Source organism: Gymnoscopelus microlampas (assembly GCF_963454915.1).
Source record: "Gymnoscopelus microlampas genome assembly, chromosome: 10".
In the NCBI taxonomy this organism is placed as follows: domain Eukaryota; kingdom Metazoa; phylum Chordata; class Actinopteri; order Myctophiformes; family Myctophidae; genus Gymnoscopelus; species Gymnoscopelus microlampas.
The window spans coordinates 19,530,519-19,674,697 of record NC_139947.1 but is presented as its reverse complement, the minus strand read 5'-3'; the positions used below and the strand labels follow the sequence as shown (position 1 = coordinate 19,674,697).

The 144,179-nt window shown below is 42.3% G+C and overlaps 5 protein-coding genes across 6 annotated transcripts; 3 read left to right on the top strand and 2 right to left on the bottom strand.

Annotated features, from left to right (window-relative positions):
• Window positions 1-9,976: 9,976 nt before the first annotated feature.
• LOC311054122 (keratin, type II cytoskeletal 8-like) lies at window positions 9,977-16,152 on the bottom strand (the record flags this gene model as incomplete). Its single annotated transcript, XM_084070002.1, has 9 exons — window positions 9,977-10,140; window positions 10,629-10,681; window positions 10,793-11,013; window positions 11,180-11,305; window positions 12,137-12,301; window positions 12,605-12,700; window positions 12,783-12,843; window positions 12,954-13,162; window positions 15,742-16,152. The coding sequence occupies 9 exons, from the start codon at window positions 16,150-16,152 to the stop codon at window positions 9,977-9,979; spliced, it is 1,506 nt and encodes a 501-aa protein (XP_083926128.1).
• Window positions 16,153-28,877: 12,725 nt separating this feature from the next.
• Window positions 28,878-37,407, top strand: LOC311054397 (eosinophil peroxidase-like). 2 transcript variants are annotated; one of them, XM_084070330.1, is made up of 15 exons: window positions 28,878-28,936; window positions 29,227-29,289; window positions 29,507-29,594; window positions 29,926-30,110; window positions 30,215-30,347; window positions 30,467-30,596; window positions 30,864-31,070; window positions 31,403-31,760; window positions 32,175-32,335; window positions 32,674-32,932; window positions 34,220-34,390; window positions 34,933-35,170; window positions 35,934-36,133; window positions 36,259-36,315; window positions 36,427-37,407. In XM_084070330.1, exons 2-14 carry the CDS (start codon window positions 29,229-29,231, stop codon window positions 36,285-36,287), a joined length of 2,220 nt encoding a protein of 739 aa, XP_083926456.1. In that variant the 5' UTR covers window positions 28,878-28,936; window positions 29,227-29,228; the 3' UTR covers window positions 36,288-36,315; window positions 36,427-37,407. The 2 variants fall into 2 exon arrangements, with proteins under 2 accessions (XP_083926456.1, XP_083926457.1); XM_084070331.1 differs by lacking the exons at window positions 28,878-28,936; window positions 29,227-29,289; window positions 29,507-29,594 and adding an exon at window positions 29,651-29,795.
• Window positions 37,408-40,228: 2,821 nt separating this feature from the next.
• On the top strand, window positions 40,229-51,761 carry LOC311054375 (mitogen-activated protein kinase 14B). The gene is made up of 12 exons (XM_084070283.1): window positions 40,229-40,478; window positions 41,731-41,860; window positions 44,760-44,818; window positions 45,466-45,577; window positions 46,281-46,310; window positions 46,443-46,490; window positions 47,585-47,699; window positions 48,280-48,351; window positions 49,580-49,659; window positions 50,182-50,260; window positions 50,588-50,764; window positions 51,126-51,761. Exons 1-12 carry the CDS (start codon window positions 40,336-40,338, stop codon window positions 51,185-51,187), a joined length of 1,107 nt encoding a protein of 368 aa, XP_083926409.1. The 5' UTR covers window positions 40,229-40,335; the 3' UTR covers window positions 51,188-51,761.
• Window positions 51,762-54,116: 2,355 nt separating this feature from the next.
• plxnb1a (plexin b1a) lies at window positions 54,117-137,548 on the top strand. Its single transcript, XM_084070282.1, has 38 exons — window positions 54,117-54,200; window positions 93,941-94,017; window positions 94,829-95,714; window positions 96,656-96,901; window positions 99,789-99,971; window positions 105,912-106,040; window positions 109,282-109,382; window positions 109,711-109,843; window positions 110,047-110,203; window positions 111,027-111,135; window positions 111,819-111,927; window positions 114,143-114,241; window positions 114,763-114,885; window positions 115,803-115,896; window positions 116,552-116,721; window positions 116,942-117,093; window positions 117,265-117,370; window positions 117,517-117,653; window positions 118,099-118,272; window positions 118,530-118,758; window positions 118,990-119,232; window positions 120,157-120,333; window positions 120,929-121,077; window positions 122,120-122,220; window positions 122,870-123,087; window positions 124,138-124,316; window positions 124,764-124,830; window positions 125,165-125,311; window positions 125,586-125,760; window positions 126,225-126,328; window positions 126,809-126,893; window positions 127,549-127,721; window positions 129,459-129,619; window positions 129,802-129,949; window positions 130,526-130,590; window positions 131,753-131,828; window positions 132,518-132,592; window positions 134,104-137,548. Exons 3-38 carry the CDS (start codon window positions 94,839-94,841, stop codon window positions 134,206-134,208), a joined length of 5,775 nt encoding a protein of 1,924 aa, XP_083926408.1. The 5' UTR covers window positions 54,117-54,200; window positions 93,941-94,017; window positions 94,829-94,838; the 3' UTR covers window positions 134,209-137,548.
• An 823-nt stretch (window positions 137,549-138,371) lies between these two features.
• On the bottom strand, window positions 138,372-139,205 carry LOC311053204 (hydroxyacylglutathione hydrolase, mitochondrial-like; the record flags this gene model as incomplete). Its single annotated transcript, XM_084068661.1, has 1 exon — window positions 138,372-139,205. The coding sequence occupies exon 1, from the start codon at window positions 139,152-139,154 to the stop codon at window positions 138,372-138,374; it is 783 nt and encodes a 260-aa protein (XP_083924787.1). The 5' UTR covers window positions 139,155-139,205.
• Window positions 139,206-144,179: the final 4,974 nt, after the last annotated feature.

Here is a 144,179-nt window from a genome sequence, read left to right as displayed (position 1 = left end):
TGTGACCTGGCCTTTGTTCTATCTATTACTAATGGTACATGCCACTTAATTAGGGCCAATTGACATGATTATTTTCACCAGCTCAGTGGAGCAGAACACATTCAGTGCAGTTTTGTTTGTACATTGAGTAACTTGTCACTTCTTGGTGTAACTGTGCGTGCATCTAAAGTAAGTTGCTCAGTAATGTTCAGTTTTGACTTGAATGACTATCCATCAGAAATACTTTGCACTGAGCTATTATAGTAGAATGTAATACTTTAGATTATTAATCTGTATGTATATTTCGATGTGTATTTGATGTAACCTTATTTCAACCATTTGATTCATATACTGTATGTACACTGTATGTTTTTCTTTTATGTTGATTCATAGGAACCACAACTATAGAAATGATTTACCCTTAAATGGGAAACTTTGCACTGATTATTACCGATCAACCGTAGAGGGTAACAATTCAAGAACCGGCTAATAGTTTAGTCAGTCAGTCTACACTTTTAAGTTATATAAAACAAAATACATTAATTCATATGACTTGGAAATCAATAATAATTTTGTATAAAAAAAGGTTAAAATAGTGGAAATAGTTGATTGTAATGTATTATAAGCTTGTAGATCTGCTATTTTTTTTATGTAATAATTGTGATTATGTAGTAATTGTGACAGGCCTATATCTACACACTGACTTTAACTTTTAATGTAATTACAGGTTCTTCCCGTGTGTTCCTTGGGGAGATGAGATTTGGAGATTTTTTTATTTGAGTTTTTTTTAACCTTTCCTCCTACCTCTGGCTCACAAACAAATGGGAGGTGGCTAAGGTGAGTAGACTTTGAGTAAAGATGTTGTGAACTTGTATATCTGCGATGTTCGACAAATGTTTGACCCAGAATAGGGAAGCTAGGGTTCAAGTGGTTAAGATGATTGCTGACATAGTTTTAAATATTTGCAGCCAGAGGGGGAGGGTTAAGTGACAGGGGTTGTATGTGGTCAGTGATCTATAGACCAATTATTTGTTTACTAACATTGAGACTTGATGCACAGGTGATTGTTTCACGCAATCAATTCTCAACCTGTTTCGGGGTGCGCTGGTTTCAGCACACCCCAACCCCCTCTTGTGTGTTGGCTAGTGAGGCGCGTCCTAGCGAGACCTGATAGAATGGGTTTCATTAAGAGCATACTGGTTGCACGCATACTGGTTCTTATCAGTGTGACGTCGTCTGTTAAGGGGTCTATAAGTGGTGGCAGTACAGTGAGGGCTGGCAGCTTAGGAGTGCAGTGTTTTATTTATTTTTGAAGATTTAGTGATTTTCAGGAGCTAGTTTCTACTGGTGAGGGTGAGCATGGTGAAATAACAGGTGGTGCAGTACAGGAGGATGGGTTTAATAATGCTACAGAAAGAGGAGGAGGTGGTTTGACTGATAGAGCCCTAGGTTTTGCAGAAGGCAAAGTCTTTATTGCCAGCATTTATGGATATCTATGGTGGTGTGGTGATCAAAGTACTGAATGTCAATAGGAAATTCTTTAGTCCAGGACTAAAGAATTTCCTATTGACATTCAGTACTTTGATCGCCACACCACCATAGATATCCAGGCTTCTTCCATCTGGCTAACAGCCATTCAGGTTAACAGCCATTAGCTTATAGTATAAGCTGGCTGTTAACCTGACTCCGCCAGATGGAAGAAGCCTGCTTCATACATTTGTTTCACAACCTACAGCAGGCAAAGAGCTGACAGTTAAACTTTTAACCTAATTTGCAGCAGGAGTTAAACATTTTTGAGTACAACTGTATATTTCATATCTGACTGATACAAAAATGTACAGTAAATGTACTGGATACTGCAGAACACTCACATATTATGGATTATTTTTAATTTGCTAAGTAGAGGTAGAAAACCGTATATATAAAAAAAGTATCGCAGTTGGTAACTATTTTTTTTAAATGTTTGCAGTGAACCGAACCAACAACATGGGGAAACTGACCAAGGAATAGCTGGGCCTCCTGGCAGGTGCCTGGGTGAAACCAGGAATCCTAAACGTTTGACCATATGGGAGTTGGACAACACATGTGATCCATTGGCTTGGACAGCAAGCAAGGTAACCGTACGTGTCCCAGGATTTGAAACATGCTGTTTTTGACTTTTTTGATGGTTCAGATGACAGCTGTCACCGCATTTCAAATTACAGGGGGTACAACCTTGAAAAAAGGCTGATGCGCCCCCAAAAAGTTGGCAACATAGTGCGTAGGACAAATGCACGGAGAAAGATCTGGCACACTGTCTTGAACTGTCCTTAGACCATCATCAGGATATACATGCAACCATTGTGATTGCAAACATTCGTTAATTTAGTTTTTGTTCTGTAAAGTCCGACTTTGTATCTTGATAAGCGTAATATAAACGTCATGTAGTAGTTTGTGCATAGCTTGTAAATGGTGTGTACATACTGTGTTCAAATAATTATTGTCTATTCTTTTGGTATATGGTGTGGAAATTGTTATTTGGTGCATTTAGTTTTTATGTGGGTGTGTTTTGTGTTATTGGTTGAATATGGGAATAGTTATGGGACTTTGTTAAGTGTAAGTCATGGTGTTATTTGCTCCTTTATGCATGTTTTTGTGTACAGTAATATGTAATTTATCATTTTGAACAGGGCTGTTCTGTGTAACAAGTACTTGCATTTTGGTACTGTTAAAGGACGACTTCACCGATTTTCAACCTATCTTCATATAATTGGTCCTCACTAATACTCATGGTAAAATGGTACCATTTTTTTCTACTTGGTCTGTCTCATTCTGATTCTGATTCATAGGAGGGCTGTGGACAGTCCAGAAACCCGTCTACCAGTGACATCATCATTAGGCATGATTTTTTTTTTCCAACAAGATTTCACATTTTCTATTTAGATTTTTATTAACACAAGAACAATGGCTTCTTTTATTGCATTGCAATTTTCCAGGAATAGAAAGCCTGCAGTTTCTATTAGCTTGGATTCCCCATTGATGATGTCACTGGTAGACGGGACTCTGAACTGTCCACAGCCCTCCTCTGAGACACAGACCGAGTAGAAAAAAATGTAACCATTTTATCATGAGTATTGGTGAGGACCAATTATATGAAGATAGGTTGAAAAGTCGTCCTTTAAGTATATTTTGATGACAATACTATTGTACTTTGATTCAAATAAAATGTAATGTTTAATTTAATGTGGGGGCCTTTACTTTTAAAAGAGTATTTCTACACTGTGGTATTGCTACCTTCACAAATCAGAGTAAACCTCCCACATGGTGGTTACACTTAACACATTACCTACCAATCACGAGTATAACCGTGATTGGATAAATACCCCGTTATCTGCCAGTCACGAGTATAACCGTGAATGAAAAATTAAAAAAAAAATCAATTTATCCACAAAAAAAAGACCTCTGGCAGGGTTAAAGGGGAAGACTATTCATTTTCAACATTGAACTATGTCTTTAATACACCTTAGCTGTTGTGTGGAAATAAGAACCCCCTCTATGTTGCCTAGAACTGGATAATTGATTGAGGTCATGTGATCAGTGACATACGCAGGGTGTACTTTTGGCTGACGGGGCGGAGCCAAAAGTACACCCTGCGTATGTCACTGATCACATGACCTCAATCAATTATCCTTTTCTAGGCAACACAGAAGGGGGGGGGGGCTTTTTTCTTATTTCCACACAACAGCTCTAAGGTGTATTAAAGACATAGTTCATTGTTGAAAATGAGTGGTCTTCCCCTTCACGCTGCATCAAAAGCCATGAGACAAGTGTCCTTAAATGGCTTCAAGGCAAACGGGCACAAGCCCAAATATGTTGGCTCATGCCAACCAATCTAGGAACCCATTTGAGAAAATAAACAAATTAATCTTTATACATGATCTCTTTAAGGACATGGTTTTAATGCCACATTTCAATACTCACGCTTATGTTTGCCTTTTACTGTACATTTATCTTGCAGATGTCTGAGTATTAGGTTTTGATCACAAAAAAACTGCAACAGATACCATTAAAACGTCCTCTGGTAAAAAGTGAAGACGTCCCAAGGAAAAGTGCATTCTCCATGTTAACACCTCCATAAGCAAACAGCGGCCAACGTTTATTGTACTTACTTCAGAACGACAGCCTTTGAGTCAATCATTCAATGGATTTCTTTTGCATAAACATTTTTAGTACTTTTGACTGCTGTTTGATTTATGGTCACATTGGTTGCATGCCTTCTGGCTTTTGAGAACCCATCAACCCATGGCAATTAGTCCAATGGTTATGTTAACCACCGCAGGCTGTGATACCCCAGCCTCGTCACCCTTAATGTATCTGTCTGTTACACACACAAACCGCATTATACGTTTGCTCACTACAGTTGGAAGCCTAGGGGCTTGGTGTCTTCATGTAGCCTGGTAAACCCTCCCTCCGGAAATCTCATCAAATGCCAATGAGATTTCCGGATGGAGGGGGGTTTACCAGGCTAGTCTTCATGCTGTTTTATATATACATTTATTTAAGAAAAACACTTGTTTCTAACTAATATAATTAATGAGAATATTTAAACAACGCACAACCTACCTATAAAGAGAGCTTTATCAAAACCACTCTAGAATAATTAGTTGTCATTTACCGCACAAATAATTTACACATTGGGTTTTATGCCCTGACAACGTGACAAGTGACAACTCTTGACATTCTATGAAGCAATGGCTGTGACCTGTCACCATGTCCCCCTCACTTGCCACACTTGTTCCTTGTACAGTACTCATGCTCACACTCATGGCTTTGAACTGTATTTACATTTTTCATTGTGGTCAGTGTAGACCTTTTTAACTCTGTAGATCTCAATACTAACTAAATGAGAAAGGGCTATACTGCCATCGTGTGGCCATCTGAGGTGGCAGCAGTTGTGCTATCGATTCGATTAAGTTATTGTGGTGTGCTATATCTTTCATTAAATATTAAAATATAATTAAATGACAATTATTTAAAGGAAGGGTAAGTGATATTTTTTGTGTAAAACTTTGTTTTAAAGGTAAAAACACTATTCTTATAGTAATCATTGCTATAGTGTTTGTTCAGTAGCAGGAGTCTTCCCATCTCTCCAGCTCTTTAACAGAAAATACAATTTCAGGTGGGTTGCAAAATTTTAGCCAATCAGGATTATTTTATCAGCTTCATTTGTATAGTGTTCCAATTCCAATGTCTGCTAATTTCTTAATGTCATCACTACTACTTTAACTTGTTTAATCTGTATCCTGTCTGAGTTCTCTATCCAGATTAGATAAAATTGGTATCCCGTTTATTGAAGAAAGGCATGGAGAATCCTGTTACAAACATATAACAATGAGTAATCAATGAGTCAGTCAGAAAACTCTGGGCAATGAAGTCATCACCTTTAATAAAGAAGAAAACGCATGCAACAAAAGCATTACAGCACAACACAAGGTAATTTGTACAAACAGAAAACATAATTACTGATCAACAATTCTGTAAATGAGCCACCCAGTGAGTCATAGTCGGCTATTAGACCTCCGTCTAAAACCGGGTTATAACTGGTCTAACAGTGAAAGTTTTTTCAACGTCTGTTCTTAGCCTAGACGTTGATTAGCAGTTTTTTAAGTCTATATTATAGACGTAATTTCAAAGGCTATAATATAGACAGTCTATAGACGCTTAAAAACAGCTAATCAACGTCTAGGCTAAGAATAGCTGTTGAAAAAACTTTCACTGTTAGACCAGTTATAACCCGGTTTTAGCCCTGCTGTTATTTTATTTATTTATTTTTATTTTACGTCTAATAGCCCGAAAAATGCTCAGGGGGGCTATTTCTTGGCTTTCTTCTCTAGTTTGTTGCTTAATTGGCTGTCATCACTGTGTCCTGGTGTGCGTACTGCATTGGTGATACATGTCATTCTTTCATACAACAGCAAGCCTAATCACTGCTTCTCCCCTTAGTTGACTGGACTGCCAATGTAACATATGTCCATCTCTAGATTGCACTGCAGCCCTCGGCACAGTGCAGATAGCTTTGGACTCCAGAGCTGGAGATTTAACAACACACACCAGCCTTCCGTCTCTGATCGACACTTATTTTGTCCAATGTTACAGTCTAGTGTGTCATGACAAAGATGATAGATTGACACGCTCTGCTAGCAAAATAATAGGAATTTATTATAAATTAAAAGAAGGGAAGCAAAATGACACTTTGATGTGGTGGGAAGTATCTTGGAAGAGTTGATCAGAACAGAATTCTGAATTGTGATTTAGGGTTAGGGATATCTTCTTACTACAATCAAAGTGATAAACTCAATACGAAACAATTGCAAAATCCAGTATGATGACGTCTGATTTACTAAGGCACAAACAGTGAATGTTTGTTCGCTGAAGAGGAAATAAGCTGTACAATATGTGAGTACAATCTTCAGCTCCGATAGCGTTGGGGAAATAGGCTTTGGGCGGGGGGTTAGGGGGACCTTGTTTCCGAAGATTGGTGTCACTTTGAGGCATGTCTCTCTTTGCTGCTATTACTGCTGCCGGCATTGATTTGCTCCTGGTTTTTAGAGGCAGATCATTTTCCATGCAAAACTGATACTCGCAAATTGCGTGAATGTTAGTAAATCCAGAGGCATGCAAAATCTACCACACTTATATGTACTTAGTTATTTAGTTATATCTATCTACAGAAGCTAGATATTTGATACATAACAGAATGTGTTGGAAATGAGCAAAATGTTAACTGAGTCTGGTCCAGAGAATAAAGGAAAACACTAGCATAGAGTACATATTTATTTAGGATATTTCATTGGAACCCATTAAATATCATTCAGTGTTGATATATGGTCACATTGGTGTTATGTATGGCTGCTGTGCACCTTAAAGACGCACTGAAGTGACATTTTCGGACATTTTATTTTGAAGGTTCAGCCCGAAACGTCGGCTCAACGACTCTAATCCAATCAGAAGGTCCCATCCCTTCAGGCTATGGGACGTTGGATCTCAATCACTTCAGCCGTGGGCAACACGGCTAGTGTTTGTTTACAAGTGAGAGAGAGACTGCCAGTGAAGCGCGTTTGCTACTACCTGGCTTATTTCTAACCTATAATGTTTTCAGATACATATTTTAGTGTGCAGATGAAGTTTAAAATGAGTAATACACTCATCTTCAATGAGATTCAAAACGGAGTATCTCTGTAATTAAAATCAGCTGTGTTTGAAGAACGTGCAGCTATGGGAATCAAACAGGTGCATGTAATCAAGATTCATTTATATTCACGAAGGTCGAGTTATGTCATCACGCAGCACGTTTTCGTTTACAGGAAGTAATTAAGATTGGCTTTTTAGGGACTTTAGATGTAAAAATACACAAAAATGTTTTTTTTTCATTTTTTTTGGCATCTATTGTTAGGTATGCCCATATGATGACCACGGATATGCTCTAAAAGTGTGAAAAACATATTTTTCATTTCACTACACCTTTAAAGACGCACTGAAGTGACATTTTCGGTCATTTTATTTTGAAGGTTCAGCCTGAAACGCCGGCTCAACGACTCTAAACCAATCAGAAGGTCCCATCCCTTCAGGCTATGGGACGTTGGATCTCAATCACTTCAGCCGTGGGCAACACGGCTAGTGTTTGTTTACAAGTGAGAGAGAGACGGCCAGTGAAGCGCGTTTGCTACTACCTGGCTTAGTTCTAACCTATAATGTTTTCAGATACATATTTTAGTGTGCAGATGAAGTTTAAAATGAGTAATACACTCATCTTCAATGAGATTCAAAACGGAGTATCTCTGTAATTAAAACCAGCTGTGTTTGAAGAACGTGCAGCTATGGGAATCAAACAGGTGCACGTAATCAAGATTCTTTTATATTCATGAAGGCTGTCTGATGTCATCACGCAGCACGTTTTCGTTTACAGGAAGTAATTAAGATTGGCTTTTTAGGGGCTTTAGATATAAAAATACACAAAAATGGGTTTTTTTCATTTTTTTGGGCATCTATTGTTAGGTGTGCCCATATGATGACCACGGATATGCTCTAAAAGTGTGAAAAACATATTTTTCATTTCACTACACCTTTAATGGAGGATGGTGAGCACATGGCCTTTCCTCTAGCACCACACTTAGGCCAGAATTCCCACTTGCACACAAGATATCACAAAATGGGTGGACAGAAAAAAAGATACATTTGCCCCTAACAACAATTTAAATTTGTATTGAGAGCACAGGGGTCTAAGGGAGAGATCACACGTAAACACATTGGCCCTCATTTATCAACGCAGCGTATAAACCGCCATATATTTTTCCATATATTCGGCCGTACACCAACTTCGAAGTCACATTTATCAAAGGATCCTACACAGCTGATCCGAGCGTACATTTGGTCCCAGCGTTGATAAATGTCACGGCTGAAACCGAGCGTCATTTAAATAACACGCCCTTAAATATTCTCAAAACGCCCCGATTTTACGACATGAAGACGAACCAGAATACGACCAAAGACATGAAAAGCCAATAAGAAATACTTTCCCCCGATCGCTTCGCTTCATCTCGCCGCACACGCACACGCGCCCCTCTCTCTCTCTCTCTCTCACACACACACACACACACACACACACACACACACACACACACACACACACACACACACTCCGTACCGTAGCGGTACAATCTAATTGTCACGTAGGCTTGTAGCCTACATGAATGACATATTATGAAACCAATTACATCGCCATGAATGGAATACGTTTGTATATTTATTTATTTACCCCATACCGAGCAGTGCGCGTTCCAAGTTACACTAAAGCAGTCATGTAGTAGGCTATATTCCCCATGAGACTCGGGCGGTCTGCAGACTGCAGTGATCCCGCGCCGCCCACGTTATAAGAGATTGGAGCGTCAGGTTTATATCCTTAACCCAGCCAGGTTGTAGCCTATAACTCCCTATGACATAACTCCATACCATAGGACAAGCTACTGTAAGTTAGTAGACCTCACTGTCCCGACCGCGCGACTCCCGACGCAAAAGCGCTTGTTGTTTTGAAAATAGCAGATCTAAAGCTCACAACGCGTCACGATGCGATGCTGGCTTGTGAGCTTGTAGATTTGCTATTTTCAATGCAGCCAGATCTACAATCTTATCTGAATGACTGCTAAAGCAGTTTGTTTAAATTAATTTATAATGTTATATTTTCACAGGGATTATTTATTAGTGTAGATATACATTTTGGAGTGGATATATGTGTCCAGATGCCTGTCAGACCGTCAGACAATGCTGCTCCGCAGGTCTAGGATGAAATAAACGGGTGCAGCCAACGTCAACAACTGGTCTCGACCAGACGTGAGATCTCAGCGTACCGTAGGATAAAGCCCACGTCAGGATATATTGATAAATGCCGAAAATTGCGGTGAAAACGCCGTACGCCCATTATTTGGGCTGCACCGCGTTGATAAATGAGGGCCATTGTTCCTTCGTTCCACCGTAGGAATGGTGGAACAATGGCAGATGCTGATGAAAGTTTCATATCTATAAAGACTCAACATCTGCTTAAAAAGAATTGTCACCATGATTAATTATTTGATCATTAATTATTTGATCATCCAGGTATATATGCAGATCTGCTCGACAGGCACTTTGGACTGGCTGAGTGCAAGGATCAGCACTGCCTCTAGGGACCACTACCAGGACCTTTTAGACTCTAGTTTTATTACCTACACATCAGCCCATCCAGCAACAACTACAAGATGTCAGGCGGATTGATTGACAGAGGAATTAAGAGAGTCATCTCTGCTGCTGGTCACTTTTTGGTGAAGCAACATGCTTAGTGTAGCCTACTGTACATCAGATGATTCTGCAGTGGACAGGTGGTGTAGGATGTGTACTGTACGTTTGTTTGGGTGGTTGCCAGGAGGATTGATCTAGCAGGAAGAGATGGAGGAAGGAGGAGGGAGAGTAAAGAGTGCTTTTGTGCTTAATACAGGCGTCTTGACGTAGGGGTACTGCGGGTCGATCTGATGGAGCTGCCACCGCCACCGGTGCTGTAGCCAGAACTGCCTGACATGGTCATCCCGCTACCGACACCGTAGCCGAAACCGCCCGACATGGACATTCCACTACCACCACCCATTCCACCACCTGGTGATAAAAGAATTTGATGAGATGAGACAGTAGTTATTGCTGTTACTATCCTCAGTAGGACTAAACAACCGACTATTACCCTGCCCACAGCAATATGTGACAGGGTTTTGTAATCACACCTGTCTGTGTTTGTGAACAAAATAACTTGAGAACAGATGGCATACTTTCATTTAACTTGGTGTTAATTAACAACAGACTGCCCTGAAGGGATTAATAACTTTTGGGTTGAAAAGGTCAAAGGTCAAGGTCATAATCCAGGTCAGGTTAATACCGAGAACAGATGTGCAGATTTTTGTGTGACTTGGTTCAGTAGGATGCCCCAAAGTGACTATTAACTTTTGGGTCGAATAGCTCAAGGTCAAAATAGATTTGTATGTCTCATTTTGTCTGGAGAGCTGTAGAACAAGGGATGTTGGTGAGGGTAGAGTTTGCACCCCAGGGTGCTGTAACGTCCACAGGCTGTTGCTGTAGAGTTGCGTACTTACCACCCCCGCCACTCTGGATGTGGATGGTTGCATTTCCACCCCCAGAAGAAATTCTGTTGAGCGATGTGAACATTAGTCATAATGTATGTATCGATAACCTCTTTTACCTTTGGCATTGACTGCCTGAGTTTGTTCCCTCTCAACAAATTGGTTGAATATTTTACCTGTCCTCCTCTCCCTCCAGCAGTTTCTTGTAGGTGGCGATCTCAATGTCCAGGGCCAGCTTGACGTTCATCAGCTCCTGGTACTCGCGCACCTGGCGGGCCATGTCCTGTTTGGCTCTCTGCAAAGCCTCGTCCAGGTCCTTGATGCGGCCCTTAGCATCCGCCACAGTCATCTCACCACGCTCCTCAGACTCTGCGTTCTGGCCCTCTAGGTTGGCACGCTGGTACGTTGAAAAGAAAGTGGTATCATGCATCATGAAAATTATGATAAGATGGACTAATCCTATCTTATCATGCTGCAAAGTATGGGCTTTAACTCTAAGTTCCATAAATTGCTGTGGTGGGTCTGAAGGTAGTTTGTGAAAACGTGTGGAGCTGTTAGTCTACCTGTCCCTTGACACTCTCGATCTCATTCTGGAGACGAGAGATCATGCGGTTGAGTTCAGCGATCTCAGACTTAGTGTTGCGAAGTTCCTCTCCATGCTGGTTGGCTGAGCTCTTCATCAGCTGGAACTGGAAGAAGAAAACACATTTTTACTGAGCCTCTCAGTGAGTTACTCTTACTGTGACTCTCATCCACTCTGCGTCACTTTCATCATCAGTGTATTCTTTAGTTTTTTCCAAAAACAACAAACCTAGCATCTAGGTCATAATTTTTATTTGGCCCAAATATTTATTTCTGTTTTAATTCCCAGTAACAAGGAAGTACCACCCCAAATGTTTCAAGTCAGTCTCATGGTGGTGTTATAACAGGTCACAACACTGCCCTGGGTAGGCAACCCGGCTTGGCGGGGATCTGCGCTCCAAGGAGAACACTTTTCTAGATGATGGTGTGTGCACCATTATAATTAGCTCCCCATCAGCTGTATCGATCCCATAGCCTGTAGGGATGATTCTGTCAGCTGTTTCAATCCCTTATCTCAGACAGACCTTTTTGTTGTAAGTAACTACAGTATGTTATAATACAGGATATTGGTAAAAAACAAAAAGGGTTTTCATACCAAAACACCTTATCTTATGTAGTTTATTACCATAATGATTATTTAAAAATATTTTAAAATACATATTTTTCTTTCTGTGAAGTTATGGCAAGCTGCCCTCCTTGATGTGGTTACCGCATTGACATACGGCCCAGTCTATACCTATTTATGTTTATGAACTGCCGTACAACCCTTGAGGGAAGTAATAACTTTAACTTGTTTTGAATGGTCAGCTGTAACAACTCTAGGGGTTATACGGCAGCTGACAAATCAACACAAGCTTGTACCACTCTTTTTGTCACTCATTTTACAGAAGTCAAATAAAAGGCTGGGTATCTGATGAAGAGGACATAGCCCTGCATACCTTTTGCTGATACCACGTCTCGGCTTCAGCACGGCTGCTGTTGGCGATGGTCTCGTACTGAGCGCGCACTTCAGCTACAATAGCGTCCATGTCCAAGCTGCGGCTGTTGTCCATCGACACAACGACTGAGGTCTCCTTGATCTGTCCCTGTAGCTCAATCAGTTCCTGAAAAAAGATTACTATGGTAATTGACTGACTGATGTTTTTATTGACAAAAATGCATACACATGAACATAAATGGAAAGGATAAAACACAAAAAAGCTAGAGATCTTATTTCCATTATGGTCCTGACAATAGCATGAGATAGAGGAAAAGATAGCTGAACTGGTTTTGTAACTAACTCGTTTTTGTACTCTCCAGTGCCATTAAATATGACTTTTAATTTCCTTTTTTACAGCTTATTATTAGGTCTGTTGTTGAATCAAATAACCATGTTCAGAAATCAAGATTACAGAGTGAAGCCTCACCGCCTCATACGCACTCCTGAGGAAGTTGATCTCATCCTGAAGACCGTCGACCTTGGTCTCCAGCTCAATCTTGTTCATATAAACACAGTCCACATCCTGGAACAAGAGCACAGATTGTTTAACTGATGGTACCATTGTATAGCTTTGGTATTCTCTGTTTGGTATGAACATTACTCACCTTCTTTAGTAGTACAAATTCGTTTTCCGTAGCAGCACGTTTGTTGATTTCATCTTCATATCTGAGAAAAGGGGTGGAAAAACACTGTCAAGCTTTTCAAGTGGGCCCTGATAGAGACAAGATTGGGAACCACTGTTCTGGATAACTCTGGTTTCCTTTATCTTAACTCACTTGTTCTTGAAGTCCTCCACCAGGCCCTGCATGTTCTTCAGCTCTCCCTCCAGCTTGACCTTCTCGTTGCCCAGCCCGTCCAGCTGCCTGCGCAGGTTGGTGATGTAAGCCTCGAACATGCCGTCAATGTTGGAGCGTGTTGTGGTCTGGTCCTGCAGGAAGCTCCATTTGGTCTCCAGCATCTTGTTCTGCTGCTCGAGGAAGCGCACCTGTATGCAGGAAGTGACATCATAAATATAGGTTTTACTCATAGGGTGTATTTCGGAATTATGGTATGAGAATTTGCACCGATTTCAGAGCGCCCTGGTTTTGATGTCATAGAGCGCTCTGATATCAGTTTTAATTGGATAGCGACGTGGCCGTGGTCTGCTGGCCCGCCAGCCGCCCGCCAGCGGCCATCTCCCAGTAGCAAATTTGAATATAGGATACGATGTTTACTGAGGTAATTGGTTTGTGTTTTGGGTTTAGCATTCCATATTTTCCATTCCACAGATGGCTATGAATGCCACTTGATGTAAGGCAGACCACATCAGAAACATAGACCTCTACAGAGGCCTCCCACGGATCACGGGCAAGGTCAGAGAGAGAAGGGCAGGGCACTGTGTAAGGCACCCGAAACTGGTAGCGAGTAAGCTGACTCTGTGTGAGCCAACCCACGGTGCAGCTAGGAGGGGACCATGTACGTTGACACACTGTGTGACAGTGAAGCCAGCAACTCCGCAGAGCTCAAGACCTTGATGCTAGACAGGAGGGAGTGGAAGGTTGCGATACAGGAGTCCCGAGTTGGTGTTGGACTAGTCTAGAGGTATTAAATTAAGTGAGAATTAGGGTCATTTTCCCAGAGACCTCTATGTATACAATCACACTTCTTTTATATAGTGACTGCACAGAAAGCAGGGGAGGATATCCTTGGGTCACCAGGCTTTCCACACGCCGGAAAGCCTGTTTTTCGTTCAAAATTAAGCGAAATGTCTTCTTCTTTGAAGGTGTTTTACAGGCGGCTGCCTGCATCTGCTATTCTGCATTTCCGCCATTTGCAACCACAGTGCAAATGGCAAATTCACTGGGGTGAAACTAAAACCAAGATGTCTTTAGTTAGTTTTGCATTGTTCTTTTTATATACATATTCTTTTTTTATATACTTAAAGCGGCATTATGTACTTTTTTTAATGGATTAAATGTAATTTTGTCCAATCTGTATTGTAGAGTATGTTAATACAATATAACTTATTGGCGTGCTTGTATTTTGTCTCCCTGCTCTTCTATTGAGACATTTAGATCGCGTCAAAGGTCATGTCTCACCTAGACACAGGATCTGACACCAATTTTGACCTAATGGTCAAGATTCAATTTATCCCCTGAGCAAGCAGGCAAGGCTCTATTAGCTCAATGGTAAAAATGTCAGCACTTGCCACTCGCAGGAAACCGGGTTCAAATCCGGGGTAGAAGAGGAAAGTTACATAGTGCAACCTTAAGTTTTAGTTTCAGTCAACAAAATTATGTATTACCTTTTAATCTTATTTTTAGTTTTATTAAAAGTTCAAGCACTGAATCAAGTAAGAACATTTAATTTACAAGCTTGTTTTAAATAAACCCTTTCAAAATGCAACAATGTAGCACTATCCTGAATAGGGTGTCCTCACGATTAGTGAGGACATTCGGTCAGCGGAACGTCTCATATCATATCATATCATATGATCACATAGCAATGAAGTCAACCTCACCTTTTCTCTTCAGATTTCTCAACAATCCAAAGTTGCTCTCGACTGCTTTATGGATTTGGTGGTGACTCTTAGTAACTTTTAGTTACTTAGTGTCATTTGGTAGAGCTAATTTGGTAAGATTTATACTTATACGGTGATATGGTCCCTGAAGCTTATTGTCTCTGATGTGGCAAGTATATATTTTAGAATATATTGATGGGCAGTGATGGAGGAAGTACTCATTTTTTTTACTGTAACAATTAGCATGAACTAAAGTATTGAAAATTGGAAATACTCCAGTAAAGTAAAAGTAAATGTACTTGTTTGATACCATATGTTGAAGGCAGAAATTCAGCAACGCTAATAATAAACCCAACATGCCTTGGATGGTGACAAACAATGTTTGCTGACCTCTCTCCCAACACCTTGGGCTGTAAAGTTGCTGCAGTTCTTTTTTTCTTCTTGATTCTCATGTTAAAATGAATACAATGTGTCATTCTTTGCTGGTGGGACCCACTTTCATGGCTGCACCATCAAAGAATCAGCCTGTGAGTCCCTGCTGCCATGGCAACAGATGCAAACCCGATCTCCTCCTTCCTTCTCCTCCGAAAGAGCGAGCCGGCCGTCACTGGATACGGCAGGGCTAGAGTTACCTACTCTCTCACTCTGCACAAAGCTAGCTTCCAAGGGGCCTATTACACTCACGGCGAACTGCTGAAGCACTTATCTGCTTTCAGCTGGTAACATAGTGACCAGCTGACACAATGAGTTCAAGTAAGGTGATGTACTGTACTGTATGTATTTAGGCACATTCCAATAACATTTAAATTATCAATATGAATTCATGTATTTGTTTCTTTCTGCTCTAGTGCTTGGCTGTGCAGGATATCAGGTTTAAGATCAGATGCTTATTATTTAATGAGCCCAGGGGGCGTATTTTGCAACTATTCATGCATGATCTTTGAAATAGATGGTAATTCAGTTATCGTCTATACGTCTCTTCAAGAGGCAACATAAAACAGCTTTTATATTAGTTGTTTGCACAACGGTGGCACCTCAGAAAGGGAGCAGACAGGTGCACTGACCTTGTCAATGAAGGAGGCGAATCTGTTGTTGAGGGACTTGATCTGGTCCTTCTCGTGGGTTCGGACAGACTGGATGGCGGGGTCAATCTTGACGTGCATGGGGGAAAGCAGGCTGTGGTTCACCGTGATGGGTTGGATGGGGGCGACGACGGAACCACCAAAGCTTCCCATCATTCCCATCATACCTCCTCCACCCATGCCGCTTCCGGTGCCGTAGCTGTAAGTCGAGCCTCCGCTGAAGCCGCCGCCGCCAAAGCCGCCACTCGTGCTCCGCCGGACGCTCATAGAGGACATTCGGCTGCGACCACCAAAGCCAGGTGCAGCGGAGAAGCTGGAGAAGCTCTTCTTCTGGCCACCGCCACTAAATCCTCCACTGCTGCTGACAGGGTTATATGAGGTTCTGACACTCATGGCCGGTTCTGTTTCCTCTGAGGTTCCGTGGAGAAGAGAATGGAGGGAGGAGAGAGATAGACAGGTGTGCTCACTAAGAAAAAGTCAAGTCCCTCTGAGTACCGTCTCCCTGTCCACTGAGGGCTTTTATCTGGCTCCTGAAGAGGAGGTATCCTCCTCCCAGCCGCCTCCCCCTTCTCCTCCCTCCATCTACCTGGCCCCGCCCCCACCCCGGCAGGCTGGCTTGCAGGTATACAGGCAGGTCATTTTCAAACTTGTGTCGTATGTTGTGTCGCGTGTGTGTATACACCAGTGTTTCTGAAAGTGGGGTCCAGGGGGTTCCTTGAGGGGGTTCCTAATGGACCATTACAGGTCTGTAACTCTTAAGAGTATACAAATGGAACATAATGGATTTGTACACCATACGGTATGAGCGTGAGCTTGAACACGTGCAATTATGCATGCGGCCGGGTAGAGACATTGTTGGTCTTGCATAACACCAACCTTTTTGGAGAGCCGACACACTGCCTCTAATAAGAACAGATAAAGCATTTGTTGCGCGAGGTGAAGATGTAATATCTGGTGTTGCTTCACACGGCCTCAAATATAACAGAATGCGGCTTCTCCATGCTTAGTTCTGACTCTAGGTTCAGAAAGCAGACCTATCCCAGACGACCTGAGAGGTCAGGATGGTTCATAACAACGTAGCAAAAGACCAGAAATGTATTTTGGCCCAAAACTATCAATGCTTCGTAAAAAAAAACAGTTGTATTTTGGTAGAAATCTACCATGGACTGTCTATTCCTAATCACCTGAGTACAGATGGCCCGTGTGAGTGACTGGGAAACTTGGAGTGTGTTCTCCACAGTGAAAAGAATTCTTCTGCTGTTCGTAATCTGTCATCAGAGAATCTGTCATTGAATTAATTCAGGGTCGACAGTGGGGGAAGAGACCGGTACAAGACAGGGAGAAAGACACACACACGCACATGCACATGCACGCACATTGCACGCACGCACACACACACATGTGAGCGTGCGCTCTCTCACACACACACACACACACACACACACACACACACACACACACACACACACACACACACACACACACACACACACACACACACACACACACACACACACACAGGCAAAGGGTGAAATACAGAGTAGAGGAGACACTAGCTCTGTTGATAGAACAAACACCTCTCTGTTCTTTCTGTTCAATAGTCCACTCTTTGAGTCCTGACAACTTGGCTAATAGCTGCATCAGCACTCACACTGTCTCATTTGCAATTGCAAGGAAGTAGTTTGGTAATTTGTAGTAAATAAGAATGATTGTCTCGTTATTATAGTAGAAAACATATGTCCTTGATTTGTGGAAATATCTAGAAAGGAGGCCATGCAAACCTGCATATGTGTGTAACAAGATTTGATTGTCCTCCACCAAAACTGTTGTTTTGTATCCACAATAAAAACTAGAAAAAGTGCTCCTCGGAGCACAGGTCTCTGCCAGGTCAGGTAAGTTAGTGTGGGCCAGCAATGTTCGGAATTCGCCAATCAGTATGGAATATGAAAAATCAGACAGAACCGTCTTGATCATTTGACTATAGAGATAATGCGTACTGATTTGCATGATGTTTGGAGACAATTTGTAGGAGTAATTTAAAAAAAAGTTTTGCAAAATTCGGCCCTCTGGTGGCGCTATAATAGGAACATATTAAAAGGGTGGCATTTGTTCCTCAACGTAGCGTGAATGTACATGCAAAGTTTCACCGCAATCGGACACTGCGTTCATGACTTGCATCATTTTGTTCAAAACGGGCCACTCCTGCAGACTTTAGATCTCAATCTCAGCCAATCAGGATGTAATATGAAAAATCTAACAGATCCGTCTTGATCACATGACTATAGAGATCATGTGTACCGATTTGCGTGAAATTTGGATAAAATCTGAAGGCTTAATATTATAGAAAACAATGTTTTACATAAGTCGGCCTCCTGGTGGCAGATATGAAAGATGCAGGGCAAAGCTTTTTCCTTGGTCTCTAGGGAGTGCACAGACAAAGTTTTACTCAGATCGGTGCAGTTATAGGTAAAAACACAAATCTGACTGTTATAGTGCCACCAACAGGCTGATTTGAAATTTTTCAAGTGGCATTTCTTCCTCGGCCTAGTGAGACTGTGAATACAATTTCCGTGAAATTGTAGGCTGTATTCATGATTTGAGGCATTTTGTTCAAAACCGTGCACTCCTACAAACTTTGGAAGCCAATTTTAGCCAATCAGGATGGAATCTGAAAAATCTGAAACACCTGTTTTGTTTCATACTGTGTACCGATTTGGGGGCAGAAGTTCTGAATTGGCATCCAGGGAGTGTGTGTGCACAGTTTCGCTGCGATCAAGCCAACGGTACGGGAGATTAGCTGTTCAAAGACGGACACACACGCGGACGGACAGGCGGACAGGGTGAAAAACATACTCTCTCGCCATGGCTTTCGACCTGGCGGAGATGATGTATGCATATGACCATCTCCTTGTCCCCATGACCAAGCTCCACACCATGGACGACTGGGCATTCTGCTCCACTGCCCCAAGCCTGTGGAATGCCCTCCCCGACCGTTTGAGATCCCCACAATCTACCGCTGCTTTTAAAAGGGGACTCAAAACCTGCCTTTTTAACAAAGCCTTCGCTTAGCCTTTTTTCTTAGGTCTTTTACTCTATGCCTTAATTCGTTTTTAATCTACTTTCTACCCCAAGAAGGTTCCTCTTGTTGCTGAATGTTTTTTTTTGTTTATGTCTTGCCTTTGTTATTTTTATGCCATGTGTTTTTAAAACCCTGTCGCACTTTGTGATTTGCAAAAATGTATAGTCCGTTATAAATATTGTATTATTATTATTATTATGACAGCGGCACAAAGGACATGAGCTCTCGAGCTTTATTGTATTTTATCCTTTTGACAGATGTTCATGTATATCTATTTTTGTCAGTTAAACGTCAAATATGACACCTGGATATGAACTTATTTACTTATCCCAAGAGCAATAAAACTAAGTCCACATTGTAAGAGTGATTTGATAGATGGCATCACATGAACATTTAATGAAGGAAACAAAGCTGTGCATTATCCTATGGAGAGGTCTTTGCGCTTAGAGCACAATGCATGTTTTATTTACTGTACACTTTTTTGTAGCCTATACCTTGAGCTTGCACTTAATGCTGTGTAGTGTACATTGTTAAACACATGCATTTGGACTAGGTCAGGTGGAAACTAGGTCACAGGGACTGACATCACACCAGGTTGCTGAATTTGAAACAAGCTCCTGTTTTTATGGCGTGGCTCTGTAGGAGGCGAGCCATACATATACACACACGCGCGTGAGCGTGTGTGTGTGTGTGTGTGTGTGTGTGTGTGTGTGTGTGTGTGTGTGTGTGTGTGTGTGTGTGTGTGTGTGTGTGTGTGTGTGTGTGTGTGTGTGTGTGTGTGTGCGTGCGTGCGTGCTGCGTGCGTGCGTGCGTGCGTGCGTGCGTGTGTGTGAAACTGCTGGACCGATCAGACCAAATGTATTGTGCACACTGACAGTAGGCCACAGGTTTGTGTGTGTGTGTGTGTGTGTGTGTGTGTGTGTGTGTGTGTGTGTGTGTGTGTGTGTGTGTGTGTGTGTGTGTCTCCCCCCTGCATATCTCAAGAACGAGAAGAACCGTCTGACCGATTGAATCAGCACTTGTCTAGAATTGAAAATCGACAAATCTCTGTGTATATGTCTGTCTGTGTCTTTCTGTCTGTCATGTATGGAACAGATGTCAGCAATATGACGGCATAGTGATAGACTGGCCTCCACGTACTCAGACAACGGGTACAACGGCTGTTGTAGTTTCTATTAGCTTGGAATCCCCATCGATGATTGACAGGAAAGAGGCAGAGGAGGAAATTGTGAAATCAGCTGGGGCAGTGCACAAATCGGCCTGTTTCTAGTAGCAGTATAAGGCCATAGCCTGATTATCAGCCTGAAGCTGCGTGGCCGTGGAGCTTCAGTCTGACATTGGCTGCAGTGTCCGCGATTACCAGGGGGAGGGGATTCAAATTTCCCTAAACCAATCACAAGAGATCCACGGATCCGCCTACATCTGACGTCATCGCACAGCTTGTTTTAGCAGATATTCGCTGATTGGCTTGTCGTTAGACCACCCCCACCTCCAACTCTGATTTGACAGGTTTTTCTTCGACCGTGAAAAGCCATAGGCTCACATTATGACACCAGACCAAGAGGAGCAGTCCACTCAGAGAGTGGGCGGGGTCTATGGTCTGGAACCAGGCTAGTAAGGCCACTCAGTCAGGACGCATACTTTTTTGAAAGGCATAAGACCAAAGTGAGGGGGCATGGCGGAAATGGTCCTCATGAAATTCCTGCCCTGACACCAACATCAAAGTGCAGCAAACAGAGACACTAATGGGAGACTTTGTGTGCTTTGTAGACAGCATACTCCAACCTGGCAAGCAATGCATCATCTCCGGCCCGCTGCCCCTCCTCGTTTGGGGAACATTCAAGTTCAGCCGCCTACGACAACTACACATCTGGCTTCATAAGACACTGTAGGAACAGAGACATGCCCTTTGTGGACAATTTTACTACTTTCCTGAACCGAACTGAACTTTTGAAGCATGATGGTCTCCTCCCATTCAAACACTACGTTCTAGGCTAAAGAATGTGACGTTCAGTGTGTCCCTTTTGACACACTCTTTTACAGCCATGTGTCTCTAATATTCAGGGACACTTTGACACAGACTGGGTTAAATGCAATTTTTTGGTGCTTGTGTTCAGGGTTAAGTGCAAATTTTGTGTGGTTATACAATATACTGCTTTCTGCATTTTCTGAATATCTGTCCTCTATGGTACTTACCTCTTCTAATCGTCAAATTCAGTGATTTTTATATTCATATGATATCGCTAATTCATTAGCTATTGGCTCTCTATCTTTCTTTTTTTGGCCTGGAACAACATGTTCTTGGTCTGACACATACTGTAACTGTGCCTGGGCATATTATAGATGGTGTGAGTATCCGCTCCCATAACCAGGTTGATCTCTGTGTTTTTGATCACTCATGCATTTTATAGGATTCTGTTTGCCAGCAATGATACAATGGAGCAGACACGCCCAGTGTGCTCTCGTGTTGTGTATGAAAACACTGTCCCAAAATCACTCAGTTAATGGTTTTAATCTACTCTGCACCTCCACTTTAGATACTGTAGTGAGTCTAGCGACTGTTACTTCTAGAGCTAAGAACCGGGTCATCTCCTTGGATCAGTGGGAATACCTGCATTATTTTAAAAGAGAATGTAGGATGGTTGAACGCAGGTGGAGTAGTTTCCTGTGAGGACGTGTGCTGTTATTTTGTACTGAAGTTGTTCACTGTGTGTCACAGACGGTCAACAGTCATAAGTATTTAAATCACTGTGGTTCATGTTCGGTGGAGGAACCAGACTCATTGTCAAAAGTAAATACTAGTTGATGACTGATCTGTGTTAGCATTTGTTCTATAATGTGATTTTTTTTAAAGTACCATATTCTGATTGATTGATTGATTGATTGATTGATTGATTGATTGATTGATTGATTGATTGATTGATTGATTGATTTACTGAATACTTTATTAACAAAGCAAAAAAGGCATAGTGGTATACAGATTTCTACAAAAGGATGCTAAAAGGATAACCCAAAAAAGCCTATGGCTTATTTCCATTGAGGTCCTTTGTATTGAATAGTAATCATTGCTATAGACCAGAGTGTTTGTTCAGCAACATGAGTCTCCCTGTCTCTCCAGCTCTTTAATAAACAGAAAATACATTTTCAGGAGGGTTGCAAAATTTCAGCCAATCAGGAGAGAGTACCCATTTATCAGCTTAACTTTTATAGTGATCCAGTTCCGCTTTTATCTGCTCATTCCTTTGTGTCATCACTTCCAATTTCACTTGTTTATCTTGTATCCTGTGTGAGTTCTCTCTCCTGATTGGATACAATTGTTATCCTGAGCTGAAAATGTATTTTCTGTTTAGAGCTGGACGGGGAGACCCCTGTTACTGAACAAACACTCTATATCTATATTCTGAGTACTATCAGAATATAGAGCTATTTAACACTTATTTTAATGAAAGAATATCACGTACCCTACCTTTAACTATGACCAGTTAGTGTTTCAATGAAGCCATGATTTAAGATCAGTTTTGAATCTTGCAAGGGAATTCTGGGATTTCAGATCTGCTGATAGAGCATTCCTGTGTAGCCTACAAGTGGCTGCATAATAAAACTCATGTTTACCCTTAAGTGTTCTGAACCTGGGGGGAACCAGATCAAATGAACTCCCCCTGGTTGAGTACATGTGTGTGCATCCCAAGTAATTAAGCCAGTATTTGGGAACCAGACCATTTAGGATCTTGAAAACCAAACACAATGAAAGAATGGGATACTCTCTCCTCTACTCGGAGCCATCCTAGACTACTGAAGAGAGCAGAAGGTTAAATGAGGCAAATAGGGTTACATTTATTTTTAGTTGTACAACAACAAAAACGTGTTAATGCAATACTCCAGACTGAACAGTAGATGGCGGCAAACATGCTGCCTCGCAGATGTGAGCTTCACCGTCAATGAAACAAATCAGACGACTACCACTTTTCAACTTTCACCAAAATGTAGGCCATAAGATCTAGATAACCTTGTAGATCTGCAATCTTTTGGCTAATGCTTGTTTTTATTCTCTTGTTTATTTTTATTATGTAAAGCACTTTGTAACTTTGTTTTGATGAGTACATTATAAATACATTGTATTGTGTGTTATATATTATTTGGGATTGGCATTCGAAGCCGGTGTGGCATTAGTATCATTGGACACTTGGAGGTGGGCTTTAGATTGACAGCACTGGGTGTGTACAGGGGTCACAGGTGCACTGATGAGCTAGGATAGACTACACAGGTAGTGAGGAGCCACATCTTTCTTACCAGCAGCTGCAAGCAGAAGCAGACAGAAACAGAACGGACACTGCAATATGTATCACTGGCATGTTCATTACAACTGCAATACAATAAATACTCCTAAAAACTGGAATTTCGACTGGACATCCATCTTGTTTGTTTCTGACTGTGTCTACTGTGTAGGATCACTACACCATACCTGTGAAGTAATGTGCAATATTGGAACCCTGGAAGGTGGAAATTGCCTCTACAGTCTCATGGTGCATCCATCAATCCGCATTCTAACGCAGACCCCCAAATGTGTATGTACCCTTGTGCCAGGGACCCTCATACAAGATTTGCATGGTTAAAATATTTCAAACACTATTGCTGATGTATTTAAACTGATTTTCATGCTATATTAACACATTTAGTTGGGTACCCCCTGGTTGGAAGCCCCTCAAGAACCCCTGTAAACCGATCTGCAAAGCATCAACATAACTTCCACTTCTCAGACACTCTTGAGTAGCTGTCTCGCCCAGCGTGGGTGGAATCAGGGAGCGTGACAATGACACAAAATTTCACACACTGCCCAAACACGTTCCAGCCATATGCTAGGTCTCACCTAACCACATTTAAATACACATGCTAGTTAATTACGCAAATTACTTTGCCGCAATTGTCTTTCCACAATGTCAATGTCATGTTGCACAATATGCATTGCAAACAGTAATGCTGAAAACATTTAAAGCAAATGTCACTTGGTCTTTGAAATTGTTAAACACAGAAGCATTCTGAGCATAGTCACTAAGCACTGGAAGGGTATTATTTTGGATGCCGTCTGTAAGAAAGACCAACAAAGATCGTTTGCTGAGGCTGATGTTTTAGCGTTAACAAGAAGTTGACTGCACTTTTTAATAGATCTATGATAGTCACCACCTCATTAGTCTTTTGGTGCTGCAATTTTAATGTTCAGAACAAGAATAGACTTATTATCAACATTTTTAAGGTGGTCAGCAATATTAATGGCAAAGTAGCAGTCCTGAGTCGTCAGGGAAAGCAAGATCAATTCAAGGCCACACAGACCACCCTCTCACTGACAATTCGTCCTACTCCCCTCAGGGAGAAAGTACAGGCTGCCAATGATACAAATTGTCATTCGTAAATATACATATCCTCTCAGACGTTTGCACACCCCAGTCATTTGCTCTGTATTGGGTACAGTAGCCTACAAGTTAGTTCTTTCAGTTCATTTCACTTGTCTCACAAAGGAAAACTTTTCTTACAGCAGAGCAGCACACACATACAACATGCACGGAAACATTCAAGATTAATACAGTCTATCACAGATATATTAACATTGTAGGATTGCAGTGTGTTCAGGGTTTTCTATATTGCGCAACGATGGAACCTTGTTTATCACCAGATAACATTATAGACTGGAGCTGTCATGCTGACAGACTATTTATTTAGCTGGCTTGTATTATTTTTGACGTTGTGTGCATGTTTTCTTGACTTTCATATGTTATTTTGAGTTGCAGTGATTTGAAAGCCAGTCTAATGCTGTAATAGCTCAGCATGCAGGACTCCTCCCCAATTGGAAAGGTGCAGGGCAGGAGCTAATCACTGTTGCAGGCTGCAATTGGTGCCAGGCTGGTAGGCTCTGCTATAAAAAGGCCACTGCTGCAGAGGAAGCCAGATTTTGTTGAGACCACGGACGTGCACAGACCCACAGCAAGGACAGAGGAGGGAGGACGGGCCTCAGGCAGGAACCAACTGAACCCCAATGGAAAGGGAAGTACAAACCTAGCTGTAGTTTACAACCCTCGTAGACGTATTTACGATTCTGACGTCTTCAATCTACGAGAGTTGTAGGGTGCACGTCCCATGGAGTGGAGCACTTTCTGCACTTTACCCCGCGACACTCCAAACATGTTCAAATTGAAAATAAAAGGTGCTTACCGCAAAGCCCCAAATGTTAACGACCTTCGCGGGGTAGTAGTGATCCCCGTCGAGGTATATCTTTCAATAAAGAAGTCTTTTAATCCAGCTTGTGTCGGAATCTTCACTGTTCTTCTTTTGTTTTAAATGAGTTTGAACTGCGCATTAGCGATTTGGCGGTCGGGAGGTGTATTGATACATTGTGTTTTCAATGCGCAATACACCTCCCGACCGCCAAATCGCTAATGCGCAGTTCAAACTCATTTAAAACAAAAGAAGAACAGTGAAGATTCCGACACAAGCTGGATTAAAAGACTTCTTTATTGAAAGATATACCTCGACGGGGATCACTACTACCCCGCGAAGGTCGTTAACATTTGGGGCTTTGCGGTAAGCACCTTTTATTTTCAATTTGAACATGTTTGGAGTGTCGCGGGGTAAAGTGCAGAAAGTGCTCCACTCCATGGGACGTGCACCCTACAACTCTCGTAGATTGAAGACGTCAGAATCGTAAATACGTCTACGAGGGTTGTAAACTACAGCTAGTACAAACCCATGTATTGCCACTTGCACTACTGTAGTTGGATATTCCTGGCACAAGACACTTTACTGCTACCATTGGATGTTACTGGCAACGGACATTTGAATGTTTGAATGGGATGTTATCCTGGAACCTGTGGCACTAATTGACTCTGTATCTTACAGTGCTTTATGGAACTAAGTGGACGACTCTGAAGACACTCCCCCCCCCTTTTGAAAAGTTGGCCATTGAACTATTTGCATTCCCCTCAAAAGTCACTGCCCTGTCTTTTTATTAGATTTTACGTTGAATAACCGAACATTGACTTTTTGTACTCCTGCCTACTGTGTGGTTTTGTGTGGTATTTCCCTATTTCTGGTCACTGTTTAGAACCAAAGCCTTTGGCTATTTTATTGTTCACACTACCGTGTAACAGAGCGTTTACTCCCACTTATGGTCCTATAACAGATACTGTATAGTAAATACAATAGGGCATCGCAGTTCCCGCCCACTTCCTGGTGCCGGAAGTAAATACTCAATGCATTTTTCCCATTGACTTTTCCAAAAATATTTATATCAATTAATTTAAGCCTAGAACCAAGCTATCCAGGATCCTGGTGAATCATGACCATAAAACGTTTGATTCTGTGAAAAAACTTTTTGGAAAACGGCAAAACAAAGGGTATTTATTAAATATATACAGTATATCATATCATTAAATATAAAATAAAAAAAATCACAGAAAAAAAGGTTTTATGGTCATGATTCACCAGGATCCTGGATGGCTTGATTCTAGGCTTAAATTAATTGATATAAATATTTTTGGAAAAGTCAATGGGAAAAATGCATTGAGTATTTACTTACGGCACCAGGAAGTGGGCGGAACTGCGATGCCCTATTGGAGTTACATATTTGCCCTAAATTTTGATATTGAGGAACACCGGTACCATATATTTAAGCATGATTTTTATGTGTCATGTTAGACAATAATATTGAATGTTTTTATTTTATTAGCCAATCATACCCCAATTGTTTCCTCCCAATGCCAATTAACTCAAACCCACACATTTCTGTGTTGCCACTGCTGTTGTACCTACAATAATGGCTCACCTGCTCCCACTGGGAGGACGTAGCACCTCCATCCTACTCCTCCCGTTCACCATTGATGCTAGCCAGCCCATAGTGCAGCGGCAGACTGCCTAGACTTCTCACTCCTGGTGATTTTTTTTATTGTACTGCTCTAAGGAACTTGTTTTGTTGTTTTTTCCCACTGGTTACGCAAAACATAAGTATTTCCCAGCCATGAAGCTTTGCATGGACAGTATGGTGCCTCACATTTTCTACATGCTGTGTCCATAAATATTTGTTTGTTTTAAATTAATTGAGTTAATTGTATCATTACTGTAACCACATGTCTATTTTGGAAATAGGCCGAACATTCTGAAAAAAAAAAGACACAATTACAAAGCATTGTGAACTTGTAGATTGGCTATTTTCGGCTAAGAAAAAAAAAGGAAAAAGACTATTATTTTAAAGCAGGCCCAAACGTTTCTTTTCTAAATGAATTTAAAAAAAGGAACATCAGCACAACAGCAAAATCCTCAATATTAAAGTATGAATGTGTACACCAGAGTTGAATTGGTAATTGTAAGCTTATGGCCCTAATGGAAATCCAAAAGCACCCTAAAGGCTTAAAAGCTTTCAAGGTAGACATCACTGAAACAGTGACTCTGAGTTGTCTTCTCTGTGCATGTCAAGGAACTTATTTAAGAAGGAAGGGACTTCTACAGTACGTCATTTTCTCTATCCAGCAATTCCATCTGGCAAATTTGTCGCACTGGGTGGCAAAGTGCAGCCGGAAGTTCAATGGAATGAATTGTCTCACTCATTGTTTTCTGCTGTGTTGCTTTTCAATGTGTACAATGTATAATTTTTATTGAGGTATCTAAAGAGCACAGAGTATGTTTCTGACTATGCCAAAGTAGGCCATCATCGCCAGCCTGACAACCAAATATCGCTATACTACGGAGCCAGAAGTACTGTTTAGATGCCTCAATATAATGATGTGTGCAAATAAAAAAAACAGCGATCATAAAGCAACCTGTGATATGTCTTCTTTTATATTCCTGAACCGATTATATGACAAAGGTCGCAATCGTTCAGAAATAGTTTTTGTTCATAAGCTGAGGGCGGGTCTATGGGTGGGTCTTACAACCGTGGCGGGACGCATAATCTAGCATCAATGGTGCATGCCCGGCTTTGAGCTCTTCTATTCCTTCTTATTTAAATTCCTTGGTGCATGTCTCGCCTCTCATTGTTGTGTGACTGAGTAGTGACGAGTTTGACTAAGAGCTGACGTGAGTGATTATGGAGTACGGAGTAGTGTCTGAATGTGATTGGTTGACCGCTACTAGGTGGACCTACCCAGTGAGCCATAGTCGGCTATTAGACCCTGTCTAAAACCGGGTTATAACTGGTCTAAAAGTGAAAGTTTTTTCAACGTCTTGGCTTAGATGTTGTTTTTAAGAGTCTATATAGACGTCTATATATAATCTATATATACTGTAGTGTAGACCATTTCAACGGCTATGATATAGACAGCCTAACGGGCCTATATATAGACTCTTAAAAAACAGCTAATCAACGTCTAGGCTAAGAATAGACGTTGAAAAAACTTTCACTTTTAGACCAGTTATAACCTTGTTTTAGCCTAGCCCGGCTTAGTCGTATTTTAGACGTCTAATAGCCCGAAAAATGCTCAGTGGATAGGAGCCATTCACTTATCAATTTTTGTCAATCCTGCAATAAATCACTGTCTTTTGGATTTTAAACTGGTGTGGCTGTGTTTGGGGACTGGGAAAGAGGGAGTCCAAACGTTTGTTGACCTCTAGGCCGGGTCAAAAAGCAGGGAGAGGGACTGATATGGCACTGAGGATTATAATTATCTGCATACTGATGTTATGCATTATCTGTGATTTAAAGCCTCAATCACTGCATCATTTTGGACAAATTGTTGGTGGAATGTGACATTATGATAAAAGATGTTGGTAAGCTACTGTATATTCAAGATGAGAGATGATGTAATATTATACCTTTCTTAGCAGATAAAACGGCTCAACTATTATAAAAACATAAAAAATTAAAGGCAGTCAAAAAATAGGGCTTAATTTTGTTAAAATTGTATACTGTATAGATAGATTCCAATAAAATACAAATATTAGCATGACAGGGTGGAGACAGGTGTGGGTGGAGGAATGAGGGAGGAGGAACTGCATTATGTTTTTCCTCAGCCGTCACATTTGGGAGAGTCCCTCATATATAAATGATGGTGAGTATCTGAAATAAGGTACACTTTGTTTTAGTCTATTAAAGGAACAGCTGGCAGGGCATTGCAGGTACAGGAGACATGGGTTCAATTTGACTCAACATTTTCTTTGACTACTTTATATCTAACTTTAACTTTAACTCTATTTTAACTCTGGAATTATAAAAAGGGACCATAAGGTTGAGGATTTTGCTGTGTTTATTTTTACATCAACTTATTCTTGGACAACTACAATTGTGTTAATGGTTAATGGTAAAATGCATCTTTTGAAAGGTACTAAGAAGCAATGGAACAAGTTAATTGTATGTGTCCAATCTGTATTTTGATATTACAGTCTAATCTAGTCCTTGCATTTTGCAGTGATGAATGAATTTCTGTTCCTGCTGGCTGCTGGTCTGGTTCTCCAGAGCCAAATCAATGCTGGTGAGTGCTATCTTTAACACTGTATTGTTTAATTAGAATAGTTGTAGGAATGTATCTCATTGTTTTATTCAAATTTGACTATAGGTTTATGTGTAATTAATAATGAAGTAACTAATATGGTATGCAACACAATTCAATTATAATTATAAATTATATTAAAAACATACTGTAGAAGTGACAACATAAAAAATGAATCTGATGCTTTTTTTCCCCTCAGAACCAATCTCGCCCAGTGGTTTCATTGAAAATGTTGTGAATGAAGCTAAAATCAAAGTGGATAATGATTATGAATACTCCAGGAGAGAGTGAGTATACCAACTTGTCGAGAATGTGAAAAGAATCAGAGTAAAACTTGTCACATCACAAGTTCACAGGGAAAAAGAAGTGGGTGAAATTATTTTTTGTGCAATCATTTAGTAGATTTTTTTCAGGAAAAGGGGGGTGGGGCAGAGAGAGAAGAACATAGGAAAGAAACAGGTCAAGAGATATATCATAAAAAGGAGCAGGTAAGTACGTACTGTATATGTACATAAGGTGCAAAAAGTAGACAATGCCCCAAAGCATCACATGATGAACAAGGCCTGAATTCTTCTTAAGTGTTCTTACGTCTCTACTCTCATGTCCAATCCAACACAGAAGCATAGCCCGTGTCCGGAGGAGTGCAGCTAACCATGCAGATGTTCTACGACTGCTGAAGCAGCCCGCTGGAGCGACCCGCACAGCTGTGCGTTCTGCTGACTATATGGACGCTACCATCAAACTGATCCAGAAGAGGTCTCTTACAGCTTACCACATTCAAAAGAGATCCATCAACGCCACAGGTTCGTTTCCTGCTGTAGTTTGCATTTCTCATAAATATAGATATTCTCGATTATTCGATAATTATTATTATTTGACCCTTTGCATCTCTGTTCTCTGCCTTTAGATCTGATCTCTGAAGAGGACCTGAGACTCATTGCTGAACTGACTGGCTGCTCTGCCAGGGCTCGTCCCCCTTCCTGCAGAACCACTCCCAATGTGAACAAGTTTCGAACACCCACCAATGTCTGCAACAACAGGTGAGGCGGAGTGACAAGTAGCTATAAAGTCTGTAATCCTTACCTTTGCTGTTATGCAAATATTCTCAAGAACATATTCAGACATTAAGAATGATTCATGTCTATTTTCTCCTTGAAAGGAATAACCCGCATCTGGGGTCTTCCAATACGCCCTTCACCCGCTGGCTACCTGCGGAGTACCAGGATGGCATCTCTCTGCCTAAAGGCTGGGATCGTATACAACAAATCAATAGGCGCATTCTCCCCATGGTACATGGATACAACACTGTATTTAGTTTAGTTCAGTTTACTATAGTGTAATATAAGTTTTATATTAAGTTAAAGAAGAAATGTAAAGGAAAAGTAAAAAAATAGTTTGTGTTTTCTTTATGGTTAAATAGAAGCACCTAAATGTTTATGTTTCATCAGTTAGGCAATGGCTGTCATGTGCAGTCAAATCTGTAGTGTTCATCTAACTCCGAAGAGGAGTTGGATTTTACCATCATTACTTGAACTGAAGTTCTTGTCTCTGCCCAGGTGAGAGAAGTGTCCAACCTTGTATTGCGCACAGCCAATGAGGATGTGGAGGAGGACAATCACTACAGCCACCTGGTGTCCATGTTTGGCCAGTGGCTTGACCATGACCTGACCTTAACCCCTACTTCTCCTATCATTCGTTCATTCAATGACGGCATCGACTGTGACAAGACCTGTGCTCGCACAGAGCCTTGTTTCCCCATTTCGGTCAGTAATAAATATACTGTATACTGTACATGCACAGTAGAATCTTGAGTGTTCACTTTTGGGTCCATTTTTCTCACTGCAGTTAAATGAACACTCTGGTTTTACTGTGCCTACAACACTATGCAAGCACTGTTGAGGCTGTGTATAGTGTTGTACATTGTATATTTTGTCGATAACTGATGGTGTTGCGTTGAATGTGATGTCTTTTACCCTGCTCTACAGTATTGTTCTTGCCCTGTAATCTGTATATTAACTGCTGTGCTGCCTTTGGCAAGTCTTCCCCCAGTAGGATCAATAAAGGTCTTATTTTATCTTATTTCATCCTAAAACAGATCCCCAGAAGAGATCCCCGCTTTAATCACTGTACAAAGTGCATGCCGTTCGTCCGTTCATCTCCAGCCTGTGGCTCTGGCGACACAGGCCACGTCTTCGGCAGAAGACCCGTGCGTCAGCAGATTAACGCCATCACAGCTTTCATCGACGCGGGCATGGTTTATGGCGCAGATGATGCCAAAGCTCGCAGTCTCCGCAACCTCACCAGTGACAAGGGCCTGTTAAAGGTCAACGACCAGTTTGACGACAACGGACGTGAGCTCATGCATTTCAGTACGATGGCCACCAACGTGTGTGCCACGCGACAGAGGATCACCAATGTCATCGATGCCCAGGAGGTGCCCTGTTTCAGTGCTGGTGAGTGAAGACAAACTTTGCGGCGAATAAAAAAATATATATTACAGTATGACATTGAGCTGATTTTATTCTCTTCTTTTCCTTGTATTTTCAATCTGTCACAAAACATTCCATTACAGTGTTCGGATACAATTGTGTGCAATAAAATCGTCCCACCCCTCATCACCCCACCCATCCTTACACTAAATCCTTATTTATTGCCCCCTCAACTCCACCCTCCCCTCCCAACCACAAGCTCATGTTGTAATCACCATGCATTAACTGAAAAGTCTGCAATGCAAATACCAGTCTATATAACTACAAAACAAAAACTGTTCAACTGCATTTTGTTTTATTCCATTTAAACTTTACTGTAAGTTAGGTGTCTATCAGCCACTATTGTTTAAACTACAACCTTCCCTCGCTGTCTTATAGGTGATGGCCGTGCCAACGAACACATCGGACTGTTGGCCCTGCACTCACTGACGTTGCGCGAGCACAACCGTCTAGCACGAGCTCTGGCCAACCTCAATCCCCATTGGAATGGAGAAAGACTTTACCAGGAATCTCGTAAGATCATGGGAGGATACCATCAGGTAAGGGAACAGACAATGGCATACACCTGCGATTCTTAACCTGTGGGCTGGGGCCCACTGGTGGACCGTCTGAATATTGCAAGTGGGCCCACAAATACCGTAATTGGCAAAACACTACAATTTTATTGATAATATAACATTAATATAACTGCACACGGCCCACCCATCTGACCATCTGTGGTCAGATGGGTGGGCCGCAAACGGTTTCAAGATTTTCAAGGGGGCCCTGATCCAGAAAAGGTTGGGAACCACTGTTAGTGTATGCCATACACTAACAAAAACAATGATCCCATTATTGATGAAGTGATATTTCAATACGTGAAACTCTCTCCAACCAGGTCATCACATATAGGGACTACTTGTTACACATTGTTGGTCCACATTTTTACAATAAGAGACTCTCTACCTACCCTGGCTATGACGAAAACGTGGACCCAAGCATCTCCAACATATTTGCGACAGCTGCCTACCGATTCGGCCACCTGATTGTTCAGCCCTACATGTTCCGTCTCGATGAGCGATACCAGGAGCATCCCAAATTCCCCAGCCCACTGCTGCACAAAGCATTTTTCACACCATGGAGAGTTGTCTTTGAAGGTATGACCGACTAGGGCTGGGCAATTAAACTAAAATAGTTAGCTCAAATGTTTTTTTAATAGTGTAAATAGCTATTTAAAAATAGCTATTGGCGCAGCCGGTAGCGCTGGCGCCTCACAGCTAGAAGGTCCTGGGTTTGATTCCCGCCGGGGACGCTGTGGGCGCTGGGGGGGTCTTCTCCTCCGCATCATCAGCGCCCATACCCTGGGTGGGGTCGGCGAAAGGGCCTACTCTGTGTGGAGTTTGCATGTTCTCCCTGTGTCTCCTAGGGTAGTTAATACTCTCACAAAAACATGTAGTAATCCTGGTCGCTATACCGCCTCCCCCATGACAACCGGGGCACCTGATGGAGGGGAAGGGAACTGGTTGGAATAACGTGGTCCTTCCACGCGCTACGTCCTACCGGTGAAACTCCCCCGTCAGGTGACAAGAAGGTCAGTTGGCTCTCATGCATTGAAGGAGGCATGAGCTCAGCCCTGGGCTCCCTAGGCTGTGGGGGGGGTGTAGCGCCCAGGATCACTTAGACAATTGGCACCAGGTGAAAAAAGGGTTACAAAATCGTGGGATAAAAACATTTAAGAAAAGAAATATATATATATTCGTTCATTAACCACTTAAACCCCACATGGGTAACCGGAGTCCCTCAGGTCTCTATTCTAGTGTATTTTCTGTTTTCAGTTATTGTGGAGAAAGCTTTAGCTGAAAAAAGCTGATCAACAAGCTCACAACGCATCGCAGCTTGTCGATCTGCTATCTTCAGCGAAAGATTTTCCTACAATACTGATGCTGGGGTTTAAGTGGTTAATTGCAATCAAAGAAAAAGTTTGGTATAATCGTGCTATTGATTTGAATTCATATGATTTCCAGACCTATGTCCGACATCATTACTAGCTTCAAAAAACGTTAGGTGCACTATTATGGTGTGAAACTTATAGGGTTGCTGTCGGCAAAAACGTTGTATCTCCATATTTCAGCTTTGTATATTTTTTTGTAAATTATTGCTTTACTTTGTCGTACAACAGTCTCACACAAACTTAGAAAATAGTCGATCTACCAGCTCACAATGTATTGTATTGTGACACGTTGTGAGCTTGTAGATCTGCCTTTTTTTGCTATTTAATAGAAACCTTTAAAGTGGTCAAAAGTGGTTATGTCTAAGTGTGCGGTTTATGAACATTTAACCAATGAAAAATATCAACAAGAACTAAATAACTACAGTGGATCCAATTGGAACAGAACACAGATTTTTTTTTTTGGAAACTTAACACCGCTTTTGGTGCACCATAGGTGGTGTGGACCCAATTCTCAGGGGAATGGTGGGTCGCAAGGCCAAACTGAGCACACAGGACCACATGATGCCTGATGAGATGAGGGAACGACTCTTTCAATTCACCTCTGACTTGGCTCTTGACCTGGCCTCTCTCAACCTACAGAGAGGCAGAGACCATGGACTTCCTGGTATGGCCTTCTGTTTCTCTACCTTTCACGTCATATACAGAATAATAGCACAGGTGTAGTGGGTATTTCTTTTAAAGCTGTGGGAGCGCTATTTCATTGGCGTCATGCACACGAACATGTGCAGGCAGGAAGGGCTGCAACTATTGATTATTTTCAATTACTTTTACAGATTAATCAAATAATCGTGAACAAAAATTCTTTGCCACACAACGGTGTGTGCAAAAATATCGAAAATAGCAGATCTATAAGCTTACAACGCATTGCATCCGACATGTAAGCTTGTAAATCAGCAATGTTCACTGTTTTAGATTATCATAATTTTTGTTTTAACATGTCCAAAATAGGAATACATTATTCATTTATCGATTATTGTATTACATTATCAATATTATTTTAATTATGGTTATGTCTGAGTCAAAATGACGTGGCCGAGGTCTGCCGGCTGGTCCTCCCAGTAGCCAATTTTAATGTAGGATATAAAGCCTTCAAATGTATTTTCACAAATGCTGCAATTCCTCACTGTTTGCTCTCTCTCTCTGCAGGCTACAACAAATGGCGCAAGTATTGTGGTCTATCACAGCCCCAAAATTTGAGAGAACTGACTGAAGTATTGAATAACTATGAGTTGGCCCGAAAACTTATGTTCCTCTATGGCACTCCTGACAACATTGATGTGTGGCTGGGTGGCGTGTCTGAGCCCTTCGTACAGGGTGGCAGAACGGGGCCCTTGTTTGCCTGCATCATCTCCAAACAGTTCCAGAACATTCGTCAAGGAGACAGGTAAAATGGCGGACTGTCTGACTCTGAAATTACATCAATAGCAGACATCAAATACAGGTTTACAACAAGTGATTCCCAAACAATGGCTCGGGAGTCTCAGGACCCTTTTTCCCCTTCTTGAGGCCTTGAATTCCTGGAGATTTGTTTTTGTAGCATTCTTGAGCCACTTTTCCAATATTTTACTAATTAAGTTAATAGGAAACCAATCTTAACAAGAGCAAAACTATATTTACTATAAAAAAACTATATTTTGAACCTGAATCATCAAGGCACATCAGTGATTACACTGTGAGAGTTGTTTTGGAGTTTATATTATTAATTTATATAGTTTTATTTGGTCTCCTATACCACAGCAGTCATATTGAATTATTGGCTCAAGAATGCGAAAAAAAACTAAAAAATCTTCATGAATTCAAGGCGTCATGGGGTGAGTAACGGATAGAAAGTCATCTTTGGGTGAAGTATTCCTTTAACTAAAATATGTATTAATTATTATAAATATATATATTTTAAAATTATTATTAAGAAATCGGTAGATCGGCTAATTTCATTATTAAATAGGGCTTAAGTGGGTAATTCATAATGTAAGTGGTTAATGCAAAATGTTTTTTGGAAGTTTGGGACCCAAGGAGAACCAAATTTACATTTTGGTTCTTGAACTGAAAAGTTTCGAAACCTCTGGTTTCCAGACATCAACTCGAGCCACAGTGGTACATTGTCTACATTCACACGGGTTCTAAAGGTCATGACATGTCAATTTCAGACATTGGTGGGAGAACCCAGGAGTTTTCACTGAAAACCAGAGAAAGTCCCTACGGAATACATCCCTCGCTCGCATTATCTGTGACAACACTGGCATCACTGAGTTCCCTGACAAACCCTTCCTGTACCGCCCCAGAGGGTCAGCCGGTTACACCAAGTGTGCAGACATACCTGCCTTCGACCTCAGTCCATGGAGGGAAGGTAGTGATGAATGAGTTTCTTAATGCACAAATACATGTTTGGCCTATTTAACTGAAGATGATAAATGCTAATAGTTTTCATTTGCAGAGATTCTGATTTCTCACTGTCGTTTTCTGTGAATCAAGGTCCTAACGGCTTTGCTGGGGGTGTGTAAGGATCACCTGGACCTCAAGGACCACAAGGTATAACCATAACATACTAAACATTTAGTTTAATAAATATAGGATCTGATATAGCCTTAAATGCAATATCCCAAAATGCCCAAACGGTGACCTCCTTTTGTCTCCTTATAGGAATCAGAGGGCCACATGTTGCGAGGGGATCCCCTGGTCGAACCAAAATAGTAACTTTTGTGAGCTTGTAGATCTGCTATTTTCAAAAGATTTGTATCCATTTTATACATTTGAAAACTTGTGAAATACTAAAAGGCACATACTGCATAATGAGTACTTTCTACTTTTTACATTTTGATACCAATACTTTTGTACTCTTACTGAAGTACATTTTGAATTCAAGAATTTGACCTGTAACAGAGTATTTCTACATTGCGGTATTGATACTTTTATTTAAGTAAAAATGTGAGTACTTTTTCCACCACTGCTTATGTTTAAAGGGGATGTGGTGGTGCACTCCTTCACCACCCAGCAGCAGAGCTATGTTTCAGCCAGTGTGGGCACTCTCCTCCAGCTAAACAAAGGAGTCATGGTCTGGATGATTGTTAACCATGGCGGCAATGGCTTGACAGCTGACAGCTACTTCTCTGGTCATTCAGATGTGCAGTCAGAATTTTTATGTTAACCCGCACAAGTCCTCAGCGTGTTGAAATTGACCCAAATGTAAACGTTAATGTGGGTCATTTTCTGACACTGAAGGATTTCATTGTTCATATCATATGTCACACACAATCTCTGATTCAAAAGTTACCCTAACCCTTTGCTATATCTTTTTCATAATAAAATATAAACTAAAAGAATATTTTTGTTATTTCTGTTTATTGTTGCACTGAATTAACTCATTATTACTTACTCATGTTATAAGAGGTGAACAAAGCTGGCTTGCCTCTGCGTCTTTGCATTCATTGCTGAGCAATTAAATGGACAATATCATATTCCTCATTTATCAATTATGTTTTGGGAATTCCTTAGTAATTTCTGCATTGTTGTCCTTAGTATTTTTTTTTGATTGATTGATTGAATACTTTATTAGTGAAAAATGTAAACAGCACGAGGTACAGTCAGAAATCTAGGCTAAAAGGATAACACAAAAAAGTCCTGGGGACTGCGTCGACCAATCAGGGCAAGAGTAAGCAGCAGTAATGAGAAAACACTAACATATCATCTGTTGTAAGATTATTTTAAATTCATTAAACCTTAGGCCAGCAGATGGCGCTGGCATACACATGCAGCAAGTGACAGCAAGTAAGATCTGTAACAGCCTATTGTGCATTGGAATTAAATGTTTACTGGTAATTTGATCCACTGCATTGTCTTCACATTCCAGAAGGCCAGAAAATATTAAAACACTGTGCTGACTAACTATGACACAGGCTTTCATGTGTGTAACAAATGCATTGCCTCGTTAAACAAGGCTGATTCTGCTGTAGGTCTCATTTAATGTATGTTGACTACTGTGATTACTTGAGATTTATTATATCTTTTAGTTCATACCTTATTCCAACGAAGTAGTAAGTCAGTCCAAGTGCAGACTACTTTTACCTGTATCTGTCCTGAGTTTCACGCCTACTGCTATACTGCTATGACACTTGAAATTCCCCCACAGGATCAATAATGGCCTATGACATATGACACCTTAATATGTGTTTCCATATGACAACTTCATGTCTTTCCGGTTCAAATCTGCAGCCGAGCCAATCAAACAAACTATGGGAAACTGAACTGGAACAGGAAACGGATTATGCCCTTCTGGAAACCTGGGACTGCAGTTATGCACAGAGCTTATCGCTTTACAGGCCATCTTTTTGTAGTCCGAATCACATACTGCCACCATGGGTTCACACAGGGATAATTCCAAAAATAAGCTCTGCAGCACACAAAGGCTTATGTTATTATCTACACGTTTCGTTCAGCAAGATAATCTCCAACACCACGCGCAGATCATATTACTTTGGAAAAAAAGGCACATAAAGCCTTCAGTATTCACAGTTGAGCTATTAACAGCTGTATTTTATGCTTGTGAAATTATAACGTTTATGTTAACCACAGACCTTATTTTCTGCATAAATTGAAACAAAGCATTTGGAATCTGATGAGGGAAATCTTTGGTTACATTTGTACACTCTCAGAGTTCAATTTAACACTGGGGAATTTTACTGTGCAGTCAGTGCTGCTAAACCACACCAGTAGCATCACTTAGATTTACACTTAGATGTACATTTACAGTATTTTTTGCTGACTGTCACAATTCCTGTTACAAGGAAGCACCCCAACTGGTTGAGAATTTAAGTTATTTACAGGCCCGGATTAACACAGTGTGCTGCCTGAGGCCTAGGCTGACCACACCTGAAGTGCCTCCCTCCTAGCTCCCACTTTACACATAAAAAGGTGAAATTTACTATGGCTCTGAAGACCATAGATTTACACAAATAGCTAAAACGTATAGCATATACATGCTCACCATACAAATAGATAGACATGGGCATACAAATGCTCTACAGGCCCTTACAATGCTCAAATGTGAATGAGACACACATCCCAATTCAACACATCATGCTAAACATCATTATTTTAATAATAAATGGCCTAGTACGGGGACTATAGGCAAAACCATTACACAGTATGTCTACCAAAAATAAATCATTGCGCGCAAATACCAAACAATGCTCATACAATCTATGCATGAGCAAGAATAGGCCTACTAAGGTGTAGTTATTCCATACAGCCCAAGAGGAGGGTGGATTAATAAAATGTGTATGTATAGTTTCTGTCAGGAGTTAAAGTGTATTGCTGTTATTACTGAAATAAATTGACCCCCTGGTCAATGGAAGGAATGTACTCACTTCCCTGTGATTTTCTCAACTTTCTGACTGTATGCGCATACCTGCTACCAGCAGGAGGGTGTTTTTTTATACGTTTTTTTTTTCTTCCCTATTTAAAAGGTGGTTCTTTAGTGGATTGTATAGCAGACAAAAACATGAACATGTTTGAGAACCTCTGATGTAGGCTATGTGGATATGGACACTGGACACCATCTCAAAGGTTAGGTATAAACCGGTTAAACAGGAGTCAGAGGAATGGTCATCTTAAAGACAAACAGGCTGACTGAGCCAAATTATGACCAATCACTGCAGCAAACAATTGAAAACATGTCGTCATCACAGCCAGTTGGTCTACACTACAGAATCACCTGATCAGATCATGATCAGATATCATTCAACATCAATAGCTCACTGTAAGACAGACACTGAAGAATCAATTTTCACTCAACATTATCTTATCATCACAAATCACGCACGCGCGTGTGCGCATGTGTGCAACAGCCTGGTATGTGTTAGCCCTGAAACATGACTGTTAACAGCCATGACGAAACTTCAACCTGGTATTTGCACTTTATCTCTTTTTGACCCGTACATCTACATAACGTTTACATTTCAAATGTAAAGTTGTTTATCCCATGGCCATTGATGTTACAATTCTGTATGAGTCCTCAACAGTACCCGTATTTTCTGTATTGTTCAATAAAAAGCCTTTTAATCTGATTGGTGGCCATTTTCTTACTGCTGTATTAGAGTGCAATACACCTCCCAGCCAATAGGATCATGTGGTTGAAATTATGTGGCAAAAATACGGACAAAATGGCCACCAATCGGATTAAAATGCTTTTTGTTGAACAATACGGAAGATACTGGTACTTGTGAGGATTCGTACATAATGTTTATATCCGTGGCCATAGGGTAAGCACTTTATATTTGAAATCTGAACGTGTATGTAGATGTAGGGGTCAAAAAGGGAGAAAGTGCAAACACCAGGTTGAGGTTTCGCCATGACGGTCGTGACAGACGACCGTCGTGTGATCCATGGCTGGCTGGCTTGTCTAAGGGGGCGTCGCCCTTACTTCCAGTCTACCTTTAACCATCTCACCTGCAGGTTGACACACAGTTGACACACTTCATGGGCTGAGAAGAAGGTTTATGTAGACCAGATTCTTTTTTATTTTTCCAGAAACATTTGATTTGAGGGCAATCAATGGCGTCCCCCTCCGTGAAGGACTCATCACCCACCACACCACCCGGTTACCACAGGCTGGAGATCCAGAAGACGACGTGGGACGTCCCGGATCGGTACACGGCACTGAAGGCGGTCGGATCGGGCGCTTACGGGACGGTGTGGTGAGTTTGGCTATACCCACAGCCAGCAGTAGTGGAAGAACTAAGTACTCAAATGTTATACTCATGTAAAAGTATCAATATTACAATGTATAGAAAATACTCTGTTACAAGTAAAAGTCCGGAATACCAATACAAAAGTATTGGTATCAAAACGTACTAACCAAAAGTAGAAAGTGCTCATTATGCAGAATGTCAAACTCTTTTGAAAATAGTATATCTACAAGATCACAATGCACAAGGCATTGTGATCTTGTAGATCTGCTATTTTCAAATGGCCGAAATGTATAGGGCTGAAGTAGGTAATGTATGTTTTGTAATAAATATCAACATTTACAAAGTAACTAGTAAAGTTTTCAAATAATTGTAGTGGAGTAAAAGTACAGTATTTGCCTCTGAGGTGTAGGCCTACTGGAGTAGAAGTAAAAGCATTGAAAATTGGAAATACTGAAAGTAAAAAAAAACAACTCAAAATTGTACTTAAGTACAGTACTTGAGTATGTACTTGGTTACTTTGCACCACTGCTCGGAGTTACACATGGATAGATTTAACACTAAAGAGCTGTGCTGCAAAGTGTCTTAATATTTGCCAAATGATTTTGATGCACCTGCATTGAATTTGCAATCAAATGCATCAAATCAAATGTATGGTTGTAACCCCCCAAAGAATGATTTATTTGCGTAGTTGAAGTGTGCATACTGTAGCTACCTGTCATGTAAAGCTATTACATGCAACCCGAGGAGTAGGCTTAAAGCTCTGCTGATAACAGAAGCTCTATTGTGCCTGAGGCCAAACTAGCAAGTCGATGCAGGTCCGCAGATAAGGCAAGAATCTCTCTCTTTCTTTCTCTCTCTCTCTCTCTCTCTCTCTCTCTCTCTCTCTCTCTCTCTCTCTCTCTCTCCCCCCAACCTGGAGGGACCCAACCCAAAAATAAATACACACTCTAGTCAGGGTTGAATTGATTGACTGATTGATTGAACTGTGTGTGTGTGTGTGTGTGTGTGTGTGTGTGTGTGTGTGTGTGTGTGTGTGTGTGTGTGTGTGTGTGTGTGTGTGTGTGTGTCACACACACACACACACACACACACACACACACACACACACACACACTCTATGCCTACACAATGCCTTAAATATACAACTGTGCTGCCTGCCATAATTCTGTAGGTCAAAGGGTCAATGTGTGTATCGAGCAGCAGGGTATCAAAAGATGAATAAATAACATGCAGATTGTTTTCATTTGGCCTCTATAAGCTCTGCCGTCGACCAGCAGTCCAAGGAGAAGGTGGCCATTAAGAAGTTATCCCGGCCCTTCCAGTCTCTCATCCACGCCAAGCGAGCCTACAGGGAACTCAGACTGCTGCGACACATACAGCATGACAATGTAAGTCCCTGGGCAGTGATGGAAGAAATACTCACATTTAAACTAAGTAAAAGTATCAATACTGTAGTGTAGAAATACTCTGTATACAAGTAAAAGTCCTGCAATCAAAATGTACTTGACTAAAAGTACAAAAGTTTTGGCATCAAAATATACTTAAAGTACCAAAAGTAAAAGTACTCATTATGCAGAATGTCCCATTTCACAAGTTCAAAATGTACAAAAAATCTTTTGAAAATAGCAGATCTACAAGCTCACAATGCGTCGCATTCGGCTATTTTCAAATAGCCGAAATATATATACATGTAGGGATGAAGTGGTTAATGTATGTTATGTGATAATAGTCTAAATCTGCAAAGTAACTAGTAAGTAAAGCTGTCAAATAATTGTAGTGGAGTAAAAAGTACAATATTTGCCTGGTGGAGTAGAAGTAAAAGTATTGAAAATTGGAAATACTGAAGAAAGTAAGAAATACCTCAAAATTGTACTCAAGTACAGTACTTGAGTAAATGTACATGGTTACTTTACACCACTGTCCCTGGGCAATGTGATGGAACACAGGATATGAGGTCAGCTCTGCACTGAGCACATAATCCGTGTCATATCGTTGCTGTTGGGTGGAAAACCTTGTATGTCCATAACCGTTCCTTTTTTAACATTTAAAAATAGTGAAAATAGCCGATCTGCCCGTTGTGAGCTTGTAGATCTGATATTTGTTTTCACTACCGTTGTGCGACACACTTGTATGATGAAGAAGGGCATTAAGATGTTGAAAGTTGAAATATGAAAATGCGAGGTTTCTGCCCGACATCTTCGATACGTCATTTGTTTGCTGGGAGCTGCTATCCAATGGCCCTTACACATAATACAAATAAATCAAAGCCGTATTCAGTTAGTTGGGGCCCGTATAAGCAATATTTAAAGACATAGTAACTTTGCCATATGTTACATTACAAAACAATAAATATGTTTTTTACTCATCATTTCCCTCTATGCCAGCAGTTATCAGTCACTTGAGTAGTGTGGTGGCGTTTACCTGTTGAAACACAACTTTAACAGGTGTATTTAGTTGTTTTGACATTTTGGTTGCACAAAAACATGTCTACCAAAACAAACGGTGAAAATACCGCAAGTAGGCAATGTGTTTCTGCAGGTAAATACCACCACACTACTCCAGTGGCTGAAAACTGATGCTATAGAGGGAATTCATTGGTATTTTTTTTTTAATGTTTTGCTATGTAAACACAGGGCAAAGTACTATGCCTTTATGAACAAATTCAGTTTTAACTTATTTTATTGGCATCATAAGATGATGTGTGTAATGTAGTGGACCTTAAATGGAAGATTTAGTTCCCAATTTACCACTAACTGTATCTGTAATGGTAGTATGTACATTACAATATTCAGTAAAAAATAAATAAATCGCTTGTCATCCTTTGTCACTTAAAATAATTACACATCAGTTATTATGAACAGCAGATGCAGAAACAATATGATATCAACCAGTTTCTGTACATAATTATATCAGATCACCACATAATGCTTCAAAGTAGGTCTGTACACATTCACAACCCCCTGCTACAGCAGACTGTCCTCGCCACATTGGAATAAGTCTTGCTGCACCGCAACAAAGTATTGTAGCAATGCCAGGCTCTGTGGATTCATTGCACATCACCAGGGGCGCCTCAAGGGGAGGACACTCTGGGGAGGCAATAGCTGAATGGGTAGAGAGGCTGCCTGGGAAACAGAAGGTCCCAAGTTCAATTCCCTGTGGGATTAATACGGTCCACATTATTATCATTACATTAACTCTGATTCTGAGGGCTGGGACCTAGAAAGGGGTCATGGGACACACTACATATACCAGGGTAAAGTACTGTGCATGTATGATGCTTGTCAAACATGTGTCTTCATCGAGTAGTATGAAGTATTTTAAAGGCCAGTCAGTAAAAACTATTTGCAAAGAGCTTTGTTTACAAGTGACATCTATCCCATAACCTGAAGGGACGGCTGAGGGTTTCTAAGCGACATCGATCTCATAACCAGGAGGGACGCAGTGGCTGTTTAGATCCCATAACACAGAAGGATGTTAACTGTCCACTCATCCTACCAAATCATGTCACTCAGCGTTTTTGACATGCTGTCAGTATGTTAGAGGCTGCCGCTACGTCGTCATCCTTTAATGCAGAGGAATAGTTTGAGGTCCAATAATCCACAACCTTTCAGTGACGTTGATTTACACTCTGCTGTCAAAGCTCATGCTGTGTGTTGTGGGAACCCGCATTCTTTGTTGTTTTCACTGAAAACCAAAGACTGACAACAGAGAGACTAACTGTGTTTCATTGGAACAAGTCTAAAGTAGGGGTAATAATTCTTCAGTCTGAGAGCAAATTTTAAGAAATGTAGTTGAAAGAGGTATACGCTTTAACCTTCAGCTGGTGGGCACTATCGCTGACCCTTTAACCTTCAGGTGGTGTGCAATGTTGCTGTGCCTGAAAACAAATAATCTGGTCTACCCAACGTGCCACAACGCGTTGTGAGCTTGTAGATCTGCTATTTCCACTATTATGAAAAATGTTGGAAAATGTTGAACATTTTTACCTGTTAAGACATGCCCAAAATAGGGAAGCCAGGTTGAGTTGAGTGATTAAGTCTATAAATATTGAACCAATGAAATGTATTAACAAGAGCTTGTGACTAAATAGTATAAATACATTGGATCTACAGGTTCTTTTTTCCATTGAATGAAAAGTAATGATTTTGAACATAGAAGGTTTCGCCCCGACATTGACAATATACAAGTCTGTAACAGTGCTTGAGGTTTTGCCACAAGTCATCTTGTTTTATAAGAATATGATGTCAATGACAACACAACTCTGCTATTGCTGTTTCTTTCCTGAAGGTGATCTGCCTCCTTGACGTCTTCACACCTGATTCCACACCGGAGAAATTCCAGACCTTGTGAGTTGGGGGTTAGAAGCCGCATTCCTCGGCCAGTTGTCGCAGCTTGTTGAGACTTTATGTGTGTCTTGTGAGCAAGTGTGTAAGCGAGAGTATGTGTGTGCGTGCCAGCTTGTAGGTGAGTGCATGTCTCGGTGTGTGTGTGTGTGTGTGTGTGTGTGTGTGTGTGTGTGTGTGTGTATGTGTGTACAGTATGAGTGTGTGTGTGTGTGTGTGTGTGTGTGTGTGTGTGTGTGTGTGTGTGTGTGTGTGTGTGTGTGTGTGTGTGTGTGTGTGTGTGTGTGTGTGTGTGTGTGTGTGTGTGTGTGTGTGTACAGTATGCATGTGCCTGTGGGTGCGTGCATGAGAAAAGTCATTAGACAGCACATAGGTGTGTGTACAGTAGAGCAAGCTCATTCATGTTTGTTTTGATTTGTGTGCACAGTGTTGTTTTTCAGCAGAGATCCATAATCACTGTACAGTAAGTCGACTAGTACTCTGTAGATTATAGCTTATTGTAGACGTATGTTCTAGTAATCTCTGCTGTGTCAAATTGTGTTTACATCTAGTCTTTGCTCATCTCTCTCTCTCTCTCTCTCTCTTTATCTCTCTCTCTCTCTCTCTCTCTCTCTCTCTCTCTCTCTCTCTCTCTCTCTGTTTGTCTCTAGTTACATGGTAATGCCGCTTGTAGCTCAGGACCTCAGCCACATCATGAAGAGGCGTAGATTAACTGATCGTATCATCACGTACCTGTTCTACCAGCTTCTGAGAGGACTCAAGGTTGGTTGGTTTGTTTGTTTGTTGTTATATTCATTCATATGAAGTTGTTGTGATAGGGAGCTACTGATTCAGCATGTATCTCTCTATCTCAAAAACTTTGAGATATTGGTTTATCGTTTGTTCTTATGCTAATATGATGCTATTGCCTTGCCCATGTCTATCTGGTAAAGAACTAAAGATCTCTGAACTCAACTAGACTCAAAGGAGGTTAAATGAATAGAATACTGTATACACTAACCCTAATCCTGTAGCATGAGCCATATGTGGGGCCCCATGAAAAATATGAAACAAACTAAATCGTAATATCAAATCTATAATGCATAGACCATTTGGACGTCCATATCAGCATAGGGCCTCAGGAATTGGACAAAGTTCTACCTGTATTTGGCATACCTGCTAAAAAAAACATACAATAGCCAGGCAGGTATATGTAAAGTGAATCCTGTCTCACACCGAAAATAGCTGATCTACAAGCTCACAAAACATTGCAGCGCAACACGTTGTGGGCTTGTACATTGTCTGTTTTCGGTTTGCGACCCAGATGCGAAACTAAGTAAATAAAGTAGGAGTCAGGAGCCTATCTCCGGGGGGGGGGGGGGCTGCTGAGCTGAATCTGTCTTGAGATATAAAACTGTCCATGCAACATTGTACAGTATGTATGTACTACTCCATCATGACTTGTGTTGTTTTTGTATTTTTACAGTTTATTCATTCTGCTGGAATCGTCCACCGGGTTAGTAACGTATAGGTTAATTCTTCAGTCAAACATTAATCTATCAAGATTGTCTTGTTTTGTTTCATGTTGAGAGACTTTTCAGAACGTCTTTGTGGTCTAATATTTTGTAAATGTGTCTATGTCCTACAGGATCTGAAACCCGGAAACCTTGCAGTAAATGAAAACTGTGAATTAAAGGTCAGTTCAAAAGGTGGTTGATAAGTTACACATCTATCCGTCTGATTACCCCGAGTCCTAAGTGTCATGATGACACTTAGGACCTTTTAAACTTTCAACGTGACAATAATCGTTTCCCGTCTCACTGGCACTGCTGAATCACCTTCCCATCATGTTCCTCCTCACCCTGTGCTAATTTAACTGTATTACTTACTGTATACAACAAAAAAATCATATCATTCTCTAGCCTTAAGGCTGATTTATACATTGTTAAATTCAATCCAAGCATTTACTGGAAAATCACTGAAGTTATCCTCATTTCCAGCAACATTGAGTGTAAAAACAATCAAATATGCTTCACAATAGATAATAACAGAGCAAAAGTAACATTCACATAAAACACAAGATAAAACACAACACAAATATATAAAACCAAACAAATGAAATCAACAAAGTAGTTACATGCTCATACCCATTAGATCATGGCTTTAAACTGGGTAAATGAAGGAAGATTAATTTTCAAAATAAGCTGGAGGTCGTTTTGCACATTATGAGCATCGAAGGAAAAGGCTGACTTTCTGTGCTCAGAGCATACAATAGGGACTTTAAAAACCAGCCAGTCATTTGATCAAGTCAGATGGCCCACTCCTTTAGGGTATGTTTTGTCACAGTACATTTTGCACATATTATGCAAAATGTCTCCTCTGCATTTAACCCATCACAACTATTAGTAGCAGTGGGCAAGTGGCATTAATATAGTGCCCAGGGAGCAGTTAGCTGTTAAGTGTCTTGCTCAGGGACACTTTGACACATCGACGGGGGTCCTGGGTGCGAACGGGGGACCTTCTGTTTCTCAGGGCGGTCTCTCTACCCATTCAGATAAGGCCACCCTACAGATAGTACCTTGCAGATAGGATCTGCCCCTGCAGATATGGTCTAACGTTCCAATTAAGCATCATTGAAATGTAGAGTCGTAGCTGTCTGTCTCGATAAACAGGTACCAGTGTATATTTAGAATGACCACGTAAGCTGACAGAATGACATTCATTGCAACACCTTGGTGTAAAATGGTGCTTAGGGTCATAAACCATTGTTGTGACTGTTTTGTCTTTCAGATCCTGGACTTTGGCCTTGCGCGGCAGACCGAAAGCGAGATGACAGGTTATGTTGTGACGCGCTGGTACCGTGCCCCAGAGATCATATTCAACTGGATGCATTATAGCCAAACAGGTAGAGCCATATCATATCATCATATACTGTAATATCATATCATAGTATAGCATTCCCTCACCAGGAAACAAGTCCTAACCTGTTTTGAATACAGTGAGTCACCAACAGTGTGCAAAGAAATAGAGCAGTAAAGGAGGTGTTTTTGTTTCTTTCATTTTTCTAAAATTTGTGAAAAGTTTCATAAATAAATTAAAATAGCGAAAATAGCAGATGATGATCTGCAACATTACAGCATGTTGTGATAAATATACAGTATTTTGTGCGAATTTGTGAATTTCTTTACACACAAAAAATAGTATGCATCTGATAAATAATTATGTCAAATAATAAAAACAATGTGTGAAGATTTTCACAGATTTCTCACAAAAAGATTTGCTTTACACTCAGCTCTATACGCTCACAATATGTTGCGTTGTGACGGGTTGTGCACTTGTCGATTGACTATTTTCGCTGCACCGACACCGGCATACAACAAAGTATGAAATAAGGCTTAAATGAATAAGATGCTGTAGTTGAATCTGGCAAAAAGATGATGTTTCTATGATAACATTTTGCTGTGTTTGTTCCTGTTCTTTCGTAGTTGATGTGTGGTCTGCTGCCTGCATCCTGGCTGAGCTGATCACAGGAAAAGTCCTGTTCCCAGGACATGACAGTATCCTTACCTGTTCAATACCTACAGTAGTACACACAGTACATGCAGTATACCCATGGTGCATGCAGAACCCATGCAGTACATGTAGTACAATACAGTATAAAAGCTTCATTTATGCGTCTGTAACAAAGTGTATCACTGGTTAGACTGGATCTCTTGAGTATGGAATGTTTTGCTTTGTAACTCCTTACCTTTAGCCCAAATGCCATTCTATTCATTTGATTTGGAGTCTCAAAATGTTCCGTAATATTATTTTGAGTTAAGTTAAGGTAAGAAGTGAGTTGACTGAAGATTCTCATATATGAATGAAATGACCCCAACACATGGCCAGCTGAGTTTCTTCTTATCTGTAAAGATTATTCACTGACCACTCAAAACCGTTGTTTTGTCTCAGATGCTCCAGCATTTCCCCCATGTTCCAAATCATATCAGGACAGAAAAAAGAAACTGGTTCTCAAACAGACGGACCACATCAGAAATGTGGTCCTCTACGGGGATCGACCACGGGTCACAGACAAAGTCAGAGAGAGAAGGATGAGGCTGGCAGGGCACTGTGTCAGGCACCCAGAACTAGTGGCAAGCAAACTGACACTGTGGGAGCCAACCCAGGGTAAAGTCAGGAAAGGCAAGGAGCGCACCACCTACGTAGATGCACTGCGGCGCAACAGCTTAGCTAACAACACTGTAGAGCTCAAGACCCTGATGCTAGATAGGAGGGTGTGGAGGGCAGCGATTCAGGAGTCCGGAGTTGGTGTTGGCTACACCGCACTCTCGCATCGCTCCGCATCTCAAACAGATTTTATGCCATGGACCCCCATAAGAGAAATGTGTCATGATTTTCATACATTTTTCACAAATATCTAAAATACCTGTATAAGAGATTTGACAAAACCTATCAATATTTGCGAGCTTACAAGCTTACAACGCATCACATTGTGACACGGTGTGAGCTTGTAGATCGTCTATTTTCGAATAGCTGAACAAAGACAATAGGGCTTAAATGTTTATACTGTTCCTCATTTTGCTGGGGACCCCCTCAACACTTGGGGGTCCCCGTATCCCATTTTGATTAACCAGTGGTCAAGATGACAGTATGACAGTACATTGAATTTAAAACAGTGACATCTAGTGGCTGTTCAGCTTTCCTCCATCCCAACTTTGAATAGAATACCACTCCTCTGGAGCTATATCATGTATAATATGGGCTTTCCTTAACCAGCTTGTTGAGGTATCGATCAGCTGAAGAAGATCCTACGCATAACAGGAACACCTCATCCTTCCTTGGTCCAGAAGATGCAAAGCAAAGACGTATGACAAATCACCTCATCTATTAACATGCCCTTATTATCTCTGCGTTTGCACTTCCTGCTTGTTGTCTATATACAGCTAGTTCTATTTAATCACTTGAACCCTAGCACCCCCTGTTCTGGAGTAACATTTGCCAGAAATAGCTGAACAACAAGCTTGTAGATCTGATATTTCTGGCAAAGAGATTTGGTGTTGAAGGAAACAAGAGCAGACCAAGTACAGAGCCAACTCAGGTCTGTTTTACTAAGTATGGAGAGTTTAAGTGGTTATGTACATACCATAGACAGATGATGCTAGACAGATGCGGGTCTGATTGTAGACAGATGTTGGAACTTTTTTAGGTTCAAAGGTGGTTACTTTTTAACACATGCTTGTTTTCTTATTATTCTAATTCTTCAACCACTGACCCTGTCGTTGGTTGACTAGGGTTCATGTCATTTATGCTGACTGTGCATGCACATTGTAAGTCTCTCTGGATAGAAACATCTGTTGATATCTGAATTGTAAATTGTACTTTCACAGGCCCAGTCATTTGTTCAAGGTCTCCCTGTTCAGAAGAAGAAGATTTTCAAGGACGTTTTCCCCGAAATGGATGAAAATGGTACGGCAAACTTGAAGCTGAGATTTGTACAATTACATATTGTATTTATTAAAAAGCAACAATACAAAAAGATTAACCATAAAATACATCATAAAGACAAACATTAAATGCAATAAGTTTCATTAAATGACATAAAACAACAGTCAGTCAGACAGACAACTTGTGGCTGAGCTTGTGTGTGTGTGTGTGTGTGTGTGTGTGTGTGTGTGTGTGTGTGTGTGTGTGTGTGTGTGTGTGTGTGTGTGTGTGTGTGTGTGTGTGTGTGTGTGTGTGTGTGTGTGTGTGTGTGTGTGTGTGTGTGTGTGTGTGTGTGTGTGTGTGGTGTAGCTGTGGACCTACTGGAGGGCATGTTACTGCTGGATCCAGAGACCAGACTGACAGCTGAACAGGGACTGTCCCATCCCTACCTGTCTGAGTACCACGACCCAGAGTGTGAGCCCTCATCTGACCAGTCCTACGATGACTCCTTTGAGAACCTGGAGCTGGCAGTGGGGGAGTGGAAAAGTAAGAGTTAAAGCTGCACTGTGCAGTATTTCACATATATGTACAAATGAAGTGAAGACTCCGCATTCATTGGAAACGTAAACATCACACAGCTCATCTTATGCGTGTTATTCGAAGAACTGAAATTGATGTACTAAAATCCATTCAATTGTGTAGGATGTTTAACCACATTAAGCCTGATGTCCCTATTTTGAAATGTCAAAACTAGTGAAATAGCAGACCTACAAGCTCACAACATGTCATGATGCCATGCTTTGTTGAGATTGTAAACCAGCTATTTTCACTAATTGTTTGACACATAGTACATATAGGGCTTAAAAGTGAAATGTGTTTAACGTTTTATTGTCAACTCTCCAACCAGGTCTTATCCACATGGAGATCATGACCTTTGACCCTGCCAACCCCAGTGAGACAGCCATGTGAGGCACCGTGACCAAACAGTGCCCCCTTGTGTTTGAATAGAGGGATAACTAAAAAATATCTACCTTTTAATTTATGAATAATACAGTACATCAAATAACTGTGGAAATGACAAATAATCTGCCTGGTTTAATTAGACAACACAGTACATAGAACTGCATATCACATGATGCAGAATTAACTATTAACAGAATGTGGTTGTTTTTAATGGTGTGTTTAAAGTGATATGTTTTTGTCATAATAATTGTTGTATTATCTCTATATTCTGATCATGAGCAGTGCTATAGTGTTTGATTAATAAGAGGGTTGTCACCGTCTCTCCAGGCTCTTTAGTATTCAGAAAATACATTTTCAGGTCAGATACCAATGTAATCCAATCAGGAGAGAGAACTCACAGGATACAGGAAGAGATTAAATAAATAACTAAATGAGCAGACACATTGGAATTGGAACACTATCCAATTGAAGAACTATCTTTGTGGGGTTCCCAATCTGAACAAACACTCTATAGTCTATACCAACAATCGGAATATATATATATATATATATATATATATATATATATATATATATATATCTTTACAAAAACATACCACTTTACTTAAAAAAAACTGGTACAAAATGTTAGTATTACTAGTATTACTATATATATATATATATATATATATATATAAAGAAAATACATCACATGGATGCAACTGGGACGCATCATCAGTGTTGTAGCCTGGGGTCATAGGGTGTTTCGGGTCTCGCAACATACACCCTCGCCCAGGTGACCCAGCCAGGGTTGATCAAGCCCCGACTTACGTCCCAGTAGCACCCACGGTCAGTCCTATAGGGAAAGACAGGGCCACTCAGTCCGCTTCTCCGGAAGTACTCTGCCGGGACTCGGGGAGGCTCTGGCACGTGGAGGGACTAGGCACTGTGGGTAGTCTCCTGGCCGGGCTCCTCCTTCGTCTCACCAGGTCCAGGACCTGAGCGCTGCGCCAGATCAGATGCACCGCCCCGAAACATTTCCTTCTGGCGTGATGGTTCCTTGGGCCGATACCACTAGATTGGGCCGTCTAATGGTATTAGCTCCACTTGCGGTACGCTGGAATGGAATGGCCCTCCTAAAGGCCTCACCGCGGGTTTGTTGGGCTTCTTCCTCACGGAAGACACAGCATGGGGCGCTAACCCATACTGCTCCCGGGATGCCGTCTACATTCCGGCTGTCATATATATATATATGTTATATATATATATATATATATATATATATATATATATATATATATATATATATATATATATATATATATATATATATATATATATATATATATATATATACATATATATATCTTTACAAAAACATACCACTTTACTTAAAAAAACTGGTACAAAATGTTAGTATTACTATAATATTACTCACACGTTGCTGGACGGCTGTATGAATGATCAAAGTGTTGGAATCGTTTCATAAGTAGAAGCTATTCATTTTGGGAAACCAATGCTGCCTTAAATGAAATCATGAAAAGAAAATGTCCTAAATTTGTGAATAGAAGACATGTGTACAGAGAGGATGCTATTTTACCTATTGCTTTTTTATACAATGGTGTGTTAAGTGACTGTGTAGCAGAGTAGCCCTGCCTGTAGATGCCCCTTTGAATGAGTGGATGTTTGGTTTCACACACGCAAGGCCCGGGTTTGAATCCAGGGGGTTACATAACTAACGATAGTGTGCTGTGAACTTGTGATATTACTCTAATTTATCAATTTATCAATTACAGGAATATGAATGTAGCCTACATTACATCATTTTACTGAGGACATTTCATTTGTTTTTTACCTATTTCATTTATTGTAAATGTTTTTTTCTTCTGTCCATATACTTTTTTTTTGTTTTTACCTGACTTTGTGTCAAAGCAGAGTGTCTGTCAACTGTTAACTTTACTTGTACTCAAATAAAACATATAAGAAAACACATCGTTGGTGGTTTTAGGGACTGTATGGGGACTTTATTCATAATTCACCATATCTAGGTCGGGACAGACATAGCACCTTTAAGGGAGAATTTTCTGGGCCTCTTTATCTTTAATAGCTATTGTTACACTATCACTCAAAAATACTAGCCTCCTTACAAACTATTCCCTCCTTATATCAAAAGCCCTGTCGGAAGAGCTAAAAAAAAATACACAAGAGAAAGACAAAGTTTATTTACATTTTAATATCATTTCGAAGTCTTGGGACATCAGTACTAAATATCTCCCAGCAGGAGGCGGTCATGCATTTTATTAAACAACTGCACAGGCGAAGATGCGGGGACTGCACTGCCATCAAGTTAAAAATAAGGGTGAGTGGGGGACTGCAGACTCCATGGTTCTGTCTCTTCCTCACTGTGTTTTGATTTGTGCTTAAGGCTGTATTTAAAACGTATCTAAAACATGTTCATCCTGTCTGTATCTAAAACATATTAATTATGTCTGTCTGTCTGTCTGTCTGTCTGTCTGTCTGTCTGTCTGTCTGTCTGTCTACAGGAGAGAGAGAGAGAGAGAGAGAGAGAGAGAGAGAATAGCATATTTCATAACATAACTCTTCACTCTGGCAAAGTTAAAGCTAAGCTGCACTGTTGCTGCCTGTAGTACCATTCGCAGCCTCAAGGTGTTACCAGTGAGCTGTTCCTCCCTCCTGCGTGTGTAATGTAGTGATGCTCTCGCTATCAGACCCTCCGGTCAGTTGAGTTGCGGCTCCTCGCGTGTCCTGTGAGCTTTCACCAACCAAACCAGAGTCACTTTTATCCATATTATCCAGACTCCCGAGCCAGCAGCAGCCCGCATATTTTTTGGAACCCAAAGTTGGCAGCGAGTGTGCCTCAATATGTTTGGGATTATTATTATTATGAGCACATAGAGAAAGAAAACAGAGGGTCGCTAAAAGCCAAAGGACAGGAGGAGTGTTTGGATCAACAGACGGACGCGCCTCCTCGCTTGTTGACGCGGATGAGAAGAAAGTTACCGTTTTGTGATTCAATCAGGTAAGATGTGATGATGATGAGACATCATTTCACACTGTGAGTGATGTGTTTTCAGACTATTTTGATTCATTTTCAGGCTGTGATTTCGCTAGAGAACCCCCACTTCTAAAGGTATCATTATCACTTGAAAACAGTTACATCTCCACGCTTGTTGTTGGTTGTCATCACTCGGCTTTCTATTGTTATGGACGTGTGGTAAAGTAACTAAGTACATTTACTCAATTACTGTACTTAAGTACAATTTTGAGGTATTTTTTACTTAATTGGATTATTTCCAATTTTTATAGTCTTGTGTGAAAAGGATCCAATTCTTGACTTTTACTTATATCTCAGAGGCAAATATTGTACTTTTTACTCCACTACACTTATTTAAAAACTTAGCTACTATACTTTGCAGGTATAAATAAAACATACATTAACCACTTTTATACTTAGGCTATTTGAAAATAGTAGATCTTGTGCTACTTTTACTCAAGTAAACTATCTGAGTAGGCTACTTCTTCGACCACTGCTCACTTGTAAGACAGTTAAATGTCCACGCTGTTGTTGGTTATTATCATCACTCGGCTTTCTATTGTTATGGACGGGGTTGAATAAAATCATTAGGCTTCAGTCCACACACACACGCGCGCTATTAGTCAAAATGATGAGTAGGCAGTGTAGATTCTGGCTATTGTGATGAATGTGAATCACTGTGCTCCAAGCCAAGTCACACACACACACACACACACACACACACACACACACACACACACACACACACACACACACACACACACACACACACACACACACACACACACACACTTGTCACCTGATCTAGGAATGCATGAGGCAAATGTCAAATGCCTTGTTCACCTGCTAGCATATAAGCATTCTAGTGGATGAACACACAGCTGCTCCGATGCCTCATTCATTGACACAAAAGATATTAGTTGACATGGTTGTTGAACTTGATGGATTTGTTTCCAATTTCATTTGATGCAGATGTTATCAGCCCACATGTGTCTTTCATGGATAGACAGTTGTGTGAGTGAATAATTCAGGAGAAATAAATACATGTATATTCCATTTTTTATTGATTAATTGATTGTGGATCCATACTGCACAGGCAAGAGGGGAATTGAGAGAGAGAATGGACTGGGGAATGTCTTTCTTCACATTAGAGCATAATGATTCTTCCCTTTCCTCCCTAAAAAACTATATGCGTTTTAAGGCAAAGCTGATAGACATTTGCTTTTAGTTGTCTAGTGTCTACATACTTGTGTTAGATTTTAACATTGTTACAGTAGAATATGATCTGTCTCTGCGCATAAGACCCCTCCCAACACACACACACACACACACACACACACACACACACACACACACACACACACACACACACACACACACACACTCACACACTCACACTCACACTCACACTCACACTCACACTTCAACTTCAGTGTCTGTGTCCTTGGTGGGGCTGTGTGTTTAGATAGGATCGTGTGTTTTCAGCTGTTCTGGTGAGGCATTGCTTTTAAAGACCCCCTCAGTTCTGTTTCTACCTGATAAACTTACTGTGTCCCCCTTGCAATCTCTCTCTCTCTCTCTCTCTCTCTCTCTCTCTTTCTCTCTCTCTTTCTCTCTCTCTCTCTCTCTCTCTCTCTCTCTCTCTCTCTGTCTGTCTGTCTGTCTGTCTGTCTGTCTGTCTGTCTGTCTGTCTGTCTGTCTGTCTGTCTGTCTGTCTGTCTGCCCCCCCTCTCTCTCTGTCTGTCTGGCTGTCCCCCCTCTCTTTCTCTCACATTTGAATAATAGTATTTGGATCTTCTGCACTAGAAGCGCATACGTAATATATCCAAACAATAATCAGAAGAAGACTATAGCCTACACATTATGGTCAAGCCAGATGAAACTGGATGCACATGCTTATTAACACAAAAAGGGGGGAAAATATAACTAATTGATGACTCAACCTATCATATACAGAAAATGTCATTTTTGACTACTCAATGATATGAAATGTGTTCTCCAGATAGAGAAACTGCTTTCTCTCTCTCTCACACACACACACACACACACACACACACACACACACACACACACACACACACACACACACACACACACACACACACACACACACACACACACACACACAAGAAGGGTTTGTATCATTCATGCTACTAGTCTGCATAGACAGTAAACAAGCTAGAAAGAGCTCTTTGATTTTTCTCAACTTTCACAATGAAGGACAACTCAGCTGTCCTTCATTATGAAACAGCTACTAGATCTGAGAGTTGAGAGAAGTCGTGCAGCACAAAACCCCCTATAAAGCCTAAAATAGGGATGCCAGGTTGGAAAGTTTAAAAAACAAAACAAAAACAGATTTCCTACTTTGTTTACACTGCTAACCCTTGAACCTCTGTCTGTACCGTTCCTCTCTGGTTATGCTCCTTGTCCAAAAATTCAGACATTTTTTGAATAGCTGGCCATCTGCTGGTCTCACTGCCTGTTCTACAGACACTATATCACATTACCCACACTTGAGTGAGCCATAGTGTGGGGATAAATGAATGTCCTCATAGATATGTATGGTGTTACCACAGGCTGGAGTGTGTAGACTGTTTATGTTTTTACAGACGGGGCTGCTTAGATTAGACTTGTCAATCATTGTGTGGAGTTCCTTCGCATTGAACCCGGCCAGTCACTCTTTCATTTTGAGTCAGGAGCCTATGTAATGTTAGCTGTCATTTTACTTAGCACAGCAGAATACATGTATGCCAGCTATCCCATATTTACTCTAAACAGAAATGGTGCTAAATAGCTCTAACATTGGTTCTTTGGCTTGTAATATTCATTGGGGGACCTCTTTTGGTGCTACTGTACTGTATGTAGAATCTATCTTAAAGGTAAGCACCGTTATCAAATGGTTGGTTGAGGTGGTGTGGTTGAGGTGCTATATAGCAGGTACTATATAAAAAAAAATAGCACCAGTTAAAAAAATTACTGTGTCAAATTCAGATGAGACACATGAATGTGTCTATCTATCAGGAGTTCACAGACTGAACACAGAACAAATTCATGAGTTTTAATGAAAATCTGAGGGTGAAGAATATTTCGCTGCGTGACAGGTGTGATGCACTACAGAGGAGCTGGCTTCAACTTATTTCAGTGCTCCAGTCAGCGGTGCGTTGAAGTGTCAATCAGTCATGTTTTTGGTTTACCATTTCCACTCCCCTGTTCTCTCTCCAAAGTTCCTGCTCCATTCTGTAAGTGGAAGAAAAAACTCAATTATTGCCATTGTGGTAGTATACCCTACCCTTTTCTTGCCCTATAACTGAACCCTGACTACTGTTTGCAGTTTGGCCTGAGCAACACTTTAACAGCGACTCGGCAGCAATGTAGCTGGTCACGCTTGGTCATTTTGTAGCTTTTGTCACCGCTAGTGTGAACGCAGCATTAGGCCTATAGATGATGAATTCTACTTCAATGGCAGCAGCTGCGGTAAAGTGCCATATTACAACCAATGCTTTCAGTTTCAAGCTAATTATATGGCTTTCATAAGTTGGACTGCTAGGCATCTAACACGGTGTTGACAGTTTATTGTGATTTATAGGTATCAGATCTTGGACTCAGTGTATGTGAGGTTTTCATCAGAAGAGACGCTGCAGAGCGGAGCATGTGTCTACTCTTTTGAAATCAGAGCTTTTACTAAGATGTGAAGACATTCTTTTTGTCTCTCTGGTTCACACATGCAGGCTTGACTAGAACGCAATTAAACCAGAGTTTCAAATTTAACTGTGTTAAATTGACACTAAGGATTGGGGATGAAAGAGTGTCTTAAAAGTTTACAACTTTGACCTGGCATCAACCACTTGACCTTGTTTTCCTATTTTGGGCATGTCATTAAAGGTACAAATAAAATAATGAAAAGCTAAAATATTTTCTAATGTTTTTAAAATGTTTTCAATTAAAAAGGCAAACATAGATCAGTTTCCCAGTTGCCTCACTGACACAAAAGATAGCTGGCAATGTTGAATTTGATCTTTGATTCTTGATCTAAAACCTGGGGTTGGAGTTAATGTTAGTTTTGAGGTAGCCTCGCGTAGCCAGACAATATCACACGACACACTGCGTGGATATTAGTCTGGTCCCTATCAACGGTAGATTTTCTTCCAAGGGGCGGTTACAAAAAGATCCAAACGGACTCTATTGGTTAGACCTAAACCAATCAGAGCAGTGCTTCCTTGAACAAACCAATCAGAGCAGTGCTTCCTTGTACGTCATTGCTCCAAATAAGGTGATAAGCCCGCCCACATTTGGATACTGGGCCCTGGTTGGCTCCGCACAACTGCGGAGGGAGAGAATTGAAATCTCTATGGAGGGGGGGCCAGACCTAATCTGCCGAGGGCTAAAGTGCATGCAATTTTGCAAAGGCAGATTCGTCTGGAACCAGGCTAGTTTTGAGGGAACATAGGGATGAGGGAACATAAGTACTGTATGCCCTCGAACAGCTATTTTCACTCTTTTTGAAAAAAAGTTAAGTATAAAATAGGTTTAACAAGTGCATAAGTAAGTGTCCGGAATAAACCAAATCAGTATCTGTTCTGGATGACACTTATTTGGCTTACTGGATGAGAATGGTATAAGTTAGCATCCTTGTGTGAAAGTGATCAGACATAATGATGTATTGCATTGTCATCGTGTGTGTGTGTGTGTGTGTGTGTGTGTGTGTGTGTGTGTGTGTGTGTGTGTGTGTGTGTGTGTGTGTGTGTGTGTGTGTGTGTGTGTGTGTGTGTGTGTGTGTGTGTGTGTGTGTGTGTGTGTGTGTGTGTGTGTGTGTGTGTGTGTGTGTGTGTGTGTGTTGTGTGTGAATCCGCTAGTGCCAGGCTGAATTATTTTGGGTGTTGCCCTGTCAGTCACTGAAACAACAGCTGGTAGTCCGTCATGGTACATTCCTGTGTGCTTGAACACACACATGCATGCGCGTGTGCACACACACACACACACACACACACACACACACACACACACACACACACACACACACACACACACACACACACACACACACACACACACACACACACACACACACACACTACTACTACTGTGTGTGCGTTCACAGGGATTTTTCGGTTCTGGTTTTCTGATTTTGAGAAAATTAGTCCAGTTTTAGGATATTGTGTGATGTCAGTGATCATGATGTGGTAGCAACATATTCCCAACGGTAAATGTGACTTTTATCAAAACGAGGGCAGTGAAACAATATTTAAACAAACTTTGCACTGATTCTCTGTGGTTCGTGAAATTGGATGGATATATTGAACAGTTAATCACATAGACGAGGCTTGGAGTATTTTTTACTCCAAGTGAAATTGCTGCCTGTATTGGATTCTTTGGCCCCGATTTTAAAGCAGCATTCCGTAGCTTTCATGTCGTACCCGAGATTCAAACCCAGCTCCTCTGCAAGAGGGCAGTGTACCACTGAGCAGTGTTTCCCAAACACTGGGTCGGGACGGGACCCATGTTTGGGTTGTGGACCCATTTTTTATGGGTTTGCGAGTAAATATATATATTTTTGTTTTTCGTTTCCTAGAATTTTCATTATTTCAAAACATAAAAAAGAAAGCGTTTTCATAAATAAAAAAGAGTGTCAAACATAATAATAATAAAAACCTTTTTAAAAAGTAGTATCTACAAGCTCACGATGTGTGGCATCGCAGCAGCACATTGTGAGCTTGTTGATTGGCTGTTTTCACTAGTTTGGGGCCCGGGGAGACATCAAATTTCTCTTTTGGGTCTCAAGCTCAAACGTTTGGGAACCACTGAGCTAATAGAGCACATATCTGTTTGCTCAGGGGAGAAATAAAATGTTGACCTCAAGGCAGTAGTACCACTTGTCAAGCAGAGGATCTTGTCTCAATAGAAGAGCAGGGTGAGCAAATCCAACCACTGCAGTTGTGTTAGTTGTATTGTATTAACATTCTCTACCATACAGATTGGTCAAAATAAAGGTTTATTCACAAAAAAAGGCAGTTTTAAACACTTTAACTTTACTTAACAATACTGCTAAAATGGATTTTGGGGTTACCACTTAAACCCTATAGTTGACCGGCGTCCCCCATGGCTCTAGGTCCTCTTCTTTCCCTCTACACCAAATATCTTTGCGCTGAATGTGTACCTATTTTTTTGCAGAATGTTTGCTTATTATGACATGCCAGTGGACTGCTAGGGTTCATGTGGTTAATTAGGAAAAGGGATAATGCTCCCATCAAGTTTAAAGGGACCAGGCAGCAACAGTACTGTGGTGAATACAATATTACTTAACCGCTGTAAAGGGCAATCTGAAACAGACACAATAATTATAGTCAGTTTTAAAGGATAATGGCTCCTCATCTTCTATTAAAGCAAAATCTCAATTTGGAAATTGGTGGACCCAGCCTTTTTGTCAAACAAAAATTGCCAACCAATTTAACCACTTGAGCTCATACTTTGTCATAGATAGTGATTGTCAGCTTGTAGATCTGGTATTTTTGATAGTTTTGTAAAGTTTTGCCTTAAATGAAATGCCACAATAGAGACGCCAGGTTGAATGTGGTTAATGCTTTTATTTTTTTTACCACAGTAGCCTTATTCAGTCTAAGTATCAAGTAGCTTAATTTAAAAAAGGCCAGTATTTTTCTGCTTGTTTGCAATGAGTGGTAAAGGAACAATCGTCATTTCTTACATACACAAAAACAAACAAATGATTCTGTGTTGGAAGCATACAGACCGGAAGTTGACATTTGTATTTTCCAAAAACTGTTTTGTAATTTTATACACTGGCAGAATCCACTTAGTTTGTTTTACGGTATTACTTTGCTCATTTGTTGGCTTCAGTTTTCCAGTGTTCCAATTCCAATTTTGTCTGCTCATTTATTGATTTTATCACTTCCAATTTGACTTGTCTACCCTATATCCTGTATGAGTTCTCTCTCCTGATTGGATGAAATTGGTATCCCGACCTGAAAATGTATTTCCTGTTTAGTGTTTACTAAAGAGCTGGAGAGACTGTGAGACCCCTGTAACTGAACAAACACTCTATTCACTTTAATACACAGCAATTTAATTTACTGTAACACCACCTTTAACTCTGATAGTGAATAACAAAGGGTTCATTTTGGTTCCATTTGTACACTCTCTGAGCTATAAACAGATAAATTAACACTGAGGATTTGTGCACAGAGTGGCGGTCTGTGTCCACCGGTGCAACCTGAAGCTGGTCATGTAACTCATTTGATTGTTTTACAAGGCCCAGGCAGCTCTTGAAATGCTTGCAAATAACCAATTTGACCCCGGGTCAGTTATGCTCGATGTTAAGTCCCTTCCACACCCACCCCACCCCACCACCCTTCAGGCTGTGTGGCTGGCTCCCAGAATTTGGCAGCCCAATAAACATATTTTAATTACCAGTAAGCTGTTGCCCACTGTACTTAATTATCTCTCCACTCCACACAGACTATTATGGGTTTCTGGGGGACGGTTGTGTACTGGGAGTATGTAGTATGTGTACTGATGATATTGGTGTATTTTATTGATACCAACAGTGGCAGGGGGCTACATTTACCAACACATTTCTATGGCATGGCTCCTCAGAGGCGAGCCGTCTAGAAGAGGGTCTGTGTGAGCAAATTTCTTGTGCACCCTGCAAGTAGGCCAAAGAAGTACCCTAATTTATTTTCAAATATTATTATATATTTGAAATATTTAACGTTAAATGTACAGTATAACGGAATTCAAGCAAGCTCTGATTGGGCTGAAATCTCCAAAATTTGGAGTCATAAATCATAGATATGTCATAGATGACATAGGTGAAGACGTCATGGATGGCTCATGTCACAGGCTGGCCAGTGGCCACACAATGTCCGAGAACTTCATTGGAGGTACGCACCTCCCATGTGGATTCCGAGATCCCACAATATTAATTTATTAACCCTAATTAAGATGAGACCATGAACGTAAAAGGCCTTTAAATGGTCAGATGGATGGACTCCCATTTGCTTAAAATAAAAGCATCTGACTGAGGGTGTGGTTTCTTATTGTGCTGGAACAGACCCTGCTGCAGACCCCCACCATGCTATATGCCCCCAGGGTACTTATATGTGGGCCTTTGCCACCAGCCCTTAGCCTAAGCCCCTGGCCCAGCCCCTGTCCCTTTACCAAGCTCCCTGGAGAGTTGTTTGAAGCCTGGGCCCAGGGCAGCCTGCTACCCACCCAGCCTGTAGCCAAAACCTTACACCCCAGCCCAGCTGCCTCTTTGTGCATACAGGCTGCCTTATAGAATGACAACCATAAAGAAAGTCCCTCTGTAGGATTATTGTACCATCATGCTAATATGAATATGATCGGTACAGTATGACATGTGCATCCCCAAATTTGACGCAAATGTCATACTGTACCGTGTGTGTGTGTGTGTGTGTGTGTGTGTGTGTGTGTGTGTGTGTGTGTGTGTGTGTGTGTGTGTGTGTGTGTGTGTGTGTGTGTGTGTGTGTGTGTGTGTGTGTGTGTGTGTGTGTGTGTGTCTTTTAATTATTATTATTATTATTATTATCAATCATAATTGTGTAAAAAGAAATGGTGAAATTAACAGATCCATCTTAAAGGTTGTGAGTACACAGTATAGAGCTTAAGTGGATGTGTTGAACCGTTGCAACCGTCTCATGTCACAGATTCAGAGAGCGAGTGTTGGAGAGGTCATTGCCATTGCTCACTAGCAGCGTTTGGATCAAAACAATGTACCAAAGTACCCCAATGCAAATATGATCAAAGATTCAACGACATCCTCTACAAGCATGCTAACCAAACGGCTCATTACCCTGCCTGCCTGCCCGCAGCAATGCATGCAATGTACTGTATGTATGTATGTAATCACTTCTGTCTGTGTGTCTGTGTCTGGTGAGCAAAATAAGTTGAGAAGGGATGGATGAAATTTCATGAAACTTTGAGGGAATGATCAGTGGACTGAGGAACGTGTTGGGTGGAAAAGGTTAAAGGTCACAGTCACATGAGATGTTTGCGCAGGCAAGGTTTGCAACCATGATTTCAAGGTTTTTGTTGTAGTAGGAGGACACATGAGTTACATTCTCGGTACCTCAACATTGCAGCATCAATAACAATAACAAAATAAATAATTAAGAATAACAAATAAACACCTAGTAAGTCTAACCCAATACAATTCATTGATTGGAGTCCCCCATGGGTCTATACTAGGCCCCCTCCTGTTTTCCCTCTACAGCAAATCTCCACCAAAAATAGCAGATCTACAAGCTCACATATATATCCATATACAGTATGTATGTGCGCACGGAACTGTATATCTGTATCTAGTATCTATTTACACTACATGTGCATGTGTACGTACATGTGTGGGCTGTCTTAATATGCAAAGCATGCCAGTGTGTGTTATGCGTTTAAATATTTATAAAAGGTATGAGAGGCGTGCTATGTGTGATTTGGTTTGTGATTTATATTCCTATTCTAATGCCACCCCTGAACAAGTCCTTGCTCAAAGCACGCCTCTGTACAGTTGTGTATGGTCCTATATAATCCCCTTTGCGTCAAGGCCATGACAAGTCAGACCCTCTAAGCCTGAACTCCTGTACAGGCAGCCACAGGCCCTCGCACAGTTGCCTGTGGGCCCAGCAGAGCTATGCTAGCCATCTGCCTCACTCGCAGGTGCTAGAATTCCCTTTCTAACAGACTACAGACATGCCAGTGGATTTCCTGTGTGGGGTTTCTAAGCTGTGGGTGGTGGGACTGGCAACTGGCATCAGTGGCATGTTCTGAAATGTAATGGACTCATCTTAACACTTTCGGCATCCCTATTTTGGGCTTGTCGTTATAGGCAAAAACTAATTGGCCAAGCATTGTGAGCTTGTAGATCGTCTATTTTCGCCATGCGACAGCGTCATACATCAAACTAAAGATAGGGATTCAGTAGTTAACTTGACCATCATGTTACTGATATTGGCATTTGATATTATTTTCTTGTTTGAGTAGAGTTAAGCCTTTATGTAACCAGGCATGGTTAAAATCACCGTTTTCAATCTAACTGGGGTCTTTCCCATGGCAGGGGTCATTGGACTATGATGAGTTACTATGTGTCTGCTTGCGAAGAGGAGATCCTTGAACAAATCCTTGAATGAACTCTCTTGACGAGCAGCAGAAACAGCCAATCGATGATCGATCAATCTAATTTGCACATTCATCGAGATCACTTTCTTGGAATGGACTGGTCAAACGAGAAACAACGACAACAACTGCACCACCTCACTCTGACATGGGTCGATCCGACGGATTTACCGTGGGATTAGTTCTTTGTACATTTCCAGAGAGGATCTCCAGGGCCTTTTGCGAAGTCAGCTTTGTTTCTCACAGTGTCTAACGGGGAAGGGGGTGGGGAGGTGGGGAGGAGGTGAAGGGGGATTTGCGTAGAGTCACTTTAGATCCAGATAGATGGTAGGTTTTAATCCCTCTAGGCTACAGAGGACAAGGGGATGAGATGGTAGATGTAGACAGCCCCCCCCTCCCACACACATATGCACGCACACACAGGGACCACATCTGAAGAGCGCCGTTGATTAGCTGTCTAATCAAGTGATTCTCAACCTTCTTAATTTCAAGGACCCCCAGTTTGATATGAATTAGGCAACAGGCCCCCATTTGATACAATATTTGCTCTGGTATCTCTGGTACCCCAATCTACACAGTAAAATCCTCAGTGTTTACGGGTCCGTTTGGGTCCATTTGTACACTCTCAGAGATACAGTCCCGGCCGTAATAGTCCATTTGAACCTCTGGTGGTCTGCGGACCCAACGCTGAGAACCATTGGTCTAATCTATAAACTGTGTCTGCGTTTTGTCAGTCATATAATGTTGTCAGTAGTGTCTTAACCGAGATGGCGAACTAGACCCTTTATTTCTTTATTTCTTTAACATTTTGAACATAGTTGACACCAGGCCAGTAAAGACCACAACCAAAAGCCGTCATACGTAAGTCTGCTGCCGTAAATACAGCATGTGTGCGTTTGACTGCATGCCTCGTGTGCCGCTGTTGACATTCATTTTGGTGAGCCACCACGTACTTCTTTTTAATTTAAGTTTATGTTAACCACTTTTGACCTGACGTTCCACTTTTGGACGTCATTAAAGGACGACTTCACCGATTTTCAACCTATCTTCGTATAATTGGTCCTCACTAATACTCATGATAAAATGGTTTAAAAAAAAACTACTAAGTCTGTGTCTCAGAGTAGGGCTGTGGACAGTTCAGAGTCCCGTCTACCAGTGACATCATCAATGGGGAATCCAAGCTAATAGAAACTACAGGCTTTCTATTCCTGGAAAGTTGCAATGCAATAAAATAAGCCATTGTTCTCGTGTTAATAAAAATCTAAATAAAAAATGTGAAATTTTGCCTAACGATGATGTCACTGGTAGACACAGACCAAGTACAGTATGAGACCACAGTATGAGACACAGACCAAGTAGAAAAAAATGGTACCATTTTATCATGAGTATTAGTGAGGAATTTGAAGATAGGTTGAAAATCGGTGAAGTCGTCCTTTAAAGTCAATTTTCTTTTTTTTAAAGAATCTGATCAATATGATGTCCTATTGACATCACAATATGGAGGTCCACACGGGTCCATATTTTTAAGGAGTGGCTCCGAAGGAGGCTAGCCATCTATAAGAGTGACTGTCTGTCTGTGTGTGTGTCTGTCTAGAGCTATATTCTCACTTTTCACATATATAATTTTAATTTATATTTTTAACATACATTTTTTTAATGATAGTGAATGGGGCTCGGATCTTGCTGATACCTTGCCCAAATTTGGAGTCATGAATGGATGGATATCCATCCATCTATGACTCCAAATTTGGGCATCAGTACATGGATGGTTATAGATGACTGATGTCACAGGCTGACCACATGAGGTCCGAGATCCACATTGGAGCCACGTCATTGTTAGACCGTGTCTTCTTTCCCCCAGTATTGAGGATAAGTAGTGTGTACTGTGTAGTCAGCAGAAATGGCTCACCACATATCTAGTGATAAAACATATTGCACCGCAGAGCAGCAATCTGTAAGTGTGAGTTTATTTATCGCCTGATTGTGTCAAGACAGAAAAAAACGAATGTCTCTTATTTTTGGGGACAAAGTAAATTTGACTTTAATAAAGACATGGAAACAAAACGTTGATGTTGTCTTTGTACTTTAGATGTACAATAGAAATACATTGTGAAACACTTAATGTTCTTTTTGTTTTCAAGCCACTGTTTGTGTGAGATAAGGCCATCGACCATCTTGTTACAAAGGTTATTTGACTTAATGTCAAATAGCATTATTGATAGGCAATGATAGCACTGAATTCTAAACTGTCAACAAAATGACAAACAACAAATCCTGCAACTGTTGTACTATGTAGAATAATGGCATGCTATTCTGAAGATGCCCATGCGATTTACATCTATACATTAGTATTTCCTATTAGAATTGAACTGGATGTATATCAATGATGCAGTCAGTCATGCGCTATAATATCAGCCATAACTACACAGATGCTTCAGATCTGCTGAGAGAACGGATGTATTCTCCTGAAAATAGCCAATGTACAATCTCACAATGCGTTGCAGCGCGCCACATTGTGAGCTTGTAGATCGGCTGTTTTCGGCGCGTTGACACGGCACGCAACTAAGTAGAAATCAGGCTTTAGTTAGACCCTGCTCTACTTTCTACATTATGACCCACATCAATACACCAGCTATGAGATGGGCTATACATGTATGTAAAGATGTTTGTTTATTTATATGAGATGATAAAGAGTTTGATGTATCTAATAATCAGTCCAGGGAGAAAACTACAAACATAGATAATTGCGCCACATTGATTTTCTGGCTTTAAAACTGCATTTGACGAATTGATCTGAAAGTTGAAACTCTCCTATGTAATAAAATGTGACGCGTGGCATGTCAGTGATGCATTCTGTTAAGTTCTGCTAAAGAGGTTTGGCTTTCTGCTCACTGTTGGACAGCGGCATAACAGGAAATGCTGATCTCATGCGCTGGGAAGATTTATCCGGAAGCTTTGTATTGAACCTGAAAAGTGGCTTTAAATTACCCTGCTCTCTGGTGCACTGGAACAGACAGACAGACAGACAGACAGAGAGACAGACAGACAGACAGACCGACAGACAGATGTCTCTCTGGCTGCCAAACTATTCCCGGCCTCTGAGACTGGGCCACTGCTACCTACTGTTCTATCAAATGAGCAAGAGAGGAAAGGAGACGAGAGGAATGGCTTCCGTGGTATAATTATGTGAAGGACCATGGCCCATGGGGTGCAGAGCAGAGGAGAAAAAGATTGGAGAGTTCTGTCTGTCTGTTTTGTTCCAATTTTTGCAGCTGCAGCCGAAAGAGATGATGAGGAAATGATTTTCAATGGCTAGTTTGACCAATCCAACTCTGCCTCGTTTCTCCGCTCCAGTTGGCTCCTGGCAGCAATGAGAAAACACGCCCATTAACCACATGAACCCTATTCTGGTCATAATGGGTGAACATTCTCAAAAACAGGTGAACATTCTGAAAGAAATAGCAGCTCTCAAAGCTCACAGCGCGCTGCCATGTGAAACTTGCTCTGTGTTGTGAGCTTGAAATGTGTTCATGAAATACATGAAATGCATAATTAATGTTATTTTACCCTTGAAAGAAGTTCTCTAGCACCACAGAAATTGTTCGGAGACCGATATCGGTGTAACACAAGTGCTGCCGCCGCAAGTAGTCGAAGGGGATGAAAAGAAAAGTACCACTGCTTCATTTTGTATATCATTGCTCTCCGGCAGAACATTTGTAAAAGTGGTTAAGTAAGTCTGTATTCGGGTTTTATAAATATTTATCCAATGAAAACAATTGAGCTTGTGACTAGATAATAACTATATTTTTATAACTATATTTTTCCATTTCCTGAAACTTTATGCATTTGGATACAAGTTTTTAACCTGACAGCAATGATACATTAACAGAATCTGCTTTGTTTGCATTGGTTTATTGAATTTTTACTTCTGGTTCCCTGATCACTGAAGCAACAGATAGAGATGATGCATGGACAGTGTGACCAGCTATACGACCCAAGGCTATACCAAAGTTCAGCATCACTTCTAAGACTGGTACAGCAGATGCATGGGAGCACAAGTCTGGTTTGCGGGTGAGGCCAAGGGGGCTACCCAAGTGTAAGTGTGTGTGTGTGTGTGTGTGGGGCGCGTGTGTACTTTTATTATTATAGTTGTGAGGGCCAAATGTGGGGCCAAAAAAGTATAGTACAATGTGAGAAATAGACAGTGGCCCTCATTTATCAACGCGGTGCAGCCCGAATAATGAGCGTACGGCGAGATCACCGCACCTTTCGGCATTTGTCAATATATCCTGACGTGGGCTTCATCCTACTTTACGCTGAGATCTCACGTCTGGTCGAGACCAGTTGTTGACGTTGGCTGCGCCCGTTTATTCCATTCTAGACCTGCGGAGCAGCATTGTCTGACGGTCTGACAGGCATCTGGACACATATATCCACTCCAAAATGTATATCTACACTAATAAATAATCCCTGTGAAAATATAACATTTTATAAAGTAATTTAAACAAACTGCTTTAAAGGACGACTTCACCACTTTTCAACATAACTTCATATAATGGGTCCTCACTAATGCTCATGATAAAATGGTAAAAAAAAATCTAATCAGTCTGTGTCTCAGAGGAGGGCTGTAGACAGTTCAGAAACCCGTCTACCAGTGACATCATCGATGGGGAATCCAAGCTAATAGAAACTGCAGGCTTTGTATTCCTGGAAAGTTGCAATGCAATAATAGATCCCATTGTTCTCGCCTTAATAAAAATCTGAATAAAAAAATTGTAATCTTTTTGGAAAAACAAATCCTGCCTAACGATGATGTCACTGGTAGACGGGTTTCTGGACTGTCCACAGCCCTCCTATGAGACACAGAAGTAGATTTTTTTTAAATCATTTTATCATGAGCATTAGTGAGGACCTATTATATGAAGATATGTAGAAAAGTGGTGAAGTCGTCCTTTAACAGTCATTCGGTTGCATTGGCTATTTTCAAAATATACAGCGCTTCATGCGAGCGCATTTTGTGTGGGACGAGGCGATCGGGGGAAGCTATTTCTTATTGGCTTTTCATGTCTTTGGTCGTATTCTGGTTCGTCTTCATGTCGTAAAATCAGGGCGTTTTGAGAATATTTAAGGGCGTGTTATTTAAATGACGCTCGTTTTCAGACGTGAGATTTATCAAAGCCCCGACCTGATGTACGCTCGGATCAGCTGTTTAGGATCCTTTGATAAATGTGACTTCGACGTTGGTGCACGGCCGAATATATGGAAAAATATACGCCGGTTTATACGCTGCGTTGATAAATGAGGGCCATTGTGTGGACAATTGTCCTGGTCCTCACAAGATAAATGTTTGTTTTATAGTTGGGGAACATTACAATTTGTAAAATATTCAGGTTGGATTTAGGATTAGACAATGAGAGGTTAGGTTTAGGGGTTGGAGTTTTGCCTGATTTATACTTAGTTATTAGTTATTTTATGCTTAGTTGCGTGCCGGTGTCGTGCTCACAAGTATAGTGTGTGTGTGTGTGTGTGTGTGTGTGTGTGTGTGTGTGTGTGTGTGTGTGTGTGTGTGTGTGTGTGTGTGTGTGTGTGTGTGTGTGTGTGTGTGTGTGTGTGTGTGTGTGTGTGTGTGTGTGTGTGTGTGTGTGTGTGTGTGTGTGTGTGTGTGTGTGTGTGTGGAAGGAGAGGATAGGTTTTCATAGCAGTTAGCGCACAGCTGACCACACACTTGGAGTACAGAAGGGAGCGACCCAAACAAAGTAAACAGATCTTATAGTGAGACACCTCTCTCTCCCTCTCTCACTCCGTCCCTCTTTTTCTCTCTCCTTTGGCCCTCCCTCTTTGTCTCTTTATTCCTCTCTCCCTCTGTCTGTCTCTCCCTCCCTATCTCAATATTGTGATATGAGACTAGATATGAGGCTTTTCTGTTTCTGTGTAAAGGCTGCATTACACTAAATGGATGTCATGCCGTACGTACCTTACGGGTCCTTTTATTTAACTCTCAGAATTGAGTTAACACTGAGGATCTTTACAGTCTGCCACGTCTTACAGTATCCATGTGAAGCAGAACACCTTAAGGAATCCACATTGTTCCATGAGGCTATTGGTGGATTTATTTGGGATGCAATAAAACTACGTATTTGGAAGGGTCCTGAGTACCATAAGACAGAGAGACGGTGTGAGTGTGCGAGGAATACATTGGGGGAAAAGTTAAATTTTACCAGCCCTCACTTTTCAGGGGGCTACTTCAGGGTTATGGCTTCGTTTTGTGGTTAAGGTATGAATTAGGTTAAAGTTGAAGGTTATGCAGAGGTGAGGGTTAAGATGAACTATTTTGGAATGAATAGAATCTATGGAACGTCTGAATAGGTCATGAATAGTGTGTGTGTGTGTGTGTGTGTGTGTGTGTGTGTGTGTGTGTGTGTGTGTGTGTGTGTGTGTGTGTGTGTGTGTGTGTGTGTGTGTGTGTGTGTGTGTGTGTGTGTGTGTGTGTGTGTGTGTGTGTGTGTGTGTGCGCACATGAGCGAGCGAGTGAGCTCATGTGCTCTGTGCTCTTATGTGTTGACTACCTCCAGGTGTGTATATGTGTTACTTAGCAAGCAGTGAGCCTCTGGTATGACTGTGATGCAGAATAAACCTGTGTTTCATTCTGTTGCGTCAGATGAAAGAAAGATAGAGAGAGAGAGAGAGAGAGAGAAACATAATTGAACCAATCTGTAGAGTATGTTAAAACAATGTAACTACAGTAGCACATCTGCAGTGGTTTTAGAGGTTGAGACATTTAGACCCCGGTGTCGGGCCTGAAGCTCATAAGCGCAACATTTCCCCCAGGCTAAGCAGTGATTCCTTTTTTGGATGAGCGGGAGATGTTTTGTCTTGGGTCTTACAATTACTGTGCCTTTTTCCATTGGGAGCGCATATAAAACTTACTGTTTGCAGCTTTCACAAGAGAACACATGGTACAGACTTATTCACATACATCCCCTTCCAGAAACGACTTTGTTAATGAATAAGCAAAGCTACAAAGTCAATTCTGGATAACAATGCTCAATCTTTACACGATAGTTCTTCCTCTTTCTTTTTTTACTGCCTGTGGACAGCAGAAATATAAAGGTGCACTCTTATCATTATTATAGTTAACTAAAACTAAGATCAAACCAAAAGGAAACAAATGACGTTGTTAAATGAACACCCTAAACTAAAATAATTATTAAAAAAACTGAAAAACCAAAATGAACAATGCAAAAGGAACTAAAAGACTTAAATGAAAACGAGAATTCCTAAAACTACTTTTCCACCCACAAAACGAACTAAAACTAAACTGAAATCAATCACCAAACTTAAAAACGAAAAAAAAACCTAATGAATATTTCATAACTACAATAACTCTCCTGTGGACTGGACAACAGAAGTGCCACAGAGCTGACCCATTTGCTCATCCACATTCCGAATGTACACGATATGCAAGAAAATTGCTTAGCATGCTCCTCCCCACTTAGCTCCGCTCTCCATTGCATTGTCTCCTGTCATGAACCGTAACACCACACACAGGCTAATCTCATTGTGGAGACAAGGCCAGCGTTTCATTGCCTCCCCAAGGTTCAGCGAGACAACGAGTGGAAGCCAGGCCAACTCTTAATTTACTGAGATGTTTTAGCTTAACCACATTCCCATGTTAATGGCCCACGGCTGCGGCTGCCTGCAGACAGTAGGTTGCTTGCTCTCTCGACGTGGGGTTCCGGGGACCCCCAGGGGTGCTTGAGGGGGTTCCAGTGGATCCCCAGCTAAGCGTTTGGTGGTTCCATTTGTGCACTCTCTTGAGTTAAATTAAAGCCGTAATCCTGAACTTATTTTAATGAATAAAATGTTATTTTAACCAATCTGTATGGTAGAATCAGTTAATACAATGTAACCAGCACATCCGCAGCGGTTGGAGGTGGTCTCCCTATTCTTTCATCGAGACATTTAGCCCCTGGTGGACACTTACAGGTCCATTTTGTTAACATTTGTTCACTCAGAGTTAAATGGTCACTCGGGAGTTTACTGTGTGTTGTGCTCAGGTGTGGCCCCGATCTCTCCTGTTGTTCTGTGTTTATGCAGATGATCCGTGCTTATTGTTTTAACATTCCTTCACTTAAAAGTGGGCGATGGTGTGTTGAGAAACCTTGGGACCACAAGTTATTGTTTTTTGTAGTGTGTGTGTACGTGCATGCGTGTGTGTGTCTGTGTATGTTCGCTCCAGGCAGTCTGTGGTGTCCATTAGTCTGAGATCAACAGTAGTCCGAACAGATTTGTTTGTCCAGCTGCTGAGTCGCCCCCTGCCAGGCGGACACACACACACACACACACACACACACACACACACACACACACACACACACACACACACACACACACACACACACACACACACACACACACACACACACACACACACACAGGGACCCGGGTCTTTGTGACATATCTAAATAGAGTCTTGCGTTCCCCTCTTGTTACACAGGCGTGTCCATAGGGCCATGTCCGTCTGTCTCTGTCCGTCCGTCCGTCTGTCCCTCCCGTCCTTCTTTGAATCTTTTCTCTGTCCATGGTGCGCAGTTTGACCCCCGTTGCCCTTGACACATGCATTTCTATAGGCTTAGCCAATCAATAGAGGCTCCCGTGGCCCTGTGTCAGATGTCTGCTGCTCTAATTGAAATCAACAACAACCCAGGCTAAGGGTGAATTAGGATTTGTGTGTGTGTGTGTGTGTGTGTGTGTGTGTGTGTGTGTGTGTGTGTGTGTGTGTGTGTGTGTGTGTGTGTGTGTGTGTGTGTGTGTGTGTGTGTGTGTGTGTGTGTGTGTGTGTGTGTGTGTGTGTGTGTGTGTGTGTGTGTGTGTGTGTGTGATAAATGATGATATACTAGTTCCACTACATTCACATGGTGATCATGCATTCATTAGCAGTTTCTGGACATTCATCTTTGGTAAATGAATGAGAAATGTATATACCGCTATAAGATGATTTGTGTATATGTATATGTGTGTGTGTGTGTATATATATATATATATATATATATATATATATATATATATATATATATATATATATATATACATATGTTCACATACTGGTTGTAAGAAATGATACATTATGTGAATGCAGGACGCGGCTGAGAGATTATCTGATTAAATGCTCTGTTAAATTCCATATTTGAAAAAATGTGATCATGTTATGCTCATTCAAATGAATGTCTATGGGCAATGAAAATAAATGGCCCTTGAAACAGGCTGCTCAAAAGTCTGAATTGGTCAGTTACATCTGATGAATACCAGCCATTTTAACATATTCAGTTATACTCTACCTGCAACATTCAGTGTGTTAATATTCAAAAGTTAATTGTAGATGAATTATTAGATTTTTGTTTGTAGTTCTATATGAAATAGTAGATATTTTGTTTGTACTGTACTTCTATATGAAATAATAGATAATTGTTTGTAGTTCTGGATGAAATAGTAGGGTTTTGTTTGTAGTTCTTTTTCCCCGGGGGGCTAATGGAGTTCGGTTACAGCATGTAAAAACTAATCACCATGAAGTAGTCTTTCACCGAAAGCACTTGAACGAATGCTGGTTCCGTTCTTGCGCTGCTTTCGCCAGCTGCACTTTGAAGCCAACCTACTGACAGGATGGCATTCTGAAGGCCTCGGAGGATGAAGCTTATAGCCTTTCACTTTTCTCTGGACAGCCGAGCAGGTGATAACAGCACAGCACAGCACATCTGCTGTTCGGCCAAATGTGGAATAAACCGTAGGCGTGCACTTTATATGGTACTGTATGACCTTGCTTTATAAATCATTGTTAAGCAGACAGCACAGCGTGGTTGAGATTTTCAGCATCAAGGCTCCATCAGGCAGATGTACTTTAAAATAGTTCAAATCCCAACTGTTCCCTGGGTTCCAGGATGAGGATTTTACAGTGTAGATTGGGGTCCCAGAGATAAAAGATTGTGTGAATTGGGGGTCCGTGACCTAATGCATCAAACTGGATGGGTGTTGAAATTTAAATAGGCAGAGAATCACTGACGATGAGCATGCACATCCATGGTGGCTGGTGATCAGGTGCAAACAGAAAATAAGCATAAAAATGCAAATCAAATAAACAACAAAAATGAGTATTGACTTCATATCTTTTATGTGAGCAAAGATGATAAAACATCACCCAATATCAGTTTCGGCTTCACCCCTGTGAGAACAAAACATTCTAAATAATACAATTTCACTTATTCAACCCAAGAATTGCAAGTATTATGAATTGTATTTTTGGTATTATTGTATCTTCCCCTAGACTCAAACGCTGCTTTAAATTCTTACTCCAATACCTAATACAAAAATATGTAAATCAAGTATAAACTATCTAGATGCATCAATTAAGAAAAAAAGTTTTGGCAGAAAGACAGCAGACAAAATGGGCAGAATCCTGTTTGTATTGTCTGATAATTTGGTTTGACTCGGGTCGTTGGCTAATTGGGAGCAGTTCTGTCTTGCGGGCTACAGTAATTAATCCCCTCCATCGCAGCATCCTCATTAATAATGCATTTTTTAACAGGTCATGACACAGCGAGTGGATTTAAGTCTTTATCCCGTCGACTGGGCAACCGAGCCAGACGTCCGCAGTGCGAGCCAATATTTCCTGTTCGGTGGCCGGCGTCCAAGTTAAACACCCCTCAGTCCTCGCTTATGGCTCAGCTTTCCCTGATGATAAAATAACCGAACAGGTTGTAACGTACAGTAATGAAAAAATAAGTCACTTTTTTTGTAAGTCGAAATAAACGTGTGCACTGTAAAACTCCTCTTTATGAATTTAACTCTGAGAGTATACAAAAGGACTCGTATGGGACTCTACGGGGCCCTTATGTATGCTCTCAGAGTTACGCTTGGTGTTAACATGCAGGACTGTGTACTGTACAGGTTCTTACACGTGTATTAACCCTTTAAGACCGGGAACGCATCCGTGTCATTTTAAGATTTCTTTGGCTATATAAAAATAGCAGATCTACAAGCTCATAGCGCGGCACCGAGTGCCACGCTATGAGCTTGTAGATCTGCAATCTTTTTGAAAAATTGTGAAAATGTGTGCAAATCTTTAGTTTGAATGTACATATATTTTTTTAAAGTGAAAGTTTTTAACTCAAATCTTTGCTTCTGGGGATTTTACAAATGTCTTCTAAATCCTAACATTTTTTTTTTCCTAAAGTAAAAAAAAAATATATATAGCAACTTATGTTGCTATATTATCAATGGAATGATTATCAATTTTTTCATGTCCAAAAGAATCCAAAATGTCCGCGGACCCCCTCCCATCTAAAAATATTTAGTTCCAGGGACCCCCAGAAGCAAAGATTTGAGTTAAAAATTTACATAAAAGATTTGCACATATTTTCACAATTTTTTTTTTTCATGGCGCGGCACCGAGTGCCGCGCCATGAGCTTGTAGATCTGCTATTTTTGAATAGCCAAAGAAATCTTAAAATGACACACACACACATGCGTTCCCTTCCCGGTCTTAAAGGGTTAAATACACTACTTCTATGCGTGTGTGCGTGCGTGTGTGTGTTTAAGCATCACGTTCCCGTCCATGGGGAGGAGTGTTTGTGTGACATTGTGTTTGTCTTTCGCTGCGCTGCACACAGCCAAAACTCGGCGTGCGGGCCGCGAGCTCTCTGCCGGACGGCGGCGGTCTGACTTTGATCTCGGCGGACATGAAAAAGCTCTGTTTTGGAGGACGTTTGTTGTTCTGGGCGGTGCAGTACGTACGTTCCTCCTGTTCCTCCGTCTCACACTTTATTTTTCTGCTTCTGTTGTCTTTACCCCGATCCTTTATTTTGTTTCTGTAAAACGATGACCATCCTTTCATCTCTGGCTTCCCTCCCTTTTCTCTCTCTGTGTCTCTCTCTCTCTGTTTCTTTCTTTCTTTCTGTTTCTCTGTTTCTACTCTCTCTCTCTCTCTGTTTCTTTCTTTCTTTCTGTTTCTCTGTTTCTACTCTCTCTCTCTCTCTCTCTCTCTCTCTCTCTCTCTCTCTCTCTCTCCCTCTCTCTCCCTCGGTTAAACCCTCTGTTCAATCATTGATGAATCCCCAGGTGTCCTCCTCACTGTTTGTCGACCTCGGGGGAGAAGACTGATTGGCTCGTCCCTCCCCCATGGTCCCTCCTCCTGTCTCTCCCTTCCTCCCTTCATTTCTTCCTTTCTTCCTTCCCTCCTGTGTCCCAATCAACATCAGACGACCTCTCTCCCCATCCTCCTCCCCCTTGTTATCTCTTATCTCTTATCTATCTCTGTGTCTCTCTGTCTGTCTGTCAGTGTCTCTGTCTGTCAGTCAGTCTCTCTCTCCCCTCTCTCTCTCTCTCTCCTCTCCTCTCCTCTCCTCTCCTCTCCTCTCCTCTCCTCTCTGCCCGCTAGACTTCAGAGAGCCAGCATCAATTAAGTAAGCAGTAGGGTTCCCTAAGCCATTAGGCATATTAGTGTTGGGTCCGTGCCTGTGCCCCTGTGCTCAGACAAAGGCCTTTTAAAGCCTCCCAGAGCATTCTGGCTGCCGTGAGTCCTGATTTGTAGGCGCACACAGTCTATTCCAGACACAGTAGGCGGTAACCGTATAATGCTACACTGTTGATGGCGATTATTTACTTCATTCTCCGCCTTGGTGGCGCTAACAAGCAAGCTTACTCGCCCTCGCGGAAGTTATTATCTCAAAACCGCAAACCGCAACGAGCCAATGTCGTTTATTGACCGCCGATTAACAATACTGACGTCCGTGCAGGAGTGATGCCCCGCGTGATTAATGACATCCAGTGATCTTCTGCCTGCCTCGCCGGAGGTTCTGTGGTATATATTTAACCTCTGGCAATCGCTGCTTTGTCCCACAGGTCACAATCACACACCTCAGCTTCTCAACACTGCCAGCCTGCACTCATCAATCATGTTTGATTTTCTGCCATGAGGCTTAGATAGTGGAATAATAGTGGTGGATTGTGTGTGTGTGTGTGTGTGTGTGTGTGTGTGTGTGTGTGTGTGTGTGTGTGTGTGTGTGTGTGTGTGTGTGTGTGTGTGTGTGTGTGTGTGTGTGTGTGTGTGTGTGTGTGTGTGTGTGTGTGTGTGTGTGTGTGTGTGTGTGTGTGTGTGTGTGTGTATGTCTGTATGTTAAATTCATGCACGTGTTGTGTACGACGCGTGTGTGTGTGTGTGTGCGTGCGTGCGTGCACTTGATCAAAATGGAGAGAGCACACTCTATTAAGCGTTTGACAATTGAAGACCTCCCACTCCAAAAGACCTGCTCGGATTGTTCCTCTCTCCCCGTCCCAGAGAGACGAGGGGGGGGGGGGGGGGGGGGGGGGCACAAAGGCAGGTCCCCCGGGGGGGGCTTCCATTTTCTTTCTACTGAAGCTGTCCGTCACACGGCTCGTTGACAGAAGGCCGGGACATCATCACTCCCACCTGCCTGCACTCCAAATACACATCACTGTTACATCCTGAGCGCCCAGCCAGCTTCTGGCTGGGTACTATATGCTGCTGGGCCATAATTCAAATCCTCTGCTATGCGGCAGTGAAGATCCTCAGGGTTCGTATTTAAGCCTTTATTTTGACAGAAATACAGTACTAGACAGAGACAGGAAATGCGGAGAGAGAGAGAGAGAGTAGGGGAATTCAGCAAATAATTTAGCTGGATGGGAATCGAACCGGTACCTCGCTGATCAGGGTGTTGATCAGTGCGGCCTAAACAGTTGGCTATTGGGTCTCCCAAGTGTTCATTTAACTCGGACTATACAAAACTCTCAGGGTTACAAATTGGTCGGGGTCCAGTTGGTTCCATTTGTACACTGCACACTGCTTTTACAGTTTACTCTGCTTTTACAGCATTGAGATAATGAAAGTGTGTCCGTTATTGTTATTATCTCGGCCAGGCCGAAAGGCATGGCAAGAGAGTATGTTAATGTTTTACCCTCCGTCCGTGTGTGTGTCCGTGTGTCCTGTCCATCCGTTAGGAGCTAATCTCTGGCACCGTTGGCCCGGTCGCTGCGAAACTGTGCACACACACTCCCTGGATGCCGATTCAGAACCTCTGCCTCAAATCTTTCACATTGGCCTGTTATAGCGCCAATGTGACTATAGAGATACACAGTATCTCTATAGTCATGTGATCAACACGGATCTGTCCGATTTCCCATATTCCATCCTCATTGGCTAAGGTTAGCTTCCTAAATGTGCAGGATTGGTCCGTTTTGAACAAAATGCCTCAAATCATGAACGCAGCTTGCGATTTCCGTGAAATTTCACAAACACATTCCCACTAGGCCAAGGAAGAAATGCTACCCTTTTTCACATTGGCCTGTTATAGCGCCACCAGCAGGTCTAATTTAGCAAAACACATTTTTGGAACAAAATGCCTCAAATCATCAATGCAGTGTCCGATTGCCGTGAACGACCTAAGAATAAATGGCACCCTTTTCACATTGGCCTATTATAGCGCCACCAGGAGGCCACAATAACGTACCTGACCAGGCGGAGACCTGTGCTCCGAGGAGCACTTTTTCTACTTCAGAATTCAAATGGTGGTTCACTAATGTGGTTTAGAGTAAACGTTACTCTAAACCACATTATCGAGAGATATATTATCCAATTTTGGTCTGACAATGCAGTGACATCACACAAGTCTTTATCCTTGGAGTAAGACTGTTTATACTGTACTTCATAATACTAGTGTATTACAAAACTGTTTGTTTTTGTGTTTTCAGCATCCTCTGGTGGATACTTTTGCAGACAGAGTATTATACATACATACATACATACATACATACATACATACATACATACATACATACATACATACATACATACATACATACATACATACATACATACATACATACATACATACATACATACATAGACAGCTTCAATAGCTTCAATACATAGACAGACTGTTGTTAGGTCAATTGAAATTAATTAATTTCAGTGTGTCCTGTTGTCATCATGTCACTCTCCTGTGTGGTATTTTTCTCAGCTGTGTGACTGAACTGTTATGGAACTGTTACCTGCTACACTGTAAAAGTCCTCAGTGTTCCTTTAAGTCCTCAGTGGACAAATGGAACCATTTTGCACTGAGTTAAATTAACTGCTCTCATTGGTTCGAAGTTGAATCTTTGGTTGGTTCATAGGTGTGGTACAATAATCATATAACATGGTTATGAAGTCTAATCTCACAAACTGAGAAAACAAGGTTATGCCACACACCACAAGATGAAATCCACAACAAACATTTAGGGTGAACTTTGATCTCTTTATTGTTGTTGTTGTTGTTACTGTTGTTCCTGTATCGGTAAAAACAAAAAGACTGCAGAAGCGTAAAAATACAACAGGTAATAACATTAACAATGGGTATGTTAGATTTAGGTTTGCAAGGATTGACAATACTTGACTTGAGCGGACCAAGTACAGAGCCGACCCTGATCAACTAACTATTCGTTTTATTAAGTATAGAGGGTTTAAGTGGTTAATCCTAGGCTGATTCCCTGCTGGATTGAACTTGAACGTGTGATATTTCTTTCTGTGCTTTATTGGTGTCCATGAAACCACTCCTCCCATTTCTTTAGCAGTCCATTGGAGCATTCATGGCCTGCATACAACGTCCACTGTGTGACCAGGAAGTAGGCTCTACTGGTCCAGCCCTGTGACAGCGTCCCTCTGTGTAAAGTGTGATCTTGAATGAATTGCACATTAGAAACGCCTGTCACTGGTCCCACTTTAAGCCACTCAGTGGGAATTATTGCTGCATGGATGCTTTGGCTGTGGATCAAACAGGTTTTGGTTAAGAGTAGGCAGTTTTACGACACACACACACACACACACACACACACACACACACACACACACACACACACACACACACACACACACACACACACACACACACTGAAATGATAAGCCAGGCCAGTGAGATAATCGGGCCAGGTTTTGCTGCATTGTTCCTTCTGTGGCTTAGCGACCAGATTGTACTGTCATACTGCCAGCGGTGCGGCTGTATAGCCTCATCGCTGAGTTGGAGTTTAGGGATCTATTCATTTCAAAAGTGACTAAACACAAAGAGAAGACAGAAATACATAAAGAAATGATCACCTTGAAACAGACAATTTGACTGCTAAAGCCCTTTTTGTTTTGCCATACTATGGCGTTGTGTGGTGCAAATAGCCGATCTGAGCTCACAACACCTTACATTGGAAAGTTTATTAATCTTGTACTGTAGATATGCTATTTTCACAGTTTTTGGAAATCTTTGAAAAACTCAATAACTAAATAAGCTTCAAAGCACATTAAGAAAACACACCAAAAATGTGCAGGCTCGAATACCTGCCTGAACGTGAATCCATGCTCTTGTTTTGTATTCAGTATAGAACGTTTAGCATTTTTGACACACACACACACACGCGCACACGCACACGCACACGCACACGTGCACACAAACACCTCAAAGACTGGAGCCTCCCACACTAATATTTGATTTCGCTGGCGTCTCGTATGTTCTCACAGAGGCAGACAGAGGGGACAGTGTGAGCTCTTCTATGGGACTGCCAGTTGGGTTGCAAGCTCAGGTCAGCGCTCCAGCTCTGACTAATAACAGGCCCAACCAGCAGCCATCTTCCTCTGACGCCGGAGGGGAAATAAACTTCCATCTCCCAAGTTCCACGTGAGAAATATTCACATTCCCTCTGTTTCATGTAGACCCCATTCTACATGACATGTACAGAGCTGTCCTACATATACTGTACAGTAACCTACAGCAGTGGTTATCAATTTGGGGTCCGGGGACCCCCAAGGGTCCTTGAGTCGGTCCCAGGGCGTCCCCAGCTAAATGTGATTATATAGTATCAAAATACCCAATATACATTGGCTATTTGAAAACTACAATGTGAGCTTATCTGCTACTTTTCCTAAGATCTTGAAACATTTTGAAAACAACTTATTTCATGATGTTCCCTGGCACAGAATATGTTCAGATGGGGGTCCAAGGCAGAATACATATTACTTTGGGGGTCCTTGATCTTTATGGTATCAGTTGATCATGTACATCTAGAGTTATTTAACTAAAAGTCCAGACGTTGACCTTGATTATGACCGTGGCCTTTTGGACCCAAAGGTTAACCACTTTCAGCCCGGTGTTCCTATTTGGGCGTGTCATTTTAGGTAAAAACTATAATCTGTCAAAAAAGTCCCACATTTTCAAAAGAAAAGAATTATAAATGTTTTCATAATTTTCACTATTCATTGCTGGTTTGTTTTAAAAATATTTTAGGAGTTGGCAATTATTTTTTACCCCTTTTTGCTCTGAATTTTGTCATCATGACAATTAATTCCTTCCCACATATTTCTGTGTTGCCACGGCTGTTGTACCCTACTGGCTCACCTGGCATTGAGGAGCCCCCACTGGGAGGACGTAGAGCCTCCGTCCAACATTCCAGGCGCCGCCCCCCAGCCCGTAGGAGTACATGCAGCAACAAAGATCCCCCTCCCTGCCTGGTGTCCCTCTCCCGAACATGGGCCAACATGTGTTCACACAGACACTAGGCACTAGTAGGCCAAACCGGATGCACTGTGTTGAATTAATACGTATAGATTATGTGCATCTGTCCGGCATGCAGTTTTACATTGTACATGCAAATGTGTGCATGTGATAATAAACATTCAAAGTAATATAGCGGAATAACAAATATACCAGCTCTAGCCTCATCCATACGGAATGTACCGTATAGTGTGGTGGAGTATAATGTATGGTGTTGTGAGAATGGACAAGTGCTGTGGCAGCATGTGTGGACGAGACACAGAGGATCGCTGACAAAACATTTAGAATATGTGAGGCATCTCCACAGGCGCCTGAGATACCAGGCACGCTGGAGGAAATGAGAGAGAGAGGGGTGGGGAGGGGGGGGAGAAGGAAAGAGGAGAGCGATAGAGGGAGAGAGAGAGTGAGAGGGGTAGTGAGAGAGGGGGTGAGAGCGAGAGTGGGGGTGAGTGCTGAGAGAAGAGGATAGGCTCCACATTTCTGTCTCTCTCTAGATGTACTGTAGCGTGTTCTAAGTGAGTGGTTCACTCAAGTTCACGAGCAGCGTGGAGAAGCATATGGGAAAAACAAATGGATGCTTGGGGGATCAGTGATTTGGGCCTTTTCTGGACAGTCTCAAAACACGAAGAGACTTCATCAAGTCCTGGTCTCTCATCTGACAGTGAACACAGTGAAATCCTTAGTGGTAAATTAACCCTGTTAATTTCACTCAAAGAGTTTACAAATATAACCAAATGGTTATATATATTATAAGGGGTCCATTTGGTTATATTTGTGAACTCTCTGAGTTACAAGTGGATAAACCTGTCCAATGTCCAATTTTGGATTTCTAGCTTATGTTTATGAGCCAGTTTGCCTACGCTGTTCAACAACACAGAGAGCTGTTTGTTAAAGTCTTGAAGGATTTTCTCAGATAGCTTTTCCAGTTGCGCTCTGACGTGCAAAACAATTGGCGGGAGTGATCTCTTTGGCGCTTTGTTGAAAGTTTAAAAGACTGAAAGCACGCCGCATAGCGTACGTCTACCTCCCAAAGACCGGGCCGGAGGAGAGGGAGCGTCGGTACGCCACAGACAGTGTGACAACCTGATTAAAATGCCTACCAACCCAGAGAGCTGGGCAGGCCTCTGCTCGCTATTCACCCCGGCACAGGCTCGCCTGTCGTCACGACAACCGACCACGACAAAGAGCTTTCTCAAGCCTATTGAGAATGAGGTGGCTGTGTGTGAGAGAGAGGAGAGTGTGTGTGTGTGTGTGTGTGTGTGTGTGTGTGTGTGTGTGTGTGTGTGTGTGTGTGTGTGTGTGTGTGTGTGTGTGTGTGTGTGTGTGTGTGTGTGTGTGTGTGTGTGTGTGTGTGTGTGTGTGTGTGTGTGTGTGTGTGTGTGTGTGTGTGTGTGTGTTAGGGAAGATACCAGATCGTGCAAGCTAGCCGTGGGTGGTAATGTATGCAGACAGTGCACAAACATGAATACACATGCGTGACCGACCACCAACTCCTTTGCATTGTGGGATGGCTGCACAATGACACACTTTAGCCAACGCGTCCCCCCCCCCCGATGACGTGATGCTCAACCGTGTGGCATATGGCCGCGATAAATTTGATCTGGGTACACACACGCACACACACACACACACACACACACACACACACACACACACGCACGCGCACACACAGATGCAGCTTTTTCCATGAGAATAGAACGCTTACGCCCTTTTTCTTCTCGTGTATCATCATGCGTCATTTTTGTCTGCTTTGTTTTGGGACGGTGACCCGCAAGGGTTCATTTATACACTCTCATTGTTAAAGGGATATTTCACTTTCAAACATGTTTGGGGTAATTCTTTTTGTGAGCACCCCAGAACGTTTTTAAGTTGCTTGATTCAGTATTTAGATATTTGAAATTCATTTTATCAGACACGCCCCCTTCCTATACAAACCCTTTGTAACTTCAAACTCCATTCTAACCATGATGGATTCATCGAAAACACCCGTCCTTGGTTCTGGTGACTCATACTGCCTTCCTAATATGTGAGGGAGACATGTTTTTTCTATTACTTGTTTGGATACATTTTATTTAATTTCTTGTGTGTATTAATATTAGTATTAATTATTTAAAATTTTCCCCCAAAATTGTACAAAATAAATTTAAATTGAAAAACCATGCCCCCTCAAACATTAGAAGGACAATATCAGTCACCAGAACCAGTTACAGGTGTTTTTGATTAATCTATCATGATTAAAATGAAGTTTGAAGTTACAATGGGTTTGGATAGGAAGGGGGCGTGTCTGTTAAAATGAATATCAAATATCTAAATATTGAATCAAGCAGCTTACAAACTGACGTTAAAATGACCCCAAACATGGCATGTGCCGCAGCGCGGCGGTCCAGGCACCCTAGGCTGCAATGCCAGCCTGACAGCGTGTCGTGGGTTCTTGTCCCGATCCCGATGACCTTTGCTGCGTGTCACTCCCCATCTCTCTCCCCATTTCCTGTCAGTCTACTGTCCTATAAATAAAGGCATAAAAGCCCCCAAAAATAATCTTTGAAACATTTTAAATGACCCCAAACACGTTTAAAAGTGAAACATCCCTTTAAATTAAAACTCTGTATCCTTGAGTTTTTTACAGTGTATCCAGTATGTTCAATTGATTCAACAGCACTTACTACATTTTAAGCCGCAATCCAATGTGTTTGTTTGTGAATAAAACATTATTTTAGCCGTTCTGTAGGGTAGAGTATGGTAGAGTCTGTTAATACAATATAACTAGTACATCTGCAGTGGTCGGAGGTGGTCTCCCTGCTCTTCCATTGAGACATTTAGACCCAGGCCAGGTGTCGGATAGCACACCTACTGGTTCACGAGTAGTACTGCCTGAAGCTCAAAGCGTAATATCTCCCCTGCCCAAACAGGCTCTCCCCCGTAGCTCGTATGGGCCTGCTATTTTTGTAAGATGGATGGAGTGAGGGCGCAGTCTGCTCTCATGCTTTGTCATCCATTCTTTGTGTGTATCTTTCTCACACACTCTGGTGTTTTCGGTGTGGCTCTTGGTTCCTGTGGCAGACCAGCGGAGAGGGAGAGAGCTCTGTAATTGTGGCAGATGTTGGCCGCTGTCCGGCACGCTGTGGTCCCTGCCGAGGCAGCACACCATCTCTCCAAGGATGTGACCACTGGCCACTTAACACTGAGACACACACACACACACACACACACACACACACACACACACACACACACACACACACACACACACACACACACACACACACACACACACACACACACACACACACACACACACGTGCACGCACGCACTTTAAACACATGTGCACGCACGCACACAGACACGCGCACACGCACACACACTCACACACTGTTACCCACTACTATAATCTCTTATATACTGTACCGTGGGATCTTATTTTAGTATGGGTTCTGAATGTATTATTTGAGGCATATTACTTTGCATGGGTCATGTGTTTTCACTGAGCTATATTTAAGAAAAGCCATTTTCTTTTCTCTTTTTTTTGTTGGGGTGGACACTGGGGGCTACATGGACGATGTACTTTAAAAAGCTGCCAGAATGTACATTGGTCATTTAGGTTGGTCTGTCCTTGGTTATAAGGTTCAACGGGGCCTCAGCTGCTCTCGTCAATCATTCTCTCTCTCTCTCTCTGTGTCTCTCTGTGTGTCTCTCTCTCTCTCTCTCTCTCTCTCTCTCTCTCTCTCTCTCTCTCTCTCTCTCTCTCTCTCTCTCTCTCTCTCTCTCTCTCTCGGTCTCAAGCAGATCTCAGTTTAGTCATCCCCCCACTTCCTCTCCAGTGGTCTTTGATCCTTTGCAATGTTTAACAGCCAAACATGTACCATCAGTCCCAGCCCCTCATACTGCAATGACAACCTGTCTGTCTGTGTCATATGTCTGTCTGTCCAGCTCTCTTGTTTGTTTCTCACTGTTCGTCTGTGTCCGTCTGTCATTCCGTGTCTGTTTGCGGGTCAGCCTATCTGTCTGACCTGTACATACACATAAAATGTCATTTAACTCAGAGAGTGTACACATAATTATAACCAAAAGCACACATTTGCCATGCAACGTTTACATTCAGACTACTCTATGACAGCACGGAAGGTCCTGAATATTTTCATTCAGTAAAAATATAGGCTGACATACGGCGGAAATAGCTGATCCACAGGATCACAGCGCATTGCAACACACCCCCTTGTGAGCTTGTAGATCGGCTATTTATGGTGAAGAGATTTGGTGTAAAGGGGGCCAAATACAGAGTACAGACCCCTGTGGGACCCCCCCTCAACAAGGTATGGGGTTTAAGTAGAAGTAGTTTAATTGGTAAAACTAATATTTGTCGCCTATACAGTATGTGAGCAACTGCATGGCCTATTTCTCACCTAAAATATTATCAGAAACTGTTGTAAATGAAAATCTGCAACAAAATCTGATATTTTGAAACAATTAATTTGGCCCAGTAATATATATATGTGTCAGGTGGTCACAGGTGTGTGTTTATATAGCATTTTGCAACGGCTTCGACCGCGGCTCAGCCAACCATAATCAAGGACCGGAGCTATCCGTTTTATAACATCCTGTTAAGCACCTGCAAACACTACTGTCAGCTAACTGAAAGGAGCCGGCCACACACGCGTGTGTGTGTGTGTGTGTGTGTGTGTGTGTGTGTGTGTGTGTGGTGTTGATGGTGGAGTTTGATGGGTATATAGGCTGCCTTTCCAAGGGAAGTGGCTTTTATCCCTGTGTGTCCGTTCAGTGGAGCCACTTGGTCAGGGAGAGGAGTGAAAGGGAGTCTATTCCCTCACAGAGACTCCCTTCACCACACAGAGGTCATTCAGGCTGACGAGGAAGAGAGAGTGAGAGAGAGAGAGAGACCCTCTGTGTTTCTGTGTGGACGGCAAGAGATAGAATTTGCCATTGACCTAAAGAGGGCCATGGACATGGATAAGGGCCAAGCCAGTGTACATCTGTCTCTCATAATATTAGCACTTTCACTGCTCTCTCTCTGTCTCTCTCTCTCTGTGTCTGTCTCTCTCTCTCTCTCTCTCTCTCTCTCTCTCTCTCTCTCTCTCTCTCTCTCTCTCTCTCGCATCTACAGTACATAAACATTTACGTTATTTTAATAAATAAATATTTAAGATTAAATTTCTGTTATACAAAAAAGGGTGAAATATATACCAGAGTTGTGTGAAGATGTGGTAATATCCCATATATATGCAGACTCCATCCTTCCTTAATAAAATAACCATGAACTGTGGTGAGCAGTCCTGTGTTACTTCTCAGTTCACACTGATTCGTTTTTTGTTTTACTGTAACTTGCATCGTTGAAACTGTTTCAATTTGAGGGACATTGCACTGAGCTCCACTCGTGCTTTTGAATACAGGCCAGTATCAGTATTAAGATGATTGGCCTGTTATAGCCAGCAAAGTATGTGAAAGATAATTGCAATGTTTCTAATAAATGAATTGCCTTAAATAATAACATGTATGATATACTGTAGGTATTTGTATTTTAATTCAATTTTAAAATAATTAAGTTTTCCCTTTTGAAATCTTGGCAGAGCAAGGTGTGTACAGTCTGACTCCCCACTGATGTCAGACCAACACAATTATGGTCACAGTCTTGATTAGGATTGAAATTCTTCTGGTCTCGGTCATGACTCAGTCTCACATCTTGAATACAGCGCGATGGCCAAACGGAAGAGATCGAAGGAAGAAACGTCCCCAAACAATTTGGAACATTCTTGTTAGTTTGTTACCGTCTAAACCATTGTCCACTTGCTTTGTCCCCTGCATTCACAGTAAACTGTTTATATATATATATGTTTTGACAAGATCCTCATGAGTTCAGGATCCTAACAGGATCCAGACAAGATATGTACCTGTAGTTTATTAAATAGGATCCAGCCTGACGTTCATATGTTTTACTTATCTACTATGCGATAGTGTGGTCGTGCCTGCCAGAGAGGCCCCTACTAAAACTCAAACAGGCGTGCGACCCCGCCCCGCCCTGCTGTTGTCTACTGTACTCTCTGGAGGAGATCCACATATCTAGAGTTCCACAGTCTAGGGCCTGGGGTGCGACGCCAGCAGACCTACCAGAACACAACAGTGCCAGGCAGCAGGGGCTCTGTGTGGGCCATGAGGCCCCCACCCCCTTCTTCTGGAAGAGTTGCCAACCCCTGTGTCTCCTCTCACTGACCTCACATATTTTATGGGGTCCTTAGCGTTCAGCGGGCTGTCACGGATCATTAGGAGCTTTAGAATTGAACATGAACAGCGGACACTCTCAATGATTAATAAACAGATGGAGAGAGAGGGGGGGAGAGAGAGAAAGAGAGGGGCAGAGGGAGCAGGACAGAGGCAGAAAAGCTTGGGGAGAAAAAGTCAGAAGTTCAGTGTTCGAGCAGGCTGTGGGTGTGTTAGGCCTCAGTGTGTGCAGTATTTTTGCACAGACACATACACGCTATCGCTTATGTGCCCGGTGTGAGATATTGCACGTGGAGTCCCCCCCCCCCCATACACGGAAACCTTTGCTTATTTATGTGTCCGCCCTTACACTTAGACCTGTGTGTTTTCAATCTCGGCTCTACAGTTGTTCAGTGAGTGTGGACCCCTCCCCTCTGTCCCCTCTGACAGGCTAACAGTCCACCAGTGGTTATTTATAAGCACTTGGAGCGCACCAGCGCTGTTCCACGCTCTGCATACCAGACACGGTTGATGAACTCTGGAGATTGTTGGCTAGCGGCATGGGAGAACCCCCCCCCCCCCCCCCCACATTCCCCTCCCCACAAGCTGCTCCTGCATGGGGTGGCAGTATTCATGTTATTACAAAACACTTTGCAGGCCAGAGTAATGGCTGTAGCGGAAGTAGTGATGACGGTGGATTCAGCATTTGAATACTGGCTGTCTGAGCTAAACGTATGGTAAGTGGCCGAAGAAAGTTGTGAAAAATGTCAGTCTGAATATGGTGCGTCACGTTTATTAACGTGTGCGCCCCTTCGAGATGTTTGTGTTTTTTAGCAATTTTGGAACATATCTTAATGAAAAAAACATTATTTCAACCAATCTTAATGGTAATGTTGTGGTCTACCTATACTCTTCCATTGAGAAATGTAGACCCTACATTGTGTCAGGTAGGACTACTGGTCAACAAGTTGTACTGCCTGAAGCTCATACATGCAACATCTTCCCTGGCCATGCGGGATTCAGTGTAGAACTGGTCTGGTTCTGGTTCTGGTCGATCGACACGGTCACGACTTTTTTCTGTTCTGGCCCCACAGTGGTGGAATGAACTTCCCACTGATGTCAGGACAGCAGAGTCACTGCCCATCTTTCGCCGCAGGCTGAAAACCCACCTCTTCAGGAAACACTACCCTTCCTCTTTGCCTGGCCTACTTGTTGTTAACTAGTTGTAGGAACTATTGTTGTATTGTTGTATAGGATCTATTAGCTCGTGCTCATTTGATTTGGCTATTTTATCTCATGTGTTTATGAAAGTAGATAGCTGATATATTGCACTTTTACCTTAGCGCTAGGTATACTCTTGGTTGCTTGTTTTTACAGGAAATGCACTTAAGACCTCTGGTGATTAGTAGTTTCGTTCCCTACCTATGTTGAATGCACTTATTGTAAGTCGCTTTGGATAGAAGCGTCTGCTAAATGACTGTAATGTAATGTAATGTAATGTAATGTAGAACTTTGGTTTTCCACTTGGGTAGAACATGACAGCTTTGAACGCCAAGCTCGATTTTCATGAATAAAAGAACAAACAAATAAACACATAAATTCTGTGACATAATCAAAATTTGATGTATTATTGTACTATTAGTAAGGCCGTGTCCATCTCCCCTGAAGAATAACGCTACTGTAAATTCTTCTACAGCACCGGAAAAAGCCAACCATGTCAAGAGAAAAATGGAATTCCCCCTTTTCTCTTACATCAAGTATTTGTAAGTCTCAGAGGGGACAGATGTCACCGAGACTTAAGTTAACACTTACCCTGATTTTACCCTGTATATCCGTGGTATATCTCTCTGTTTCCCACACCACAGCCCTCCCTGCTGACCTCATGCTGGCTCTTAGCGGAGCCTCGTCATTGCTGGGTAATAGGAGGAAGTTCCCATAGAGATGGGGTAGCCGTGGTGGGCTATAAATACATTGACTGCGATGCGTCAGACGGTTAAAGAGCAGGTGAGGACGCCAGCGGAGGCCAGTAGCGCTGAGACTCTTGTCCTCTGTTTGTCCCTCACAACAGCTGTGTTAGGTTAACTAATAGATGGTTAAGTCAGGTATTAACTAAACAACCCGCTGAGCACTGTGGCTCTGACCTTTGCATCCCCGCATAAGTGGTGGCTTGTAATACTTGAAACTAATGTGGTTTCACTTGTGCGTCGCTGCGAATAAGAGCGCCAGCTAAAGCTATGTTAAAATATAAATGTCACATGCAGTTAGGTCGATAGTTTTATCAAAAACCTTGTTGATTTCTACTTTAATTATTTGGATCGCTCTAGAAAAAAACAAAAGGCTAAAGGCCCTGACAGATATAAAGCACCAGTGAAGCATGTGTCTCTACACAGTACAATACAATACTGGATGCCATACTGTATACACATGTGATGGAGTTATTTTGATTGATCATAATTTGTCTAGTGCCCTAAACCTGCTTTAAATGTCAAATTAATATAATGCTGTCATATTGGCCTAAACTCTGTCATGTACTATTGTGCTATTTCTCTGTCTATGCAAGGTCAAACTAGCTACATGCGTTCTGTGGCTATCAGTTGTTGATCATAATTTGTCTAGTGCCCTAAACCTGCTTTAAATGTCAAATTAATATAATGCTGTCATATTGGCCTAAACTCTGTCATGTACTATTGTGCTATTTCTCTGTCTATGCAAGGTCAAACTAGCTACAGGCGTTCTGTGGCTATCAGTTGTTTTGAGAACACTGTATCTCGATGTTCTTCTCTGCTAACAATTCCTTCAGCGCCACTGAAGTCATCACTGACCAGTGACAGGTCAGACCCGGGGTCAACGTGTTATTCGAGACATGTGGACGCTGTTTATTCAAAGATAAACTGTCACACCATCTTCATCATCTTCATCATCTACCATCATCATCCTCATCTGACGACGACGTAATCATCACTATCCACCAATAGCAGGATAACACCTCTGACGGCTGGACGCTCGATGTATCTTCAATGATGTCATATGTTTATGTTACTGGACGCTGTTAAAGTCCAGGGCTTTCTCTGTTTAACGGCGGAGAGAGGCGACGACCGATGATGCGTGAACCTGCTGATACTGTAACCTTCCATTACTCTCTCTCTCTGAATAATAGACTTTCATTACATCCAATGGCTGCCTGTGTCCTGAGTCTGGTTTTTTTCTTGTCGCCTTTGATGAAAGTTACCGGTACTTATATACATACTGATGTGATGTTTCTGCCATGCATAAGTATCTATACATATGGTTGATAAGGAAAAATAACAGCTCTATCAACATGTTATGGTGGTCTGTGCCTGTGTCAATGCTTGAAAATAGAACCAAGTTCTGAAAGACATGTCAACAGGTTGTGACGCGCCGCCCACTTGACACCCACAGTGTGTCTAGTCTACAGCCATTAAAAACAATGGATGCGTATTTGTCATGAGCGACTGAGCCTCATTAGAAACACCCAACTAGAAATTCGGAAAGGGAAAGGCCATGGGGTTGCCAAAATTAAGGTGGTGGAGGTAACGACCTCTACCCTCAGAACCCTGCTGCTAGTCTGGCTAATAACTGAAGCCACAGTTCTGAACATACCGTACATGAGAGAGAGACTGAGACAGACTGTGGTACTGATTTGACTCTGTATAACGTAATGCATAAAACGTTATTTTTCATAAGGTCAAGATTATGTCTGATTTGTATTTGCTTGTGCACTAAGAGCGACTGATCTGCAAGATTAGAAGGCATTGTGCTGCACCGTGTTGTGAATTTGTAGATCGGCTATTTTCAGTGTGCAACTAAGTATAAAACACCCTTTCTCTTGTCTTTTGGGACTGTTGAATCTTTCACTGTATGGCTCTCTCTCTCTCTCTCTCTCTCTCTCTCTCTCTCTCTCTCTCTCACTGTGTGTGTGTGTGTGTGTGTGTGTGTGTGTGTGTGTGTGTGTGTGTGTCTCTCACTCACACACACACACACACACACACACACACACTCCTTGCACCCCTTGGCAGCGGGTGAGGTTATCGTTCAGCAGTGACAGACTTCTTTTTTTCTTCTCATGAATAAGTAAAGAGGGGGTCTGAGACACACTCACCCACTTATCAGACACACTAACACACATGCACCTGCTCCTGGATGGACCCCCGGCTACACACACACACACACACACACACACACACACACACACACACACACACACACACACACACACACACACACACACACACACACACACACACACACACACACACACACACACACACACACACCATCATCTTCTTAAGATTCCAGATGCCTCCTCCCCAACCTCCTAGCTCTCATCTTGTGTTTTGTGATTGCGACCCCAGGGGGTCTGCAGTTAGACAACATGACTGCATACAACATGGCAGCTATACTGTAGCTTCACAGCATAGTAAGAAACATATCCACGAAGCAAAATAACACAGTGCAAAGAAATTAATTAAATGCATTAGGCAAGGTCTTTTTGCTGAATATTACAACTGAGATATAAATCGCAATGCAAGTAGTCACTACTTTTGGCATGCAATAATTTGGTCTATATACATTTTTGTGTGTGTGCGTGCATGTGCACGCGTGCATGTGTGTGATTGCTTCAAAGGCTTGGGTGTGGCAGTTTAGGGGGTTGTTGCTAGGCTTGGGTCTAGTGAATCAGGCAGCGCTGTGAGAAAATCTCACTGTATGATATTTTTGAGATGGGGGATTTTTTGTAATTATTTGTATTATTACTATTACTCTGTACTAATATACATTAAACAATTGGGGTGGTTGTATTTGGTCACCCTGCTCTTCTATTGATGCACTTACTGTATATCCTGTGGTCTGGTAGGACCACTACTGGTAGACAATTGGAACTGCCTGAAGGTCAAAATTCAGTTTTTCCCCTCAGCAACCAGGCATGCTCTTTTAGCTCAGTGGTTAACATTTCAGCACTTGCTTGAGGGACCTGGGTTTGAATCTGGGTTAGGACATGAAAGTTAGTGTAGCCTTAAGTAAAACAATTATATATATATATATATATATTTATATATATGTATGTACATTATATCATTTAATTTGTTTTACATTACATGTTTTCGCCTCAGGTTCAGCACCAAAAAACATGCCAGAAAACCTTTTAGCAGCCTTCGTAAAGATACCTTTCTCAAAAGATGCCATCTCTTCGTTCTTATAGATTCCTCAGTGTAAACGTCTTTTAATATCTGATAGTTCTTCGATGTCACATTCTTTGTTTTTCGTTACATTGTTGCCTCTCCTGTTGAGGTCGTGTTGGGGTGAGGTGGATGGGTGGTTGGAGGGTCGGTTCTGTTCAATAATTAAAGGGGCTTATCTCTAATGGCTGACCTCTCCGTGGAGATCAGCCATTAGAGGTGAAGGTGGTATGGAATAGTTTGGTCACTGTTTTATGGATTGCACAGAAGGCATTTTAAAAAGTAGTGAAAGTAAGTGCAATATTAATATACCCTCCAAGGAGTCATGTTTGGACACGGATATGCTTCTGTTCTTGTGATTTCAGCCTTTCAGTCTTTCCCACTCTGTTAAATCACATGAACCTGGGGCAAACATTTAGCAGAAATAGTCGATTTGTGAGCTTGTAGATCGGCTATTTTAGGTGAAGAGATTTGCAGTAGAGGGGGAAAAAGGAGTGAACCTATTATACTGTAGAGCCCTGGGGGTCAAAGTATATAGGGCTTAAGTTGTTCAAGGTGTTACGATTCTTCTCATTTGTGTATCTTCTGTATTTCTAGGTGGAGTTAAGAAGAATGGGCTATGATTCCACGTGATGAGGACAAGGCCTTCTAAAGCTGAAAATAGGACACAGATGGTCAGATACTGCAAATTCCTGTTTAATTTACTGTACATTTAAAACTTAAGCAGAATCAGAAAGCATCTTTCAATGAATGTACTTGACTTGTAGCCTACTGAACATGCTAACTTAACGTACTACAAAGTACCCAGTAGGAATAACTGTAATCGCAGATTCATTGTAAACTCGTAACAACAAAAACATTATTGTAAAGCAAAATTACGCTTTGGTAAAGCTTTGGGTTGCTTAGCATGATGTAACTCCAAATTCTGGCGAGTTTTCTGCAATAGTTGCTCACTTGATTAAAATGTTTATTCCAAAATACGCTCCTCGTTGACTAAACATTTTATACTGAAACAGTGAGTTTGAGACCTGTTTCTCTTTGCAATGTGAGTCAATTGCAAGGCTATTCTGAATTATATTTTTAGCGGTGCCAACTGCTCTATATCTGACTTTGTCCGCGTGTCTGTCCGGGTGTCCGGGTGTCCTCTGTATTCTTATTGGCTGGGCTATAAACAAATATTGATGACAACATCAATACGGGGCTCATCAAAGGCACCGCTTCCTTCACACAGGGTGTGATTTTTTTTCTCAGAGGAGCAATTATTGAAGATATAATATATCTTCAATATTATTGAAGGTATCTCTCCAATATTTGGGGTTACATCATGGAACGGTAACTACACAACCCAAACTACCGAAGTGTAATTGTGCTTTAAACTTGCAACAAACGTTTGTGGATGCCTTCATCTCCACTCTATACTCACTGTCAACCAGCAGACACCTTTACTCACTAATTCAAACTCCAGACCTGTGTTTGTCTCCCAAGAATATTTGCCATGCAGTACGGGAAGACCCGGAACTCCGCCCCACTATTCGTCCCCGTCCTCGTCTTCCTCTTCCTCAGTGCGGCCCTCGGAGGCCACTCCTACCCTCGCTTCTCCAGAAATGACACCATCTTCCAGCACCTGGCCCTCCACCCGGACCCCTCGGTGGGGACGGTGTTCGTGGGGGCCAGGGACCACCTCTTCCAGTTGGACGGGTTGGACGTGCTCCGACTTGAGCAGGAGGAGAGGACGGGTCCCGTGAGCGACAGCAAGGACTGCCTTCCGCCCGTCACGGAGTTCAACTGTCCCCAGGCCCGACGCACCAGCAACCACAACAAGCTGCTGCTGGTGGACCCGCAGGCGGCCGAGCTCATCACCTGCGGCAGCGTCCACCAGGGCGTCTGTCAGAAGCGCAGCCTGGGGTCCGTGCGCCAGGTCCTCTTCTCCACCGAGAGGCCCGTGGACACGCAGTACGTGGCGGCCAACGACCCGTCCGTGTCGACCGTGGGCCTGGTGGTGGGGCCGCGGGGCGCCGAGCGCACCGTGCTGTACGTGGGCCGCGGCTACACCGCCAGCCACCCGCCCATCTCCACGCGCCACCTCTCGGCGGAGCCCGTGTTCTCGTACGAGGAGACGGCCAAGCTGGCGGTGGCGGGGCGGCTGTCGGAGTACGACCACCACTTCGTGGCGGCGTTCGCCCGGCGCGCCCACGTCTACTTCCTGTTTTACCGCCGCGACATCAAGGCGTCGAGGGAGTACCGCACCTACGCCGCCCGGGTGTGTCTGGAAGACACCTCCTTCTACTCCTACGTGGAGGTGCCCCTGGTCTGCCGCTCCTCAGCCGCCTCCTCCTCGTCCAAGACTTACAACCTGCTCCAGGCAGCACAGGTATACCTCTAAAGACTAAGAACTGTAACCAACAATGACTTTATACTTAATTATACCCTTGCCACGGCCACGGAGGACACTCTGAATGGCTGGAGGGTATGCAAAATTTTCAGATAATTGTCTCAATGGGTCTCATCTTCTAAATTAGTGGTTACAAAACTTTTAACAGTCACGTACCTCCTGAGACACTCTTCCCCCAGCACTGTGGGGGAAGAATATTTTAATTATTCATATTTTTAATATTCTTGAATTTAGCATACATTAGCATACATTGTTACCATGGGCATCAGCTGATGGAAGGTTACACAGGGTGTGCGCGTGCATGCATGAGACAGGCGGAGACAAAGAAAGAGCGAAACAACAATGAGAGCATATGAGATGAAGTAAGAGACTACTTCTATCACAATACATCTAATCATTGTCTGGGGGAAAATATAACGAAAAGTGCTAGCTAATTCAAGGTTACAATTTTGGCTTTTGAATGGCAGCACCCTTCACTCAAGATACTTCAAGGTCACCTGCATGTATTCAACAAAATAATTGTCATTTAAAAATTAAACAAGTGGTGACTAGATTGTCCAATTAGTATTCCATCACTTTTCAAAATGTCTTTGTTTAAAAAGAATGAATGTTGTGCAGGCGGGATTATGTTCAAGCAGGATTTAACAGCCCTGCGCAATTCTCTCCTCTGTCGTACGATAGTGTCGCACTGCCAAAATAGCTCACAGTGTGTCGCGGTCACGGTGTAGTTCTTTTATTGGTTGAAAGTGTTTTACATTTTACAAAATGTCTTTATTATAATTTCTTCATTATAGGCATTATATATTTTTGCATATAATGACATGACACAAAACGGGTTGAAAGTGGTTAAAAATGTGGCATATGGAAGGCGTGGCCTGTTTTCCACTCCCTGATTGGTTCGCTCGTCTGTGTTCTACCAGGTGGGGCACGGCGGAGGCCGGGAGGGCGAGGCCCTGCTGGGGGTCTTTTCCGCACGCATCAGCTCCACAAACAGCAACCCCTCGGACTCCTCGGCGCTGTGCGTCTTCCCGTTGGACGAGCTGGACAGACGCATCGCCTCCACACGGGACCTGTGCTACACCCAGGATGGACGGGTGGAAGGGGGAGGGGAGGAAGTGGCCTACATAGAGTACGACGTCAAGTCGAGCTGTGCCAACCTGCCTACGGTACGAGATGTTTGGGTTTTCAAGAATCTGAAGCTGGGGTTTAGCCGATCCCATTCAATCCGGTAATGCATCTGTGTCATTTTAAGATTTCTTTGGCTATTAAAAGTAGCAGATATACAAGCTCATGTGCCGGGCTATGAGCTTTTAGATCTGCTATTTTTGAAATTCTTGAACATTTGTGCAAATCTTTGAATATATATATTTTTTAAGTGAACATTTATAACTCAAATCTTTGCTTCTGGAGGTCCTTGGAACAAAATATTTTACAAATGTTCGCTTTAAAAATATATATATTCAAAGATTCACAAAAATGTTCACGATTTAAAAAAAATAGCAGATCTACAAGCTCATTGCGCGGCACTCTGTGTTGCGTTATGAGCTTGTATATCTGCTATTTTGGAATAGCCAAAGACATCTAAAATGACAGATGTGTTCCCGGTCTTAATGGATTAAATTACATTAGATCAGATTACATCAGATCAGATTTTCTCAGGATAACAGATTAATAACAATAGTGTAGTGTTATCTAGTCTATCTATTTGGAAGTGGGTCCATCTTTGGCTTGAGTGGAAAACCTGTTTTAAAAAGGAGTCACCTTGGGTGATGCAGTGGTAAAGTGCCTGCCCACCACTGTGGAGGTTGTGGTTTCGAATCCACTGTAGTGCATCTGGCTTTGTCAAGCGCCTATACGAACACAATTGGCCTGTGTTTGGGGGAGGGAAGCCGGGCGGGTAGGGTGATATTTGTCACTGCGGGTACTCCTACGGGCTGGGGCGGCACCTGTCAGCAGGGAGTGTTGGGCGGGAGGAGTACGACGATGGTTCATTAGGGGCTCAAGGACACTTCACCACAGGAGGAGCATATAGGCTGACATAAGCGCATGCCATGCAGCGATAATGTTGTTTTTCCTTTCTTTCAGCTTTTACTGACTCATACTGTCATACTTGCTCTACTGTCTGACACCAATGCCATCTATGGTCAAGTTGAGCCAATTACATCTTACTGTACTTTACTGTAGTCTACCACAACTCATGTGGTGAGAGAGATTGACGGAAAGATAAAGACAGACAAGGTGGAAATAGGAACCACTACGATACATAAATACAAATAAATAAATAAATGAGAAAATAGCAAATCTGCTACTGTATATTTACTCTTTTTGAAAATGTCCCCCCTGTATAATGGCATGCCCAAAACAGGGATGCCAGGTTGAAAGTGGTCAAACTTGAGATCTTAATATGAGTGATGCTAGAGTATGCAGAAAGACATAGAGATAGTATGAAGCCTTTTTAATGAGGTCCTTGTCAAAGCAGAGAGATGATCGGCAGGATGGGTGCCCCCTTCCTGCAGACCCTGCGGCGACCCCCCCCCCCCCCCCCCCCCCCCCCGGCTCTGCCCACCGCTTGCCCGGCCCCATAAGCCCCTGCAGAGCCAGTTAATGGGATCAATAAAACAAACTAACTCCGGATCAGCTCTACCAACGCTTAATGAGCTCTGACAAGGACGGACAGGAGCGCTCGTGAAAGCCAATGACATAGAAAGATAGATAGTTGAGAGATAGAGAGAGAGAGGGACAGAGAGAGAGGGAGGGGCAGAGAGAGCGAGAGAGAGGGACAGAGATGGAGAGAGAGGGACAGGGAGAGAGAGTTAAAATTAGGATATTGCAGAGTAACACATAATGTAGCACGAGGAGTAATAAGTACATATTTCCAGTCTAACCAATAAGCCAGTTGTTGTCAAACATTTTCATGTCAAGGACCCCCAAGTTGATATGTATTAGTCCACGGACCCCACCTGGAAAAAAAATTGTGAAAGGGGCCCCCTTAAGAGAATATCTGTGTTCAAGATTTTCAAAAGTATTCAAATTATTCAAAAATAGCAGATCCACACGCGCACAGCGCGTCATGCATTCTGAGCTTGTGGATAACCTATTTTCAAATAGCCAAAGTATAAAATTGGTGTTAAAGTGGTTAAACTGGGGGACCCTATTTTGAGAACCACTGCCATAAGCTATGAGCAGAGTGAGACCCGTTCTACTTCCTTGTTTAAGGGCCATTATCTGGAGCTTGAGTTTATTGGAGTGGTTGATTTGCAATCCCATGTCTGTTGTCTCTCAGCATGAGTCCACTTTAATCTACTATATGCTTACTGTAAATCGTCATTAAAATGATTGAATGGCAGTGAGTCAATGGCTGGAAAGTAACATAAGACTTGTTTAAAATAGCATTAGTGTCAGCCTCAATTTAGCTCTGTTCATCTGGTTTCTCTCTTTTTTTAGGAAAACACTATAGAGAATGTCAGTGGAATTTACTACAGAGTGAATGAATATTCAATGAGTGGATAGATTAATTAATGAATCAATCAGCGGGATACCGATTCATATTCTATTTTAATGTCACCTCACAGGAGTGGGTGTACCGTACAAGCTCGCAACAGTTTGAGTTTTCAGGAAGACTAAAGAATGGAGAAGGAAAGAATCAGGGAAAACAAAGTCGGGTAACAAGAAGGCAGCAAGGCACAATGTCAAATATCAATATACAGTACAAGCAATGTCAAATAAGGTGCATGATTGGTTAAATAGTAATAAAATGAGGCAGACATGGTTGTTGTGCTGGTAGAGAAACATTTGCAGCAGATAATTAGCAGCAGATTATAGTTATAGAATCACTGTATTGTGCACGGTTAAAATGTCAATAGAATGGCAGAAATGCATCTAGTGCAAGTCGAGAAACATTTGCAGTAGATATAGCATATATAGCATATAATAGCAGCAGAATAGAATGAAACAGAATAGAATCAGTCCATCAATTGTCAGTGGTCCATAAACAAACGCTTCTGCTGTGTTGGGTTCCAGTCAAAAGTCATTTTCTACGTTGTGTTGTTGTAGAATACTCTGAAGGCGTATCCATGCGGCTCTGACCACACCCCCAGTCCAATGGCGAGCCGGATGCCGCTGGAAGCGGACGCCGTGCTGGACAGCCCCACCGCTCGTCTCACCGCCGTGGCGGTCAGCGTGAGAGATGGACACAGCATCGCCTTCCTCGGAGACGCCAATGGGAAACTTCACAAGGTAGTCCACAAGCCACTCAAGCCCTATACTTCATCGTCCGACAAATTGAATTTGGGCCATTATATCTCCCCTTTACTAATACCAATTAGTAAAGTGTTATATATAATTTTGGTGATTAGTCACCTTTACAACGAGGTACAGCTTGTAAGCATCGGGCATTCATGGAATGAGCAACACAGGCAAACGTGTGGGTAGCGCCAAGCAAAAATGTGCCAAAATGGCCTGTTAGACTTTTCTGCTGACATTCAATGTCGTGACATTCATGACATTCAATGGGCTTCAGGTGTGTGCCAGTCAGGCGTGTGCCTAATTAAAATTAGCACCTTAGCATGATTTCTGCAGGTTGTTGGGTTTGTGGATTCTCCAAAAAGCAAAACTGGTGGAAAGATGCCACGTTTGTCCCTTCAGGATCGGGCCCGTGCAATAGGGCAACTTGAGGCTGGTGTTCCAGCATTCAGAGTGGCAGCATCATTTGGTGTCAGTCCTGGTACCATATCCAAACTTAGGACTAAGTTCCGTGAGACTGGTGAAGTCAAAGTCCGACCCAAAAGTTGGCGCCCAAGAAGACAACACCCCAGGAAGACCGGTTATTCACTCTTGCCGCACTGAGGAACCACAGGCTTACTGCCAGAGACTTACAGGGAAGATTTACTCAACGGTACCAAAGACAGGTCTCACTACAGACTGTGAGGAACAGACTCCATAAAGCTGGTCTTCATGCTCGTAAGGCTGCCAGGAGGCCTGCAATGACTGCACATCACCGTCTGGCCCGTTTGCACTGGTGCCGACAGCATAGACAGTGGAACTTGCAAATGTGGGAAAATGTCATGTTCAGTGATGAATCAAGGTTCTGTCTGCGTACGTCCCATACCTTCAGAATATGGGACCTAATGCCATCCCCCAGGATGACAACGCTCGCCCCCACAGAGCCAGGATCATCGGAGAGTGCCTCCAGAATTTGGGAGTGGAGAGGATGGAATGGCCTGCCGTGAGTCCAGACCTCAACCCAACTGAACATTTGTGGGATCAACTTGGGCGTGCTGTACATCTTAGAGTGACCAACAGAACCACATTGGCTGACTTGCAACATATCCTCATTGAGGAATGGGATGCCATCCCACAGCAGAAAGTGGCCAGGTTGGTGACCAGCATGAGGAGGAGGTGCGAAGCTGTTGTGGCTGCATATGGATCTTCCACGCGCTACTGAGTGTAAAATTAGTGAAGTGTATGGCCAACATGTTTCTTTTTCTTATCCTTATTTTGTCCTTAGTACTGTGGGAGAGTGCAATCTTAAATGCTCCAAGCAACAAAGGTGAATACCAACTGAACAGTGACAAAACGAGAGTGAATTCCACCAGAAAAGTCAACAGGCCATTTTGGCACATTTTTGTTCGGCGCTACCCACACATTTTCCTGTGTTGCTCATTCCATGAATTCCCGATGTTTAGAAGCTGTACCTCGTTGTAAAGGTGACGAATCAACGATTAAAATTATATAAAACACCTTACTGATTGGTATTATTAAAGGGAAGATATAATGGCCCAAATTCAAGTTTCCTTACATTTTGTGAGCAGTTTATACTAAATACATCCAAAAGAGGGTATGTCTGTCTGTGTGTCTGTCTGTGTATCCGAAAATAATCTCACAAACCACTGGCCCGATCGGCGCAATATTTCTTGTGCACAGTGCCAGTAGGACACAGAAGTTATTTTATCAATATTATATAAAAATACAAATTTCAATAATGAAAATGGCATATCTACAAGCTCACAAGCCATCGCATTGCACCATGTTTTGCGCTTGTAGATTGGCTATTTTCACAAAGAATAGCATAGGGCATATTTATGAAAAAACATAAGATGAAATATGGAGATACAGGTTTTCTTCCAGACAGCGTTGAGATTTAGGACATATCTTTTTGTCACGTAATTAAAAGAGTCCGTGGGCTCTTATTGTGAAGAGAAATTAGTTAGGTTTCGTGCTGAACCGGACTCTGCCATGGACGCCAATTCCTGCAAGTATTAGCCTGCGAATTTCAGATTTTACTGATGACTTTTAAAGCCAGTCTCCTACGTAGTTACACATTAGCTATGCTGGTCCCGTATGAGCCTCAGTGCAGCCTTAGATCCTCAGATAGGGCCCTAGTTGGCCGGGCTTTTGCGGCCCGGCCAACTAGGCTTTGGGACACCCTAACAGAGGATCTGTTCAGGATCTGGAAACCTACTTTTTGTCGAGGTCTTTTCATACTGTTTATTCTATTGCCCCTCTTTTATCTGTGCTCATCTCCTTTTATGCCTTTTTTATGTCTTATATTTATTTGATCTACTTCTACTTCCTCCTCTTCTCCGTCATCCTATACATTCATGTAATCTGCCTTCAGATGCATGAAAATCAACAAAACAACAAAACCTTCTCAACTGGCATTTTGAGCTAATAATCCAGATGGTGGCGATACAGCAGGCGTTTAAAGTTGAGACACCAAGAGAAGCCAGATTTTTCTTTTCGGCCTTGAGCTAAAAAGGTTTGGGAAACCCTGTGATAAGCCAAACGCACCACGGAGCACCTCAAGCATTTTAAAGTGATGTCAGACATATTTCGCCCAGGTGTGTGCCAATGTCCATATTTGACTGCATTGCTATGCACCCCAAACCTCCAAAGTATTCCAGTTATTTCCCAGCACACGTTGTTCCAGCACACACACATCCTCACACCAGCATACCTCCATGAGCACATGAGTCAAACATCTGCCTTTCTTTCCTGTGGAGCACACCGTGTGGTAGCGCTTTAAGGTGGTTTATAAGTGATATTTTTCAGGTTAACCCATTCAAACCGGGAACGCATCTGTGTCACCACTTCATCCATATTTTATACTTTGGCTATTCAAAAATAGCAGATATACAAGCTCATTTTTTAAAAATCTCGAACATTTGTGCAAATATTTGAATATATATATATTTTTAAAGGGATTTCTTTTTACTAAAATCTTTGCTTCTGGGGGATCCCTGGAACAAAATATTTTGAAAGGGGGGTCTGCGGCCAAATACATATCATTTTGGGGGTCCTTGACATGGAAAAGTTGGAGCACCATCACTGAAAATATCTTTAGATATGAATTTGGCCATGGACCCCCATCTCAAAATGTTTTGTTCCAGGGAGCCCTGGAAGCAAAGATTTGAGTTACAAATGTTTGCTTAAAAAGATTTTTCTAAATTAGCAGATCTCAAGCTCATAGCGTGGCACTCGTGCCACGCTATGAGCTTGTATCTGCTATTTTTGTAATAGCCAAATAAATCTAAAAAGACCGGATGCGTTCCCGGTCTTAATTGATTAAAACAAAAGGTGCTTTTTGGGAAAAGTTTAAAGCTCTATACTATATTCTGATCACCTCCAATTTCACTTGTTTATCATGTACCCTTTATGAGTTCTCTTTCTTGATTGGGTAAAATTGGTATCCTGACCTGAAAATGCATTTTCTGTTTATTAAAGAGCTGGAGAGAAGGGGACTGTAATCTTTCAAGGGGGGCATTTGATGTGTAACAGTTCCCAAAATCCAGGGTGTAAATGGAACTCTGGGGGTGTAAAAATTGACCCAGTACAGTACTGTACATGTCCAGATTTTACTGTGTGGGAACAGAACTGCTTGACAACAGATTTAGGTACCGTAACACACTTGACCTTTGCTGTGTGTGTCTGTCTGTCTGTCTGTCTGTCTGTCTGTCTGTCTGTCTCTGTGTGCAAAATGCTGGATCCCATGAGAGAAATTATGTTTTCATGGTTAACAAAGATCTTTAGGGTTAAAGTTATAATTAGGAAAAGGGGTTGGTGCTGGGGTTAGGTTTTGAGTAAAACAAAAAATGGCAAGACAAATAGTAAAAACAATTGCTATCCTAAAATGTTGCTGTCCTCAAAAGTAGTAGTATAACCAACGTACGTGTGTGTTTCTCTGGGACACATCAGATGACACACCTGTATGGAAATGACACTCAAACATGTGCATGCATGCTGCACATGGAGTCTCACTTTGAATTGCAACATGACACTCATCACTATTCATTATGCAGGTATTCATTATATATCACATTAACGCTCGCCATTGTATATACATTAAGTGGCGTAAAGTGATATAGCAGACCACATTCGACGTGTTCCCGCTATGCACAAAATCTCAAAACCACATGCATCATCTTTCCAGTTCCGACAGGGCATCTTCCCATGCTCTTATGATAATATGACATTATAATTTAACAGCATGGGACATATTATGCCTCCTCTTAATAATATCCACTTTCAACCTATAGAGTCCTTATTTTCAAGCATTTTCAGAAATGTATATATTCATTTTAAACAGAGCTACAAGCTCACAACGCATTGCGATGCGTCACGTTGTGAGCTTGTAGATCAGCTATTTTCGTGCAATTACCGTTGTACGACAAAGTATAAAGTGGGGCTTAAGTGGCTATTAAACATCCCATTGATTCTGCGTTCCCCGGCACTACTACAGCGGTCGAGCGAGAGGCTTTATGGACGAGGCACGATTCCCTGCTAATGTCATTTACATCAGGTAACATGATAGCCTGAAGGCTCTGGGAACCACTCAGACCAGAGGTGTCTTCCTGTACCCCCATATTAGATTTAACGGTGCGCTAATCGCATTCATGTCCATTTCTACCCCACCACCCACGCGCAGGTTTCATTCCATTTGCCAGTGAGCCGTAAACCCAAGTCATTCCTATCATTTCTTTTAATTTAATTTTCCCTATTCAGGTATTCATTCTTGAAATGTGAGGCACTTTCGATTCTCTAGAGTCTTGTCTGACTGTGTTGGACAGCCACAAGGTCATTTCATACCATCTTCTTAAATCTGCAAACCAGAACTTAATTTAATGAATAAAACATTAATTAACTACTTAAACCCTAGTTTCACTATTCTGCGGCAAAAAATAGCTAATCTACAAGCTCACAGCACGTTACATTGGCTATTTTCTGCAAAGATATTTGAAAAAAAGGAGGGGGCCTAGTAACAGACCCTTTGGAGACTTCAGTCAACTAAGTATATAGGGTTTATGTGATTAAACCAAGCTCTATGGTAGAAAAAATATGTTAATACAATATTAAATGCACATCTGCAGTGGCTAGACGAGGTCTCCCTTCTCTTCCACTGATGGACTGACCCTGATGTCGGGTAAGACAAGTGGTACTGCCTGAATTACTGTAGGCCCAATATCTGCCTTGTTCAATTGCCTCTCTCCATCAGGAGAGGACATAAAACTTACAGATTGCGGTTTTAACATTTAGCTATGACTTATTTCCAGGACTTTGAATTCTTTCCAGGTGTGCTGCACACTCCAGAAGTCTAGTTTAGGACACTATCTCTGATGATGATGATGATAGGAAGGGAGAAGTTAGAGTTGTCCCGGCTCACTTCCAGAACCTTCCTGGGAGGGGAAACGTCTATGGATTTGCTGCCTCAAACGTCTAGCCACAAGCTCCTTTATGTAACTCTAACCCTGTTCCTTATTTGATTCAGCTGTGATATATGGTTAGTCTTATTTCACTGAAGTGTCCAGTGTTCTGTCCATGTTTCATCAAAGTGTTTCTGGGTCTTCTCTGAAGTAGTCTCTCAAGCCAGGCAACTCTTCAACAGTCTTCAAATGCTACAGAGAGTCTGTAACTGTGCCTCGCAATAGGAATTATCTCAGGAAGAATCTGTTTGTCATTTCTTTTACAGAAAATATATGTTAAAACGTCTTTAAAATATATGTTTTCTATTCTGCTAAGCAGCAAGCTAGATATGTCTTGACTAATTTGTAGGTCATCCCTTTTCGCTATGCAACACCTTCGTGCTTTAGGCAGAAGCATTTGAAAATTGTTTGAGCCAACAACAGTCTGTCTTAAGAGACTATATCTGAAGTGTCCAGTGTTCTGTGTGCTTTCATTCAGGTGTTCCTGGGTCCGGGAGGCGAGGTGGAGATGTATGCCAGTGCCACCATCCATCCCAACTCTCCTATTAACAGTGATCTGCTTCTGGACCAGACTGGAGCTCACATATACATCATGTCCAGCACCGCTGTAAGTCAAAGAAAGAGTACAGCAGCATAATCCAAGTTGAAATGTTATCCATGTTTCAGCTGTATTCTTAATTTGGATGCCCATTAATTGCCTCTAAGGTAGCAGCTACTAGCCTGGTTCCAGACCATAGACCCCGCCCACTCTCTGAGTGAGCTCCTCTTGGTCTGGTGTCATAATGTCAGCCTATGGCTTTTCACGATCGAAGAAAAATCTGTCAAATCAGAGTCGTAGGTGGGGGTGGTCTAACGACAAGCCAATCAGCGAATATCTGCTAAAACAAGCTGTGCGATGACGTCAGATGTAGGCGGATCCGTCGATATCTTGTGATTGGTTTAGGGCAATTTCAATCCCCTCCCCCTGGTAATCGCGGACATTGCAGCCAATTTCAGACTGAAGCTCCACGCAGCTTCAGGCTGATAATCAGGCTAAGCAGCTACTCTTCTGGCTTGCAAAAATAGCGAGAGTACACAATTATTGTTACCCCTTTTTTCTCCCCAATTTAGTAATTATGCCAATGAATTCCTCCCCACACACATTTCTGTGTGTTGTCACTGCTGTTGTATCCTACTGACTCACCTGCCTGTGAGGAGCCCCCACTGGAAGGACGCAGCACCTCCGTCCCACTTCTCCCGCTCAACACTCACAGGTGCCGTCCCAGCCTGTAGGAATACGTGCGGGGGGGTGGGGGGGGTGGGGGATAAGAGAACCTGGATATTGGAATGGGGGATGCTGGCCCCAAAAAGATTTGAAAACCACTGATATAGACGTTCGACAAAGCCGGATCTATCACGTCGTATTTGAACCCCTAGACTCCACAGTGGTGGGCAGGTACTTTACCACTGCGCCACCTGAGTGCCTAATATTATAGTCATATATCATTTTTTTTTCAGTGAAAAGTATTAACATGCGCTTTTGACTAAATAATAACTACATTGGATCCATTGAAACACAGGTTATTTTTTTCCATTTCCAAAAGGAAAAGCAGATTTTGGAAATGCAAGGTTTCCGCCTAACAGCAACGATATATAACAACACATACGGTATAACACATACTGTGGTACAAAAGTAGCCTGTTCTATATTACGCCAAGTTCAAGGTTCAAGTTTAAGAGCTCAAGTGCAAGCAGAACAGAGAGAAGAAAAAGAGTACACCAAAGTACAGTAGAAGTAAAAGAAAAGCCTGCACGTGCGTGTGTGTGCGCGCGTGAATGCGTGTGTGTGTTCTGGCACCTCCCTTGTTCCATTCCAGTCAGTGTGGTGCGATTCACATCATTAATAATTGTGGCGCAATTATGGTGAACGTGGCCTCATGACGCCAGTCATTTACGTGACCGTCATTGACGCTGGAGTTTGTCTGCTAGCCAGCAAGCTAATAGATGAAAATATTGTTTATATGGGTGGATTTCCTCCTGTCAACAGATATGTCAACCCCATTATCCCACGCTGTACTCGGTGTACTGTATACACAGATGAACAGTATTGCTGTTATCATAGCATCAGTGTAGCCTACTTTATTTGAATGTACTTATATATAAATATAACATTCAACATGAGACATTGATGTATGCATGTCCAAAGGCTATCCATGTATCCAACACACAAGTGTGTGCATGTACGCACACACACACACACACACACACACACACACACACACACACACACACACACACACACACACACACACACACACACACACACACACACACACACACACACACACACACACATAACTTAACCACTTGAGCCCTATACTTCCTTGTAGGGTAATTACCAAAAATAGCTACACTATCTGCAAGCTTGTAGATGTGGATTCTTTTAGCATTTTGGGAAAACTATTTAAACCTTTTGCCAAAAACAAATGTTCACCTATATGGATATGCCCAAAATTATGACACCAGGTTGAAAGTGGTTAAACACACAAACAGCCACAGCCTTTTCAACGGTCGCACACATTGAGCGAGTCACCCAGATGTCTCCACACACGCGTCTGGACACAGCGTGTCCCTCGTCATTGCACAATTCAGGATTTGTCAGATTTGTCTTTCACTGACACTTCCTCAAGCTGTGTCTTTCTCACCCCAAAAAACAGAGGATTCAAGAAAAATGAGGATGAAGACATAAAAGCGAGCAGCCAGCTGGCTTTTGGGGTCAAAGTTGTGTAACCCTGCTGTGAGCGCTACAACGGTCAGCTGGACGTGTGGGCTCAACCCAACAATGGTATTGATTAGAGAAAATGGCCGCCATTGTGTGGAGACCATTGACCCTACAGAATGCGTCTGTGTAGGAAGTCTGAAGGTGATAGATGGTTCTGGTTAAAGCTATACAACATGGTCTAGTCATTCAAACCCTGCCTCATGAACTCTGTTGTCTAAATGCGGAACTGTAGCTTTTTTATTTTATACAAAGAATACCGCTTAAATGTTTTCAGCTATTGATTGAAACATGGAAGAAGAAGGAGCTACTTCTACACGTTTCTTGAGTTCCCAATCCCTAAAGCAGGGGGTTCCCAAACGATGTGCTGAGACACATTGGTGTGCTGTGAGGCAAGTCGAGGTGTTCCTTGGGATTTTGCGACAACCATACATTATTATTGCAATATATACAAACAGTTATGTAGTTACTGTTCAAATGCAAATCAGCTTTCATTGTCAGTGCATTTCTCTTTCTTCTTACTCTCTCGCTTCTCACTCGCTTCTCGCTTCTCACTTCTCTCACACACACACACACACACACACACACACACACACACACACACACACACACACACACACACACACACACACACACACACACACACTCACTCTACCTCTATTCATTAACTCATTTTTATATTTTTGACCCGTCTGGGTCAGTTTCAAATTAATTATTTAATTAGTATTATTATTATTATTTCATGAGTAATATAGTTCAATTTAATATAATTACATTTGGTTAGTATAGTAAACTTTTATTCAGCTTTAGTAAATCAAAATAAACATTTACAGAGTGATAAGAGTTTTTTTCATGGATATACTGTAATGGATATACTGTAAATAAATAAATAAAACCACTGCCTTATAACGGTTTCCTGGAAAGATACTTTAAAAACTCTTAGGTTAAATTTATACTCCATCATATGTGTCGCTTGCCATAATGAGCTGATCAAGCTATCAAGTTGCATCGTGACGAAGATCAGCTGGCAAGCAACATCATCGTGCGACGGAGTCGGTTCAGCCATTGTGACTCTCATGTGTCATTACCAGGTGGAGAAGCGTCCGGTGGCTGAGTGCGGGGACCACCACGACTGTCAGTCCTGTCTGGGTGCCAGAGACCCCTACTGTGGCTGGTGTGTCCTCGAAGGACGGTGAGTAGAGATTGCAGTCATACAGTACATGCGGATTTGGGTGACGTCAGAGCCTATCCGATCTCTAACATTAAGTCTCTGTGTGTGTGTTGTGTGTATGTTGGAGGACAAAAACCTTGAAGCGACGTTCAAGTTGCAGATTGATAGACTCGGAATAGTAAATTATTTAATCTTCTTCAACATGCGACGCGACAGAGGTTCCTTTCATGTCAATTTCCTGCGTACAGTCAGATGTTGCGCAACTTGTCAACATAATGTTACTTCTTGGGAGTGAGAAGGCATTGGTCTAATCCTACTGTCCAGTCATTCTGCTCTATATCCTTTTCAGATGTGGGCAGCGATGGCAGTGCCACCGGGGTTCTGTGGAGGGCCACTGGCTATGGAGCTTCGACCAGAAGCAGCAGTGTCTCAGCATCCAGGACCTCAGCCTCTACAACATCAGCAGAGGAGAGAAGACCGACGTAAGACCAGGGAGAGAGAAGGGGATGGATGGGTCTTATGCAGGGTATAAGACCAGGGAGAGAAAGCAGGGGGGTGGATGGTTCTTGATGCAGGGGTCAAGCAATGTGTCCTGCTGGATATAGTCTTTGAATTTCTCTCTCTGCATCTCTGACATGAATCTGTTTCCTCTCTTCCTTCCTTGTGTGATCTCTCCCTCCCTCAGATCACTGTGTCAGTAGCTGGTCTCCCCAGTCTAGCAGTGGATGAAGCTTACTCCTGCTTCTTCCATGACACTGAAACGCCCGCCTACCTCAGCCACACCGGAGTGACCTGCTCCACCCCCGACGCCAGCGGTCTGCCTCCCATTGGCCAAGGAGATGGTGTGTGGCATGCTTTTTGGCCAATCAAAACACTGTTTCAAACATTTACTGCAGCCATTCTCACATTATAAAGTATCCCTTGCAAAATAGTCAATAGATCATTCACAAACTGTTAATTAATGGTATAATTAATTTCCATAACAGTGTCGGACGCCAAAAATTGGCAAGTAAGCCAACGCAATGGGCTGTGATCTTGTAGATTGGCTGTTTTCAGCACATGACACTGGTGTGCAACCAAATCAAGTCTGACTATTACATCAACTGTTAACATTTGCATGCCGGTCAACAAGGCCGATTTTGACATTTTAAACTCAATTAATATTGAGCAGGAATGTTGCAGAACGCTCCCGTTTCATGACTTTTCCTAAATATGTCATGTATACAAGTGTGTCTTTTAAATTCTAAAATGATTTTCTAGAAACAAAATATTGCCATATTTTTTCCGGACAATTTATCGCCTCCCATGTCATTTTCACATGTCTGGCCATAAAAGACACTTCTGTTAGATTCAACTTTATTGTCACATCACAGGTTTACAGGTGTAAAATAGTGGCTGAAATTCTTTATTGTACAAGCTCCCAACATGTACAGTTTGAATAAAGGGGTAAAGAATAGGGAAGGAAAGTCAGATATGTCAAATGATTCCAATATAATACAAAGCAATATTTGAATTCTATATTCTCTTTTATCTTTATTCCAAGCACCAAACGCCTGAAATAAATATTACAATACTGTATAAGAAGGCAGCATTAATAAATGATGGATAAATTCCTCAAAGAAGGCTACATGAATAAATTATGGATATGTTCTATGATTGGTTCAGATTCTGTGATGGTGACTCTGTCCCTTCGTTTCCTGAATGTGACTGTGGCCGAGACGGACTTTACCTTCTACAACTGTAGCCTGGTCCAGCAGCTCTCTGGACGCAGACCGTGAGTGTACACTCATGTGTGTGTGCGCACGCACGCACGCGCACACAGCCACACACACACACACACACACACACACACACACACACACACACACACACACACACACACACACACACACACACACACACACACACACACACACACACACACACACACACTCACACTTTGGTGCCCTGGTCATCGTTATACATTGTTTTAGTGCTCTGTTTTTTAATGAATATGCAAATTTATGCCATGTGATTTTTATGTCAAATGTGATCTATAAGTCTCATTATCTTTTATGTTTTTTATGTGATATCGCCTCAGTGGTTAACTTCCTCCCTTAACCACTTTCAACCTGGCATCCCTATGTTGGGTCATTATAGACCAAAGATTTCTCTCAAATCTTTATTTTTTTGTTGGTGTTAGTTTTCATTTTTTACTGTAATATGGGATATCTGTCAGGGGGGGGGGGTAAGATTCAAAAAGCAAGCATACCAGTTAAAATCTGCAAAAAGAGATAGATTTCACCCAAAATACTATCCTTGTTGACATAACCCATGACAATAAGACTTTTTCTCTGAGTTTGTTTTAATTAGTTTTATAAACACAATACAGTTTTTTTTTTTGTATAGTGATTTTTCTTTATTTTGTTAGTTTTAGTTAACTATAATAACCTTGGGTTTGTCTTTCTTTGTTATCAGGTGTCATGGCTGTGTGAGCAGTCGCTGGGGTTGTAACTGGTGTATCCACCAACACGTCTGCACACACCAACATACCTGCTCCCATGGAACCACCGTCTACAACCAAAATGTGAGTCCACTGCTCGCGGTGCCGATCGGGTTCGATAATAGTTCCGGATTGCAGCTTTAAAGGGGAAGTTCAGTTTGTTTCCGCATTATTTGGGCTTGATATCGCACATCACCACGTTATGGTTTTTAAATCGGCACTACGGTTACCGAGGAATGTCCATTGGCTTGTCTGTAGCAATGCTAATGGAAATAAATGGGGTAAGTTAGCCAGTATCTGTGTTCTTGTTTTTGTTTTTTGTTAGATCTTGGCTAAGTTTAAAGACATAACTGGGTGTGAGGTATTACTAGGAACTACAAACCCCCATTTAGGTTGGCTTAGCAATCAAACAGTAAAGCTGAGTAGTTTGTCTGTGTTTTGTTTGTGCTGTTGTTTTCCATTGTCTGTTATAATTATTATTATTTTAAATAAGTATTCCTTCATGCACAATTTTTATTTTGGGATATTTCCTGTCATTTTAATGTATGTGCATTCCCCACCGTTTTACCCATCCCTCGATTTTACCTCCTTCTTTCCCTCTTTTATTTCCTCTCTCCCCCATTCCTCCTTATGTCCCTGTGGTATCTCCGCTTCTTTTCCATCCCCCTGCTCGCTCGCTCTCTCTCTCTCTCTCTACCCCTCTCTCTCTCTCTCTCTCTCTGTGCATCGCCTACTATTCTGTCATCAAGCTCAAGCGTCCAACCCGCACCACCCCCCCACCGCCCACCAAACATCCACCCACTTTACCTCCACCCGTCCCTGCTACCACAACGACAGAGACAATCACATCACCACTGCCACTGCCCACAGAGCCCCCTGAGCCTACAGCTGTCCCCTCGACACCACCACCCCCCACCCCAGAGCTTATGGCTTTACCCACCACCTTGCCCCCTACCCTGGGTAAGACCTTGCCCTCCGTCAGCCTCTCCACCCAGGCCACCACCACGCACCTCGAGCCGACCACTCAAGAATCAATTCCCATCGAGGACGGGGTGACGGAGGACAATACGGGCGACGGCGGAGATGCCAGGAGTTCCGCGGAAGACGAGAAAGGAGGCGTTGATGCTGTGCTAACTGAGGCTGAGTCCCCGGAGGCCCCCGTGTCCATTTTTCCGGAGTTCCTTCCTGAGACTACATTGCCTACGAGCGCCAATGGCCAGGCTGAGCCCTCGGGCGAAGCGGTGGACTCCTCCGACGTCCGGCCCACTGCCGCCCCTAGCGAAGCGGTCCTGGTAGCGGAACCCGCCGACAGTTACGATGAGGAGGCCGTGCCCCTCACTAACGCTGAGGGAAACGATGCAGCTACCTGGGTGAGGGAGTGGGAGAAGGAAGAGAGGGAGCTAGACGTGGTCTTTGCCGCAGGTCCGTCTGTGGCGGGGGCCAGCGAGCAGACGTTCATCCACGCTCGCTCATCTGAGCCCGATATCGCAGAATACTATCAGTCCGATTCCTCGTCTGACTCTCACGTGCCGGTGAGTGCATGTAGCCATTGTAGTAGTACAGCAATTAACCCATAGGAATAAATGTAGAGAAAGACATTCCTAGCAACGCTGTGAGAGGAAGTACCATACTCTATCCACGAGGGCCTCTGTGACGTGTTCGTTCCATATGAAGATGTGTTGGTTATGGTATCCATAGCAATAAGTCTCATCTGGTCCCCCAGCAGAGTACTGTAGGTGGTTGTGAGCACAGAAGTAGGGTGCTATCTATACACTTATATCTATGGCATTGCCACAACACCAGAGGATGGAGGTACTTCTACAATGGCAACTACTAACTTCAAATTTATCTCTCTCACTAAGGAATTTTAGCTACAGTACTATCACGCCAGGTCTTGTTCACTGCCACCGCCAGATTCAAATATAATCGGAAGGATATCAGGTTGTTAAATCACTAGCCCTGAGCTAGTGTGTTTGTAAACGTTATTTTAGAATTCATCCTCCCTTGTGTTTGATTTTTGAGTGTCCAGTGCTTCTGTCTTCATCATCAGCTTAATTTAACCATATCAGTCCACTTGAGCCTATGCTGCTTTTTACCTTTGTATTGTGGGTTTTTGTTGCTGCTGTTGATGTTGTTGTTTTTTTTTTTTTGTCTTTGGTGTGTATTAGGAGCTTTCCTTTTTGGTGGAGTCTCCCACTGTAGGAAATGCACTGTATACAGTTTACAGTATTATGCACTGGATTTATATTATTTTAGATAGCATATATGCAATATTTATGTGTGTTAAATATGTTAGCAGGAGTGTCCATGTGTGGATAGGATCCAGGGTTCTTCTCTGATCCCAGTCAACGTGGAGAGGAAGGTCACTCTAGTGGGACAACACCTTCAGCTGTTTGAGGTAAGGTTAGCCTCAATACAAGTTAGTATCTGTATTCTGGTGTGATACTATCATATCGTTGCTGTCGCTTTTTTACCCATTTCCTAAAAAGTACGTTTTGGACATACAAGGTTTCTGCCCGACAGCTCGACACGATATGGACGTTCCCAATACAGATTCCTATGCTTGAATTTTTTTTTTTCAGCCAAATGTACAAAAGTAAGCCCAATAACCAGCTGAAAACATGTCTAGTTCTTCCGTTTTCAAATGTACAAATGCAACAGCAACGAAAACATGAAGGACATTTGCATATTTTCTCTATTTTCCTAACTAAATTGTATCTGTACAGTCATCATTAGCTGCTGCCCCAGGTTTTCCCAGTATGCTTTGCTTCGACATTTCGATGAATACCTGGTGCAGCAGCCAATGGGAACAGTCACAATTGTGTGTGAATATATTGTTTAAAATACACTAACTAACTTTGGATTTGGATTGGGTTCTCTCCTTCTCTCTCTCTTCCCCCCCCCCCTTTGTGTGTTCAGGATAAGGATCTGGACTATGAGTGTGTGTTGGACATTGAGGAGCGATTGGTGGTGGTGGATGCTGTGGTGGAGACGGACGTGGCAGAGCCTTCCATCTTCCTTATCACCTGCCAACTTTACCAGGTGACAAACTACAGCTTTATGTTAACTCTATCAGGTGACAAACGACAGCTTTATGTTAACTTTACCCAGTGGTGTGTTCTAGGTTTTTTCGGAGGGTATACTATAATTATTCCCTCCCACATGCACGGCACCTGCACTCCCACATGCACACACGTGCGTGGTCGCCGAATGAAATAGCCGCTCTTTTGTTAAGTAGTCAATGTGTGAATTACTTCAAAACTCCAATGGCCAGCGGTCATTATCAACTCAAGACAATAGCCACACATTATGACATGAAAAAGGCTATTTGAAGCCCCTCGTCCTGCGTATCAGATACGCTTCCTCGGGACGGTTTCTGGATGGCTACGCTTTGTTACGTTTCTTTTCTGCAGGTCACACTACGTATATAGCGTAACACAGTAGAACACACCACTGACTTTTAGCACCACTTCATTAGCTTTATGTTAACTGTACGGGGTGCATTGTGACACGTTGTGAGCTTGTTGATGTGCTATTTTCACAATTGTTGAAAAATGTTGAAAGTGAAAAGTGCTTAAACCTGTCTGTGGGTTTTATAAAATATTGAATCAATGGAAAGTATTAACAAGAGCTTGTGACTAAATCATAAATACATTGGATCCATGTAACGTGGAAAGGTAACAGATTTGGACATGCAAGATTTCCACCTGACTGCAATGTTTTGCTCCCCTCCATCACCAGGGAGATTATTCAATTAAATTCAAACCTTTATTTATTTTCGAAGGGACATTGAGGTTGCCCTCAGTTGCCAAAAGATTAGCTTAGCTACCAGTTGGACAGAGCCACCCTGGCTCTCCAAGTGGCCCTGAACATGGCTTGGGGAGGGGAGATATTCCCACATGGAACATGTGACATGTGGTGAGGTCATTGTTGTGATGTTTTCATTGTGTTGGTTTCAGTATGCCTACTCTGCCTTGTTGGAGGAATACCAGGCCATGGTCAGTGTGAGGAGGAAAAACAACTTCCTCATCGACAGCACTGAGGATCTGCACGGTAGGAATAGATGTGTGTGTGTGTGTGTGTGTGTGTGTGTGTATTTGTATTACTTAACAGTACTTGTGAGAGCAAGTGTGAGAGTCCCCACAAGTATTAGAATGTGTGCCCTCCCCCCTCCCCCGCGGCACGTCGGACGCTTGATAACCACTTGACTCCCATAGGAAATTAATTGAAATGGCTGCGTCCCTCCGCCTCCCCCCTCCATTTCGACACGTTGCAGGCCCATGTGTGAGAGTTCCCTTAGACTTATATTAAAACTAATAATAATTATATTAAAACTGCAATCAAGAACTAATTTTAACTTATATACATACGTTATAACTAGTACATCTGCTCATCCTGTAGTGGTTGGAGGTGATCTCCCTACTCTTCCATTGAGACATTTAGACCCTGGTGTCTGACACCATGGCTGAGTGGTTTGAATCTCGATTATTACGGATTGCAGCTTTAAGTTTTGTGACCTTGTGTTGTGATTTGACGATGATATATTTAGTGTATTGAGTCATTGCTGACAGAGTGACATAGACACACACATAAACAAACGTGTACTTGACAGGCATGCAAGTACTGTACACCTCCCATCTGTTGATGTAATGACACTTCCTATTTGAGCTGCATCACTATAAACAGCCCCGTCATTCCTCTGCTCCAGTAACGCTGTTCAACTGTTCGGTGGGCCGGTCGGACTGCAGCCGCTGTCGCACGGCCGACCCCAAGTACGGCTGTGCGTGGTGCGGTGGAGCGTCCGGCTCGCGCTGTGTCTACCAGGAGTCCTGCAGCGACCAGATCCAACACACCTGCCCTGCACCTGTCATCCACTTTGTAAGACTGCCCCCTGCTGGTTGCTTTGAGACAGGAAATAGTTGTGTGTGTGTGTGTGTGTGTGTGTGTGTGTGTGTGTGTGTGTGTGTGTGTGTGTGTGTGTGTGTGTGTGTGTGTGTGCGAGAGAGCAAGAAGGAGTAACGAATAAATGGATTATCTACATTCAAATTTGATCATCAGTTGTTATTTCCAACGTACGGTGTCCTCTGTTGCGTCCCAGATGGACCCGGTGTCTGGCCCGGTGGAAGGGGGTACGGTGGTGACCATCTCCGGCTCCAACCTGGGCCAGAGGGCTGAGGACATCCAGAACTCTGTCACAGTGGCTGGGGTGCCCTGTACTGTCATCCACAGCAGATATGAGGTCTCCTCACGGTGAGTCCTCCACTCAACACCACATGCACCTGTACATAGGAAGGACCATCACAGTGCCCATCGATGGCAGAGTGGTTAGACTGCTGAACGTCTTGGTAGGGTGGAGGTGTAGAGTGGTGATAACACACGTTATCTTGTCTGTACATGAATTCTGTGTATGCTCTACTGTAGGATTGTATGTGAGACCACAGGCAGTGGAGGGGAGAAGAATGGACAGGCCTCAGTAAAGGTCCGAGGAGGAGGTCACGGACTGTCAGCACAAACCTTCAGCTTCCAGGTAGCAACCACCATAACCATTTGGGTTTGATTTGTAAAAAAAAAACAAATGAGGGGGGGACTGGGGGTGGGGGGTCATTGAAATTTGAAAAGTTTGAGAATCACTGCTCTATTCTTCCTCCTCTTCCATCTCTCCCCCATCCCCAGGACCCTGTCCTGAACAGTATCTTTCCCCAGAAAGGGCCAAAGGCAGGGGGCTCGGCCCTCAGGATCAGGGGCCGGAGGCTGAGGACTGGTCAGCCCAGTGAGATCAGCGTGCTGATTGGAGGAGTGCCCTGTGTTGTGTGAGTGTCCCTGTGTGAACTGCATACGTATGGTATCTCTATGTTATAAGCTTGAGATAACAGTTGTGACACATATACACCTTTTTATTCCAAAGATAGTTTGCCTGGATAAAGAATGACCTGTTTTGTTAAAAGGATTTATTTTATTTTATATCTCTTATTATATATTGTCGCTACAGAAACTTTCTATATCCAAAAGCGTTACTTTTCAGGAAATGGACATGAAAAATGTTCCAAAGATTGGCTATTTTCCGGTGCTTTTGTGTGACACTGTCATACGACAAAGTATAAAATAGGGCACTGATTTATGGGGAGAAAAAAAAGATTAGATTTGTTTGATTTTGTTTGCAAGTTTCTGCCCGACCACGACGATGTGTCAAAGTTGTTTTGTTAGATGAGTTACTGTGTCATGTACTGTATCTTATTGGGTGTGTTCTGTGTCCAGTTCAGACATTCTGGATGAGCAGATCATTTGTCTGAGTGGAGCCAGCAACAAGACAGGAGAGCACGGCATCACGGTGCGGTTTGCCGGTGCAGAGCGCCATCTACAGGGTGTGGTGTATCATTACACCCCAGACCCTAACATCACCGTGGCCACACCGTCCAAAAGCTTCCTCAAGTGAGTGTCTTACCTGAAAAATCTATTTGATTATAGGTGTACCGTTATATCATAGTAAAACATACGTAGTAATTTACTTTAAATGAATATACATGCATATTTAAGAAACAATAGTAGTAATAATAATGATAATATTTCCCAGAATAATAAAATAGCCATTGTTATTTGTATAAGAAAGTGATAATAATGACTTTAGTACCGGTAATAATTTTTCCTGTTTAAAGTACAACCTCTCTGGCACTCTCTCTCTCCACCAGGGGGGGCAGAATCATCCGGGTTAAAGGCCACAACCTAGACGTAGTTCAGGAGCCTAAGATCAGAGTGACGCTCAGTCCCCCCGACACCCTCCCTCCCAGGAGGAAGAGGAGGAGGCGAGAGGGGGCAAGCGGGGGGAGAGTTGGGGATGAGGCGGCCGTCTTGACAAGACGCAGGAGGATCGTTCCAGAGCCCGGCTGCCCAGAGGGAGCAATCTGTCACGTCCATTGGGTATGGATGAGTGTATGTGATGGGCGGACGGGTGGATGGAGGTGTACGGATAAATGGACAGAGATAGATGGATGGATGGATGCACAAGCAGCTGACACTTTATAGCTGATAGAATGTTCACATACCTCTCGCCATGTAAGAATGTTGTGAATCCATTAGCCTCCTGGGTTTCTTTATCCTCCTGGGCCCAGACCCTCTTATAGCTCCCTTTTCCACTCTCATCTGTCCCAGTATGACTCTCGCTGTACGGTGAGCAGCTCGTCTCTCATCCTGTGTCCCACGCCATCGGTGGGCCCCGAGGCCAGGAGGGCGAGGATCAAAGTTGACTTCCTGCTGGACAGCCTTCATTTTGACTTCAACGCAGTGGGAAACGAGGCTTTCAGCTATGAGCCCAACCCAGAGCTCTACCCCCTGAACCAGAACGATCCTGGCAAACCCTACCATCACAAACCTGGCAGCATCATCTCCGTGGAGGTGAGTGGTGGATGATGGGAGTGTTGCTACTCTTATTTACTTACTGTATGGACCAGGTTGATTGTCCATATGCCATCATTTGATCACATTTTCTACCAACTTGCATAGTGCCAAAATGTAACGCACATTTTTTCTTTAACCCATTAAAACCGGGAATGCATCTGTGTCATTTTCAGATTTCTTTGGCCATTCAAAAAAATTGCAGATACAGTATACAAGCTCATAGCGCAGCAGATCAATCATGAAAATGTGTGCAAATCTTTGAATATATATATTTATTTTAAGCTCATAGCGCGGCACTCGGTGCCACGCTAAGAGCTTTTATATTTGCTATTTTTGAATAGCCAAAGAAATCTAAAATGATAGATGCTTTCCTGGATTGAATGGATTAAGAATCAGTCAGTTTTCACAAAGCATGCCATAGAGGCATTTTTTAAGTCTTCAGCACACCACAGACCGGCTGATTTTGTAGTCTGGGGTTAGGGTTAGCTGTTTATATGTTGAGCTTGCAAATTACAAATTACAACATACGTTTGTGCCTTGCTCAGGGACACTTTGACACATAGACTGGACAAGTCGGGGGGGCAAACTGGTGACCTTCTGATTCCCAGACGGCCTCTTTACCCACTCAGCTACGGCAATTTCAGATCGATTGATCAGCCCACTGAGGATAGAAATCTATGCAGACAGATTTCTTCCTTTATAGCAGAATTTTATAGTAGGATATAAAGTATATTTTGTTACGACCATATGGTGCATGAGTTGAAAAGATGGAACGTGTCCCTGAGCACTTCTCGATGTGAAAAAAAAGGGTAAATCTGCCATTACAGTGTTGAGATTTCAGAATGATGCTCAGTAAAATCCTTAGTCTTGATTGAACTCAGTGAATCAGATAAGTCATTTGACATTTTGCCCCCAACCAAGGGAGAGAACCTGGACCTGGCCATCTACAAGGAGGAGGTGGTGGCTCTCATTGGGGAGGGGGTGTGTGCGGTGAAGACCCTGACACACAACCACCTGTACTGTGAACCTCCGTCCCAGCAGCCCTCGGTGGTGGCCGGTAGGAAGCTGGAGGGAGTGGACAGCCTGCCTGAGTTCACTGTGAGTCCGAGCTCTCACAACCTATAGGCCCGCATTCCAACAATGTTCCTTTATGATGTGAATTCTGGGCTCAAATTCAAGCCCGGTTGCAGTTTAGAGAGGTTTTCTTTTATTTGTTAAATAATTTTAAAAAAATCTTCAAATGTTTTTGACTTTTTAAACTTGTATGTATGTTTGTATCATACATTGAGAGTTAGTTTAAAGTAAAAAAAAACTTTGACTTTTCAATAAATTAGACCCTGTGTGTATGTGGGTGTGTGGGTGTGTGGGTGTGTGTGTGTGGGTGTGTGGGTGTGTGGACATAGAGGGAAGATTAGAGTGTTTTTACAATATCATTGAGCCTTTCCTGGAAAAAAACACATGAATAAAGCATCATTTATAGTCCATAGTGCGATGACATCGTTTGCCAAAATTAACAGATCATCAAGCTAAAAATGCGCCGTATTGCGACACATTATTAGCATGTAGATCCGTTTTTTTTCCCAATGATGATCGGCCAAGACTGTTTTGGTTGACAAGAATCGCAGGCGGCATAGAATTGGCCTCCATGGACTGTCCTTCGCCCTGTAATGCCCTCTGTCGTTGTCCCGTGCAGGTCCGGATGGGCAACTTGAACTTCTCCCTGGGCAGAGTGCAGTACGACAGCCAGGCCCTGTCCACCTTCCCTCTGGAGGCCCAGGTTGGCGTTGGGGTGGGAGCCTCTATAGTTGCTCTAATTGTTCTCATCATAGTACTCATCTACAGGTAAACACAGATTCCATACATACTGTACTGTACATACACACACAGAGCTTGAAGACAAACTGTTTTACCCAGCTATGAGCTCTGATTCTGGGCATTAACGAGTACCATGACCCACCTGGATGTCATGTCGGTCTACATAGTAAAGAATAACAAGTGCTGAAACAAGTTTATGTTATTATATTTACAGTCTTTCTGGACATTATTTATGTTGCCTATTTCACATTTTCCCTAAACCTCCTTTACGACACAATTCAATTACCTCCCTGTTACGTTTTATGTACTTGAGTCACATAACAAAGGCTGAAGGGGAAGCAATAGACAGGAGATGACTTGAATGAATTATTGACCTTTACACTGTTGAAAGATGCAATGGAAATAAGCATGTTTTCAATATGTCAAAAAATACTTAATAATATTGTTAATAAAGCAACCTAGAGATGTGAATACAGTACCCAAGCTTGTATTGGCCTTTTCAGCGCTCTCTGGTGGACATATTTGCAAACAGCATGATATATCGCTATCAGGGTTTGCAAGGATCCCCAAATACACACACACACACACACACACACACACACACACACACACACACACACACACACACACACACACACACAATTATTCAGGTCAGAGAAAATGGTTAGGTGTCATGGGAATGTGTGTGGGTTAAACAATTTTTTAAATTATTTTATTTTTCCCTCTCCTTTCTATTGGCCCCACGGCCCCCCTGCTGGGGGTTGTGGCCCCACTTTGCCAACAATCTATAAAAACAGACAGACGGCCTCACTGCAATGGTTTCACTTTGCATTCAGCTCAGCAAATTGAAATGGAGAATCACCCCTCTGTATGTACATAAATACATTGCAGATAGATAGATCAACGCACATGCGCACACACACGCGTGTGCACACACAACTGTACAACTAAAACAAATACAGTCACCAGCTTCCTGCCATGGCTTCTATCTCAGTAAGGGTTTGATTGTAAGCAAAAGCACAACTCTGATCACCCTGACCCTCTGTCTGTCTGTCTGTGTGTCTGTCAGGAGGAAGAGCAAACAGGCCATGAGAGACTACAAGAAAGTCCAAATCCAGCTGGAGAACCTAGAGACCAGTGTCAGAGACCGGTGCAAAAAGGAGTTTACAGGTATAGTCTAACACAGTGTTTCCCAAACAGTGATCATCAGATTTCTCTTTCGGGTCTCGAGCTAAAAGGTTTGGGAACCACTGGTCTAAATTTATGTGATTTAACTCTTGAGTTCTATTTCATTGTGTGCTTCTTACAAAAGGTTTGTTATTCTATCTGTTATCATAAGGAACACACTCGTTCCCAACTCACCCACACTGAAGCATCCAAACTGCTCTAAAGTTGTAAAGCAAATCCATAAAGTGATTTGTCTTTATATTAGGGGTGAGGGAAAACATTTATTCAGCTTAAAATGTTCTGTAATGATTGTTTATTATTAATAATTAATAATAAGTATTATACTGTATATTATAGATGTTGTTTTTTTATTATTATGGATACTATGGATCCCAACTGATTTCTTAGTGGTTCTCAAAGTGGAGTCCAGGGACCCTCAGGGATCCTTGAGGGGGTTCCAAATGGGCCCTTACAGTTCTGTAACTCTGAGAGTTATGGGGGTCTTTGAAATAAATAAAAAAAAGTTTGAGAAACACTAATATACTGTATTGTTATGCATGAAAGTTTCTTCCTCCTTTCCTGTTCTCCCTTTCCCTTTTCCCTCTAATCTTCTTCTCCATCTCTCTCTCCTCCATCCTTCGTCCTCCTCCAGACCTGATGACAGAGATGATGGACATGTCCAGTGACCTGGTGGGCTCAGGAATCCCCTTCCTGGACTACAAGGCATACGCTGAGCGCATCTTCTTCCCCGGCCACCGGGACTCACCGCTGAGACGAGACCTGGATGTGCCAGAGAGTCGTCGTCAGACGGTGGAACAGGGACTGGTTCAACTGTCCAACCTCCTCAACAGTAAACTCTTCCTCACCAAGGTCAGTGAATGTTAACTACTTGAACCTCTCATAAAGAAAATCATGTTTTTGTGTGGTTATTTCACTTAAAAAAAAGACGTGGTCATTTTATCATCTACTCAAGCTTATACTCCATTTTAACCTTGTTAGATTCATCAGAAACAACCGTCCTTGGTTCTGGTGACTGACATTGTCCTTGCCGTGTTTCAATTCTTTTTTTTTTTTTTTTTTTGGAAAATGAAAACAATGTAATACAATTTAAAAAATCTATTAAATAAATGAAAAAAGTAATGGAAAAAACACGGCCCCCTCACGTATTCGGAGGGCAGGGTGAGTCACCAGAACCAAGTACGGGTGTTTCTGATGAATCTAACATGGGTTTGTATAGGATCAAATATCTAAATACTGAATCAAGCAACTTAAAAACTGTCCGGGGGGCTCACAAAAGCCTGAGTAGACGATAAAATTACCCACATTTTTTTGTATTTCTTTTGCATCTCTAAAGCTATGGAGTGTTTGTACAGTAACAGGGGTGTTACTGTACAAACACTCCATAGCAATGATAGATTTGTTTCACACAGAACCAGAGATAACGCCATCCGAAGATGTACTCCTCCATTCACTCCCTGGTTAACTTATTGCTTAAAAATGATCTCGGCTCCTGTGTACTTTTTTTTACACTATATATTTTTGGCAAAACATGCTATTTTCAACTTGCCACAACTATGGAACGGATTACCGCTATCGGATAATTATTTCCCCCCCATTCTACGAGACCCCTGTGTGTGTATTGAGGGGATCACAGTGCGGATAGCATTCACAGAAAATATTCCATGATTTTTCAAAGGTTGATAAAATCGCTTTTTTTCGCTGGCAGTAGCGTAACACTATTACACTATTACTCTGGCAGTTAAAGAGTTAACTAAAAACATTGTATTTAACCAAAATACATCACAGCACCTTTTAGTAACTGACAGCTGATAGCAAATTTAAATGTGCCTACATATCGATGTGCGACATTCCGAAGTGGCTCTTGAACTAGGTTTCTACCTCTCTGGTCTTTCTCTGCAGTTCATTCACACTCTGGAGGTACAGAGGACCTTCTCTCCCCGGGACAGGGCCTACGTGGCCTCCCTGCTGACTGTTGCCTTACACGGCAAACTGGAATACTTCACAGACATCCTGAAAACTCTGCTTAACGACCTTGTAGAGCAGTACGTCGCCAAGAACCCCAAACTGATGCTGCGGAGGTGAACAGAAATATTAGCTATTTATTATTGTTCATTTTTGGTATGAGATGAACTGAATGGCTGTATCCTGTTTCTTTGAGGCACTGCACTGTTCTCTCTGGAATCTGTTAATGTGACAATTCAAATGACAGCGGCATCACAGACACTGGCAACTAAAAATCATTATTCTAACAGTACCAATCATCCATACAGCATGTTTCTTAACATGAGCTTCAGGACACTCTGGCTAATAGCGTAGGGAGGACAAGCAGTTGGGCTGTTTGATCAACTCGCCCTGTTGTTTATTGACTTAGAGTTCCTGCTTATTCTGATCTTGCACTTGTAAGTCGCTGTGCTAAGTGGGTTTGCCAAATACCTAAATTGTATGACAGATTTGATTCATCCACGGGTATTTCTAATCGTGTGTGTTTGTGCGCGCGTGTGTGTGTGTGTTTTTTTCTTTCTCAGAACTGAATCTGTGGTTGAGAAGCTCCTGACCAACTGGATGTCTATTTGTCTGTACACCTTTCTGAGGGTACGTTCAAAGTGTCACCAGAATGTCACCACCCATGTATCAAAGAGCCTGCTTGTTTCATTTCACCAATTGTAATCTGAATTATTGACATTTTCAGTATACACACAGTATTTGTTAATCTATATTTTGACTGCTACAGATAGTCTTCAGATAAATACCTCTTTTATTTTTAAACAAGTATTCTAACCTCATGGAACAATGGTTTATAAAATCCTGTAGTACTTAAAGACCCCATGAAATGGCTAGCAGTCATGCTATTTCATTCCGCATATCCATTGTGTTTCCTGTAAAAAGTTGTTTATTAACATAACCTACGTTATGTGTGGGTGTGTAGGAATCAGCAGGGGAGTCGTTCTACATGTTGTTCAGAGCCATCAAACACCAGGTAGACAAGGGACCTGTTGATGCTGTGACTGGGAAGGCCAAGTACACACTTAATGACAACCGTCTGCTACGAGAGGATATCGAGTACCGCACACTGGTCAGAACACACACACACACACACACACACACACACACACACACACACACACACACACACACACACACACACACACACACACACACACACACACACACACACACACACACACACGTCCAGGGGGTGTACTTGTACATCAAGGCTGGGTGATGTATTTGTTCCTCAAGCCACCTCACGCTACAGAAACAGGGGATAGGCTCCTGCCCTAGGGGCATCATGGCTCGGCAAGGCTTACTTAATTCGGTGGGTAACCAGTCCTCTTGTCCCTCCCCAGACATTGAATGTCCTGATGCCAACTGTAGTGGGCAGTGGAGGTGCTGGCACCCAGACGGTGCCCGCCAAGGTCCTGGACTGCGACACCATCACCCAGGTGAAGGAGAAGCTACTGGAACAAACGTCGAAGGGAACCACCTTCTCCCAGCGGCCGCACGCCGACTCACTGCACCTCGGTGAGTATAAATGATATGATAAAAAACTTGATGTAAATTATTTATAAAAACATAATATTAATAATACATCCACAGAGCATTTAAAAGCATGTGGGCTAAATGTATTTCCCCCCAAGAAAAATATTGTGATTGAGAAATAATAATTTTATTGTTTGGTTTGCCTCTGTAACCTGATGGCCGCCATTAGGCTACGATCACACCAGACTTTGCTTGCAGTGAACGCAGGTTGTGCACGGCACTTCTTTTTTTTCAGCCTACATAACAGAGGCAGCCATCACGTTACAATGTTTTGAACTACATGATTGGGGTTTTACAGACTAGATGTTGTAAGTCCTACATCTAGTGGCAGAATTTTGTATGCAGCATCTTTAACTTGTAGATCGTCTATTTTCGGCACGGGACACCATTATACATTGAAGTGTAAATCAGTCTTTATGGTTGAATCTGTCATCTTTTGCCCCTAGAGTGGCGTGCGGGTGTCGCTGGGCACCTGATCCTGTCAGACGAGGACCTGACGTCAGTGGTACAGGGCTCCTGGAAACGCCTCAACACACTGCAGCACTATAAGGTCTTTCACGTACACACGCACACACGCACATGCGAGCGCACACATGCACGCGAGTGCACACACATACACACACACACACACACACACACACACACACATACACACAAAAATGTGAATACTGGGCCCTGATTGGTCACCCCAGACTTCGGGAGCAGGAAATGGAGCAGGGAATTTTTTTTTGCACTGGCAGATTCGTCTGGTCCCAAGCTAAGAAAAAGGTCCTCACAATGTCTATTTCTCTAATTCTACTATACTTGTGGGGACATTTGGCCCTCACAAGTAGAGTAATACAAGTACACACAGAACAAGTGACGACCTTGAGCCAATTATATCAGCCTTCTACATGGGAAAAGAGTATAGCGATTCCCAACCTGTGGGCCGTGAGGATATTGCAATTGGACCCCAACACACTAAGATTTGAATGATAATATAGTATTAGTATAAGAAATTCAAACCCATGTTCTCATCTGTGCTGTGCAGGTCCCTGATGGAGCCACCGTCACCCTGGTCCCCAGGAACACCAAACACCGTCACCACGAGAGTCACGATTACATACCTGGAGAGAGTGAGTCTTTTAAGGCACTTTGTGTAGCTTGCATAAACCCTTTTCATATTATTATTATTATTATTATTATTACCCTTATTATTATTTATTTTTTTATTATTATTATATATTTTATTATATTATATTAAATACAATGTATTTTCTATTAACCTTATTTTTTATTATTACATTATTATTTGAGGAGATTCTATATAACCAGCAGAGGTCACTGTTGGACCTTGTATTTCTTCAAAGTTGGAGAATTTAATGTGTACTGTACGTGTGCGTATTCACTGTATAATAGAAATATTGTACAGTGATAAGAATAATAATAATCACAGTACAATAATAATAATAATTGTACTGAGTAAGTGGTTTTTAAGGTCAAATGGCTAATACACTGAATTAAACTCTCAAATGTGATAGATATATTGTGATACAAATATGTGTCTAATAAAATAATGATGAATCACTGCAATATCAAATCAAAAGAAAAATTGTTCACACAAAACAAATCTCTATTTCTCTGTGGCTTCTCAATCAACCCGTTAGTCACAAGTCTTATTTCAATACATTTAATTCTACCATTAAGAAAATGTAAAGAAAATGTAACTATATTGATGTGTTTCTAAGTATAATAATTATTTATTAATATTTTTATTGTCTCGGCCCTCAGAGACGCCCATGTTGGATGACGGGGAGGAGGGGGGCGTGAGGTTATGGCACCTGGTGAAGGCGAACGAGGAGGCGGAGCTTCCTAAACACAGGAGAGGCAGCGTGAGGGAGAGAGGAGGAGAGCGAGCCAAGGCCATCCCTGAAATCTACCTCACACGACTCCTATCTATGAAGGTCTGCTATACCAGTCATCCTGAAACTGTGTCATTTAAAGGACGTTACACTGTAACATTTTCATTGTTAATTTAACTATGATACTATACAAATGGTATGGGCCATTTAGTTCCATTTTTACTCTCTCAATGTTACAGACCCTTAAGGGTCCATTTGCACCCCTGGTGGTCCCTGAACCTGACATTGAGAACCAGTGTGCTATCTGTTCTTAATACATTATACTTGTATCTTCTTAACAACCTACAATCCCTATTTTAGGCGAAAATCCATTTTTTTTAGGCGAAAATATTTTTTATACATTTTTTTTTTTAAATAGCAGATCTACCAGCTCACAACGTGATGTGATGCGTTGTGAGCTGGTGTGTGTCCCTCTGCCCATAGGTACAGTATGCAGTAGTAAGACAGTATTTATAAGATGGCACCATTTCTGTCTACTCGCTCACTCTGCGTCTCTTTGGTGGGCTATGGACAGTTCTGAAACCTGTCTCCCAATGACATCGACGGGGATTCCAAGAAAATAGAAACTACACCCCTTCTCTTCCTGGAATAGAAGCCATTTTTTAAAAAAAACAACAACTAGCCAATAGCCTTGGAACAGCTGTTGGTTGGTTCATATTATCTTCTGACAACTAACTAAGTTATAATTTATCATTCTTGTAACTTATACTGTAACAGGCATGATTAAATGCAGGGTTATCTGTCATGCTCTGTCAATCTCAATGAATCTGTTCTCTTTGACTGCAGTTAGTTATTGAAATGTGGACTTGATGATTGGTCACATCTGTCCATGTTACAGTGCACGTTTCTGTCCATGTTACAGCCTACTCTGTATTTACTACTGCACATACTGTACTACAACATACCAGGAGACACAACATGATTTGTTCCATGGATAAGGGAGCTGTATGGTTTAGAACCATGGACAGAGCTCACCTGTCCACTGTACTACTCAGCACCATGGACAGCTCACAGTTCATATGGTTCAGAATCATGGACAGAGCTCACCTGTCCAGCACTAAACCAACACGCTGAGACCTTTTTTTTAAAGAAACGATTTGAAGAAAACAATGCAACCTGCGCGAAACATATAGCCGTCCATTCGTTGGGGACAGGGTTGCGTATGCGCGGATCCACGGTGCTACTGCTGCAGCTAATCACATGAAGCCAGTCCAATAAAACATTAAAAAGTAGGAGTATCCTACCTGAAGGACCTTTGGTGTGCACGTTGGAGTCATGCAGCCAGCAACTTGTTATTGTTGTTATTGTTGCATACTGTACATGCACAGTGTGTGTGCACGTATGCAAGCGCGCACACACACACACACGGGTTGAAATAATGCGCTGTTTGTAGTTGTTGTTGACAATTCTTTGTAGTTATGCTGTGTCCACGCTCAGTGCATGTGGATAAATAAAGGACGTGTGACGAATTATAAATGTTAGGAAAAAAAATAACGTTTGAAATGACCAAACCTGCTTGGTGATGATGTCTTTGGTTTCTGAAATGTCCACAGCCTCTCTCTGAGACATAAAGAGTTACAGAAATAGTGCCATCATGAGCATTAGTGAGGACCAGTTCTGTGTAGATATGGTTGAAAATGGCTGCTCCTTTTATTGGAGAATATATTTTATTTTTCTGACTATCACGGTGCATACTGTAAATAATACAGTAATCGTTGAACTATCGCTCTCTTTCTATTCTTTCTATTCATACTTTTTGTGTGATATTGTCTCTTATAGGGGACACTCCAGAAGTTTGTGGACGATCTGTTCACAGCCATCCTCAGCACCAGCCGTCCCGTTCCTCTGGCCGTCAAGTACTTCTTTGACATGTTGGACGAGCAGGCCCTGCAACACAACATCACCGACCCCGAGACCATTCACATCTGGAAGACCAACAGGTAACACTGCAAAATCTGGATTAATTTAACCTAGTACATTTAATTCATTTTTACACATGGTTGACACATAGGATCCTGCAGTATAACTGACCACAGGCAGCAACGTAAGGAATAATGAAGTGAGAAGCAATTCTTGGCCAGTGAACGAATTCTAACTGATGTGTTTCCTCTGCGGGGTCCAGTCTTCCATTGCGGTTCTGGATCAACATCTTGAAGAATCCCCAGTTTATCTTTGACATCCAGGCCTCGGACCACGTGGACGCTGTGCTGTCCGTCATCGCCCAGACCTTCATGGACTCCTGCACCATCGCTGACCACAAACTAGGACGGGTGAGCTTTACCACGCCAAAGTTCGATTTATGCTTTGTCTTGCAATGGCATATAAATAAAATTAAACATAATGCTACGGTTACAAATGTGCGAATGCAGTGGACGGGCCTGTGTGGGTGTGGGGCCGGTCCTTAACCACTTTTCAATTTTGTGCCCCAGACATTAGATATCTATCTCATCAGCTTAAATAAAGCTGTTGTTTTGACATTAGAGATAAAGATAGCAGACTGAAATAACTAAACGAAAGACTACTGTTTGTCAACATCAACAAAAAACTGTCATTGAGCATTGATCTGCATTAATTTGCTCTTCTGCGATTCAGGGGTTCTAGCCTTCCCAAACAAATTATAAATAAATAATTATTCAATTAAATTTCAATTGCACCAGATTATGCAAGACCCAAACCTCAGTAAAACCATCCCCACTCCTGAGTCCAGTCATGTCAGGATCGTGCAGATGGCACGCAAGCCTAAATGTTCTGCTCTCGGGTCCTAGACACTCCCTGCCGAGTATAATCGCTACCTGCGTCGTCGCAAGCCGCTAACCAAAATGTCTCCATCTGCCTCTCCTCTGCAGGACTCGCCTATCAACAAGTTGCTGTACGCCCGAGACATCCCTCGCTACAAGCAGATGGTGGAGAGGTGAGAATATGCCAGCCGGTCGCCCCGCTGACCCCGCGAGTAAAAACAAACCCTCTGCAGAAGAGCAAGGGAGAGAGAGAGAGAGAGAGAGAGAGAGAGAGAGAGGACTGGGACAATCTGTTGGTGACAGAGATGGGACAGACTTTACCCTGGGAATCCACGCATGGCTGCTTTGAGAGCAGACCGTGCCATGCACACAATGTCTTCCTCTGCTGATTAATCCATTAAGACCGGGAACGCACCTGTGTCATTTTATAACCATTGTTTTATACTTTGGCTATTCAAAAATAGCAGGTATACAACTCAAATCTTTGCTTCTGGGGATTTTTTGAAAAAAACTATGTTGCTATAATCAGTGGTTCTCAAACTTTTCCATGTCAAGGACCACCCAAAATGATATGTATTTGGCCGCCTACCCCCATCTCAAAATATTTTGTTCCAGGGGCCCCGAGAAGCAAAGATTTGAGTTACAAATGTTCGCTTTAAAATATATATATATTTCAAAGATTTGCACAAATTTTCAAGATTTTTCAAAAATAGCAGATAATCAAGCTCATAGTATGGCACTGAGTGCCGTGCTATGATCTTGTATATCTGCTATTTTTGAATAGCCAAAGAAATCTTAAAATTACACAGAAGCTCTCCCAGTCTTAATGGATTAAACCCTGCAGACTTCACTGTTACACAATGAGACAGATGGAGGTGGAGAAATAGCGTATAGAGCAGTGATTCCCAACCTGTGGGCCGTGAGGATATCGCAAGTGGGACCCCAAATAATTGCCAAAACACTCCGATTTTATTGATAACATAACATTAACATATAATAGGCTGGTTCCATTGATCCAAGCCGGAACACAATCAATTGATTGATCATTAAAATAAATGTGTTAAACACTTAACACGGCATACTTGTATATGTTACGCGCCAAAAAAATCTACAAGCTCACAATGTGACGCATCACGACGCGATGTGATTATGTAGATTGCCTATTTTTGCCATGCGACGGATTTAAGCATATTGTTTCCAGGATTTTTTTTTTCATGAACTCAGTATGCTTTGAATGGAAAAACAAATCTGTGAACGACTGGAAAAAAAAATCGAAACTAAACTTTCCCCCCTCACTGTCCCCCTCTGTCTGTCTGTCTGTCTGTCTCTCTCTAGGTACTATGCAGACATCCGTCAGACCATCTCCGCCAGCGACCAGGAAATGAACTCGGCTCTAGCTGAACTCTCCCGGGTACGTTGCTCGAATGTCCCCCTGCACTCATTTTGCGGTTGGGGCCACTTTAGATTTACAACCCATCGGGTGACCAGACCGTAAGAGCACAAATCTGGCATCTTTGATGAAAAATGAATGTTGACCTATAGAAGGTTTTAATGGTGAAGAAAGAGAGTCCTTTATTGAGGGTGAGGGGAATAAAAGAGTTCCTCTGGGACCAAAGTGACAGAGTTCCAAGGAACCAACATGAATCCACTCTCTTAACGAGGCAGGCGAGTCAGGACAAGTGGATGTTGTGTTTTAGCTGGTCGTTAGCCAAAGCAAAGTACCAGGGGTGGACAGCAACTAACTACTGTACAAGTACTCTCATTACTTTAATAACTTTTTCATGTATCTTTCTGAATTCAGTCTGGGTGAGGAAACAGGAAAAATCGGGGTGGGGAAGTGAATCACTTACCCCTCACCGCTGAAGTGCCCTTGAGCAAGGCACTGAACCCCCAACTGCTCTGGTGGAGCTGCTCAGTGGGCAGTTCCCAGGTTTTAATGTGTGTGTCTGTGTGAATGTGAAGCAGGGCGTTGGGCTGAAAAAGAGCACAAGTGTTCAGCCAACCTCACCTGGGTGAAAATGATAATAATATGGCTTTAACCTATTTGTGTGTGTGTATCTGTTTGTGTCTGTTTCTGTGTGTCTACCTCTCCCTGTTTAGAATTATGCTGGAGAGGTTAACTATCTTGTGGCCCTACATGAGTTGTACAAGTACATCAACAAATACTATGATCAGGTAAGTCTAATTCAGACTCCCCATCTGTTCTACTGTACCTGTATGTATAATATACCAGCAGCATTGTTCTAAAACAATATGCAGACCAGCTCTTCACTGTATGTTTTAAAGTTTCAGACTGATTAACTCTTTCACTGCCAGACTTATTTCTGGCCACGTGCAGCCACCGCCAGGGATTTTTTGATTTTCTTACCTTTTCAAGTAGTGACAGTATACAATATTTATCTCCAGTATGATCGATCCCCTGATGGTTGGTAATCACGGGGGCTTTCACTGTGCTTCCGCAAAAAAAGAAAATATTCATCGCGACTCTCCCGTTCACTTGTTATAGGCCGTTGAAAATAGCATGTCGTGGGGCACGGTGGCGCAGTCAGTAGCGCTGTCGCCTCACAGCTAGAAGGTCCTGGGTTCGTTTCCCGCAGGGGACGCTGTGGGTGCTGGGGGCGTGTTCTCTCCTCCGCATCATCAGCGTCCATACCCTAGGTGAGGTTGGCGAAAGGGCCTCTCTGTGTGGAGTTTGCATGTTCTCCCTGTGTCTCCTAGGGTAGGTACCCTCACAAAAACATGCAGTAATCCTGGTCACTATACTGCCTCCCCCTGGCCAGCTGGGGCGCCTGATGGAGGGGAAAGGAACTGGTTGGAATAACGTGTTCCTTCCACGCGCTACGTCCAACCAGGGAAACTCTCCCCTGTCAGGTGATAAGAAGGTCAGTTGTCTCTCATGCATTGAAAGAGGCATGAGCTCGGCCCTGGCCTCCCTAGGTTGGCAGAGGGAAGGTAGTGCCCAGGTTTACATAGACATTTGGCACTGGGTGTAAAAAATGGGGTTACAAAATCGTGGGATAAAAATGTAAGAGAAAAAAAAAAGAAAATAGCATGTCTCGTCAAAAATGCAGGGGAAAAGGGGCGTCCGCTGGCCTATCGGTCCAAGCGCATACCACATAAACTGGTAATCCAGCATGTTGCGGGTTCGACTCCCGTTCCCGACCACCTTTGCTGTATGTCTTCCCCCCATCTCTCGCCCCATTTCCTGCCAGCCTACTGTCCTGTCCAAATAAAGGCATAAAAGCCCCCAAAAATATATTAAAAAAGAAAAATGCAGGGGAAAAAAAGGAAAGCAAGATACAGCCGTTTCCCCAAATAAAACGGCTACTTGTCTGTCTACCGTCTCCCCTCTGTTCTGTTAACATTATGGGTAACCCATTCAATTGGCAAATTAATTAACTGATTTGTGCCGCTCGAGACTAGAGGTCAATACATGCTCCTTCTGACATCGAAAAAAAAAAAAAGGTTTCGGACGGGCTCTCCGAATTAGTTAGGGAAGTCAGGACATCTGGGGGTGCAGGAGCGTCTGGAAAAAAAAGCTAGCAGAAGTTCTGAATGATGTCAAAATGAAGTTATTTCACCTACCTTTCCGGAAAAAAAGTGTTTTACATCGTAAGGAGCATGTATTGCACTTAAGCCAAGTGTTTTGTTTTTTTGGAGTTTACTCTCCCCTCCCTCGTCCCCAGATCATCACAGCTCTGGAAGAAGACCCCACAGCCCAGAAGATGCAGCTGGGCTACAGGCTGCAACAGATCGCTGCAGCCGTGGAGAACAAGGTCACCGACTTATGACCCCTCCCAAGGACCATGACGAATCTCACCTTTGAATTAAAAGAGAGGTGACATTAGATGGTGTGACCGGTCTTGACTCTGGGACAAAAAAAGACGCTCCCTTGAAGGACAAACTGAAACATGTAGACGTTTGGAGATCTTGATGTGATTTTTGTTGTGAAGAATGACTGACTGAAAACAAAATAATAATAATCCCACTGGTCCCTGACACTTGAAGTAAGAGGACCCCTAGCTGGGACGAAATGGAAGCTACTTTATGGTGAATTGAGCACAAAAACCCAGACAGCTGCAGAAAAGGTGTTTCCTCTGAACTTATAGATGAATACTGTGATTCTTAAATCTTGTCATTTACTTCAACCAGAAGTGAGAAACAATACGAGGAAACACGGTATCTTTTTTCTAGAAGTTATCTCGGTGGTTCTAGATTGAAGATTTAAGCTTGACGGACAGCACAGAACATTCCCCTGCCAAGCAGAACCTCTCTGTCTTGTACTAAGTGGATGGATTTTGAAGGCGTTTTGCTGGTGAGGGCTCCTGTGGACTCCTGTGGATGGAGAAAGCGTGAAGAGAGAAGCCGAGAAGGGAGAACTGGAATTTAATGTTGGGAGGGCTGTGGAGTTTTCCTACCACATCCTCCTAGGTTCGCGTTGCCAGGTGATCGGAGATCGCCTCCTACTGATAGGCCTGGTGACATCTACATTCATTGTAGTTGCTATAGACAGCCATAACAAACCTACACCTACTGCTTTGAAAATAAGTTCGGTCACCGCCCTAAAGTCTTTCCATTGATTCTTCAATGCAGTTATTTTGAACATCTACACATTTTTTCCACCCAGTTATTGAATTTAGACGTGACCAGACGTATCGGTAGGCGGATCTCTGATCGTCTAGAAACAGGAGACTGACCACATCCTGTCAAAGTCTTACTGGGAGCAGTCAGACAGGTAATGATGCTATGAAAGGCCCAGTGGGGTGGGAGACCTGAGTTGCCTTTCGGAGTAGTCGAGAGACTTTCGCTGTTCCTTCTGTGTTTGTTACATTCAATCACTTTTCTTCCGATGTCTTACTTTTTGAGGGTAAATCCTGATTTATACCCTGTCGCTCAACCGTGTCTCTTGATGAAAATGACCGATTTTCTGCAGAAAAAGCAGTTGTTTCACGTCAAGCTGCACGTTGTACGACAAAATATGAATTGGGCATTACGATAGCTTTTGCTGGACAAGTGATGTTTTCTTTTGAAGGAGATCCAGTATGAGTGTATTTAATTTTTATTTTCTCTAGCTTCACGTGTCCAGTTGATGTTCTAATCCATAAATGTTGCTTTGTGTAGTTGATGCAGTTTTTATATAAGACTTTCAAGAGGGGATTGTGTGGCTGTTTTTTAATTCTGTCGAGGGTGAGCGGTAGTACAGTGTGGCGGGTTCTCTCCCAACCTCCACTATGGTGAATGTCCTTTTTTCCCCTCTCTTTAAGGTAATGTGATATTATGACCCAAGACAGTATGACATTGTGCCTCTAGAAACACTTTAGAAACTGTCTTATCCTATCCGTCCAAATGTCAGAAGTTCATTTTCATTCATAGCATAGGTCCAATGAAGTTCAACTTGTTGCTATGGCGTTTTTCTGGGTTGTTGTTTTTTCCCAACTTTGTTTTTCTTTTTTGGAGGGCGAAGACTATACTTTTTTTATGCTGCCTGTTGTCACTGTGTTTGTCTTTTACTGTTATGTACAATGTTTGAAAAAACAACAACAACTGTGGTCAAATGATGGCAGTGATCTATCTTTAATCTGGCAATTAACTCCACTTTCTAAATGGTAAATGGTGCATTTATATAGCGCTTTCATCCAAACACTTATTTTATTTTTTTATTTTTAGAATCTGCTGCCCCCAGTGGACATTTGGGCAAAGTCCCTGTCCGCTATCTAACAAACGATGTGCCACCAAAAACACGTATGTCCCCCAAACGTTCAATATGCCATATATTCTAAAGTCCTAAAATCGTTCAAGTTGCATATTTGCATTATGATCGTTATGATCATTTAACACCCTGTGGCTTTTGCTTCTTTTTCATTATGATGCTACAGTCTCTTTTCTGTCTTTTGTTAGGTTTTTCTAATTTTATTTATTTATTTATTTGCTGGCATATCTTGTTGGTTGGTTACATGTAAAATACATCAACGATAACATTTGAAACACCATGGAATCCACCTACATATCCCTAAGGACCGGGTTAAAGGATGTCTCGTACAAAGTAAAATCCTCATTGTTAATTAATGCCTTTGTAACTCGGAGTGTAAATATAACCACCCTTCCAGGTCCATTATGGTAGCGCTCTCAGAGTTAAATGGTTCATTTTCATAGCGCCTTTATCTGAAGTGCTTTACGATGTGCATTACATTCCCCAACAAAAACAATATTTTTTTTCATTTTTTTTAAAGCTCTATGGATGGATTACGTTTTTTTATTATTTGTTTTCATAAAATGTTTTATCTATATACCCTTTAACACTGAGGATTTTACTGTGTATGTTTAGCCCATCGACTACGATTCATTATGTACTTTCATTGATAGTTTGCTTGAAGCCACTGCTTACCATGAATGTCATTATGGGATAGGAATGAGTGCCCGTGGCTCATAGTGCACACAGTCATGGATCCAAGTTTGAATCTGTCTCCCGCCAGGTCTCGCATGTGTCTCCTCCCTATGTCCTTGATGTACTGTCTGAAAACATGCATTACACATACAAAATGGCCACACACAAAAAAAGAAATGAACTGTCAGAGAATTGCTGAGAATAGTCCCTGGTGATATGATTGATTTACAAACGCAATTCAAATGTCCATAAGTTATTAACTCTGCAGTGACAGGTAATAAGTGCCAACATTGACTCAATAATTCAGTTTGGTAACTATGGAGAAAACGTCAACATACTGTATGCAAAATATGAAAACATTACCTGTGTTAACGGTAGGGTCCTTTAAATTTGGCTTCATGCAGTGCCTCTCCTCCATGACTCAGAAAAAAAATTATATAACATCCTTTGGTTAAAATGTGTAGGTTGAAGAATTACAGGAACCTGCAAGTTGAATTCAAATCCATAATCCACTGCTTTAGAACTTGCGTTGAGATATTGAGATATCAAATCCTGTTTTTAGATTCTACATCCATTTTAGGCGTGAAGTTATATGAGAAGGGAATGTCTTTATGGTTTGTGATGTAGTAACCAATTTCCTTGTACAATGAAAAAAGAAAAGAAAAAACATTGTTTGCCATGAGCACAGTGTTGCTGCTTTGTTGCTGACTTGTGTGTGAAGAGCTGAACACAAATGTTTTGTTGAACATTTCTCATGTACATAGTTCTTAAGTAACTCAACCCCCGTTTAGCTTTCTCTAACTGTTTGATAGGGTTTAGCTAATGCCAACTTAATGTGATGCAATAAAGTGGTCCAAATGTTAACTTGAGTTTATTTTGCTGTCACTAATGCCCTAGACTGCCCTAGCGTGTCTGATATCTGGAGTAAACCCAAGTAAACAGCGCCTGCATCATAAACGGTAGTTGTATCAAAATTTGCTGTCGTGTCACAATAAGCATCATTTGCAATTTTCATGTCTGATTAGTTAAATTATTTAATGATACCTACTGTATATGTATTTTGTTAGACAAAAAAATGAAAAGTGCGATTCACCCATGAAGCGGTTTTAGTTTATTTATCTTGCGAAAGCAAAGTCCTTGAGCCAAGCAGTTGCCTTCTGGTCTGCTGTATGGAGGGCGACTACTCCTTTCAGTCTTTGGACAGGGAAAACTTCAATGATGTGCTTCACTGTTTGCTCCTCTCCACAAGCACACCGTGGGCATGAGCGGATTTAGTGCAAACCTTAAAACCTCCATCTTGTTTTATTTCGGTTTGTTTGTTTCATGTTTTGCCATTTCTGCAACTGCCTATGAACGCCAAGATGGTAACACATTGAGCAATTTTCCGGATAATTTCCATAATAAATATAATATAATATAGGCATACAACTTGAGACAATGAATGTTGAAATCAGAATTGCAATGACCGAACCCCCCACTCAACCCGAAGGGTCCATTTGTGCACTGTCAAGAGCCAAATCAACACCCTGGAGCCCACTGTGCAGCAGGGCAACAAGAGTGCATTGGGTATCACTCTGTGGGGACCTTGAAGCCGTCCTTTTCTTTCCGTAGACTTCCCATGGTTTCAACTGGACTGCTCTGGTGCACATGTTTCTGCACCGACTTCTCTCTTACTCTCATAAAAGGGTTAAATGTTAATTCATCTGCCAAAGTGGAGGGGATAGTGGGTTGTCCATTGCTGTGTTTGTCCTTTGCCCATGCAAGTTTTTTCATAATAAAATCATTGTTAGGTTCCACGTGCCGTGCAAATTTTAGATTGCTGACAGTGTACTCATGACCACAGAAGACATGTGTTTCAGGGGGCAGAGATCCCAGGATGTCTATCAAGGCCCTGTACATCTGCTCTGCTGTACCCTCAAAGAACTTCCCGCAACCAGCCACAAACAGCGTGTCCCCTGTGAAGACAGCCGGTGGCTCGGTGCTGTTTTCTTTCGTCACATAGTAGCAGATGTGACCAGTTGTGTGACATGGAGTGAACAGGCACTTGACAGTGAGTGAGCCGATTGTTAACGTGTTGGAGTGGGAGACTTTCTTTGTGATGGCATCAACTCTGTCATCACCTCCATAGACCTTGAGTCCAGGCATCAATTTCAACAACTTCCCATTTCCACTGGCATGATCCCAGTGATGGTGAGTGGTGAGGACCGTCGTGAGTCTCACGCCATGTTTTCTGACCGCCTCCACAACCTTCGTTGGCTCAACGGGGTCGACCACAGCTGCTTCTCTGGAGTCCACGTCGATCAGAAGGTACATGTAGTTGTCAGTGAGCGCCGGCAGAATTACTACCTTCATGTTTGCTTGCTCTACCAGCGAAGTCTTCCTCAGTGGGGTGTGAAGAGCAGCTGCTGCTTTTGTAGGCGCAAACGTATGAGATGCGTTGGTTCCAAAAACACCCAGAGAGGTGGCTCCCACTTTTACAGACCTGAAGAAGGTAGCAAACATCTGATGATGTTTATGACCAAGAACAGTTCAGCTCTTTCTTTTATAATGGAAGTCAATGGGAGTTGGATCAGGCTGAAGCCATGTCCAAATAAGGAGTCATACGTCATCATAGATATGTCATAGAGGACCGATTTCACTGTGTGTGTGTGTGTGTGTGTGTGTGTGTGTGTGTGTGTGTGTGTGTGTGTATATATATATATATATATATATATACACACAGTACGTTGCAGTATTGATACTTTTACTTAAGTAAAACATTTGTGTACTTTTTCCACCACTGACTGCACCCACTTTGAGAAAACCTGCCATAGAAGCCAGGTTTAATATAGGCTCTATGCACAGCAGCCATATTATCACTTCCTTCACAGGTGTTACCAATGATACTAATGAAGGCTCTGTTCCATTTAGTGTAGCACAGTGGTGTCCACAATCCCCATTACTGAGAGTGTAGTACAAATGGAACCAAATGGACCCGACACCTGTAAGGGGCCATTTGGAAGCCCATGAGGGTCCCTGGACCCCAACTGTAGACCCACTGGTGTAACAGAGTCAGAGTGTTTCCAGTGGGCCAACATGCACAATATCAGCACCCTGACTCTGTTTGACCAGAATGGAACAGAGCCTTCATTAGTATCATTGGTAACACCTGTGAATGTCTTCATAATATGGCTGCTGTGAATAGAGCCAATTGCTCCACACTCCCCAAGAATAAAAAAAAAGGATGGATTACAGGGGCGTGTCCCAGCGTAGTACCGGGGTATTGCACATGCGCAGTTGATAACTTAGGAAAACCAGGTTTGGTACGCTTTCAAAAAGGATTACCGTAAAAAGAAGTAACACGGAGTCAGTCTCAAATAATAATCAGGTTTACTTATTATTTGCACAGGAGAGACAAGGTGGTACAGTGACAAAAATATTCTCTACTGGTAATACAAAATGTTCAGCATTATAACAGACAGTTTATCTCTTATTAAGCCCACCCCACAATATAATATCAACATGAACAGGGGCAAAGGCTCATTTTGGGGGCAAGGTAACCTGTTCTAAGGCATCATAGATAAACTGTAGCCACATCTTTCATGGGTAAGAAAGAGTAGGACAGGGAGCAAGGACATCTTATCTTAGCAGTTACAGTACTGTCCCTTCTGAGCAAATACATCATACTTTATGCAATTATCCAAAGTGATACAATACAATAATCATACAATAATTATAATCTAATAAACTATTGATTAGAAATTATCTATCAATCCCTCATCTTGTTTATCAGTTTGGATAGGGTCAAAGGGTGTCAGTCAACCAAGCATCAGCAAGTTATCGACCCTGTGACTCTATTCAGAAATGACAACAATGGGGCAAGTCAAAATATGTAGACTTTATCTCCTAACGAGTAAACGAAGTATAGAGGTGAAGGAGATGGGGGGAAGGGGGAGAGAACATAGGGAGCACAAGATAGACAAATTCAATAATGCAATACATTTTTTTTCTTATTTCGATTTACTAAAGGACTGTATTATGGAATGTTAGAATGTTGATCTCGAAGTGGGTATAGCTCTAACCAATCGGGGTCAGATATAGGCTCCGTCAAAAGAATGTCCCTTTCTCTAGAGAACAGGCGGTGCACAAACTGTTTGACCAGGGGGATGAGACAGCATTGTAAGACTAAGAGACATAGTACCAGAGGGATCAAGATGGGAAGTATCACTCCAGCAGTCCAGGTGAGCCACCCCCAGCCCAGATTTTGGAGGTACGAGGCGAAGTCGTCAGCAGGGAGGGGCTCACGGACTGCATCTTGCATCCTTCCTATGGCAGAAGAGACATTGTCATAATTATTTTGAATATAAAAACAGCAACCCGTCCCAATTACTTTAGAAACGCCTCTGGCCTTCGCTTCTAGTGTATCTAGCAATTCTGTTCTGGAGGACGGCCTCCCTAATCTGAAATTGTTCCGAATTAAGGGCCGCCAGACTGGCGGTCGTCTCATTGGTCAACGTGAGGAGCTCAACAGCTGGGAAGCAGCTACCACTCCACCAAAGGGGAAAAGGCCCCATCCTACCGTCTCAGATTGAGATGTAAACGGATTGGCCAGAATGTACCCTAAGTACTTGTTCCCAGATCTCTTCGATCGGTGGGGGTAGTCTACACGAGGCCCGTGAGGGCGCTCCTCTGTCTCTGCAGCATACATCGTCACTGCAGGTTGTATTATGGCTGGATAACCGCAGCCTGACCATCCTGAGAGAGGGAGATTAGCGAAGGCATGTTTACCACAGACCCAAAACAGGCCGGGCGTTGATGTCAATTTAGAAAATGGACAAGTGAATTTGTAAGTAGTGGCGTTTTTCCAAGTAATAAGACAGATTGAAGATGTCATATTCCCAACAATAATGTCAATGTCACACTGAGAATAACCAACATGGTGTCCCTCAATCCCACAAATGCATGTCTCAGCTTTCTTAACAGGAACTAGTATTTCAAAGTGAGTCACGAGAGTGAGCAGGGGAATATCCAAATAACATGGATAAATTAATATTGTCATCAGAATACCTTGTGCTGTCTACTTGGGTAACAGGAGGGGGATACAATGTGTCTTTTTCGCACCAGAGAGTATGTGCATGATCAGTTTTACAGGGGAGAGTAGCTTAGATTAGGAGCAAAACGCTTTAAGATTATGACTACCAACCAGGGTTTGAGACTATAGGGTGGAAATTTAACATGTATTCAAAATTATGGGTTGATCAAATAAACAAAATGGTGGGATTCTGTTATGCCAAGAAATATGTTCTCGTCGCCATAAGCAGAAACCCCTCAGCTACCAAAACAAAGAATACAATCTAAGACTAATCACTAACGAGAAAGGAATAAAACATTAGACTTTAAAATCAACCCAACAGAAACTGAACTAATGAATGTTAAATAATCAAATGAAATTAATGATCACGTTTTGTTAGATAATGTAATTCTATGAAGTGAGTGTAGTGTCTTTGAAAGGCGGAGGAGAAATTTTCACGTGTCGGACAGGAATCCAGCCGGCTCTCCCGAATACTTTGATGACGAGGGAGTCGGTGAGAGTCACTTGGAACGGGCCGTCCCACACGGTTGGTTTAAGGAGGACCCAGTCTCCCGGAGAGATAGTGTGAGGTGGATCAGCAGACACAGCGGCAGATTGCCTAAGGGTAGAAGCAACAGGTTTTGAGGACAGAAATCTTTTCACTTCATAAGCGATGCGATTTATTGTATCGGGAAAGGTTTGGTCTTTCTGAGGTAATGAGAAAGGTTTTAGTGAGGGGACAACGTAAGGCCGCCCGAAAATAATCTCATAAGGTGACAGCCCGTTCAGAGTGGGAGTCACATGCATAATCAACCTATCTAAAGGTACACTTTTGGCAGGGGCCTTACAAAATCTAATTCAAGAGTTTGGAATGGCCGCGTGGGAGAAGAGAAGGTGCCAGGGGAAATTTTCATTCCCCCCTGAGGGTTGTATTGTCTGCAGATTAAACACTCTCTACAAAAGGTTTGAAGAAAAATTGTGATACCTGGTGCACAGAAGTTACGCTTAATTAAACCTCTCATGCCCTCTGCGGACACATGGCCAGGTCCATGGGTCAGAAGTGCGATGGGGTGAAACAGCGACTCGGGAAGAAAAGGTAGAGAAGGGGGAGAAGAGCAATGGTGGTAGCCCTCTCGATCAAAGGCACACCCCATACGGACCCATTTGAGCTTTTCCTTTTCAGGTGCGTTCTGCTGGGCCCGCAGGAGGACGTGCATATCTAGGGAATCAACAACAGAAGGGGTGACAAGACAGAGTTAGAGCATCAGAGGGTTCATACAGGGTGGCTTTCGCAGCGGCTTTCGCCGCATGATCAGCAAATGCATTGCCCAGAGAGACCGGGTCTCTCGATGTAGTGTGTGCAGCACATTTACATACCGCTAGCGCTGATGGGAGCATGACCGCATCTAAGAGAGATGAAATAAGAGAATAGTGGGCGATCTTCCCTCCAGAAGAGGTTGTGAAATTACGCAGCTTCCATTGAGCGGCGAAGACATGCAGTGTGTTGAATGCATACAAGCAAAGCCACCAGCTCTGCCATCTGACTAGAATAAGTGGGGGGGCAGGCGCTTGGCCTCTATGACGTGGCTGGCGGAGACCACAGAGTACGCGGAACACCGTTTGCCTAGAGAGTCAAGAGAACAAGAACCATCAACAAAATAAGTGAGTTCACAATCAGAAATGGGTTCACTTTTTAAGTCCGGCCTGGGAAGAGTGTTCTGGGCTACTTCAGTAAGGCAATCACAAAAATGTGGAGTGCCGTCACATGGAAGTGGAATTAAGGTAGCAGGGTTAAGTGATGTGCAGCGCTCTACTGTGATGTGAGGGGAGCTCAGTAAGATGGCTATACAGGAAAGGTGTCGTGCAGGGGACATGAAACTAAGCTTCTGTTCTAACAATAGGAGAGATACCGCATGAGTCACCAGCAAGGTAGTGGGATGGAAGAGAACCAGAGAGGAAGAATTCTTGACCGCCAGGGCAGCAGCGATGACATGTCTGTCGCAGACGGGCATGGCTGCGGCCACAGCGTCAAGGCGAGTAGAATAGTAGGCCACAGGCCTGGAAGAAGAGCCTAATTTCTGTAAGACAACAGAAGACATGTAAGAGGCATTATCACACAGGCGGCAGTCTACAGTTTGTAAGAACATCTTGCTATAGTCAGGGAACGCTAAGGGGTAGAGGCTAATTCTTTCTTGAGATCTGTGAATTGGAGTTCTGCTTCAGGGGCCCAAGTGAGCTTGTCTAGTGGGGACATGGGGCACATTCAGCTAAATCAAATCATATTTAAATCAAATATTCATCAAACTCCCCTCTATTTGACACCCATA

Excerpts from the sequence above, each read along its gene's own strand:
- LOC311054375 (XM_084070283.1), top strand. The coding sequence starts at position 40,336 with ATGGCGTCCCCCTCCGTGAAGGACTCATCACCCACCACACCACCCGGT. Across the intron at positions 40,479-41,730 it reads GGCGCTTACGGGACGGTGTG|CTCTGCCGTCGACCAGCAGT; the intron begins GTGAGTTTGGCT and ends GGCCTCTATAAG. Across the intron at positions 48,352-49,579 it reads CCTGTTCCCAGGACATGACA|GTATCGATCAGCTGAAGAAG; the intron begins GTATCCTTACCT and ends CAGCTTGTTGAG.
- LOC311054397 (XM_084070330.1), top strand. The coding sequence starts at position 29,229 with ATGAATGAATTTCTGTTCCTGCTGGCTGCTGGTCTGGTTCTCCAGAGC. Across the intron at positions 32,336-32,673 it reads TCATGGGAGGATACCATCAG|GTCATCACATATAGGGACTA; the intron begins GTAAGGGAACAG and ends CTCTCCAACCAG. Across the intron at positions 34,391-34,932 it reads CAGAGACCATGGACTTCCTG|GCTACAACAAATGGCGCAAG; the intron begins GTATGGCCTTCT and ends CTCTCTCTGCAG.
- plxnb1a (XM_084070282.1), top strand. The coding sequence starts at position 94,839 with ATGCAGTACGGGAAGACCCGGAACTCCGCCCCACTATTCGTCCCCGTC. Across the intron at positions 117,371-117,516 it reads CACAAACCTTCAGCTTCCAG|GACCCTGTCCTGAACAGTAT; the intron begins GTAGCAACCACC and ends CCCCATCCCCAG. Across the intron at positions 129,950-130,525 it reads CTGACCACAAACTAGGACGG|GACTCGCCTATCAACAAGTT; the intron begins GTGAGCTTTACC and ends TCTCCTCTGCAG.